The 144179-nt window shown below is 45.3% G+C and overlaps 2 protein-coding genes and 1 long non-coding RNA gene across 6 annotated transcripts; 2 read left to right on the top strand and 1 right to left on the bottom strand.

Moving 5' to 3' along the window:
• The first annotated feature begins 46423 nt into the window (after window positions 1–46423).
• Window positions 46424–51603, top strand: LOC140106374 (uncharacterized). The gene is made up of 3 exons (XR_011850774.1): window positions 46424–46612; window positions 47895–48255; window positions 51532–51603. It is a non-coding gene; the product is annotated as an uncharacterized lncRNA (long non-coding RNA).
• Window positions 51604–91551: 39948 nt separating this feature from the next.
• On the bottom strand, window positions 91552–110533 carry LOC140106064 (uncharacterized). 4 transcript variants are annotated; one of them, XM_072130260.1, is made up of 8 exons: window positions 110382–110533; window positions 105274–105342; window positions 105065–105179; window positions 104824–104985; window positions 101662–101773; window positions 99017–99111; window positions 97987–98092; window positions 91552–92857 (listed from the first exon to the last, which is right to left on the bottom strand). In XM_072130260.1, exons 3-8 carry the CDS (start codon window positions 105140–105142, stop codon window positions 91602–91604), a joined length of 1809 nt encoding a protein of 602 aa, XP_071986361.1. In that variant the 5' UTR covers window positions 105143–105179; window positions 105274–105342; window positions 110382–110533; the 3' UTR covers window positions 91552–91601. The 4 variants fall into 4 exon arrangements, with proteins under 4 accessions (XP_071986361.1, XP_071986360.1, XP_071986362.1 ...); XM_072130259.1 differs by lacking the exon at window positions 105274–105342; XM_072130261.1 differs by lacking the exon at window positions 105274–105342 and having other exon boundaries at window positions 105065–105143.
• Window positions 110522–142120, top strand: ZNF692 (zinc finger protein 692). Its single transcript, XM_072130225.1, has 12 exons — window positions 110522–110677; window positions 115204–115355; window positions 116141–116172; window positions 118007–118669; window positions 123624–123809; window positions 123879–123984; window positions 126482–126640; window positions 135908–135961; window positions 136118–136196; window positions 139182–139296; window positions 140615–140714; window positions 141586–142120. Exons 1-12 carry the CDS (start codon window positions 110672–110674, stop codon window positions 141980–141982), a joined length of 2049 nt encoding a protein of 682 aa, XP_071986326.1. The 5' UTR covers window positions 110522–110671; the 3' UTR covers window positions 141983–142120.
• The last annotated feature ends 2059 nt before the right edge of the window (window positions 142121–144179 follow it).

Below are 144179 nucleotides of genomic sequence, written 5' to 3'. Positions count from 1 at the left end.
ATGCAGCATAATATTTATATAATGGTGCTCATCCTCCATTGTTTAGTGTGGCAGGCCAGGTGGCTGGGGCCCCCTGACACTGCAGGCCCCTAAGCAGCCATAGAAGTTCTGAATGGGGCCCCCTTACCCCTTCAGAAAATATGCACATCCTCCATTTTTTAGTATGTCAGGTTGGATGCCGGGGCCGCTGTAGTTATGCCCTTGGGCATACTGTAGTTGAAATATTATGTATTGGTAGCAGTGCAAAAATGTATCCAGCAGTTAAACTCATAAAACTTGGTTGACTTTTATTTCATTATTTAAAAACTGAAGCACACAGAGATGTTGAGAAAACCAAAATGTTACGTAGTTTTGATTTTATGGCATAAAAAGCCAACATAGAAAGCAAACATCATACATATTGCAAAAATAATCTTCTGCTTCATGAACCACATTTTCAGTATCTTATGGTAAAACCTTTTTATATTTGTATGTTTCATATTTTACTAATCTCATGAACATATCTTGGAATAACAATATTACAATACTATTTATTGCTAGAAACTGTTTGTAGCGAGGACGAGGACTGCCCCGTGACACTTGTCTGCTGTAAAAGGAGCTGCGTAACATCATGTGGGAAGGGGAAGCCACCAAAGAAACATGAAAGGAACCAGTAAGCCAAATAATCTTATTATTAAAAATCTGTTTAATGTTAGTTTAAAGGGGTTGTCCACTTTCAGCAAATAATTTATATGGTTTGTGCAATGAAAAGTTGTACAATTTGCCTTTCTGTATCAATTACACACAGTTTTCAGCATCTCTGCTTGCTGTCCTTGTATATAAAGTTTTTATGCTTACAGTATTTTTCGGACTATAAGGCGCACCATCAATAAATGCCTGCTAAAACGTCTTGATTCATATATAAGGCACACCTGATTATAAGGATGAATGACCAGCAGGTGGCAGACCTGTGCACAGTACAAGGCAGCTGTTGTCTGTAAGTACGGTTCATATATAAGGTGCACTGGACTATAAGGCGCACCTTTTATTTCTGAGAGAATCAAAGGATTTTTAGTGCGCCTTATAGTCTGAAAAACACGGTACTTCCAGTGGATAAAGATCTGTCCATGGTCATGTGATGGACACGCAGGTGCACGAGCTGTTATTATCACTGAGAGTAATAGAAGTTGTATGATACTAACGGCTCGAGCGCCTGCACCTCCATCACATCACCATGGAGAGATTTCTATACACTGGGAGTAAACATAAAAGCTTTCTATAGAAGGACAGCAAGCAGAGATATTGAAAGTATATTGACAAATGATATAACTTTTCATCACGCAAACCATATAAAATATTTGCTGAAAGTGGTCAACCCCTTTAAGTTCACAGTAGATTAAAAGATATGTGTTTTTTTTTTCCGTAGCCGTAGAAAGGAAGATGATGATGATTCATCAGAATCAAGAGGGAGAAGAAATCTAATACAATAAAGAATAAATGAGTAAATCAAGCTAATAAAGTTGACAAAAAAAACCTGCATGTGTTCTGTAATAATTTCTTAGTTAATACACTATTACTAGCAGGGACTACCTTTCCTTTAAATGCCTTGGTAGTCGGCGGCTATTCCCTGGACCAGACCAAAGCTCATCCATCCAAGATAAGGGAAGATGGGGCTCATTTACTAAGGGTCCGAATTGCGCACTTTCGACGGGTTTCCCGGCGATTTCCGATCAGATTTTGGCGTATCGGCGCCGGCTTTCACTCGACGGAAATTGGGGGCGTGGCCATCGGACAACCCGACGGATTCAGAAAAAACACGGAATTTAAAAAAGAATTTGTGTCGCACGATCAGCACTCACATGCACCGGGACGAAGAAGGTGAACTCCGGCGGACCTCGACGCAGCAGCGACACCTGGTGGATATCGAGCGCACAGACCTTAGTGAATCCCGGCAGACCCGAATCCTCGTCGGAGAACGCGACGCGGGACCGCCACTGGACTGGGTATGTAAATGTGCCCCGATGTGTTTCAGGCTACCAAAACACAGTGGGGCACATTTACTAAGAACACTGCAGTCTGTACTGTCGTTGCAATGGCTAACACTATCTGTGGGTGTGAGACTGAACAGACAGACTGACAAACATAAAGAGAGAACGGAACCATTCCGCACCTTGGGAGATGGTGGGGGTAGGGACAGAGACACAGGTGACACGTGTTTCTTAGTGCTCCATCTCGTTCCTTGACCCCCCAGAGCATTTAAATAAACTTTATTATTTATAGTGAAATCCTGGGACTGCCCCTCACAATCTACATAGACATGTGACTGATGACATAAGAGAACACATGATGCCATTATATGTCCTTTACATAAATCTGATGATAAAGCTAGAATGTGCAACTAAATATAAAAATACCGTAGTCTTAGGTGAGGCGGAAAAGTCCTGCAGGGTCCAGCTACAGCTGTCATTCATAGAGTTGTACAATGTGTATTCTTGGCAGAGGTCAATGACCAAAGACAACCAGGACATGGCAAGAATTGTGTTCAAATAAACTCATTACATTTATTAATTTATTTGTGCAACATCCCCCACTGGGGCCTAGCCTTTTCTCGGGGCCTGGAGTCAGCCGGGGCCCGCAGTACCTGAGTGGCTGGCGGTTGCGGCCTAGGCACGCTAGTGTCACGGTGCTTGGTATGGGGAACCGGAGGGCTGTCCTACAGCCTGGCAGGTCTCCAGCAGGGTGGTGTTGGCAAGAAATGATGAGGGAGAGGCTGCTATAGCGGTTCTCCCTGGGGCAACCCTTTGGTGTCTAGAGTATGAGTCTCTGTGTAGTGGACAGGGTGCCTGTCATGATGGCAGCCGTAATAGCAGGGACCAGACGGAGGCAGAGGTTGAACAAAAACAACTTACAGTTCTTTATTGGAACCGACAGGAACCGCAGCAACGTGCCTTTAACAGAGTAGTGGATTGCTGAGATGTACTTGGGGGGAGCCACAGGATGTAGAGCGCCATCCTGGATGCAGAGGGCAGGCTGGGAGGTAGCTGTGTCCTGAAAGGATGCTTCAGCTTTATCCTGGATTGCTTCAGGTATCGCCCTTAATGGTAGGATGATACCCCTTTCCTCACTATACTAGCTATTAGTTCCACTCTTCAGGCAGGGGCTAGGCTCTTCCTGCTCTGGTCTGGTGTGCTAGCTGCACTGACTCCTCTGAGTCTCTAATCTGAGAGAGTGAACTCTCTCCGCACACTGCACTCTCTTCTGAGAGAGAACTGACTGCTTCTTCTGGAAGTTTCCTGACAGGGTCTTGTAACTCCCCTGGTCAGGTGGTGGCTACTCCTCCAATTACCTCTCAGCTCACATCTCAGCTCACAGAGACAAAGTATAACACATGTGATTGGCTGACACATATGACATCAGACAAAACAGTTAACTCCTGCCTTACCAGGCAGGATCTACCACTGCACTGTTCCCCTGTGTCCTATAAGGACTATGTAGTGTGATGTAGTGACATGCTGTGGGGCTGACTAGACCCTACACAGGCTGCAAGCTACATGGTGGGACGTATTCGCAACCACTCCTCCGCCTTGCATCGTCGAGGGTGTTGCATACCCCCGGGGCCATTGAAAGAGCCACCCTCGGCTCGACTACGGATGGTTTGGGGCGCAGAGGTAGATAAGGGCACTTCTGTGAAGTGCAGGCTACATGATATGTAGGGACAAACCGCCCATGGTCCTGGAGACAGGCACCTGGGTTGGTGTCGGACTAAGACAAGGACATGTAAATGCGAAGTATGACAGTTGGTCGCTAACGCCATTAAACCAAACTGTACAGTAGGAAAGGTGTGGTGTCATGTACTGTAATCCACTCCTTGCACCAGGGCCTGTATATTTGTTATATAAACACTTCTTCCCTAGCAACAACTATATAGTGTGTATATGCATTACATTGGCATATGTGACACAATAAGACATTATACAAATGTATAAGTACCTGCCGACTGACATTCTTACCCTTGTATGAGTGGCATCCAGGTGCTATCTCTGTAAAACCCCCGGTCCCCTAAGGACCCGCAGTTTACGGACTACCCCCACGTGCAAACCTCGGTTTGAGGCATAAGATAGCGGTCAGGGTTTACATATAAACGGTCCGACACAGCCACACTACAATCTGAAAAGCCTATAAAAGGTTAGTGCAAACTACAGACATAAATTGACAGTGTGCAAACATTTTGTAAACTCACATTGGGTACACATCTTATAACATTACAAACGTTACAGATAGTTAGGCTACTCAGGGTAGCAGCATAGAATGTCTCTTTACCTGAAAAGGAAAGGCATAAAAGTGCATGTAGAATGTCCGTACCTAAAAGGAAGGCATTAAGTGCAATATAAAAATAAATAAAGTAGCAACTTTTCCTTGAGGTTGGCAAAAGTCTCACAGAAGGTCTTTAATAGCAAAGTCCATCTTCTGGGTACAGCCCTTGAAGTGGGAAAAGTGCAATAAAGATGCAAAGGGTCTCCTCTATGTGTAGAGGGACAGAGTCCTTTGTAGGGGTGCTATCATAGCACATGACAGTGGGCAGTTCAAGGTATGTCTCTTGACTGAAATAAATAAATAGGGGTGAGAGTCCCAGGAAAGTCTCTGGCTCTTGTGGAATAGCGGGCGCTCAGCCCAAATGGGATAGCAGTAGAGATGAGCGAACATACTCGTCCGAGCTTGATGCTCGGTCGAGCATTAGCGTACTCGAAACTGCTCTTTGCTCGGACGAATACTTCGCCCGCTCGAGAAAATGGCAGCTCCCGCCGTTTTGCTTTTTGGCGGCCAGAAACAGAGCCAATCACAAGCCAGGAGACTCTGCACTCCACCCAGCATGACGTGGTACCCTTACACGTCGATAGCAGTGGTTGGCTGGCCAGATCAGGTGACCCTGGGATAGACTAGCCGCTGCCCGCGCTGCTCGGATCATTCTGTGTCTGGATGCCGCTAGGGAGAGAGCTGCTGCTGGTCAGGGAAAGCGTTAGGGTGTTCTATTAGCTTACTGTTAGGCAGGAGTGATTCTACAAGAACCCAACAGCCCTTCTTAGGGCTACAATAACGTTATACTTTTTTTTTTTTATTTGCAGCTAGTACCATATTGTGAGGAATTTGCAGGGGGACTTGCTACCGTTGTGTTTAGCTCTTAGTGACACACATATCCACCTCAAACACCAAAGTGGGAAAATTTATTAGGGGTTTGATTTCAATTAGGCACAGTCTGCCATTTACTTTTATTTTACGTTTATTTTTTTAATAACTCAGTGTCATCTCATCTTGCATAGTAGTGTGCTTTCATACTTGGCTAGAAAATAGCCATAGGAGAATCCAAACAGCTTACTTACGCCTACAGTAGCGTTATATATATTTGATTTCTGGTTGATCTGCTGGTGGCTGTACTTGCTGCAGTGCATCTACTAGCAAATTGTGAGCAATTTGTAGTGAGACTTGCGACCGCTGTGTTTAGCGCTTAGTGACGCACATATCCATTGCAAAGACCGAAGTGGGAAAATTGATTAGGGGTTGGATTTCAATTAGGCACAGTCTGCCATTTCCTTTTTTATTTTACGTTTATTTTTTTAATAACTCAGCGTCATCTCATCTGGCATAGCAGTGTGCTTTCATACTTGGCTAGAAAATAGCCATAGCAATAGGATAGCATCGTTTGGTTTTAAAAACTAAAAAACACAAAAAAAAACAAAAAACACAAAAAAAAGTTAAAAAAAAATTAAAGTTATAACTCTCATTTTCAAAATGTTTAACCCGAGGGCTAGGGGTAGAGGACGACGGCGGGGACGTGGGCGTCCAACTACTGCAGGGGTCAGAGGCCGTGGTCCTGGGCGGGGTGAGACACCACCTGCTTATGAGGGAGCAGGGGAACGCCGCAGAGCTACACTCCCTAGGTTCATGTCTGAAGTTACTGGGACTCGTGGTAGAGCACTGTTGAGGCCAGAACAGTGCGAACAGGTGATGTCGTGGATTGCCGACAATGCTTCGAGCAATTTGTCCGCCAGTCAGTCTTCCACGCAGTCCACCCATGTCACCGAAATCGCCACTCCTCCAGCTCCTGCACCTCAGCCTCCTCCCCCCCAGTCTGCCCCCTCCCAGGAAAATTTGGCATTTGAACCGGCATACTCTGAGGAACTGTTTTCTGGACCCTTCCCACACTCACAAACCACTTGTCCGGTTGCTGCTGAGCAATTTTCCGATGCCCAGGTTTTCCACCAGTCACAGTCTGTGGGTGATGATGACCTTCTTGACGTAGTGGAAGAAGTGTGTAAAGAGGTGTCCGACGATGAGGAGACACGGTTGTCAGACAGTGGGGAAGTTGTTGTCAGGGCAGGAAGTCCGAGGGGGGAGCAGACTGAGGGATCGGAGGATGATGAGGTGACAGACCCAAGCTGGGTTGATAGGCCGGGTGAACACAGTGCTTCTGAGACGGAGGAGAGTCCTCGACCAGAACAGGTTGGAAGAGGCAGTGGTGGGGCCAGATGGAGAGGCAGGGCCAGAGCTGGTGCATCAGCGCCAAATGTGTCAACTAGTGAAGCTCCCGTGGCGAGGGCTCCTGCGGCGAGGGCTAGATTTTCAGAAGTCTGGAGGTTCTTTAAGGAAACACCGGATGACCGACGGACTGTGGTGTGCAACATTTGCCAAACCAGGATAAGCAGGGGTTCCACCACTAATAGCTTAACTACCACCAGTATGCGCAGGCATATGAATGCTAAACACCCCACTCAGTGGCAACAAGCCCGTTCACCTCCGGCCGTGCACACCACTGCTCCTTCCCCTGTGTCAGCTGATAGTCAGCCCCCTGCCCAGGACCCTGCCACAAAAACCCCATCGTCGCCTCCACGATCCTCCACAGCATCCACCAGCGTTCAGCACTCCATACCCCAGACGCTGGAGCGGAAACGCAAATATAGTGCAACCCACCCGCACGCCCAAGCCCTTAATGTCCACATCTCCAGATTGCTTAGCCTGGAGATGCTGCCCTATAGGCTAGTAGAGACCGAGGCCTTTCACAACCTCATGGCGGCGGCCGCCCCTCGGTATTCGGTCCCCAGCCGCCACTACTTTTCCCGATGTGCCGTCCCAGCCCTGCACCAGCACGTGTCAGACAACATCATCCGTGCCCTGACCAACGCCGTTTCTGACAAGGTCCACCTGACCACGGACACGTGGACGAGTGCTGCCGGGCAGGGCCACTGTATATCGCTGACGGCACATTGGGTTAACTTGGTGGAGGCTGGGAGCGAGTCTGACCCTGCGGCTGGTCATATACTGCCGACGCCGAGGATTGCGGGGCCTACCTCGGTCCAGGTGTTTCAGGCCTACTATGCCTCCTCCTCCTCCCACCCCTCCTCCACCTCCTCCTCCGAACTACCATCCGTGGGCATGGCGCCATCAGTCGGTAGCTCTAGGCACAGCAGCAGTGCCGTCGCTAAGCGACAGCAGGCGGTGCTCAAACTGCTGAGCCTAGGCGATAAAAGGCACACCGCCCAAGAGCTATTACAGGGCATCACGACGCAGACTGATCTGTGGCTGGCACCGCTGAACCTGAAGCCAGGCATGGTTGTGTGTGACAACGGCCGTAACCTGGTGGCGGCTCTGCAACTCGGCAGACTGACACATGTGCCATGCCTGGCCCATGTGTTAAATCTGATAGTTCAGCGTTTCCTCAAGACATACCCCAATCTGTCTGATTTGCTCACGAAGTTGCGCCGCATCTGTGCGCATTTCAGGAAGTCCAGCCCAGATGCTGCCACTCTCAGGGCAGCGCAGCGCCCCCTCCAACTGCCCGCTCACCGACTGTTGTGCGACGTGCCCACGAGGTGGAATTCAACACTGACCATGTTATCCAGAGTTTACCAGCAGCGCCGAGCGATTGTAGACTGCCAGATGTCAACTTCCACCAGAACTGGTAGTCAGGTCAGTCAGCTTCCTCAAGTCTACAATGAGGAGTGGACGTGGATGTCTGATATCTGTCAGGTGCTGAGTAACTTTGAGGAGTCAACACAGATGGTCAGTGGCGATGCCGCCATCATCAGCCTCACCATCCCGCTGCTTGGCCTGTTGAAAAACTCTCTGATCAGCATGAAGTCGGAAGCTTTGCGCTCGTCACAAGAGACGGGGGAAGAAGATTCCCTTGTTGATAGCCAAAGCACCCTTAGGTCTGTTTCTCAGCGCATATCGGAGGAGGTGGAGGTGGAGGAGGATGAGGAGGAAGAGGAGGAGAATGTTGGCGAGACACAAGAGGGGACCATTGTTGAGTCCTTCACTGTTCAGCGTGTATGGGCAGAAGAAGAGGAGTTGGAGGAGTTGGAGGAGGAGGAAATGGACAGTCAGGCCAGTGAGGGGAGTGAATTCTTACGCGTTGGTACTCTGGCGCATATGGCAGATTTCATGCTAGGCTGCCTATCCCGTGACCCTCACGTTCAAAGAATTTATTCCAGCACCGATTACTGGGTGTTCACTCTCCTGGACCCACGGTACAAGCAAAATCTTTCCACTCTCATCCCTGGAGAGGAAAGGAGTGTGAGAATGCATGAATACCAGCAGGCCCTGGTGCACAAGCTGAAACAGTATTTCCCTTCTGACAGCGCTAGCGGCAGAGTGCGTAGTTCTGCGGGACAAGTAGCGAGGGAGAGTAGGCGAGCAGGCAACTTGTCCAGCACTGGCAAGGGTACGCTTTACAAGGCTTTTGCCAGCTTTATGTCACCCCAGCAAGACACTGTCACCTGTCCCCAGTCTCGGCAGAGTAGGGCTGATCTTTACAGAAAGATGGTGAGGGAGTACGTAGCTGACCATACCATCGTCCTAAATGATCACACAGTTCCCTACAACTACTGGGTTTCAAAGCTGGACATGTGGCACGAACTGCCGCTGTACGCCTTGGAGGTTCTTGCCTGCCCTGCCGCTAGCGTCTTGTCCGAGCAGGTTTTCAGTGCAGCTGGTGGCATCATCACCGATAAGCGTACACGCCTGTCGACTGACAGCGCTGACAGGCTGACGCTTATTAAGATGAATAAAGCCTGGATTTCTCATAATTTCCAATCTCCACCAGGTGAAGGAAGCTCAACCTGAATAATTTATCCACTCCTCCTCCTCCTCATTTTCCTCCTTCTCCTCCTCTTTGTACAGTAAAGCAGAGGAAACTGGCTATTTTTTGACAGGGCCCACTGGCTCTAGCATTAGTACTTTATGCATTTAATTTTTCTGGAGGGCCACCGACCCGGTCCTCTGTTTTAAACAATTTTTGGGAGGGCCACATACAGGCACTCAATCTATTCAATTTTTCTGGAGGGCCACCTACCTGCTCCTCTGGTTTGAAAACTTTTTTGGACTGCCACATACAGGCACTCAATCTATTCCATTTTTCTGGAGGGCCACCTACCTGCTCCTCTGGTTTGAAAAGTTTTTTGGACTGCCACATACAGGCACTCAATCTATTCCATTTTCTGGAGGGCCACCTACCTGCTCCTCTGGTTTGAAAACTTTTTTGGACTGCCACATACAGGCACTCAATCTATTCCATTTTTCTGGAGGGCCACCTACCTGCTCCTCTGGTTTGAAAACTTTTTTGGACTGCCACATACAGGCACTATCCAAATTAAATTGTCTCCATAGCAGCCTCCACACGTTGTCTCCATTGCTACCTCCAAAAGTCGTCCATATAGCTGCCTCCATACATCGTCCCTTTATCAAACGAGGTGTGTCAGGCAGAAATTTGGGTTGTTTTCATGGATTCCACATCAAAGTTGTTAACTTTGTCGCCACCCAGCTGTGTTATCCACAAAATATACTGGCAAACTTTTATCATTTACCAATATTATTTCAGCGCTTCTTGCGCTTCTGTTTACATTCCCCTCACCCGCCATATCCTAAACTTATAAGAACGCTACTACACTTGATCTTATACAAAAGGTTCTTAGAAGTGCTGTTTGGGGAGTAGCCTAGAGACACGGGCTTGGATTGGCGAAAGCTCGCCTGGCAGCGGAGCGCCAGCTCCATGCCAAGATCCAACTAACATAGTTTTAACTGCAGCACCTTTAATCTACTACTAGTTCACTGCCTCCATACATGGTCCCCTTATCAAACGAGCTGTGTCAGGCAGAATTTTGGGTTGTTTTCATGGCTTCCATGTTAACTTTGTCGCCACCCTGCTGTGTAATCCACAAAATATACTGGCAAACTTTTATCATGTAGCGATATTATTTGAGCGCTTCTTGCTCACCTCCTTTGGTTCCTCTCTGCCACCCATTGGTTTGAAGCCTGAGTCCATTTAGGGTATGTCGCCATGCCACTCTCTAGCCTGCTGCCGCTGCCTCTGCATGCCGTCCCCTATAGTGTCAGGGTCAATTATTGGATGTTTTAGATGCTATCTAGCTTATTTCTGTCACTCTGTCATGGCCATGCTGTTGCACATAATTTTGGCATAATGGTGCGATTAAGCAGCCTCAGAGGCATCCATGCATGCTGCCCCTGCTGTTTCCTGTCCATTTCCGTGGTGTTTCCATCCTTTTCTGAGGTTCCCAGGTGTTTGGCCAAGCTTCCCTGTGCAGAGCCTTGGTCCCCTTGAAAAATGCTCGAGTCTCCCATTGACTTCAATGGGGCTCGTTATTCGAGACGAGCACTCGAGCATCGGGAAAAGTTTGTCTCGAATAACGAGTACCCGAGCATTTTAGTGCTCGCTCATCTCTAGATAGCAGTAATAATATTTACAATATGTACAATAAGCAGAGTACCTGGTAAGGCTTTCAGCCCATCAGCGGTTACTCAGTATCTTCTTCGGTGGTAAGTACTTCGGTGTCAGAAAAGCGTACCTGCCTCCTCCTTCTGTGTGACACCAGTTGATACTCCTGCAGGTACGCAGGAGCTTTACCTTTTGTCTCCCTTTGAGACCTCCGAAGTTCCGGCCTGGAGAAGATAACAACCTCCTCATCGTCCTCCTCTGAGTCAGGCGATGGAGTCGGAGTCTCAGCTGCCTCTGATGCTTCAGGGGTTGCAGACACTGGAGCCGGATCATCCTAAACAGGCAGCAGTATTGGAGACTGCGGTGGGGATGATGGTCTCTCTGGGGTACCTCTTACTGGAGTGGAAACAAAACAGAGTTGAGGCACAGTCACAAGTTCTAAGAAACTGGGGGTAGGTGAACACAAGAAGGTCTGTAAGTTGGGGGTCGAGGTGAGAGGTGTGGACATAGGGGCAAAAGGACGAAGACATCTCTTCAGCCGGTTCCTATGTACCCGGAGTAGTGGACGGTCTCCTCTTGAAATCTCGTAGACTTCAGGGGAGAGACTGTCCCTAACTAGGTATGGCTCACGCTCCCAATGCCCATCTAGCTTACTGGTGGGATGGTTGTTGCGCAGCCACACTCGATCTCCTGGGGCAAGAGGCTCAGCACAGGCATTACAATCGAAGTCCCTTTTTTGTTTTTCTCGGGCCTCTTCCAACCGCAGATCCACAACTTCTCTGGCATCCGCCAGGCGCCTCTGGTGTTCGTGAACCCAGTCAGTCTGGGGGAGTAAAGACTGGGAATCAGGGGACTCCATGTCCCAGGTCATATCCGCAGGGAGATGGCCGTGTCTCCCGAACATCAGATAATACGGGGTGTATCCTGTGGAGCAATGAGTGGTATTGTTGTACAGGTACACCAATTCGGGCAACAGTTTTGGCCAGTCAGCCCTTTTTGCAGGGGTCAGAGTCCTCAGCATGTTTATTAGAGTCTGATTCATCTTCTCACAAAGCCCGTTGCCTTGGGGATGATAGGCTGTGGTCCTCAGCTTTTTGCAACCATATAGAGTGCACAGCTCCTGGAAGACTTGGGACTCAAATGCTGTTCCTTGGTCCGTAGGGATCTGGCCCGGACAGCCATAGGGGAGGATGAAGCTCTTCCACAGGGCCGCTGCGGTGGTCCTTGCAGATAGATCTCTGACAGGTACTGCAACCACAAATTTGGTATAGTGGTCGATGATTGTGAGAGCATAACTGTGACCGGATCTGCTGGGCTCCAACTTCACATGATCCAATGCCAGGATCTCTAAGGGCCGTTGGCTCACAATGGGATGTAGAGGGGCCCTTTGATTGTGTCGCTCTCCTCGAGCGATGGCGCAGGCTGGGCATTCCCGACACCAGGCTTCGATATCGGGCTTCATGTTGACCCAGTAAAAGCGCCTTCGGAGGGTGGCTTCAGTCTTCTGAGCGCCAAAGTGTCCAGACTGGTCATGGTACATATCCAGTGCTATCTTGGCGTCCCTCCTGGGAATCACAATCTGGTACAGCCGGTCATAAGTGATAGGGTCCAGAGTTCTTCTCTTTAACAGACCCTGATGCATGTTCAGAGTCTTTCTCTGGTGCCACAATTGAGACAGTTCTCCATCAGCTCTTCTGTGGCGCATTCTTTCAGGCACTCGCCCACTAGAGAGATAGTCCATTACTTCTCCTATGGCACGGCTATCAGCCTGAAGACTTATCCAGAGGTCCTTTTCCGCAGGGGGCTGTGACTCTTCTTGAGGAGTAGCTGGCGCTGCCTCCGACGGTAAGGAGTAAACTCTCTGGGCATCTTGACGCACAAACCGGGCATAGAACGCTGGCATCTCCACATCTTCCCACTGAGCATCCGTGGAGGGTCCCTCCCACTGGTCAGGGAGACGGGACAGAGCGTCGGCGTTGTCATTGGTCTAACCAGCCCGGTACTTGATGGTAAAGTTGAAATTGGCAAGTCTGGAGGCCCACCGTTGTTCCAGTGCTCCAAGACGAGCGGTGTTCAGATGCGCCAAGGGATTATTGTCTGTGAAGACAGTGAAGAAGGATGCAGCCAGGTAGTCCTTGAACTTTTCGGTCACAGCCCAGACTAACGCCAGAAACTCCAACTTGAAGGAACTGTAGTTCTGGTCGTTTTGCTCCGGTTCTCGGAGGGAACGGATGGCATAGGCTATGACCCTTTCAGTTCCGTTTTGGAGCTGGGATAGTACAGCCCCTAGGCCTTGCTTGCTGGCATCAGTGTATAGGGTGAAAGGCAGACTGTAGTCTGGATATCCCAACACCGGAGGCTCAGTCAACCGTTGCTTGAGCATCTGGAAGGCAGCTTCTCGTTCGGCTGTCCACTCAATGGATACTCGGGAACGTTGGCTCTCTTTTGGCAGGCCCCTTAGAAGTTCTTGCAGGGGAGCCGCCAGCTGGGCAAACTTCGGGATGAAATGCCTGTAATAACTGGCAAATCCCAGGAAGCTTTTGATGTCCCGTATGGTTGATGGGGTAGGCCAGTCGTGGACAACTGCAATCTTCTCTGGATCTGGCTCAATTCCATGAGCACTCACCACATGTCCCAGGTACTTGACGCTAGGTTGTTGCAGGTGGCACTTGGATGGCTTGACCTTCAACCCATGTTGGGTCAGGATTTGGAAGACTTCAGCCAGATGGTGGAGGTGGTCTTCATAAGTCTTGGAGTAGATGATGATGTCGTCCAAATATAGCAGGACGGTCTCGAAGATGACCCAAACATCTCTCCATCAGCCGTTGAAATGTGCCTGGGGTGTTGCATAGCCCGAACGGCATGTTGTTGAACTCGAACAGACCCATGGGGGTGGTGAAAGCCGTCTTCTCTCTGTCTTCTGGCGCCATGGCCACTTGCCAGTAGCCACTGGTCAGGTCCAGGGTAGAGAAGTAGGCAGCTGACCCTAGGGCTGCAAGGGATTCCTCGATTCGAGGCAGAGGATAGGCGTCCTTGTGGGTGATATTGTTGATCTTCCTATAGTCAACACAGAATCGAAGGGTTCCATCCTTCTTCTTCACAAGGACCAGCGGGGCATCCCGGATAATGTTGGCTGTCTTCATCTCTTGTACCAGCTTCTTCACCTCTTGGTAGTGGGCTGGAGGTATGGGCCGGTATCGTTCCTTGATAGGAGGATGAGAGCCAGTAGGGATGGTATGTTGAATCAGGGTAGTCTGCCCAAAATCCAGTGGGTGTTTGCTGAAGGCCTGGTGGTGCTTCATAACGACATCCAGGACACCTTGTACTTGGTCTGCAGGAATAAAATCGTCGTCTCCAATATTGAGCTCAAGCCACCAGGATTGCTCGGCAGGCTCACCTCTAGCACTTTGCTTCAGTTCCAACTGTTGGGAGGCAGACAGAGAGGTTTCCACCAAGTCTTCAGGATGGACGCTGAAGAGAGTGGCTACGGCCTGGTACTTTCTCAGATCCACTGGGGAGTCTCCCACATTTAGTAGTTGAATGGGTACTTGTCCTCGGGATACAGTGACTAGGCTCCTGGCGGCTAGAATGGGCAGGTCTTCATCAGCTGGTAGAAGTTCTACTATCGCCTGGTAGTCTTGACCTTGGACGCCCATGCAGGCTCGACACCATACTAACGTCTCAGTCCCAGGTTGAAGGCGGACAGGTTGGGGATCCTTGATTCGGGCTCTGCAGATTTCTCCATTAGGGCCAGCAAACTTCTGTTGCGCCGCTAGAACCTGCATAGTCTCCTAAATTACCTTCCGGGAACCGTTGGGCACTGTTGGCAGGGAGTCGTGGAGAGCCTTCAGCACTTCAGGGTAGCAGTTGCGGAGGACATTGGTACCCAGTACCAGAGAGAAGTTACCGTTTTCGGGGACTCGTGTCACCACTACGCCCTGTCTGGTTAACTCAGTGTCTCCAATGGTTAGCGTGGGCTCCCAGTAGCCGCGGATGGGTACGGGTTTTCCGTTCGTAGCAATAATGTTCAAGTAAGCCTTGGGAGGCTGGACTAAGGATGCTCCTCCTCGGCATTTCTCGAAGGCAGCACTCCGGAGGGTGGTCACTTGAGAGCCGGTATCAATTAAGGCCGGTAGGGTAACTCCGTTGATGGTTACATGAACCATGGGGCGAGTCCCCACGAACCTGGGCATCCAGTTGGCATCTCGGGGACTTACAGGTTCTTCCCTTGTAGGTCGTCCCTTAGCTCCAAGGGTTTGTCTGACGACATCCATCCTCTTCATGCCCATATTTACGGCAGTAGCTGCACCGCTGGTAGGGTTCCTTCTGACTCCAGGTGCTTAACGACTTCGCTTCTCTTGGGCGCTGTTTGGCCGGGGAGTCACGAGGGGTAGTTGACCGTACAGAGTTCTCTGAAGGTTTCTTCCTCATAGCAGAGACAGTCAATTCCAACTGGGTCAACCGATCGAGAATTTTATGCAGGGTGTCCGCCAGATTAGGGACCTGTCCTGCTAAGCCAGCAGCTTCCGTAGCCGCAGGAGTAGGTGATGTCGACTGCGTTGGATGGCAAGCTAGAGCAGATTCCTCCATTTCCACGGATTCAGGCTCTTTCTGCGGTCCAGTAGGCGGTCGATCCCCTAATATGTCAATGGCAATTTCCTTAAACTCAAGAAAGGAGGCCTGGGCATGCTGAGAAGAGATGATCTTTAGTTGACACCTTTGATTTCTATCAACAAGTCCATTAATGAATTGTTCCCTCAGGGTTTGGTCGTAGGTTGTAGCGTCTTTGGGATCAAGACGGGTTATGGCCTTCCATGTCTCCTGTAGGGAGAGGGCAAAGTCTCGGAGGGACTCTTGGGGCTTCTGTCTTTTCCCAAAGAATTGTTGCTTCAACTCTGAGGCAGTACACTTGTCAAAGGTGTTGCGCAGCCTATCAAGAATTTGGACCACATTCTGACACTGTTCTCGGGGCCAAGACTTGACTTCCCGGAGAGCGGGTCCTTTCAACTGCCCGGCTAGGATGCCCACTTTCTGTTCCTCTGTGAACGGGTCATGGGGCGAAGGTGGCTAACAACTTGTCTCTGAATTCAGGGAGACTGTGTGATTTTCCCTCGTAGTGGGGTAACCAGGGGGCCCCCGGATAGTAGAGCATAGTCAGAGGCATCATGGTGGGGGTCCCAAAGACCCTGGCTGTAGCAGGGGTGAAAGGACTCTCTGGAGGGCTTAACATGCTCCGCTACCCTGAGGAGGGACCAGGGGACGGGACCTGCTCCAGTCCCGTATCTTCATCCTGGGCGGACATGACTGGCCTAGCTGAGGGGAGTCTGTAGGGTTACACAATGTCCGTTGCTATGGGCGATGGCTAGAATGGGACGTGGGCACTTTAAGACACAGTCACTATTCCCTGGGAGGTGAGCCAATAACCTAGCGTCGGAAACAATCTCTACCCCCCTTTAACTTCCCCAGCGGTACTCACTCAGGATCACTCAGGACAGCTCCGGTGCATGAAGGACTCCGTTCCCGATGTCCGGCAGGCAGCAGGGGCTCGATGATGCTCAGCGGTGTTCTCCAGATGCAGGACACGTGCGCCGGAACTCCGGATGAGGCGCACGCTGCTGGCAGGCTTCAGGCGCGGCCTGCAACGAAATCCAAGATGGCCGATTAACCCTCTTCGTTGCCAGCCGCACGCGCTCCAGCTCCTCCTCCACGGTACTTCGCGCCACTTGCGCAGGAGGCGGAGCCTAGTGACGACTCTGGAGTTCCCGCTAGTGAGGATTTGGCGGGCTGGAAATACTTGCTGCGCCACACGCCTCTGAGGTAAATGCTTCAGGCGCAGCAGCGCCGGATGTAGCAGAGCTGACAAAGTTCTTTGCAGGGTTTAACCTCTTGAGTGCTGGAGCGGTGCTCGACAGCACGTGGCAGCAGTATAACACAGTTCAAAGTAGTAATGCACACAATCACTTGGGCCTATACCCGAATGGCAGCAGGGTTAGGCAGCACAGTCTTTGTAATAAAGTACAGTCTATAGTGCCAGAATAAGGCACAGAAGTATATATCCTGTGGTTCGTGACGCCACTTGCAACATCCCCCACCGGGGCCTAGCCTTTTCTCGGGGCCTGGAGTCAGCCGGGGCCCGCAGTACCGGAGTGGCTGGCGGTTGCGGCCTAGGCACGCTAGTGTCACGGTGCTTGGTATGGGGAACCGGAGGGCTGTCCTACAGCCTGGCAGGTCTCCAGCATGGTGGTGTTGGCAAGAAATGATGAGGGAGAGGTTGCTATAGCGGTTCTCCCTGGGGCAACCCTTTGGTGTCTAGAGTATGAGTCTCTGTGTAGTGGACAGGGTGCCTGTGATGATGGCAGCCGTAATAGCAGGGACCAGACGGAGGCATAGGTTGAACAAAAACAACTTACAGTTCTTTATTGGAACCGACAGGAACCGCAGCAACGTGCCTTTAACAGAGTAGTGGATTGCTGAGATGTACTTGGGGGGAGCCACAGGATGTAGAGCGCCAGCCTGGATGCAGAGGGCAGGCTGGGAGGTAGCTGTGTCCTGAAAGGATGCTTCAGCTTTATCCTCGATTGCTTCAGGTATCGCCCTTAATGGTAGGATGATACCCTTTCCTCACTATACTAGCTATTAGTTCCACTCTTCAGGCAGGGGCTAGGCTCTTCCTGCTCTGGTCTGGTGTGCTAGCTGCACTGACTCCTCTGAGTCTCTAATCTGAGAGAGTGAACTCTCTCCTCACACTGCACTCTCTTCTGAGAGAGAACTGACTGCTTCTTCTGGAAGTTTCCTGACAGGGTCTTGTAACTCCCCTGGTCAGGTGGTGGCTACTCCTCCAATTACCTCTCAGCTCACAGAGACAAAGTATAACACATGTGATTGGCTGACACATATGACATCAGACAAAACAGTTAACTCCTGCCTTACCAGGCAGGATCTACCACTGCACTGTTCCCCTGTGTCCTATAAGGACTATGTAGGCTGCAAGCTACATGGTGGGATGTATTCGCAACCACTCCTCCGCCTTGCATCGGCGAGGGTGTTGCATTTGCATTCACATTTCCTCATTTTGAACACATTTATTTCCTCCTTATGTTGTTGCCCCCAAACAGCTCCTTCTGGCCGGATCTTCTGGTGTTATCTTCTTATGTGGCACCAAACTCCAGAAGTTCAAGGGTCACAAGGGTGACTTCAGAAAGCTTAAATCATCTCCCCTTGGACTCTGCTGAGCTTGGACCACACTGGATTTGTATTGTTCCAGCATCTTCAGCTGTTGCTTTAAGTTACCTTACCCAAAAGCAAAACACAAGCTTAAAAAACAGCAAAACCAGCAAAAATACATATCCCTACTATCAAATAAATCTCCAAAGCCACCACTAGTTGAGTAAACTAACTATAGTATGGCAGTATATGCAGATTTTCCTCCTCATTCATTACAATGTGCAAATCGCACATTGTATTGAAAGGGTTAAATTCAGACAGCCTTGGGTATTCGTATCCATGATGGTGGCGCCCACATGCAGACAAGATTTAGAAGCCCCCGGCAGCTTTACAGGGTCAACACCCGCAATTGGTGTCTACACCGATCTTGTGTGTTACCAGTGGGTGTTTGGTGCAATATGCAGCAAACTCCCACCTTGTATGGAGAGGGCTCAGCCAGTGAGCCCTCTCCATACACCGGCAGCTGGCATGTGACGGTAAGGGATTAAGAAGTGTTTGTGCTACTGTGTCATCCATGGACTGTCCACCACGGCACATTTATTAACGCAACAGAATTGTTTAGCGCACTCTATGTTAAAGGTGCACACTTCCCAAGCAGGGCAGGGTGCGCCATATTAATGGAGACTGTGCACAGTTTGCACTTGTTTTGATGAATGTGGGGCTGTGTTCCTTATTGTAGACTATGCTCTGATGAACTTATCTTCAACTTACTGTGATCCATTTGCTGAACTCTGGTTTGTATTTTGGATTCTGTCTGCCTGCTGCCTCCCCTAAACTCTGTCTTGGAGTAATGTATGCCGGCCCCCTTGTGCTTAGCATCTGCTTCCTCTGACCCATCTGGGATAATTGTCATTTTTATAGCATTACTCCAAAAGGTATTGACATAGTGGGACACATTTACTTACCCGGTCCTGTCGCGATCACCGATCCGGACTGTCTGACGAGGATGAAGTCCGGTGCGATTCTCCAAGATTGTGTGCCTGATATCCTGCATGTGTCGCTTCCCCACTCATGTTCACCTTCATCTTCCCGGTGTATGTGACTTCATTGTCTTACGACACACTTTGACATGTTAAATCCCGCGCGTTGTCTGAATCCGTCTTCCGACAGCCCGCCCCCCGATTTGTGTCGTGTGAAAGCCGGCGCCGATGCACCAAAATCCGATCTTGTGCGACATAAAGCCTTTCTAAAAGCGGCACACATCGGAAATCGATGGATATTCTGACCATATTGCGGTCCGCGATCCCTTAGTAAATGAGCCCCAGTGTCCTTGTTGCACCGATGTCCGATGCCAAATCAGCACAATGGACCTACAACTTGTAAGAAGCAGTTTTAGTTGTCATTCCCACTATTAAGTGCTTCATACAACTTTCTAAGTGAATACCGTAAAATAGCATTTTGGCGTCACTAAAGGTTAAAAAAAGAATTCTTCCCAAAGCTTTCAATAGGTTAATAATACAAACGCTTACAACACTTTAGTGATCTTTTCATCTCCCTAATTGACAGATATCTTTACCACTAAGTACTGACATTTACAAAATGCATTTTGTTCGGTCATGATAACAATAATCCTTTAATTGTAGATATGGGGTAGGTGGTTACTTACCTCTGAGATCTGCAGAATAGAAACTGCATAAATAGTCCAAGTCATTGGGGTGAGATTGATCATCGGCTGCAATAATCTGAACCGGCCATGTTACGCTGGGTTACTTTATGTGTTCTTCTGGCTATAACCTGGACTAAACAAGCTATGAAAAATGGATTTGATTCCGTATTACTAATGGTAATTGTTACAAACTGATTCAAAAACTCCTAAGCACAATGAGAAAAGGTGAATGACGGATAAATGTAGTTGAGTCCTGTTATTTAAAGCGTCATTTAAAATAATTTTTTAATATGGTGTTGGTGGTGGGGGGGGTATATTTTTTTAAGATACCTCCTTAACAAATTCTGGTTAGTTTGTAAAAATAATGGGAGTCATTTACTAAGGGCCCGATTAGCGTTTTCCCGACGTATTGCGGCGATTTCCCCTGAATTGCCCCTGGATTTTGGCGCACGCGATCGGATTGTGGCGCATCGTCGCTGGCATGCACGCGACGGAAATCGGGGGGCGTGGCCGAACGAAAACCCGACAGATTCGGAAAAACTGCCGCATTTAAAACAAAAAATCTGTTGCGGAGCTTGCACTTACCTTCACTCAGCCCGAGCAGGTGAACTCCAGCGCGTTCCGATGCTTTTCAGCGCAGCAGAGGCGGAGGAACTACCTTTATAAATCCCGGCCGGACCCGAATCCAGCGCAGAGAACGCGCCGCTGGATCGCAAATGGAGCGGGTAAGTAAATCTGCCCCAATGTGTATTCCAACCTGTACAGTGTGTGCCTATGGAGGCTGCAGGAGCTCACATCTAATCTCCTTGTGTTTGGTTAAACAGCTTGGAGATAAGAGTATTAACCCCTTCACTTTCAGCTTGATCTTTGAAAATAATTTGCAGCCTGTATTGTCCAAATTAAGCAGAATTCCCTAATGAAGTACAGACGTCCCCTACTTAAGGACACCCGACTTACCGACAACCCATAGTTACAGACAGACCCCTCTGACCTCTGGTGAAGCTTTCTGAATGCTTTACTATAGTCCCAGATTGCAATAATCATCTGTAAGGTGTCTGTAATGAAGCTTTATTGATAAGCTTTACAGCAGAAAATGCTTAAACTCCAATTGTCACTTTGGCCAAAAAATTTTTTTTGTCTGGATCTACAATGATTAAATATATAGTTTCGACTTACATACAAATTCAACTTAAGAACAGACCTCTTGTACGTAACCCGGGGACTGCCTGTGAATTAGAAAAAAAATATTTAAAAACAATCTCCCCGCACAATATCAAAGATCAACTGAAATGAAGGTTTATTATTATGGACTTTTGGTTTATGAAAAAACAGACAAAATGATTAAATCTTGGATTTGGAAATTTTTAATTTTAGGCATAATATACTATTTTCAAAACATTTGTTTGGATGTCTTAAGATTTATTAAATACAGTATTAACTCTTTTAGCATAGATTGGTTTATAGGCATATATAGATGAGGCATTCTATTCATTTGGGTAATTTCCAAGAATATGTATATATATATATGTATGTGTGTATATTAGAGATGAGCGAGCACTAAAATGCTCGGGTGCTCGTTACTCGAGCCGAACATTTCCAGATGCTCGAGTGCTCGTTTCGAGTAACGAGCCCCATTGAAGTCAATGGGAGACCCGAGCATTTTTCAAAGGGACCATGGTTCAGGAATAAAATGTGTTATTTAATTGAAAAATAATGTCTTCTGATAATTTGCAAACATCTGCGATCTATTCTTCACTGTTCCGCGCGTATATTATCTCCCGACAAGTTAGCAGATGTAAAGAACAGTGAAGAATAGAATAAAAACAGTGAACACAGTGAACACAGTGAACACAGGATCATTTAAGATAAAAACACATTACAGAACATTACAGATGTTCGGCACATCTGCTTACTTGTCGGGAGATACGCGCGGAACGGCGCGAACAAAATAGCATGTGAAGAACAATATATATGTGTGTGAAGAACACATTGCAGATGTTTAAATACATCTGCAATGTGTTCTACACACATATATATTGTTCTTCACATGCTATTTTGTTCGCACCGTTCCGCGCGTATCTTCCGACAAGTAAGCAGATGTGCCGAACATCTGTAATCTATTCTGCACTGTGTTCTGCACTGTGTTTTTATCTTAAATGATCCTGTGTTCACTGTTTTTATTCTATTCTTCATTGTTCTTCACTGTGTTTTTTTTAATTAAATGCTCGATCTCGAGCAGGGGAAATACTCGTCCGAGCAACGAGCCGTCTCGAGTACCCTAATGCTCGACCGAGCATCAAGCTCGGACGAGCATGTTCGCTCATCTCTAGTGTATATGTATGTGTATATATGAATGTGTATATATGTATGTGTATATATGAATGTGTATATATGTATGTGTATATATGTATGTGTATATATGTATGTGTATATATGTATGTGTATATATGAATGTGTATATATGTATGTGTATATATGTATGTGTATATATGTATGTGTATATATGAATGTGTATATATGTATGTGTATATATGAATGTGTATATATGTATGTGTATATGTGTATATATGAATGTGTATATATGTATGTGTATATATGAATGTGTATATATGAATGTGTATATATGAATGTGTATATATGAATGTGTATATATGTATGTGTATATATGTATGTGTATATATGTATGTGTATATATGAATGTGTATATATGTATGTGTATATATGTATGTGTATATGTGTATATATGAATGTGTATATATGAATGTGTATATATGAATGTGTATATATGTATGTGTATATATGTATGTGTATATATGTATGTGTATATATGAATGTGTATATATGAATGTGTATATATGAATGTGTATATATGTATGTGTATATATGAATGTGTATATATGTATGTGTATATATGTATATGTATATATGAATGTGTATATATGTATATGTATATATGAATGTGTATATATGAATGTGTATATATGAATGTGTATATATGTATGTGTATATATGTATATGTATATATGAATGTGTATATATGTATGTGTATATATGTATGTGTATATATGAATGTGTATATATGAATGTGTATACATGTGTGTGTGTGTATATATATGTATGTGTTTATATGTATGTGTATATGTGTATATATGTATGTGTTTATATGTATGTATGTGTATATGTGTATATATGTATGTGTTTATATGTATGTATGTGTATATATGTATGTGTATATATGTATGTGTATATATGAATGTGTATATATGAATGTGTATACATGTGTGTGTGTGTATATATATGTATGTGTTTATATGTATGTGTATATGTGTATATATGTATGTGTTTATATGTATGTATGTGTATATGTGTATATATGTATGTGTTTATATGTATGTATGTGTATATATGTATGTGTATATATGTATGTGTATATATGATTGTGTATATATGTATGTGTATATATGAATGTGTATATATGAATGTGTATATATGTATGTGTTTATATGTATGTATGTGTATATATGTATGTGTATATATGTATGTGTATATATGAATGTGTATATATGTATGTGTATATATGAATGTGTATATATGTATGTGTATATGTGTATATATGTATGTGTATATATGAATGTGTATATATGTATGTGTATATATGAATGTGTATATATGAATGTGTATATATGTATGTGTATATATGAATGTGTATATATGAATGTGTATATATGAATGTGTATATATGTATATGTATATATGAATGTGTATATATGAATGTGTATATATGTATGTGTATATATGTATATGTATATATGAATGTGTATATATGTATGTGTATATATGTATGTGTATATATGAATGTGTATATATGAATGTGTATACATGTGTGTGTGTATATATATGTATGTGTTTATATGTATGTGTATATGTGTATATATGTATGTGTTTATATGTATGTATGTGTATATGTGTTTATATGTATGTATGTGTATATATGTATGTGTATATATGTATGTGTATATATGAATGTGTATATATGAATGTGTATACATGTGTGTGTGTGTATATATATGTATGTGTTTATATGTATGTGTATATGTGTATATATGTATGTGTTTATATGTATGTATGTGTATATATGTATGTGTATATATGTATGTGTATATATGTATGTGTATATATGATTGTGTATATATGTATGTGTATATATGAATGTGTATATATGAATGTGTATATATGTATGTGTTTATATGTATGTATGTGTATATATGTATGTGTATATATGTATGTGTATATATGAATGTGTATATATGTATGTGTATATATGAATGTGTATATATGTATGTGTATACATGTGTGTGTGTGTATATATATGTATGTGTTTATATGTATGTGTATATGTGTATATATGTATGTGTTTATATGTATGTATGTGTATATATGTATGTGTATATATGTATGTGTATATATGTATGTGTATATATGATTGTGTATATATGTATGTGTATATATGAATGTGTATATATGAATGTGTATATATGTATGTGTTTATATGTATGTATGTGTATATATGTATGTGTATATATGTATGTGTATATATGAATGTGTATATATGTATGTGTATATATGAATGTGTATATATGTATGTGTATATGTGTATATATGTATGTGTATATATGAATGTGTATATATGTATGTGTATATATGAATGTGTATATATGAATGTGTATATATGAATGTGTATACATGTGTGTGTGTGTATATATATGTATGTGTTTATATGTATGTGTATATGTGTATATATGTATGTGTTTATATGTATGTATGTGTATATATGTATGTGTATATATGTATGTGTATATATGTATGTGTATATATGTATGTGTATATATGAATGTGTATACATGTGTGTGTGTGTATATATATGTATGTGTTTATATGTATGTATGTGTATATGTGTATATATGTATGTGTTTATATGTATGTGTATATGTGTATATATGTATGTGTTTGTATGTATGTGTATATGTGTATATATGTATGTGTTTATATGTATGTATGTGTATATATGTATGTGTATATATGTATGTGTATATATGAATGTGTATATATGAATGTGTATATATGAATGTGTATATATGAATGTGTTTATATGTATGTATGTGTATATATGTGTATGTGTATATATGTATGTGTGTGTATATGTATGTGTGTGTATATATATATATATATATATATATATATATACACACAATATGCACAAGGTGGTGTTTTCCTCAAACAAGCCTCTATCCTAATTTTATTCTTATTTATTGTGATCCACAAAATCTTCCAGCAGCTTCTACCGAGAGTGGTGATAGAGAACAAGGTGAACTATATTCTCTCATTGATAAAATTGAAACTACTATAAACAATATCCTTCAGTCAGAAAAGTACAAGGAAATTCTGCAAGACCTCATCAAGAAGGTGAAGTCCAAGATATGTGACCTTGACTTTAATAACAATGGAATGAATTCGCTACTAAATGTGTCTAAAGGTTTCCTTAAAAAAATTCAAGAAGGCTCAGTGACTGAACACGCCATAAAAACTTTTTTGAATACTGATCCAATGAAACAAATGGTTCCATTTCTAGAAAGCATAAAGTCCAAACAGAATTCTGCGTACTATGTGACAGTACAATAAAGGTAAGAGATTATTTGTATGTCTACATCATTTCAGAAAATTATTTTTCCATTATGTTTAAAGTGGTATTCCGAGAATATGAAGATCTGATTAAAAAAAAAAAACATAATGCTATCATAAATGAATACAACAAAACACAATGGGGGTCATTTACTAAGGGCCCGATTCGCGTTTTCCCGAATATTTCCAATTTGCGCCAATTTTCCCTGTATTGCCCCGGGATTTAGGCGCACGCGATCGGATTTTGGCGCATCGGCGCTGGCATGCACGCGACGGAAATCGGGGGGCGTGGCTGAACGAAAACCCGACGGATTCGGAAAAACCGCCGCGGAGCTTTCACTTACCTTCATCCAGGATAGGCCGGTGTATTTGAGTGCGTTCCACCTGGTGGACGTCAGAGGAACTACCTTAATGAATCCCGGCCGGACCCGAATCCACCGCAGAGAACGCGCCGCTCGATCGCGAACGGACTGGGTAAGTAAATCTGCCCCAATGTCACCCACACCCAATCCCCCCCCCTCATTCTTCTTCACACCCCACTGGCGTGAAGGTGACGGAGAGGGCAAAATAATCGGAAGTGCTAGCAATAAGCTAACGTGGCGCAGAGGTCCTGATAAATATGCCCCAATGTCAATTTATAATTCACAACATTTTTAAACATACTAAAGTAGGTGGCTGCCAAGACGGCCACCACTGGAAACTACAAGTCCCATGACCCTTAGTTCTCAGTAACTCCTCCTTCCTCTTATGCTTTGCTCCCAGTGATGATGTAACAGACTGTCCTGCTCTGTTACCATAGTAATGATGTGTAACTGCCATCACTGCACACAACGTCTCACCACAGCACTGTTCATACTGGATGCACTGCAACCAACCAATTACAGACAAACTTACATACATACAGGCAGGTGCAGGACATGTGATGTGGACATGTGACCAGCAGCATCTTCTGTCCTGTGTCCTGTGACTGATTAAAGGGCCAGTAGCATATTAATTCTTCATTACATTGTATGTCCACAGCATTTTTCTGCTAAAGGGAACAACATTTTAAATAACAACTAATTACATATTAGCTTATATTTAATGACACACTTGTATTTGGGTTATGCTTATTCCTGGAATACCCCTTTAACCCCTTACCGACGCGCGCCGTAATAGTACGGCGCACGTCGGGTCCAGGTGCATGGAGAGGGCTCACGGGCTGAGCCCTTTCCATAGCCGGTAAGTCTTTGCTGCATATATGTAGCTCTTATGGTGGCGGGTGTTCCACAGTATGTGATTCCTAATCTCCACTACTCTTCACATTCTGCCACCACCCAGGATTGCCGGACTGCCATCTTGCCTCCAGTTGTATCCTCCTCTTCCGCCTCTTCATCCAGTCAGCACAGCACCTGCACCACCAGCTTTCGGAAAGCCATCGGACAATAGGCAGCAGGCAGTGCTAAAACTCATCTCACATCGCCCAGGAGCAGACAGATGAGTGGTTGTTGTGCTTAACCACAGGCCCGGCAAGAGGGCCCAATAAATTTTAGTTACATCCCTGTTAGTGGACCCTTGTAAATAAAAATACTACACAAGAGAACATATTTGTAATAATGATAATCCTTTCTTTTCAGTGCTGGGCATCCAAAGAAGCACAAATCCTTGATATATGTTTGTTCATTTCAAATAAAGTTTATTATTAAAATGTAATTTGTGTGATACTTGTATTTAATAAACATCATAATGATAATTAATTAATAAATCAGGGCTGGTCAAACTGATCAGTTGCGCAGCTTTATCGCAGAATCCTGGTCGAGTAGCAGAGCGCGGCCTATGGGGGTCAAGTGGTAAATCCTCTCTTATTTAAGGTGCATTGTTATGTCAGAAGCCAAAAGTGAATAAATAAAAGAATAGCCTATATGGATGAACCTATGTTCAATATATTCATTTACTTTAATATTATTATTTATTTATAGAGAACTATTAATTCCAGAGGTCACAGTGTATATGAAGGGTAGATGGAGACACAAGGGGAGGTCACAGTCTATATGAAGGGTAGATGGAGACACAAGGGGAGGTCACAGTCTATATGAAGGGTAGATGGAGACACAAGGGGAGGTCACAGTCTATATGGAGGGTAGATGGAGACACAAGGTGAGGACACAATCTATATGGGGAGTAGATGGAGACACGAGGTGAGGACACAATCTATATGGAGGGTAGATGGAGACACGAGGTGAGGACACAATCTATATGGAGGGTAGATGGAGACACAAGGTGAGGACACAATCTATATGGAGGGTAGATGGAGACACAAGGGGAGGTCACAGTCTATATGGAGGGTAGATGGAGACATGAGGTGAGGACACAATCTATATGGAGGGTAGATGGAGACACGAGGTGAGGACACAATCTATATGGAGGGTAGATGGAGACACAAGGTGAGGTCACAATCTATATGGAGGGTAGATGGAGAGATGAGGTGAGGTCACAGTCTATATGGAGGGTAGATGGAGACACAAGGTGAGGTCACAATCTATATGGGGGGTAGATGGAGACATGAGGTGAGGTCACAATCTATATGGAGGGTAGATGGAGACATTAGGTGAGGTCACAATCTATATGGAGGGTAGATGGAGACACGGGGTGAGGTCACAATCTATATGGAGGGTAGATGGAGACACGAGGTGAGGTCACAATCTATATGGAGGGTAGATGGAGACACGAGGTGAGGTCACAATCTATATGGAGGGTAGATGGAGAGATGAGGTGAGGACACAATCTATATGGAGGGTAGATGGAGACATGAGGTGAGGTCACAATCTATATGGAGGGTAGATGGAGACACAAGGTGAGGTCACAGTCTATATGGGGGGTAGAATCAGACAGTAGGTGTTCTCCTTAAGGAGACAATGCCAATTAAGGCCACCTAAAAGGCATGTGGAGACTTAAAGCCATAGATGCTCCACCAGGGAATTCTGGGAAAAATGCAAATAAGTTTTCCAAGGTGTTAAATGGAAAACAATACCTCCTGTTGCTACCTTGAAAGGCAGCCCCCTTAACATCAAGTATGACCTACAAGAAGTCTAAAAACATGATGTGGGATTAAGCCAAACCAGTATATCTATTCCATAAGGAACAGACTCCCAACTGTAGACAGCACTGTTTCGACCTGGTTGGGTCTCCTCAGTACAGTGTAGGGAACTGATTTGGCTATGTGAGAGGCTATTGACTAGGATCAGACAGTAGGTGTTCTCCTTAAGGAGACAATGCCAATTAAGGCCACCTAAAAGGCATGTGGAGACTTAAAGCCATAGATGCTCCACCAGGGAATTCTGGGAAAAATGCAAATAAGTTTTCCAAGGTGTTAAATGGAAAACAATACCTCCTGTTGCTACCTTGAAAGGCAGCCCCCTTAACATCAAGTATGACCTACAAGAAGTCTAAAAACATGATGTGGGATTAAGCCAAACCAGTATATCTATTCCATAAGGAACAGACTCCCAACTGTAGACAGCACTGTTTCGACCTGGTTGGGTCTCCTCAGTACAGTGTAGGGAACTGATTTGGCTATGTGAGAGGCTATTGACTAGGATCAGACAGTAGGTGTTCTCCTTAAGGAGACAATGCCAATTAAGGCCACCTAAAAGGCATGTGGAGACTTAAAGCCATAGATGCTCCACCAGGGAATTCTGGGAAAAATGCAAATAAGTTTTCCAAGGTGTTAAATGGAAAACAATACCTCCTGTTGCTACCTTGAAAGGCAGCCCCCTTAACATCAAGTATGACCTACAAGAAGTCTAAAAACATGATGTGGGATTAAGCCAAACCAGTATATCTATTCCATAAGGAACAGACTCCCAACTGTAGACAGCACTGTTTCGACCTGGTTGGGTCTCCTCAGTACAGTGTAGGGAACTGATTTGGCTATGTGAGAGGCTATTGACTAGGATCAGACAGTAGGTGTTCTCCTTAAGGAGACAATGCCAATTAAGGCCACCTAAAAGGCATGTGGAGACTTAAAGCCATAGATGCTCCACCAGGGAATTCTGGGAAAAATGCAAATAAGTTTTCCAAGGTGTTAAATGGAAAACAATACCTCCTGTTGCTACCTTGAAAGGCAGCCCCCTTAACATCAAGTATGACCTACAAGAAGTCTAAAAACATGATGTGGGATTAAGCCAAACCAGTATATCTATTCCATAAGGAACAGACTCCCAACTGTAGACAGCACTGTTTCGACCTGGTTGGGTCTCCTCAGTACAGTGTAGGGAACTGATTTGGCTATGTGAGAGGCTATTGACTAGGATCAGACAGTAGGTGTTCTCCTTAAGGAGACAATGCCAATTAAGGCCACCTAAAAGGCATGTGGAGACTTAAAGCCATAGATGCTCCACCAGGGGGGTAGATGGAGACACGAGGTGAGGACACAATCTATATGGAGGGTAGATGGAGACATGAGGTGAGGACACAATCTATATGGAGGGTAGATGGAGACACAAGGTGAGGACACAATCTATATGGAGGGTAGATGGAGACACAAGGGGAGGTCACAGTCTATATGGAGGGTAGATGGAGACATGAGGTGAGGACACAATCTATATGGAGGGTAGATGGAGACACGAGGTGAGGACACAATCTATATGGAGGGTAGATGGAGACACAAGGTGAGGTCACAATCTATATGGAGGGTAGATGGAGAGATGAGGTGAGGTCACAGTCTATATGGAGGGTAGATGGAGACACAAGGTGAGGTCACAATCTATATGGGGGGTAGATGGAGACATGAGGTGAGGTCACAATCTATATGGAGGGTAGATGGAGACATTAGGTGAGGTCACAATCTATATGGAGGGTAGATGGAGACACAAGGTGAGGACACAATCTATATGGAGGCTAGATGGAGACACGAGGTGAGGTCACAATCTATATGGAGGGTAGATGGAGACACGAGGTGAGGTCACAATCTATATGGAGGGTAGATGGAGACACGAGGTGAGGTCACAATCTATATGGAGGGTAGATGGAGAGATGAGGTGAGGACACAATCTATATGGAGGGTAGATGGAGACATGAGGTGAGGTCACAATCTATATGGAGGGTAGATGGAGACACAAGGTGAGGTCACAGTCTATATGGGGGGTAGATGGAGACACGAGGTGAGGACACAATCTATATGGAGGGTAGATGGAGACATGAGGTGAGGACACAATCTATATGGAGGGTAGATGGAGACACAAGGTGAGGTCACAGTCTATATGGAAGGTAGATGGAGACACGAGGTGCGGTCACTATCTATATGGAGGGTAGATGGAGACACGAGGTGAGGACACAATCTATATGGAGGGTAGATGGAGACACGAGGTGCGGTCACTATCTATATGGAGGGTAGATGGAGACATGAGGTGAGGTCACAATCTATATGGGGGGTAGATGGAGACACGAGGTGAGGACACAATCTATATGGAGGGTAGATGGAGACATGAGGTGAGGACACAATCTATATGGAGGGTAGATGGAGAGATGAGGTGAGGTCACAGTCTATATGGAGGTAGATGGAGACATGAGGTGAGGTCACAATCTATATGGAGGGTAGATGGAGACACGAGGTGAGGTCACAATCTATATGGAGGGTAGATGGAGACACGAGGTGAGGTCACAATCTATATGGAGGGTAGATGGAGACACGAGGTGAGGTCACAATCTATATGGAGGGTAGATGGAGAGATGAGGTGAGGACACAATCTATATGGAGGGTAGATGGAGACACGAGGTGAGGTCACAATCTATATGGGGGGTAGATGGAGACATGAGATGAGGTCACAATCTATATGGAGGGTAGATGGAGACACGAGGTGAGGTCACAATCTATATGGAGGGTAGATGGAGACACGAGGTGAGGTCACAATCTATATGGAGGGTAGATGGAGACACGAGGTGAGGTCACAATCTATATGGAGGGTAGATGGAGACATGAGGTGAGGTCACACTCTATATGGAGGGTAGATGGAGACACGAGGTGAGGTCACAGTCTATATGGGAGGGTAGACGGAGACACAAGATGAGGTCACAATGCATATGAGAGTGTAGACAGAGACACAAGGTCAGATCACCTGGCAGTAGGCCTGCACCTGGTGAGGGAGGGACCTCTGTATAGTGAGGGCTGGAGAGGCTTAGGCTTTATTTTGATTTGTTTATTTTGTATTACCCCCAAATAAAACTGGCTGAGGTCAGTATCAGCGGCGTAACTAGAAGCTGATGGGCCCCAGTGCAAAGTCTGTGCCAGGCCCCTGACTGTAATGTATGGCTTATAGCAATAGTCTTCTCATATTGGAAAGTGACACCATAAGGGCCCCCTAAACCTCTTGGGCCCGGGTGCGACTGCTCCCTCTGCACCCCCTCAAGTTACGCCCCTGGTCAGTATTACACAAATCATACAGTGTGGACTGTGAATTGCTGGTGAATTATCCTGTCTATCCCAAGAGACGATGATCCCGGGCCTCATCCCATATTGCATACACATACAGGGGCGTTGCTAGGGTGGTAAAAGATCAGGGGAATGGGCCCCAGTGCATATGTATTGCACTTTGAGTAATGTGGAGTTCCCCACACAGACATCTTATGTTCCTCATTGTCCCTACATCTTGGCTCACTGACAGTATTATCCTACTGCTACCACTAACACGCCCCCCCAAAAAATACTGTAAGGCCCCTTCCACACTTGCGTTTTTCACTTGCGTGTTCTGCGCATGCTTTTGATGTGCAAAACTTGCATTGCACTCTGACCCAATGTAATCAAAGGTTTTTTCAAACTTGCATTTTTTTTTTAACACACATTTAAATCTCGACATGCTCTTCTTTTGCAAGTCACACACGTGAAAAACGCACCATACAAGTCTATGGAGACGCATCAAAAACGCCTTGCACTGTGAGACACTTGCAAGTCCAATGCATTTTCACACAGTAATTGCCATAGAAAAGATAGAGCTCAGTCCTGAGTCCATTTCACGCTCGTTATCTGCGCATGAAAAACGCATTGAAATTGCATTGAAAACGCGCGTGAAAAACTGAGACACTGAACAAACTCCGTTTTTGTCCATTTTTAATTAAGATAATTGGGACAACCGGACAATAACGCATGCATTTTTAAAAAATGCATGCGTTTTTTACGCGAATGAAAACACACAACTAAAAACGGCATAAAAACGGGTTCAAAACGCCACATGTGCCACCACCCTAAGGCTGCATAAACACGTTTGTCGTGCATTTAGACACCAGGTGCTTTTTACTGACCGCATGCGTTTCACTGGAAACACATATCAAGATCAAACCGAGGTCCGTCCTAGTGCCACAGGTGAATGTGTCTCAAGAAAAGTCCCCACAGCCCAAGTGATCTCCTCATGCAGTAATCTCCTCCTCACTCAGTTATGTCCTCACACAGTCCCCCCCCCCCTTATGTAGTCCCTTAGCCCCCATCATGGGCTTCCCCTGCACGTCATGTAACCACATAACCACATTACATCATCATAAGTCCTGTAGCCTAGTAATATTCTCCTGGAGGCAACAGGACCTGCAAGGAAAAGCACTGTGCTAAGTACTGCACGGGCTCTCACTGATAGCGCTACACACCGTAGTAGTCTGGCGTGGAGACGATACCGGTTCAGTTTTGCATCGGAGTCGCGCAAATGTGGCATTTAAATGGCTGCAGAGAGAATCCCTGCTGGATCAGCATTTTCAGGGAGTGTAAAGCATTGCTATGGCAATCTTGGGGTCTGAGCTAAGGCCCCAGGGCTGTCTATAGTAAATGTGCTAATACCCTGTAATACATCAATATTGGAGGGTACTATAATGAACAAGCAATCCAACGATTGCTTGTTCACGTCCCATAGATCGACAAGTAAAAAAGTGGAAAAAAAGGTTTTAAATAAAAATAAAAAATTAATCAAAAATCCCCCAAAGCCCTGTTACACATTACATAGCAGAAAATTTGTCCATTAGGACATTTGTACCCATTGGTCAATAAAACTTAACTTTTAATTCTGTACTAAAAAGTGGACCAACCAAAAAAAGAAAAAAGTTTAAAATTTCTCAAACAGTTCTTACTAAAGGCAGTGTACTCGAGGGCATGTATAACAGTAGAAGTGCCCCACAGTATTGTGTAGCAATCGCGCTGCTCCGTTACGGCTCTCCAATGTACCCGCTAAGGTAGCCACGGAGCTGAGTTGGTGCTCTATAGGTGTATGGACCCTATCCCGCAAGGCCTCTTCCCCTTTAGAGATCGCACCATGCAGAGTCTAGTTGAGTGCATATAAACTCTAACATACGGACTAAGCGTGCTAAGGGGAGGAGGGGAGAGGGGAAGGGAGGATTCCTATATGCTTGCCCTATTATCTGAGCACTCACTACAAACACACATTCATACGAAAATTTTAAAGCTGCCTGGAGGAACTGATGATTCTAAAAACATTCACACAGTAGCCCCCCCGACATGTTTCGCCACAAAACGTGGCGTCCTCAGGGGTACCGGGGCTATAAAGCGGCACTTCGTGTAAGTCTACTCTTTACTCTAAGCTTTCAAAGTATACGTCATGGTTGAGGCTGTACCCGATGTCCAATCGGTGACAGGGAGGCTTGGTTCTGGTTACCAATCCCCTTAGGGCTGTGACGTGGTGTAATTTGCATAATTATTCACGCATGTCCGTGAACTTACGGCCAGAGGCGTCTATTCATAGGATATCCTACAGCGCATGTCTGGAGACTTAGTATAGATTCGGCCAGTCCGATGGATTCACTGCGCATGTCCAAGGACTTTGTGCATTCCGGGCAGAGTTGCGAGCGACTTTCTGCGCGTGCCCGGGGACTTAGAAGACGGGCCATGTACAGTCGCGATCAACAGGTAAGTTGAGTGCATATATCTTTGGACTTAGTCGATGTCTCACAAGGTACGTATTCACTGTGGGAATATATATTCTTTTAAGTCTCCGCTAATGGTATATAGCGGGGAGAGCCAGATCGTGGTGAGCTATCTGACTCGTTTATTTCGCTCCAGAAACTTGGGGCTCAGATCAAGATATGTGTGCTTTTGTCACAGGGGACGGATTATTATAGCTAGGTAGTCACTGACCCGTCTCAGACCTGGGGACAGAGCAGTGAATATAGTATGTTTATTGGCCTCCATACATGTATTGGCAAAAAGTATACAGGTGAAAGATATAGACGACTGATATAGAAAGGAGTGCCTGAATTTTGGTCAGGTCCTAGCAGTAATATTTTACCTTGGAGGAGGTGGTATTTAAACCCTCAGACAAGGGTGGAAACATAGTACTACTTGACAGGGTAGAATACGTTAATATGGTTAGGCGACTGTTAGATGATAGAAATACCTATAAAATATTGGAAAGGGACCCTACTGACAGATTTGTCCATGAACTCTCAAATATTTTGACAACTGCGCTTGAGGAAAACTTGATTTCCAAAGATGAATTTAGGTACCTCTTTACTAGCAAGCCAACTATACCAACATTCTACGCTTTGCCAAAGGTGCACAAGCGAATGACACCCATACCCGGTAGACCAATCGTCTCGGGTACAGGCTGCCTCACCCAAGGCATTAGTGAATATATTGACAAACTCTTACGTCCATTCGTCACCTCTTTACCCTCCTACCTACGTGAAACAAAAGATGTGATCACCAGATTACAGGAGATTACGGTACCAAAAAACACCTACCTGGCAAGCCTAGATGTGGAGGCTCTCTACAGTAATATACAACATCCGCTAGGATTGAAAGCAGTCAACTTTTTTCTTAGCACCAAAGCCATACAGTATAAAAAACACAACACTTTTCTGGTTTCACTACTGCAGTTTCTCCTAACACACAATTACTTCCTCTTTGGCGGTGCCTTTTACCATCAGGTGAAGGGCACCGCCATGGGGACCATATGCGCACCAACATATGCTAATATTTTTTTAGGGTGGTGGGAATCCGTCATAGTCTTTTCAGAAGACTTAACAGAATACACCAAACACATTATTTTTTGGGGAAGGTATATCGATGATATACTGATTCTATGGGAAGGTGATCAAGACACTTTTAAAAAATTTGTCTCTTGCCTCAACAACAACGAAATAGGCATGCACTTCACCTCAGAAATTCCCAATAAACACATTTGCTTTCTATATTTAAATATCACGATTGACGAAGAGGGACGGATACAAACGTCTATCCACAGAAAAGAAACCTCCACAAACAATCTGCTCAGCTGGCAAAGCTGGCACCCAATACCCCTTAAAAGGGGCATTCCAGTCGGGCAGTATCTCCGTGCCAGGAGGAACTGCTCGACTGAAGCAGACTTCCAAAAAGAATGCCAGGACCTTTACATTCGATTTGTGATGAGAGGATACCCTAAAAAGACCCTACATAGGGCCTACCATAGAGCAAAAGCATCGAATAGGGAGGACCTTCTTAAAACCCACGACAAATCAGATAGACAGGGACCAATAAGATGCATAGGAACCTTTGACGGGTATACCCCTCAAGTCCTTGAAGTACTTCAAAAATACTGGCCCCTACTGATGGCAGATGAGGATGTACGCACGGCCGTTACAGTACATCCGTCAATAACATACCGTAGGGGAAAAAATATCAAGGATCTACTTATACATAGCCACTATACCGAAAAAAGAACGATCCACCCTACATGGCTGCCATCCCGCACTCTAGGCTCGTACCCATGCGGGACATGTTCATTTTGTAAATATATGCCAAGAATGAGAGAATTCTCGGATTCTGACAACAATCGTTCGTATCAAATCAGACACTACATTAATTGTAGGACATCTGGTGTCATTTACATGGCACAATGCCCATGCCCAAAATTATACGTAGGCAAGACAGTACAGGAACTGAGGAAGAGGCTGTCCTCACATTTGAGTACAGTCAGAACCAATAAGGATACATCTTTGTCCAAACATATGAGATCTGTACATAAGGGAGACCTCGAAAAATTACGCTTCTGGGGCATCGATTGCCTACGGACTGGCATTAGACGTGGAGATCTGGATCGTAGACTCCTACAAACAGAAGCCAAATGGATCTACAAGCTGGGGACCCTGAGCCCTAAGGGACTAAATGAAGGTTTTTAACTATGCGGCTTTTCTGTAACTTTCTCCTTGCTGCCGTGCTGCCGTTAGTCACGCAATGCTTGACTTTTCCCGACTTACCATGACCTAACAATCAGAGGATTGAATCAGCACATTAATAATAAGTAAAATATTACTGCTAGGACCTGACCAAAATTCAGGCACTCCTTTCTATATCAGTCGTCTATATCTTTCACCTGTATACTTTTTGCCAAAACAAGTATGGAGGCCATTAAACATACTATATTCACTGCTCTGTCCCCAGGTCTGAGACGGGTCAGTGACTACCTAGCTATAATAATCCGTCCCCTGTGACAAAAGCACACATATCTTGATCTGAGCCCCAAGTTTCTGGTGCGAAATAAACGAGTCAGATAGCTCACCACGATCTGGCTCTCCCCCCTATATACCATTAGCGGAGACTTAAAAGAATATATAGTCCCACAGTGAATACGTACCTTGTGAGACATCGACTAAGTCCAAAGATATATGCACTCAACTTACCTGTTGATCGCGACTGTACATGGCCCGTCTTCTAAGTCCCCGGGCACGCGCAGAAAGTCGCTCGCAACTCTGCCCGGAATGCACAAAGTCCTTGGACATGCGCAGTGAATCCATCGGACTGGCCGAATCTATACTAAGTCTCCAGACATGCGCTGTAGGATATCCTATGAATAGACGCCTCTGGCCGTAAGTTCACGGACATGCGTGAATAATTATGCAAATTACACCACGTCACAGCCCTAAAGGGATTGGTAACCAGAACCAAGCCTCCCTGTCACCGATTGGACATCGGGTACAGCCTCAACCATGACGTATACTTTGAAAGCTTATAAAGAGTAGACTTACACGATTGCTACACAATACTGTGGGGCACTTCTACTGTTATACATGCCCTCGAGTACACTGCCTTTAGTAAGAACTGTTTGAGAAATTTTAAACTTTTTTCTTTTTTTAGTACAGAATTAAAAGTTAAGTTTTATTGACCAATGGGTACAAATGTCCTAATGGACAAATTTTCTGCTATGTGAATCGACTTTTTCAAGTACCCAGTCAACCACTGATCAGCGTACATAAACCCCATTTATTCTGTTACACATTACACTTACATATGCAATAAAAAAAGTGAGAATCACCATGCAAACCCCATATATGTGGTATTGTCACATTCATAATAAACTGCACAATAAAACAAACTCATTATTATACCTGCACAATGAACGCTGTCAACAAAAAATTTAAGAAAACACCAAAAGTTTGGATTTTGACCTATTTTGTCCCACATAAAATGCTATGAAAAGGGATCAAAAAACTGTATCAATACAAATATGGTAGTGTTGTAACGCACAACATGTCACGCAAAACACTAGCTCTCATCCAGCTATATAGACCAAAAATTCAAATAGATTTTTTTCCTCCACATAAGGTTTTATTGTACAAAATTAGTAAAACATAAGCAAAAATATAGAAATTTGGTATTGCGGTAACTGTACTGACCCGCTGAATAAATCTAACATATTACTATGGTGAACACCAAAGAAAAAGTCAATTACAGAATTGATGTTCTTTCTACAGCCCCACCACAAAAAAATTTAAAAATAGCCACCCCAAAATAGTACCCATGAAAAATGCATCTCATCCCGCAAATAATAAGCCCTCGCATAGCAACATTAACCGAAAAACAAATATTTTATAGCTCAAAAAAGTGCGCCATGAACCAAAACTGGCTTATGCATGGCCCTCTTTCCCTTCTGCGCCTCGCTGTTCGCCCCTACAAGTAACATGTTTACATGTGGGGTGTCACCATAGGTGGGAGAAATTGCATAGCTAATGTTAAGATGGGTTTGTGAACGTGTAAATTTTGGGCCAAATGAACGTATTACCAAAAAATAAGAGCATTCTAAATTTCACCTCCATTTTGATTTAATTACAATGATCTCAAGGGATTAACAATCTTCCGAAAAGCTCTTTCTGATTTGAGGGGTGCAGATTTGAAAATGGGCTGATAAAAAGGTTTTCTTTAATAATATACATTTCAAATTTGATTAAAAACAATATTGATCCCCAACTAGCAACATTGAGAGAACTCACAGTAATAAGTAATAAACCAGGGAAATATTTAGCTAGAGCTTTAACCCCTTAGCGATCCGCGCCGTAGCTCTACGGAGCTGGGTCCTGCAATTAGCGATCAGCGCCCTAGGGCTACGGCGCAGAGACGATGCCACTTCGGATCTGCACCGGAGCCCAGCCGGCATCGGGGGTCGTGGGATGTCAGCGGTAATCTACCGCTGACATCCCCGGGTAACACCCGCATTCAGAGTGGGTTCCAATCGCAGGTGTTTAACCCGTTAAATGCCGCGTCAGCGGTCATTGCCCATAAGGCAGAAGAAATAGCCAAAACCTTCTCCGACTATTACTCTACCCTCTATAACCTACCTGCCCTGTCCACAATATTCACAACCCCCTCAACATGAAAAAGCTATCACAATATATCCAAGAAACCTCTTGGCCCACAATAACTCAATTAGATCTACCATTTATACCAGATGAATTACAACAAGTTATAAACTACCTTCCGAATGGAAAGGACCCGGGACCCAACAGTTACACAGCCATATTTTATAAAACTTTAATAGACGTACTGACACCCCCCCCCCCCCCTTACAAACTTTCAGCGCAGTATCAGAATCAGTACAATTCCCATCATCCTTTTTATATGCCTATGTTACCGTTATACCCAAGGAAGGGAAAGACCCTCCATTATGTCAAACTACAGACCCATCTCATTAATAAATTCTGACACAAAAATATTTGCCAAGCTCATTGCCAGATGTCTCTTTTGCCTTCTGAGACCCCTAGTCCACCCGGATCTGGTGGGTTTTATACCAAACAGAGAGGCTAGATATAATGATCTTAAAACCTTGTCGCTCATCCACCATGCAAATAAGGCATCCACTCCATTTTTGGCATTATCGCTCGATGTAGAGAAAGCGTTTGACCGGGTGGACTGGGGATTCCTGGAGGAGACACTAAAACAAATAGGCAACGGACACAATATGATGACAAAGATACAAGCTCTATACAAATAGCCCAAAGCCCAAAGCCCACACCATTCACAATAAACAATGGTCCCAGACAGGGTTGCCCCCTCTCCCCATTACTATATGCACTGGTCATTGCGCACCTTCTAGTAGCCATAAGATCTCATCCCAAAATGTCAGAGAGAATTCCTATGTCGGTGTTTGCAGACGATGTTCTGATATATCTTACCAACCCAGATAAATTGCTCCCAAAGTTATGGAGACACTACAAACATTTGGATATTTTAGTAATCACAAAATTCATCTATCAAAATGTACTGCAATGGGCATTGGGCTGAGTGATCCAGTAGCCAAATCCTTAAAAAATAAATATCCCTTCACTTGGAAAAAAGACGGATTCACATCCCTGGGAGTCCAAATAATCTCAAACACGGAAACCATATTCTCACACAGCTACAAAAACTTCCTCCAATATCTTCAATCAGAACTCACAAAATGGGGACTTAAAAAAATCTCTTGGTTGGGAAAAATAAATTCCATAAAAATTACCAAATCTTACCAAAAGCACTATACTTGTTCCAAACTCTCTCTCTCACTACCCAAATTCTTATTTAATAAATTATCATCTTTAATAAGCTACTTCATATGGTCTCCCTCCACAACCAGAACATCCAAGAACACACTGATGCGCAGGAAAACACAAGGGGGCCTAGGTCTTTCAGACTTTAAAGGCTACTTTTATGCCACAAACCTTGGACTGGTTCCACCAAAGTACAAAGCCATGGGTAAAACGTGAAGTACAGCTCTCTCCATTACCTCCCATGGCTTAACATATCCACCACACCGACTGAACACCCTCCCATACATAACAGCTCAATCCCTGAAAACAATATACAATCCTCCCAAAACAACAAAACTTTTTGAGAACAATGGTCCACTCACACCAATTTCAGACATCCCAGATTTCCCCCCTGGAAATAACATTGATTTTCTTCAACCTTTTAGGGAACTCCACTGTGGTTCAAAACTTTTATAGATGCATCCTCATTAATGGCCTTAAATTCACCCCTTGCACCCCAAGAACTCAATGGGAATGTAGACAATTATCAAACTTTTACTTAAGACATAAAAACAAATTAAATCTTCATAGAAATTTAACCCCGTTTGACGAATTATGTCTTTCCCCAGCATCAATTGCTCATACTATCTCTACAATTTACAATCTCCTACTCGACAAATGGTCAGACCTACCCCTCCAATCCATAAAAGCGTGGGAAGAAGATCTAAACAAAAACATCACAAAAGAAGAATGGTGCAAAATATTCGAACAAACACAAAAAACATCTATTTCGGTAAAATCACAAGAAACAAATGATAAAATCTTGCTTGTCAAGGTGGTATTGGGTCCCCGCAAAACTCCATAGGATGTACCCCACGTGCCCAAAGGAGTGTTGGAGATGTAGAGGAGCATTGGGCACAATGAAACACATTTGGTTGGATTGTCCCATAATACAACCATTCTGGAAAAATGTCTGTAAAATAACCACACTACTAACAGGTTGGAATCTCGCTAACGATCCATCTATCCTACTACTATCTATCCCTACATTACAAACGGGCAACAATCAACTCACCCTATTAAAACTTCATGCTGACAGCGGCACGCACACTGATTCGCAGAATATGGAAAACGACCAGAGCTCCGTCCACTACCGACTGGTTCAAAGAAATCCTCCACCTACAAAAAATGGAAGCTTTGACAACAGAAAATAAAAAAACACGTGATAAATATCTTAAAACATGGATATCCTTTAAAGACTCTCCAACGTATTTTACCACGGCAGAGTAAAGCTTAAAGTATTTTCCTCTTTGTCTTAGTACAACAAGTTTATTAAACAGCTTAGACCATCCGCCCCTCCACCCCTATATCCCAACTTAACCACTTTCCCCACTCAACCCCTCTCTCCCCCCTATATTATTTCTTTCCAAAATTGAAATGTTCACTTAATTTAATAAAGTTATGACATCTACATGATGTAATGCCTTTATTGTCATTTCCAATGTGGAAAAACAAATCCGAAAATTTCAATCAATTGTAAATGGTTTAAACTTCTTAACAAAGCAAGAATGAGAAATAAAAACAATAATGATCCCCCAAAAAAGTGTATTCTGAAATCTCCTTGAAAATATGGCAAAATGATGTTCGATTTGTAAGCCGTGTGACATAAAAATAAAATATCCAGACATAGGAAGGGCTCCTTCCTCATCATTATCTATGACCTGAGGACACGGATAATGATGAGAGTGGGGAGTAATTCCCAGACATAGGGACAAATGTCCTACTCACCTGAGATCCAGGGCTCCGGCCAAAAGATGACCTAGTGACATGTAAGTGCTTGGTTTTGCGGCAAAATTTGAAAGTTAAATCCCGCACCAGTCGGATTGTCCGACGACATGCCCCCCCCCCCCCCAACTTCTGTTGCATGAAAGCAGAAACCACAATCCAATTACGTGCAACACATGTTAAATACCTGTCAAAGCTGCACAAATCCCAAAAAACGGTGCAATGTCCGACAATAGTGCAGCGTGCAACCCTTAGTAAATAAGCCCCAATGTGTATTATGGTGGATCTCCAATAGGGGCTTGGGGCTAAAACTTTGCTCCAAAAAAAACTCTGATTCAGGCTTCAGTTTGTGAAAAGATTTTTAAAGGCTTTTATTTAAAATACCGTACATGTAATTAAAAAATATAAAACATGAGACACGTTTCGAGTTAATACGTGTTTTCTTTACAATTTTTATCCAATGTTGCCATTTAATACCAGGACTAACACTGTTAGTCCAAATCTGCATGTAGGGGGGAAAGCAATTTTAGTGGAAACCTTTTAAATTAAAAATACTACACAAGAGAACACCTTGTAATAATAATTATCTTTTCTTTTCAGTGCTTGGCATCCTGGAAACCCACAAATCCTCAATATACCTATGTTCATAAATTATAATACAGGCAGGCCCCTACTTAAGAACACCTAGCTTACATACGACCCCTAGTTACAAACGGACCTCTGGATGTTGGTAATTTACTGTACTTTAGCCCTAGGCGACAATAATCAGCTGTAACAGTTATCACAGGCGTCTGTGATGAAGCTTTATTGTTCATCCTGGTTCTTATGACAACCCAACATTTTTTAAATTCCAGTTACAGAGCCAAAACATTTTTTTGGCTGGGGTTACAATTATAAAACATTGAATACCAATCAGAAAACCCTGTTCCTATATAGATCCTAACACCAGAGCAACAACAATAATACCAATAAAGGTATATAGGACAAAGGTCAACCCATAATACCAGACCAAAACTACTATTGGGAATAAAATATCAACAATCTTTATTACATACAAGTTACAGCAATCAAGACAAATATTGTTAAAAAATATGCATTAAAAATTCCACAAGACACAAAAAGGATGTGGTGGTGGTCCAAGGTAAGTCAATATATATATATATCACCACTGTAATGACCTAGTATGCAAAACCAAGTTTGCGCAAATTCATATTACCCACCCGGGCGTGACATAATGCAAAACTGCAGGAGAGAGACTTGACCACCACCACAGCACCCCGACGCACGTTTCGCCGTCGCTTCTTCCTGGGGGTAACGCGACGGCGAAACGTGCGCCGGGGTGCTGTGGTGGTGGTCAAGTCTCTTTAATGCATATTTTTTAACAATATTTGTCTTGATTGCTGTAAATTGTATGTAATAAAGATTGTTGATATTTTATTCCCAATAGTAGTTTTGGTCTGGTATTATGGGTTGACCTTTGTCCTATATACCTTTATTGGTATTATTACAATTATAAAACAGTTCTGAGTAACAGTTCCGACTTACATACAAATTCATCTTAAGAACAAATCTACAGAACCTATAATGTATGTATCGGGTTACATACATGATAGGTTCTGTAGATTTGTTCTTAAGTTGAATTTGTACTGTCATTAACCCCTTACTGACATGTGACATAAAACTATGTCACATGCCAGGTGTGGGTGCATGGAGAGGGATCACGGGCTGAGCCCTCTCCATAGCCGGTAAGTCTTTGCTGCATATTGTCGATCCCCGCCGGCAAAGCTGCTGGTGGCTTCAAAAAGATGGTTTGTCGCTCCCCGTGAAGTCATTGTGGAGCAGCGATCCGCCGCCATTACAGCCTTGGGTCTTCTGAAGACCCGAGGCTGCTTCGTGTTAACCCTTTCAGCTATCAGCACATTGTAATGAATGAGGAGGAAAATCTGCATATACTGCCATACTATAGAATGGCAGTATATGGTAGGATTGATCAGACAACCTTATAGTAAAATTTAAAAAAAAAAATTATAATAAAAAAACCTACAAATTCAAATCCCTAGAACTGATATAAATATAAATAAACAGTAAAAATCATAAACACATGAGGTATCAACGTGTCCAAAAATGCCCGATCTATCAAAATATAATAATGGTTTTTCCCAGTACACGGCATGGAATACAAAATACCCCCATTTTGAAGTGTAATTTGTTACACAAGCCATCACTCAGCTCTGTACATGGAAAAATTAAAAAGTTTTAGATTTTTGAAGGTGGGGAGTGGAAAATGAAAATGCAAAAATGAAAAAGAGCATCGGCGGGAAGGGGTTAATATAAAGCACTGATAATGTTATTGTACAAACACCATAATTACTGTTTTCTAAGAGTAGGACTGGACCAGCTGAGCCGTCACCCCGTCCATGGGGACATTTGGTCTCTCTCTTCTTTTTGGCTCTTCTTTCTTTAGTGGGAACAGTAACTCTGAGGCCTCCTATGGTTGGGGTGACCAGAACAATCATTACAGGGGAAAAAGAAGTGGCATTGGAGAGGGATGTTGGGATAGTAGGGGAGGCCCACAGAGTGACAAAGACCAGTGGTGTAACTAGAAGCTGATGGGCCCCAGTGCAAAGTCTGTGCCGGGCCCCCGACTATAATGTATGGTTTATAGTAATAGTCTTCTCATATGGGAAAGTTACACCATAAGGGCCCCTTAAACCTCTTGGGCCCGGGTGCGATCGCAACCTCTGCACCCCCTCAAGTTACGCCCCTGACAAAGACACAATTCTAGATATTGATCATTTATAAAGTTATACAGTTATACAGATGGAAAAGGAATACTGAGCTCCAACACTGAACCGCCAAGCTGTCCGTGACAATTTGATGGCTGCCTTAAATGACCGCGCACAAGCGTGCAACCATTTTTAATGTTAGGTAAGGTGATGGCAAAGTGGAAGGAGCGCAACTATGGGAGAGATTTATGGCAGAGAAGGCAGATAAATCTCAGTTTCTTGCTTTTCTGTCCGCACGCAACTGTCGTTGTATCATAGCAAGGAGCAGGACGGTTAGCAGGGGCAGAGTGACACACGAAACGCGCGTCGGGGAACTTCATCCATACACACTATATACCATGGGTAACTGAATTTTGAATAACAGATATAATGGGATCTTTTTGAAAAATTATTTTGTTATATTTTTTGTATTTTTAAACTATGGCTCTAACTATGCATTGGCACTTTAATGCAGGCTGATATATATTGGGAGTTAATCTCTGCACTTGCATTTGCACTTTTTTGAGAGATACAGCAATTTGCACATATTGGGGCTCATTTACTAAGGGTCTGAATCGCGCACTTCCGTCTGGTTTCCCGATGATTTGCACTGAATTGCCCCGGGTTTTTGCCGCACGCGCTCGTATTTTGGCGCATCGGCGCCGGATTTCACGCGACAGAAATCGAGGAGTGTGGCCGTCGGACAACCCGACGGATTCGGAAAAAACGCGGAATTTAAAAAATAATTTGTGTCGCAAGATCCGCACTTACATGCACCGGAAAGAAGCAGGTGAACTCCGGCGGACCTCGGTGCAGCAGCGACACCTGCTGGATATCGGGCGCACGACCTTAGTGAATCCTGGCAGAACCCGAACTCCTCGTCGGAGAACGCACCGCAGGATCGTGACTGGACCAGGTAAGTAAATGTGCCCCATTGATGCGCTTTATGCAATTACGACCTGTTTAGTTATGCTGATGAATCATATGGACCTTCAGGAATAATTTCATATTTTCTTGTAGCCATCTACAAATTTTGTATTAAGGTTTTTAGATTATTTTCAATAAAAAAAATTAGATTTTTAACCCTTTTCTTTTGTGATTTAATGTGTATGAACCAGTTCAAACTCTTATATCTTTGGATTGTGGTAAATAGTCTATGGAGTGGCTTCAAATAAGAAGAAATATTTTGGAATCATTGTTACCTTTTGGTTCTGTGTTGACAATTTGGTTTTGTGCAGTTTTAGTTCTCATTGCCACCATTTAGGTAATTACTATGAAATAGCACACCGGCGTCACTAAAGGTTTACACGTCACACAAATCCGTCTCAAAGCTTTCACGAGGTTAACGTTAACGACACTTTTATGACCTTTTAACCTTCATAATGAATAGATATATATTCACCACGAGGTCGTGACATTTAGAAAACTCATTTTGCACTTATAGCAATAATCCTTTAATTGTGGATATGGGGTAGGGGGGGTTACTTACCTTTGTGATCCGAGGAATAGAAACAGCATAAATAGTCAATGGTGTTAGATGATTGATAGGGATACCCTATAATTCTAGTTATAGTGAGATATTCTTAGTCAGCATTTAAGACACCTTGGGTAACAGACCTTCAAACTTACAAAGGAATCAAAGGTGTCTTTGCATAAAGTGTATTATGAAACAGCGCAAACACTAGGTTACAATCCTAACCATAAAAAGTGTCTAGCAACCTTACCTGTGTCACCATAAGGGGGGGGGGGGGGGGGGGTATTTAAGAATGACTAAATATTCCTGTAATAAGACACTGAAAAGTAAACTAAAGTCTTTCAGAGAGGATTAGTTCAGTACGTCCCATTGTTAAGACTACGTGTGGTATATGCCTATTCTTAGGTGTATAAAAGACAACTAACCGTTCAAATAAACTGTGCTCTTTGCCCAGACTAACTCTGAGTCTATGTACATCGCATATGAGCGCTGAGAAATATTCAATAATTCGGCTTCCGTCCAATATACTCACTGCACTGGTCGACTTGAGACCAGACCCCACATCATTGATCGGCTGTGATCACATCAATCAATCATGTTACGCTGTGTTACTTTACTTGTTCTTCTAGCTACAACATGGACTCAACAAGGTATGAAAAAATATTGTAAAATGTATGCGATTTATTATAACTCAGAACTGTCTGATCTATTATTATAATGCAAATTGATTAGAAAGTCCTATGGGCGGTAAGTGCTGGATAAATGTAGTTGAGATTTGTTAGTTGATGTTGGTCTACGGTGGCTGAGTGGGTAGCACTTCTGCCTTGCAGCGCTGGAGTCCTGGGTTTGTATGTTCTCTCCGTGTTTGTGTGGGTTTCCTCCGGGTACTCCGGTTTCCTCCCACACTCCAAAACATACTGGTAGGTTGATTACATTGTGAGCCACCAATTTGCCATGCTTTGTGCAGCGCTGCATAATCTGTGTGCGCTATATAAATAAAAATAGAAAAATGTCAAACTAAATTATAAAATCTTTACTTACAGCGGATTTGGAAATGTTGATATTTTGCTTTTTTTTTTAATTGTAGTCATAATTCGTTTTTTTTTCCAATAATTTGTGTGGATGCCTAAAGACTAAGGCTGCATTCACACGACCGGTGCCCGCCGTACCGTAGCACGGCGGGCACACGGCAGCGTGCGGGGAGAGGAGGAGGGGGAGAGCGCTGCTCACCCCCGCCCCTCTCCATAGGGATATATGGCGCACGGCACCGTATGCCCTGAAAAAATAGGACATGTCCTATTTTTTCACGGGGCACGGAGCAGTACGGTGCCGCACGTGTGCGGCACCATACCGCTCCCGTAGGGCGCCGCACGCCCATTGCCGTCTATGGGGGACGTATATCGGCCGTATATACGTCCCCCTTGCGGTCGTGTGAATGCAGCCTAAATCAAACTCTTTTAGTCATTTGGTCTATAGACTTGTATACAGGCGGTCCCCTACTTAAGAACCCCCGACATACATATGACCCCTAGTTACAAACTGACCTCGGGACATTGGTAATTTGTTGTACTTTATCCTTAGGCTACAATAATCAGCTGTAACAGTTATCACAGGTGTCTGTAATGAAGCTTTAGTGTTAATACTGATTCTTATGACAACCCAACATTTTTAAAATCCAATTGTCACAGAGACCGAAAAATTTTTGTCTGGGATTACAATGATAAAATATACAGTTTCGACTTACATACAAATTCAACTTAAGAACAAACCTACAGACCCTATCTTGTACGTAACCCGGGGACTGCCTGTATAGAGGAGTCATTCTATTCATTGGGGTATTTACAAGAATATGTACAAGGGAATGTTTTCCTAAAAAAAACAGCCTATATCTTAATATTTTTTTTTTTCATTGTGATCCACTATTTCTTTCAGCTGTTTCCACTAAGTGCGGCGACAAATGCACGTCCAAAGAACATGGGGAGCTATATTCTTTCCTGGATAACATAGGAACAACCATAAACAATATCCTTCAGTCAGAAAAGCACAAGACAATTGTGCAAGACCTCATCAAAAAAGTGAAGTCCAAGATCCAAGACCTTGAATTCAATGCAAATGAAATGTTTGATATAAGGAAGTTATGTGAATATTTTCTTACAAAACTTCAATATGCGTCATTAACTGAAAAAGACATCATTGGCTTTCTGAATACTGATCCAATGAAACGCTTGGATTCATTTATAAAGAGCCTGAAGTCAACACAGAAAAAGGAACACTAGGTGGCAGTATAGAGACGGTAAGAAATCACTTAACTGACACTGTAACTTGATGGGGCTGTTCAACAAAAGTTATGAGATGCTATGGGGCCCGCAGTGTCTGGGGGCCCTGGCATTCCACCTGACTCTCTCCATTATACAAATATTATCCGGCACATTGTAAAGCATAATGGGGGTCATTTACTAAGGGCCGGATTCGCTTTTTCCCGACGTGTTACCCGAATTTTTCCGTTTTGCGCCGATTTTCCCTGAATTGCCCCGGGGTTTTGGCGCACGCGATCGGATTGTGCCGCATCAGCGCCGGCGTGCACGCGCCGGAAATCGGTGGGCGTGGCCGTACGAAAACCCGACGGATTCGGAAAAACCGCCGCATTTTTTAAAGAAAAGTGTCGCTTGACACGCGCTTACCTGCACCCGGCCCGGCTTGGTGAACTTCAGTGCATTCCGACGAACTTCAGCGCAGTAGCGACACCTGGTGGACAACGGGGGAACTACCTTAGTGAATCGCCGGAAGACCCGAATCCTCCACACAGAACGCGCCGCTGGATCGCGATTGGACCGGGTAAGTAAATCTGCCCCATTGTAAATCTGCCCACATTGTCATAATGTGAAAAAGCTTTAGGCAGCAATGGAAAAAAAACTTAAATTAAACTTAAAAAATTGTTAAGTTTTTAGCAACTAACAAAAATCAAAGAAACGAAAAATTATTTTAGGATATGTGTGGTCTACCAAACAGCATTGATACTTGTAGGCGGTCCAAACATCTTGGCAAACTAATCTTGAATCTTCTGTAGATGTAGATTTGCTCGAATCCTCCATCTTGCCAAAGAATGATAAAAGTACCTAATGGTTTGATAAAGATTTCTTTGAGTTTGTGAATTGGACTTGTATTTTGGTAACATAATAAATGTAAGACATATTCTAAAGGAAATCTACCATCAAAATCAAGCATGATAAACCAGGGACACTTATGCCTCATGAAGATCTCTTTTTCCTCCCCCCTCCCCTCTCCATAGAAAGCTTGACAGCCGGCTTGGTCACGGTGTGGTGAGACACAGGGGCATAACTTGAGGGGCTGCAGAGGTTGCGATCGCAACCGGGCCCAGGAGGTTTAGGGGGCCCATAAGGTGTCACTTTCCCATATGAGAAGACTATTACTATAAACCATACATTATAGTCGGGGGCCTGGCACAGACTTTGCACTGGGGCCCATCAGCTTCTAGTTACACCACTGGTGAGACGCTCTGTTTTGACTGTACCATAACCAGGTACCATAGACCTTTATGGGGACTGTGATTGTGTGCATGAGGCCTTACTCAGGGGCGTAACTAGTAGAGACAGGGCCGCATAGTAGACTTCTGAATGGGGCCCCCCTACCTCTTCAGAAAACATACATATTTGTATACTCACACAGTTATTTGCACACATTTATGCATTGATATATACATTTATACACCTACACAGATCTGTCCTAGTCGCTGCTGACCACATGGAGGAAGCACATAGTAGGAATTAGAGATCCCTAGTCCCGTTCTTCTGCTGTTCCCTCCCTCTCCACCGACATTTCTTTTCTGAGCTGCCGATACATGCTGTGTACTGTGGAAGATGTGCACGGTTATACACATATTATGCTGAACAATGTGCCGAATAATATTTGTATAATGGTGCACATCCTCCATCCTTAGTGTGTCAGGTGGAATGCCAGGGCCCCCTGACTCTGGGGCCCCATAGCATCTGCTATGGCTGTTTTCGCTGTAGTTACACCCCTGACCTTAGTAATAGATCCAGGCACCATGACTGTGGTCATTTTCTTATATTTGTATATATGCAAAAGAGTGTGTTTAAAAATGGGCTATAAATACTTACAAACGAATATTACGAAATGTTATTAGCTACGCATTAAAAACCATGTATCTTCCACGTCATGCAGTAAATAATATTATGACTAGCTCCCTCTTATGCATTACAATAAAATGCTCAAATTCCAATAAGTCTTTATAATAAATCCAACTAAATACCTGCTCTGGTGTATCTGATAAATATGTGTCCCAATGCAAACAAGTCTGAATATATCCCTAAGTATCTCTATCTAAACTGCAACAAAAGTAGACTAATCTATACAAATATATGTGATGAAAGAGTACACTTATAAAGCTACAAATAATAACTGATGCACAGTTATTAGCATTCGTTATAACGGTATAAGAATACTATTTCTCATGCAATATTTATATAGATTGGTAGGGCTACATTCAGACTTGCATTGTATAAATCCTATTATATTTGTAATTAAAAAGATTGTCCAAAATATAAGCTAATAATGAAAAATATAAGCTAATATGTACAGTCATGGCGATGAGTTTTGAGAATGACACAAATCTTATATTGTCACATGATCTGTTCCCTCTGGTTTGTCAGATGTTTTTATCACATGCAGAAATACAAGTACAATCATATTATGGGGAACAGAAGCTTTTATTGTCAGGTAGGAGGAGTTACTGCAGCGAGTCAGTATCTGCAGGACCTCTCCTTCTTCTCCAGGACCTCTGCAATTCTCTCTGGCAGCTCTCACTCACCTCCTGGACCAAATCCTGACCGATAGCCGTCCATTCCTGCACAATCACTGCTGCATTCTGTCACAATATGTTGGTTTTTGTTTGTCAACCTCTCTCCTTGAATTCCTTGATGATGCGATAGATTGGTGGCTGAGGGGCAATCTTTCTAGCTGCGATACTCTTCCCTGTTAGGCTAGTTTTGTGCAGTGCAATGATGACTGCATGTGTTTCTTTAGAGATAACCATGGTTAACAGAAGAGAAACAATTATGCCAAGCACCAGCCTCCTTTTACAGTGTCCAGTGGTGTGATTCTTACTTAATCCTGACGGATTGATCTCCAGCCCTGTCCTCATCAGCCCCCGCACCTGTGTTACTGGAGACATCACTGACACCATGTTACCTGCTGCTTTTAAGGCAGGCCTGCAATGAAGTTAAAATGTGTTTTGGGGGAAAAAGTTCATTTTCTAGGCAAATATTGACTTTGCAATTAATTGCTGTTAAGCTGATCGCTCTTTATAGCATTCTGGAGAATATGCAAATTGCCATTATAAAACCTGATGTAGGAGACTGTAAAAATTAACATTTGTATCATTCTCAGAACTTATGGCCATGACTGTACATATCAGAAGATCCTTTTCTGAAAAACCTTGTTGAAAATGTATATAAACCCTTTACATTCTTGTAAGTTATACTGCTACAAAAGAGAAAAGATTTGTAATAACATTATCTTTTCTTTTCAGTGCTGGGCCTCCTGGAAGAGACAATTCCTTGGAATATGTTCCTACATTGACAATAAAGAGCATTGAAAGCTGTTATTTGTGTGATACATTTATTTTCCTGACTTTGTAATTACTGTGACACATTAGTGACATCCACTTCCATTTCTGTCTCCTTTCATGTCTCACCTCTTCTTTTCTTATAACAGTATTTCATTGTTGTAGAGAAGGGTCAGGCAAACCAAGCAGATGACCAGGGACGCTTTCTTCCATCATATTGTAATCTTCTTTTTCCAGAGGATACATGAGGGGTAAAGCAGCAGTTCCTGCTGATTCCGGATATATTGAACTTACACCAGCACATGTTCAATGACTGTTATATTAGTTGTAGAATAGTCTGCACCCTGTGACCCTACATGGAGGCCTGATGGGTGCACATGCCGGATTTAGGAGAAGACAGAGCGGCCATGCCATGTGTGGTCCTACAGACCTTGACAAACAGCATAGGAGGGGGGAGTAAGCATAGAGAGGGGCTATTGAGGGGCATGGAAGTCCCCAGGGTGAGAGATGCACAGATCTAGAAAGTGGTCCTTTAGAAACTGTAATAAAGTGATAAAATATCTCGGAGCTTGTGCCTCAGAATCCAAGCAACTCACACACCACATTGTACATTTTTCAATGCTCAAAGTCTCTAGTACACTGTAGTATACAATAAAGTGTCTCCCATGTCATTGGATATTCCCATTCAAAAATAATCGAAAATGGAGATGGTTCATTTACACTTTATTGGGCCATTGTCCTTTTAGAGTTTAACAAAACAACCATTTAAACTTAAACTAAGACAAAAATGAGGTCATTCTGCACAATCTGTTTTAGATTTTCTTGTTTATCCTGCTCATATGATCACTCGGCAGCACTACATGTCTTTCCCTACAAATACAGGGACTTCCATGTAATACTTTTCTATTTTGTATGCAATATATAAGAAGAAGAGTGAAGAAATCAGGCAATTCGTTTTTGAGTGTAGCCTCCAAAAGGTATCGCCTGATTTCTTCTCTCTTCTTCTGCTCTCCATGCCTAACACGGTGCAAATCTACACTACTTACAACATGTAAGGTCATTCTAAGATAGATGCAACACCCTCGCCACTGCAAGGCAGAGGAGTGGTTGCGAATACGTCCCACCATGTAGCTTGCAGCCTGTGTAGGGTCTGATTAGCCTCACAGCATGTCACTACATAACACAGATGAACTCTGCAGTGGTAGATCCTGCCTGGTAAGGCAGGAGTTAATTGCTTTATGTGATGTCATATGTGTCAGCCAATCACAGGTGTTATACTTTGTCTCTGTGAGCTGAGCTGTGAGCTGAGATGTAATTGGAGGAGTAGCCACCACCTGACCAGGGGAGTAACAAGATCCCTGGAAACTTCCAGAAGAAGTTAGTCCTCTCTCAGAAGAGAGTGCAGTGTGAGGAGAGAGTTCAATCTCTCAGATTAGAGACTCAGAGGAGTCTGTGCAGTCAGCACACCAGACCAAGAGCAGGTGAGCCTAGCCCCTGCCTGAAGAGTGGAGCTAATAGCTAGTGAGTGAGGAAAGGGGTATCATCCTACCTTTAAGGGTGATACCTGAAGCAATCCAGGATAAAGCTGAAGCATCCTACAAGGACACAGCTACCTCCCAGCCTGCCCACTGCATCCAGGCTGAGAATCCCTCCTGTGGCTCCCTCCAACTTGCATCTCAGTACTCCACCATTTTGTTAAAGGCACGTTGCTGCGGTTCCTGTCGGTTCCAATAAAGAACTGTAAGTTGTTTTTGTTCAACCTCTGCCTCCGTCTGGTCCCTGCTACTACAGCTGCCATCATCACGGGCACCCTGTCCACCACACAGAGACTCATACTCTAGACACCAAAGGGTTGCCCCAGGGAGATCCGCTATAGCCGTCTCTCCCTCATCATTTCTTGCCAACACCACCCTGCTGGAGACCTGCCAGGCTGTAGGACAGCCCTCCGGTTCCCCATACCAAGCACCGTGACACTAGCGTGCCTAGGCCGCAACCGCCAGCCACTCAGGTACTGCGGGCCCCGGCTGTCAACAGGCCACGAGAAAAGGCTAGGCACTGGTGGGGGATGTTGCAAGTGGCGTCACGATCACAGGATATATACTTCTGTGCCTTATCCTGGCACTAAAGACTGTACTTTATTAAGAAACTATTGTACTGCCTAACCCTGCTGCCATTCGGGTATAGGCCCAAGTGACTTTGTGTGTTTCACATTGAACTGTATTACTGCTGCCACGTGCTGTTGAGCTCCGCTCCAGCACTCAAGAGGTTAAACCCTGCAAAGAACTTTGTCAGCTCTGCTACATCCGGCGCTGCTGCGCCTGAAGCATTTTACCTCAGAGGCGTGTGGCGCAGCAAGTATTTCCATCCCACCAAATCCTCGCTGGCGGGAACTCCAGAGTCGTCACTAGGCTCCGCCCCCTGCGCGAGTGGCGCGAAGCACCGTGGAGGAGCTGGAGCGTGTGCGGCCGGCAACGAAGAGGGTTAATCGGCCATCTTGGATTTCGGCGCAGGCTGCGCCTGAAGCCGGCCAGCAGAGTGCGCCTCATCCGGAGTTCCGGCGCACGTGTCCTGCGACTGGAGGAGAACACCGCTGAGCATCACCGTGCCCCTGCTGCCTGCCGGACATCGGGAACGGAGACCTTCGTGCACCGCGGCTGATCCTGAGTGAGTACCGCTGGGAAGTTAAAGGGGGGTAGAGACTGTTTCCGATGCTAGGTTATTGGCTCACCTCCCAGGGAATAGTGACTGTGTCTTAAAGTGCCCACGTTCCATTCTAGCCATCGCCCATAGCAACGGACATTGTGTAACCCTACAGGCTTTCCCCAGCTAGGCCAGTCATGTCCGCCCAGGACGAAGATACGGGACTGGAGCAAGTCCCGTCCCCTGGTCCCTCCTCAGGGTACCGGAGCATGTTAAGTCCTCCAGAGAGTCCTTTCAGCCCTGCTACAGCCAGGGTCCCTGGGACCCCCACCATGATGCCTCTGACTATGCCCTACTATCCGGGGGCCCCCTGGTTACCCCACTACGAGGGAGAATCACACAGTCTCCCTGAATTCAGAGACAAGTTGTTAGCCACCTTTGCCCTGTACCCGTTCACAGAGGAACAGAAAGTGGGCATCCTAACCGGGCAGTTGAAAGGACCCGCTCTCCGGGAAGTCAAGTCTTGGCCCCGAGAACAGTGTCAGAATGTGGTCCAAATTCTTGATAGGCTGCGCAACACCTTTGACAAGTGTACTGCCTCAGAGTTGAAGCAGCAATTCTTCGGGAAAAGACAGAAGCCCCAAGAGTCCCTCCGAGACTTTGCCCTCTCCCTACAGGAGACATGGAAGGCCATAACCCGTCTTGATCCCAAAGACGCTGAAACCTCTGACCAAACCCTGAGGGAACAATTCATTAATGGACTTGTTGATAGAAATCAAAGGTGTCAACTAAAGATCATCTCTTCTCAACATGCCCAGGCCTCCTTTCTTGAGTTTAAGGAAATTGCCATTGACATATTAGGGGACCGACCGCCTACTGGACCGCAGAAAGAGCCTGAATCCGTGGAAATGGAGGAATCTGCTCTAGCTTGCCATCCAACGCAGTCGACATCACCTACTCCTGCGGCTACGGAAGTTGCTGACTTAGCAGGACAGGTCTCTAATCTGGCGGACACCCTGCATAAAATACTCGATCGGTTGACCCAGTTGGAGGTGACTGTCTCCGCTAGGAGGAAGAAACCTCCAGAGAACTCTGTACGGTCAGCTACCCCTCGTGACTCCTCGGCCAAACAGCGCCCAAGAGAAGCGAAGTCGTTAAGCACCTGGAGTCAGAAGGAACCCCGCCAGCGGTGCAGCTACTGCCGTAAATATGGGCATGAAGAGGATGGATGTCGTCAGTTAAACGACAAACCCTTGGAGCTAAGGGACGACCTCCAAGGGAAGAACATGTAAGTCCCCGAGATGCCAACTGGATGCCCAGGTTCGTGGGGACTCGCCCCATGGTTCATGTAACCATCAACGGAGTTACCCTACCGGCCTTAATTGATACCGGCTCTCAAGTGACCACCCTCCGGAGTGCTGCCTTCGAGAAATGCCGAGGAGGAGCATCCTAAGTCCAGCCTCCCAAGGCTTACTTGAACATTATTGCTACGAACGGAAAACCCGTTCCCATCCGCGGCTACTGGGAGCCCACGCTAACCATTGGAGACACTGAGTTAACCAGACAGGGCGTAGTGGTAACGAGAGTGCCCGAAAACGGTAACTTCTCCCTGGTACTGGGTACCAATGTCCTCCGCAACTGCTACCCTGAAGTGCTGAAGGCTCTCCACGACTCCCTGCCAACAGTACCCAACGGTTCCCGGAAGGTAATTCAGGAGACTATGCAGGTTCTAGCGGCGCAACAGAAGTTTTCTGGCCCTAATGGTGAAATCTGCAGAGCCCGGATCAAGGATCCCCAACCTGTTCGCCTTCAACCTGGGACTGAGACGTTAGTATGGTGTCGAGCCTGCATGGGCGTCCAAGGTCAAGACTACCAGGCGATAGTAGAACCTCTACCAGCTGATGAAGACCTGCCCATTCTAGCCGCCAGGAGCCTAGTCACGGTATCCCGAGGACAAGTACCCATTCGACTACTAAATGTGGGAGACTCCCCAGTGGATCTGAGAAAGTACCAAGCCGTAGCCACTCTCTTCACCGTCCATCCTGAAGACTTGGTGGAAACCTCTCTGTCTGCCTCCCAACAGTTGGAACTGAAGCAAAGTGCTGAAGGTGAGCCTGCCGAGCAATCCTGGTGGCTTGAGCTCAATATTGGAGACGACGATTTTACTCCTGCAGACCAAGTACAAGGTGTCCTGGATGTCGTTATGAAGCACCACCAGGCCTTCAGCAAACACCCACTGGATTTTGGGCAGACTACCCTGATCCAACATACCATCCCTACTGGCTCTCATCCCCCTATCAAGGAGTGATACCGGCCCATACCTCCAGCCCGCTACCAAGAGGTGAAGAAGCTGGTACAAGAGATGAAGACAGCCAATGTTATCCGGGAAAGTCACAGCCCATGGGCTGCCCCGCTGGTCCTTGTGAAAAAGAAGGATGGAACCCTTCGATTCTGTGTTGACTATAGGAAGATCAACAATATCACCCACAAGGATGCCTATCCTCTGCCTCGAATCGAGGAATCCCTCGCAGCCCTAGGGTCAGCTGCCTACTTCTCTACCCTGGACCTGACCAGTGGCTACTGGCAAGTGGCCATGGCGCCGGAAGACAGAGAGAAGACGGCTTTCACCACCCCAATGGGCCTGTTCGAGTTCAACAACATGTCGTTCGGGCTATGCAACGCCCCAGGCACATTTCAACGGCTGATGGAGAGATGTTTGGGTCATCGCAACTTCGAGACCGTCCTGCTATATTTGGACGACATTATCATCTACTCCAAGACTTATGAAGACCACCTCCACCATCTGGCTGAAGTCTTCCAAATCCTGACCCAACATGGGTTGAAGGTCAAGCCATCCAAGTGCCACCTGCAACAACCTAGCGTCAAGTACCTGGGACATGTGGTGAGCGCTCATGGAATTGAGCCAGATCCAGAGAAGATTGCAGCTGTCCACGACTGGCCTACCCCATCAACCGTACGGGACATCAAAAGCTTCCTGGGATTTGCCAGTTATTACAGGCGTTTCATCCCGAAGTTTGCCCAGCTGGCGGCTCCCCTGCAAGAGCTTCTAAGGGGCCTGCCAAAAGAGAGCCAACGTTCCCGAGTATCCATTGAGTGGACGGCCGAACGAGAAGCTGCCTTCCAGATGCTCAAGCAACGGTTGACTGAGCCTCCGGTGTTGGGATATCCAGACTACAGTCTGCCTTTCACCCTATACACTGATGCCAGCAAGCAAGGCCTAGGGGCTGTACTATCCCAGCTCCAAAACGGAACTGAAAGGGTCATAGCCTACGCCAGCCGTTCCCTCCGAGAACCAGAGCAAAACGACCAGAACTACAGTTCCTTCAAGTTGGAGTTTCTGGCTTTAGTCTGGGCTGTGACCGAAAAGTTCAAGGACTACCTGGCTGCATCATTCTTCACTGTCTTCACAGACAATAATCCCTTGGCGCATCTGAACACCGCTCGTCTTGGAGCACTGGAACAACGGTGGGCCTCCAGACTTGCCAACTTCAACTTTACCATCAAGTACCGGGCTGGTAAGACCAATGACAACGCCGACGCTCTGTCACGTCTCCCTGACCAGTGGGAGGGACCCTCCACGGATGCTCAGTGGGAAGATGTGGAGATGCCAGCGTTCTATGCCCGGTTTGTGCGTCAAGATGCCCAGAGAGTTTACTCCTTACCGTCAGAGGCAGCGCCAGCTACTCCTCAAGAAGAGTCAGAGCCCCCTGCGGAAAAGGACCTCTGGATAAGTCTTCAGGCTGATAGCCGCGCCATAGGAGAAGTAATGGACTATCTCTCTAGTGGGCGAGTGCCTGAAAGAATCCGCCGCAGAAGAGCTGATGGAGAACTGTCTCAATTGTGGCGCCAGAGAAAGACTCTGAACATGCATCAGGGTCTGCTAAAGAGAAGAACTCTGGACCCTATCACTTGTGACCGGCTGTACCAGATTGTGATTCCCAGGAGGGACGCCAAGATAGTACTGGAAATGTACCATGACCAGTCCGGACACTTTGGCGCTCAGAAGACTGAAGCCACCCTCCGAAGACGGTTCTACTGGGTCAACATGAAGCCCGACATCGAAGCCTGGTGTCGGGAATGCCCAGCCTGCGCCATCGCTCGAGGAGAGCGACACAATCAAAGGGCCCCTCTACATCCCATTGTGAGCCAACGGCCCTTAGAGATCCTGGCATTGGATCATGTGAAGTTGGAGCCCAGCAGATCCGGTCACAGTTATGCTCTCACGATCATCGACCACTATACCAAATTTGTGGTTGCAGTACCTGTCAGAGATCTATCTGCAAGGACCACCGCAGCGGCCCTGTGGAAGAGCTTCATCCTCCCCTATGGCTGTCCGGACCAGATCCTTACAGACCAAGGAACAGCATTTGAGTCCCAAGTCTTCCAGGAGCTGTGCACTCTATATGGCTGCAAAAAGCTGAGGACCACAGCCTATCATCCCCAAGGCAACGGGCTTTGCGAAAAGATGAATCAGACTCTAATCAACATGCTGAGGACTCTGACCCCTGCAAAAAGGGCTGACTGGCCAAAACTGTTGCCCGAATTAGTGTACCTGTACAACAAAACCACTCATTGCTCCACAGGATACACCCCGTATTATCTGATGTTCGGGAGACACGGCCATCTCCCTGCTGATATGACCTGGGACATGGAGTCCCCTGATTCCCAGTCTTTACTCCCCCAGACTGACTGAGTTCACGAACACCAGAGGCGCCTGGCAGATGCCAGAGAAGTTGTGGATCTGCGGTTGGAAGAGGCCCGAGAGAAACAAAAAAGGGACTTCGATCGTAATGCCTGTGCTGAGCCTCTTGCCCCAGGAGATCGAGTGTGGCTGCGCAACAACCATCCCACCAGTAAGCTAGATGGGCGTTGGGAGCGTGAGCCATACCTAGTGAGGGACAGTCTCTCCCCTGAAGTCTACGAGATTTCAAGAGGAGACCGTCCACTACTCCGGGTACATAGGAACCGGCTGAAGAGATGTCTTCGTCCTTTTGCCCCTATGTCCACACCTCTCACCTCGACCCCCAACTTACAGACCTCCTTGTGTTCACCTACCCCCAGTTTCTTAGAACTTGTGACTGTGCCTCAACTCTGTTGTGTTTCCACTCCAGTAAGAGGTACCCCAGAGAGACCATCATCCCCACCGCAGTCTCCAATACTGCTGCCTGTGGAGGATGATCTGGCTCCAGTGTCTGCAACCCCTGAAGCATCAGAGGCAGCTGAGACTCCGACTCCAGCGCCTGACTCAGAGGAGGACGATGAGGAGGTTGTTATCTTCTCCAGGCCGGAACTTCGGAGGTCTCAAAGGGAGACAAAAGGTAAAGCTCCTGCGTACCTGCAGGAGTATCAACTGGTGTCACACAGAAGGAGGAGGCAGGTACGCTTTTCTGACACCGAAGTACTTACCACCGAAGAAGATACTGAGTAACCCCTGATGGGCTGTAGCCCACTTCAGGTACTGTGAATACTGTGTACATATGTAAATATTATTTCCGCTAACCCTATAGAGCCAGAGACTTTCCTGAGACTCTCACCCTTATTTATCTCAGTCAAGAGACTCTCCTTGAACTGCCTACTGTCATGTGCTATGATAGCACCCCTTCCTCTGCCACAGCAGAGATTCCTACCAAAGGACTCTGTCCCTCTACACATAGAGGAGACCCTTTGCATCTTTATTGCACTTTTCCCCACATCAAGGGCTGTACCCAGAAGATGGACTTTGCTATTAAAGACCTTCTGTGAGACTTTTGCCAACTCCAAGGAAAAGTTGCTACTTTATTGACTTATTTGTATATTGCACTTAATGCCTTCCTTTTAGGTACGGACATTCTGCATGCACTTTTATGCCTTTTCCTTTTCAGGTAAAGAGACATTTTATCTCGCTACCCTGAGTAGCCTACCTCCTGTAACGTTTGTAACGTTCAAGATGTGTACCCATTGAGCTCCTAAGCCAATGTGAATTTACCTACTGTTTGCACACTGTCAGAATATATGCCAGTAGTCTGCATTAACCCTTTCATAGGCTTTACAGGATGTAGTGTGGCTGTGTCGGACCGTCTCTATGTAGTATAATGTTTAATTGTGTCACATATGCCAATGTAATGCATATACACACTATATATTTGTCGCCAGGGAAGAAGTGTTTATATAACAAATATACAGGCCCTGGTGCAAGGAGTGGATTACAGGACATGACACCACACCTTTCCTACTGTACAGTTCGGTTTAATGGCGTTAGCGACCAACTGTCATACTTCACATTTACATGTCGTTGTTTTAGTCCGACACCAACCCAGGTGCCTGTCTCCAGGGCCATGGGCGGTTTGTCCCTACATATCCGATAGCCTGCACTTCCCAGAAGTGCCCTTATCTACCTCTGCGCCCCAATCCGTAGTCGAGCCGAGGGCGGCTCTTTCAATTGCACCGGGGGTATGCAACACCCTCGCCACTGCAAGGCAGAGGAGTGGTTGCGAATACGTCCCACCATGTAGCTTGCAGCCTGTGTAGGGTCTGATTAGCCTCACAGCATGTCACTACATAACACAGATGAACTCTGCAGTGGTAGATCCTGCCTGGTAAGGCAGGAGTTAATTGCTTTATGTGATGTCATATGTGTCAGCCAATCACAGGTGTTATACTTTGTCTCTGTGAGCTGAGCTGTGAGCTGAGATGTAATTGGAGGAGTAGCCACCACCTGACCAGGGGAGTAACAAGATCCCTGGAAACTTCCAGAAGAAGTTAGTCCTCTCTCAGAAGAGAGTGCAGTGTGAGGAGAGAGTTCAATCTCTCAGATTAGAGACTCAGAGGAGTCTGTGCAGTCAGCACACCAGACCAAGAGCAGGTGAGCCTAGCCCCTGCCTGAAGAGTGAAGCTAATAGCTAGTGAGTGAGGAAAGGGGTATCATCCTACCTTTAAGGGTGATACCTGAAGCAATCCAGGATAAAGCTGAAGCATCCTACAAGGACACAGCTACCTCCCAGCCTGCCCTCTGCATCCAGGCTGAGAATCCCTCCTGTGGCTCCCTCCAACTTGCATCTCAGTACTCCACCATTTTGTTAAAGGCACGTTGCTGCGGTTCCTGTCGGTTCCAATAAAGAACTGTAAGTTGTTTTTGTTCAACCTCTGCCTCCGTCTGGTCCCTGCTACTACAGCTGCCATCATCACGGGCACCCTGTCCACCACACAGAGACTCATACTCTAGACACCAAAGGGTTGCCCCAGGGAGATCCGCTATAGCAGTCTCTCCCTCATCATTTCTTGCCAACACCACCCTGCTGGAGACCTGCCAGGCTGTAGGACAGCCCTCCGGTTCCCCATACCAAGCACCGTGACACTAGCGTGCCTAGGCCGCAACCGCCAGCCACTCAGGTACTGCGGGCCCCGGCTGTCTCCAGGCCCCGAGAAAAGGCTAAGCCCCGGTGGGGGATGTTGCATAGACATAGAGGCAGCTTAGATACAACTAACTGATCTGGCCAATAAATGAGGTCTATAAGAGCAGGTACTTATGTATTGCCAGGCAGAGAAGTGCATGCCTTCATCTACTGTTCCTATGATCTCTGTGGGACCTATAGCTTCACCAGTAGTGGCTGACCGCGCAGATATCTTCTCAGCTCCAGCAGAAGCGTCTGGGTCTTCCCTACCAGCTATACCAGAGCCCATTGTTGATCCTGATGTCCTTACAGTTCCTGATGGTCTTGCTACAGCAGATGACCCCCAGACTGAAGAAGACTTTTCTACAGAACGACCTGACCATGAGAATTGCAGTGGAGATTACGCCGACATGCAAGTTACAATCACATATAAATACACTCATGTGCATATACACATACATACAGTGCCATATGCAACATACTCACATACAGTGTATACAGACACCATATACACATCACAGTATATTTTATATACATACTATGCTGGACATGTGCAGTACAATATAGATATAATGGTGCACATCCTCCATTCTTTACTGTGTCAGGTCAGATGACGGGGCCCCCTGACACTGTGGGCCCCATAGCGGCTGCTATGGCTGCTACCGCTGTAGTTACGCCCCTGCCTCTTTGCTGATTGCAGGGTGCCCTTGCCATAAACATTGCATACGTATTCAGAGATACTTGTACATATAAGGTAGAGCTCAAACTCAAGCAAATGCTATATGTTCATTATTATTTACAGATATCTAGGTGACAAGCCTTGATGCTCTGGGGTGACCACCACCCAGAGTCAAGCCACCTCGCCCTTGGTTGAATTAGTTAAGAGTGTATTATCATCATCAATTGTGCCACAATTTTATTTGTACTATTCCTGGATCACTTTAGCCAAGGAAAGGGTGCCCTGTTTTCCCACCTAGGGTTATCTAATGCCCTGGAATTGGGCCATTACTAAATTAACTTGGCATTCATTCAAGTGGTTCCAGAAGTTCTCTTTTATTGGCAAATACTCAAAAGGTACTAGTTATAGATGCATTGACATTGCTGTGCCCCATTTGTGATACAACACTACCACCAAGAGGCAGAAGCCAATACGGTTCTCTACAAATATATATGTATTCCCCTATACTTTGCAAGGGTTAAAATGTTTACTAATGGTCCGAATGCCGCATTTTTGGCCGGTTTTGCGGGTTTTTTTTCCTGTTTTGCGCTGAATTGCCCCGGGTTTTTGGCGCGCGCGATCGGATTGTGTCACATCGGCGCCGGCTTGAATGTGACACAAATCGGGGGGCGTGAACGTTGGACAACCCGACTGATTCGGACAAACCATGGAATTTAAAAAGCAAACTGTCGCAAGATCAGCACTCACATGCACCGGGAAGAAGAAGGTGAACTCCGGCGGACCTCAGGGGGGGAGTGTCATATGCAGGAAATTGAACGCACGATCTAAGTGAATCGCAGCAGCTCCGAATCCTCGTCAGACAACGCACGGCGGGGATCGCGACGGGACGGTTAAGTAAATGTGCCCCATAATGTTTGCAGAATGTCTGTAAAAGATGTAACATTTGCAAAAGACATGATTGTCATTAGCTGTTTACCCAAAACGTCTCCACAAACAGATATACAAGTTAGGCCATATCTGCAATACTGAATTAGTGTGTCTTTCCACTCACCACCTGTCAAGAGACAGTTTGACAAGTTATATCACCTATAAATCACAGACCTTACATCAGGTATATAATCAAGAATGCTAAAGAATCCATATAAGACGCAAGAATGTCAAAATATCAATATTTTATTATTTAGAGACACCAAATGACATAAGAGATACCCCAATTAAAAACAACACATACAAACCTGCACAGTGTGACATACAATCAGCAAAAAAATCCATATATGGGCTACTATATATTCTAATCAATGAATGCCATGCCCAAAACTACAATAACCTAGCAGTGGGAGGAAAATGACAAATAGGATGTGTATTTTTGTAAAAATCTCACAAGCGCAGAACTGATTCTGATAAATGTACTGGCGGAATATTATGAGTATCTTCAGGTGGCTCCTGCCAAATTAGGAGCAAATCATCTATAAATCAGCCGTACCAGACAATGATCTACATTTACTATGTGCAGTTTGCCTCACTAATATGCAGAGTGCAGCGGATAAATTAAGACTGGCTCGCGGTCTTCATTAATCTGGCGCACCCTGTTGCACTCAGTTTTACGGGCGCACTGACTTGTCGCCAGAAACGTGGCGGCCGGTGTGAATGTGCACCCTTTAGGTGCACCGTGGTCACACCGGTGCACGGCTCGTTATATCACACAGCTCTGATTACTCTCTATGATATAACGAGCCGCGCACCTGTGTGACCATAGTCAGATTTCTATCCACTGGAAGTAAGCATAGAAGCTTCCTATAGAAGGACAGCAAGCAGAGATCTAGAAAACCGTGAGGAATTGATACAGAAAGTATATTGGAGAGTTGTGTAACCTTTTATAATACAAACGATAACATTAATTTGCTGAAATGGGAATACCCCTTTAAATACACGTGCAAGCACTTTGCACATGAAAGAATGTGCAAAGTCTGAAAACCAGCACATGGTTCTAAGTAAATGTGCATCAACAGATTTCTGGTGATATGGATTGGCTCATAACTATATGTAACTCTGACCTGTTATCGTGTATCAGAGAATACATCGGGGCAGATTTACTTACCCGGTCCATTCGCGATCCAGCGGTGCGTTCTCTGTGGAGAATTCGGGTCTTCCGGCGATTCACTAAGGTAGTCCACCTTAGGTCCTTCAGGTTTTCTTATGGCCACGCCCCCCCCCCCCCCGATTTCCATCGCGTGCGCCAGAATTCGGCCGCGTGCGCCAAAATCGAGGGGCAATTCAGGGAAAATCGGCACAAATCGCAAATATTCGGATAACCCGTCGGAAAAACGCAGTTTGGGCCCTTAGTAAATGACCTCCATAGTTTTAGGACATCTGGGCTTGTGGAGAAGAGTCTGCATGCAGCTTTCCTCCAGATTCTGACAGGTCTCTTATTATACTTACAGTAAATAAGAATAGACTCGCAAATCATTCCCTATAGGGAAAACTTCACTGATTCCTCCCCTTTTCTCTGATCAATGTATGGAACAGGTTAATAGACCAGTAGAGTCTAGAAGTAGCTTCTAGGAGGTAAGAGTAGGGAGCCTCTATTGACATGATAGATCCTCAATGTTTAGGAATGTGATGCAGTCCTGTACCCCATGTCAGTCTGCCTCCAACATCTGTCCCCTCCTCACAGACAGCCTCCCAATGTCAACTCTACCCCTAACAATCAGCCCCCCATGTCTACCTCCTCCTCACAATCAGCCTCTGGATGTCTGCACCTTTCCCACAGCCATCCTCTGGATGTCTTCCCCCCAGTCAGCCTCTCCATGCCTGCTCCTCCTCATAATCAGCCTCCCCTTGTCTGCCTCCTCCTAACAAACAGCCTCCACATGTTTGTCCCCACCTCACAACCAGCCTCCTCATGTCTGCTGCTTTCTCACAGTCAGCCTCCCATGTCTGTTCCCTCCTCACAGTCAGCCTCCTCATGTTTCCCCCACCCTCAATATCAGCCTCCCTTGCCTGTCCCATTCTCACAGTCAGTTTTCCCATTTCATTCCCCTCCTGAGAGCAGGCCTCCCCAAGTCTACCCCCACTCATAGTCAGCCTTCTCATGTTTTCCTCCTCCCCATGTATGACCCTTCCTCACAGTCAGCCTCCTCATAAGTACCCCCTTCCCCCCCATAATGCAGATACATTTACTATAGCCTCTGTGCTGCAGGGCAAATTGCAGCAAAAACACAATTAAACCGGACCAGGGTGCAGAGAGCCCACAAGGAAAATTCTTAGTGGGTATCATTGCCAGTCTGCCACTATTCTAATCCTTAGTTAAAGCCCTTTGGTTGAGACTACTAAATTTTCTAAATACAAACCTCGGGCCCTTCAGCAAGGATGATTAGTGTAATGGTCTTTTCCACGTGTCATGTTACCATATCTCAAGCTACTGTAGGATTTACTGCACTGATTGTCCTTCTTTGTGTTCCCTACAAAGGTGCACTTTCTGTGTCTGGACCACATTGATAATCTTGGCTCTGGTCTGTGCTTTTCCTTGAATTCTGTCTCCTGCTGCCCACTAACTACCCACCTGAGTACCTGTAACCTTTACAATTATCGTTTCTAGAAGTAGTGACCTTGTATCTCTGTTGCAGCAAAGTCCAGAAAATGCCCTTGGGATTAGCTCAAAGCCAAACCAGAAAAGTGGAAGCATGTATGTGTTTATACAACTTTCTTTGTGGTTCCTGTAAAATAGCGATTGGCAGACCCTAAAGGTTAACCTGTCACATGGATCCTGCTTAAAACTCTCAAGAGATGAAGAGGACAAAAGTTATCAACACTTTTATGAACTTTTAATATTCATAATTGGTAGATTTATGCAACACTAAGTGGTGACATTTAGAAAATTAATGTTGTCCTTTCATTGTGTATATGGGGGGAGGGGGTTAACATCTCTATGACCTGCACAATATAAAAGATATGAAGATATATAATAGAACATAATTCAAGTCATTGGTGTGAGATCAGTCATCGCTTGTGATCCCAATAACCGGCCATGTTACACTTTGTTACTTTACTTGTTCTTCTGGTTATAACATGGAATCCACAAGGTAGGAAACCATAGCATAAGATGTGTTTGATTCAGTATTACTAATAATTACAATTAGACCGATTATTATAGTTACACATTGACTAAAAGGTCCTCTAGACAGTGAGAACGGGTGAGTGACAGATAAATGTAGTTGAATACACACAAGCAAAATTCTGTATTTCACCGGCTGATGTTTCCCTAAAATAAGCCTTAACCTTAAAGGGAACCTGTCACCAGGAGACCCATTTTTAGCACTCCCCCAGTCCCCACAGAGCATAGTACATACACTGCCAAAGTGTTTTTGTATAAAAAATTGGTTTTAGAGAAAAAAATATATGTTATATTGTACCTTTCTTTAGCATGTGCTGTGTAACTAGGCAGTTGCCCAATGTGAGGGGCTGGAAAGGAGCAGTTCCCCCCCACCCTTGGGAAACATGTGACCTTTTCAAATATATGAATAACTCCCCTCACTCAGGATTGGCTATAGAGGAGCAGGGGGCGTCGTAAGCCAAGTGATGGGTGTTTTTAAATATTTGCAAAGGTCACATGGAGGAGCTGTTCCCCAAGGGTGGGGGGGAAACTGCTCCTTTCCAGCCCCTCCCATTTGGCAACTACCTAGTCACACAGCAGATGCTAATGAAAGGTACAATATAACATATCTTTTTTTCTGTAAAACCAATTTTTTATACAAAAACACTTTGGCAGTGTATGTACTATGCTCTGTGGGGACTGGGGGAGTGCTGAAAATGGGTCTCCTGGTGACAGGTTCCCTTTAACTTTATTCATTGTGATCCACTATTTCTTCCAGTTGCTTCCAGTAAGTGCGGTGACAAATGCACATCCAAATCTATATTCTCTCGAAAAATCCACTAATAATAAATATGCGGTTCACGTTCTGAAATTTGAGTAAATTTTCTGCCTAACTAGAACGTTTAAAAAACAAAACTTTATTATATAACAAAAATTATTAAAACCTGGGCTAACTAAATAGCCGTAACAAATCAAACTGGACTTAGGCTTACCAGTGTGATACCCCTTAGCCCTCTATAAGTAATGAGGTGCTCAATAGCCACCAGGGTTAGGGGAGTTCACACTGGACTAAAATACGCCGCCTCAGCTCTAAATATAGCTGATTAGCGTCCAGGAGTCCTAAACCAGGACGCTAATCAGCTATATTTAGAGCTGAGGCGGCGTATTTTAGTCCAGTGTGAACTCCCCTAACCCTGGTGGCTATTGAGCACCTCATTACTTATAGAGGGCTAAGGGGTATCACACTGGTAAGCCTAAGTCCAGTTTGATTTGTTACGGCTATTTAGTTAGCCCAGGTTTTAATAATTTTTGTTATATAATAAAGTTTTGTTTTTTAAACGTTCTAGTTAGGCAGAAAATTTAAATCTATATTCTGTCCTGGATAAAACTGAAACTGCCATCCTCAATATCCTCCGCTCAGAAGACCATAAGAGAGTTGTTAAAGACCTCACCATAAAAATTAAGCACAAGATATGTGACCTGGACCTTAATGCTAATGAAATGTCTGAGATAAGAAAGTTGTCTGAAGGTTTCCTTAGACAAATTCAAGAGGGGAAAATTACTGAAAACATCATTGTTGGCTTTTTGAATAATGATCCAATGAAACACATAGATTCGTATATACAAACCGTGAGGTCAAAACTGGAACACTAGATGACAGTATGGAGAAGGTAAGAAATCACTTACGTATCATCTCAGGAGAATATCACAAATGAGTTAAGTCAATTTCCATTGTATGTTGATTGGGCGGTTACATAAAAGTTATTGCTTATCATCATATCATCAGAATGAGACAGAAGAGAAAGAAACTGCTGCACAGAATGCACAGAAGTGTTCATTGTTTATTTAGATCAATTAGTAAAATGTGAATTAACCCCTTAGCGCTCCGCGCCGTAGCTGTACTGCACAGCTTCCCACTATTGGCGCTCAGCGCAGTACAGCTACTGCGCGAGCGCATACTATTTTAGAATTGTCACCACGTCGCGAGACGTGGTGACATCGGGATGAGATTTGGGTGACAGAGGCAGGAGGAGTTCCTGTCTCCGTCACCCGACCAATCAAATCGGTCCCGCCCGCCGATCGCCGTCATTGGCCAGTCAAACCTGACTGGCCAATTACAGCGATTTTAGGCCTTTCCTCTTCCTCCAGCGGCACCATTTTGGTTTGGTATCGCTGGAGAGAGGAGAGAGCGTTACTGTGTGCACCAAAATACACTTTTACACTATAAATAGTGTTCTGATCCTTATCTGATCCCTATTGTTCCCTACAAATTCCCATCCCTATCTGTTTTTTCCTGTGTCCTGTGTGTTCCCTGTGTGATCGCCTTGTGTGATCCCACGTGTCTTCCGTTTTTCCCTGTCTGTCCCTTCTGAACCCAAACGCACTTTTCAGTGCGCTGTGTTAGCGTTGTTCTGCACTGGACGCACTTTTCAGTGCGCCGTGTGAATAGCGCTGCACAGAATCTTTAGCAGTCTTAGCGGTAGTTAGTTTGTCTTAGGGCAAGCTAGGTGCATTTGTAGCGCCTTTTTGCGCGGTGCACATAGGTTTTTTTTCGGTGCCTGGTAATATTTTTTTCCAGAGCGCCGTAGGTGTACCCGTACTTAGCTATTTTTTGTGTGTGCCATCTGTGCGGCTGGTCCGTGTGGTTTGGTGTGCATTATCTTTTTTTTTTGTGTGCCATCTGTGCGGCTGGTCCGTGTAGTTTAGTGCGCATTATTTTTTGTGTGTGCTATCTGTGCGGCTTGTCCGTGTAGTTTAGTGCGCATTATTTTTTTTTTGTGTGCTATCTGTGCGGCTGGTCCGTGTGGTTTGGTGTGCATTATCTTTTTTTTTGTGTGCTATCTGTGCGGCTTGTCCGTGTAGTTTAGTGCGCATTATTTTTTTTGTGTGCTATCTGTGCGGCTTGTCCGTGTAGTTTAGTGCGCATTATTTTTTGTGTGTGCCATCTGTGCAGCTTGTCCGTGTAGTTTGGTGTGCATTATATATTTTTTTTTTGTGTGCCTGCTAGACGGTTTATCCGTGTAGTTTGGTGCACATTATCTAAATTTTCTAGTTCTCTATTTTTTTTGTGTGCAATGTCTCAGAAGACGTACACCGTGTTGGAGGCACATAACATGCTTGCCTCTGACACCGAGTCAGCTAGTGGGGATGATGGTCCCTTTTACTTATCATTATCCTCCTGCTCATCTTCCAGTGACCTGGAAGGACCCCCAAGAAGGCGCCGTAGGGTTCCAGGGACTTCTGCGATTGAAGTGCCTGGGACTTCTGCAGGAGAAGTGCCTGGGACTTCTGCAGGAGAAGTGCCTGGGACTTCTGCAGGAGAAGTGCCTGGGACTTCTGCAGGAGAAGTGCCTGGGACTTCTGCAGGAGAAGTGCCTGGGACTTCTGCAGGAGAAGTGCCTGGGACTTCTGCAGGAGAAGTGCCTGGGACTTCTGCAGGAGAAGTGCCTGGGACTTCTGCAGGAGAAGTGCCTGGGACTTCTGCAGGAGAAGTGCCTGGGACTTCTGCAGGAGAAGTGCCTGGGACTTCTGCAGGAGAAGTGCCTGGGACTTCTGCAGGAGAAGTGCCTGGGACTTCTGCAGGAGAAGTGCCTGGGACTTCTGCAGGAGAAGTGCCTGGGACTTCTGCAGGAGAAGTGCCTGGGACTTCTGCAGGAGAAGTGCCTGGGACTTCTGCAGGAGAAGTGCCTGGGACTTCTGCAGGAGAAGTGCCTGGGACTTCTGCAGGAGAAGTGCCTGGGACTTCTGCAGGAGAAGTGCCTGGGACTTCTGCAGGAGAAGTGCCTGGGACTTCTGCAGGAGAAGTGCCTGGGACTTCTGCAGGAGAAGTGCCTGGGACTTCTGCAGGAGAAGTGCCTGGGACTTCTGCAGGAGAAGTGCCTGGGACTTCTGCAGGAGAAGTGCCTGGGACTTCTGCAGGAGAAGTGCCTGGGACTTCTGCAGGAGAAGTGCCTGGGACTTCTGCAGGAGAAGTGCCTGGGACTTCTGCAGGAGAAGTGCCTGGGACTTCTGCAGGAGAAGTGCCTGGGACTTCTGCAGGAGAAGTGCCTGGGACTTCTGCAGGAGAAGTGCCTGGGACTTCTGCAGGAGAAGTGCCTGGGACTTCTGCAGGAGAAGTGCCTGGGACTTCTGCAGGAGAAGTGCCTGGGACTTCTGCAGGAGAAGTGCCTGGGACTTCTGCAGGAGAAGTGCCTGGGACTTCTGCAGGAGAAGTGCCTGGGACTTCTGCAGGAGAAGTGCCTGGGACTTCTGCAGGAGAAGTGCCTGGGACTTCTGCAGGAGAAGTGCCTGGGACTTCTGCAGGAGAAGTGCCTGGGACTTCTGCAGGAGAAGTGCCTGGGACTTCTGCAGGAGAAGTGCCTGGGACTTCTGCAGGAGAAGTTTCTGGGACTTCTGCAGGAGAAGCGTCTGGGGCTTCCACTGACCCCACATGGGTAGCCCCAGATAATTATACCCCTCAGGTCCCTGACTTTTTGGGCCATCCTGGCATTAACTTTGACACGACAAGGTTCAGAGCTGTGGACTTTTTAAAGTTTTTTTTTGATGAGGAGCTGCTGAATATTATTATATTTCAGACAAATCTCTATGCTGCACAACATATTGCCCAAAACCCCAAAACGTCCTTTTATGCACAACCCTACAGGTGGACCCCTGTCACTGCAGCAGAGATGGAGAAGTATTGGGGCATAATACTCCTCATGGGGATAGTAAAGAAGCCTTCAATCAGGGACTACTGGAGCACAGACATACTGTACCACACCCCCATGTTCCGCATGGCAATGAGCAGGATGCGCTTTGAAGCCATCCATAAGTTTTTGCACTACACTGACAACACACAGTGCCCACCCAGAGGTGACCCCAGTTATGATCGGTTATTTAAGGTCAAGCCCATATTAGATCATTTTAGTGCCAGCGACTCTGTATTGTGTGTTAAGTACAAGGACAAGAGAGAGGTCCTTGTATTAACCACAATACATGAGCACACCACCACCCCTGTCCCAGTACGAGGTGCCAGTACAGAAGCCCCCAAGCCGGACTGTATTTTAGATTATAACAAATACATGGGAGGGGTGGACTTGTCTGACCAGGTGCTTCAGCCGTACAATGCCATGCAGAAGTCCAGGGTGTGGTACAAGAAGCTGCCGTGCACATCATGCAGATGGCATTGTATAATGCTTATGTGCTGCATCGATATGCCGGCCAGAGGGGAACTTTCCTGGAATTTCAAGAGGTGGTTATAAAGTACTTTCTTTTTGGAGACCAGGAAGGGGGGAGTGCTAGCACATCTGGAAGTGAGGCCACATCACGTATTGTACCAGGGCAGCACTTTCCAGGAGTAGTTCCCCAAACAGCCAGCAAGGGAAGGACACAGAAGAGGTGCAGGGTGTGCTCCAAAAATGGCATTGGGAAGGACACCATTCATCACTGTGAGACATGCCCAGAAAAACCAGGGTTATGTATGAAAGATTGCTTCCGAATTTATCACACACCCCTGGATTTTTAGAGTACCCTGTTGTTACCCTGACGCACAGCTTATACATAATGCCGCATGCCGCACCTTCCCTTCTAAGCCCTGCCATGTGCCCAGCCTGTAGATTACTGTCCCGTATGCTTTACCCGGGAAAACATGCATCATGATTTTTAGGGTGTTTGTCTCCCATGGCAGCAGCTGGGCACAAAATGACATAATGGATATTTTTTACTATGCACTATCCATTATGCACTTTTTCAGGGGTCCACCTGTGGGGTTAAAAGGCTAACTATACCCCTAGATTAATTCATGGAGGGGTGTAGTTTCCAAAATTGGGTCAGTTCTTAGGGGTTTCTACTGTACTGGCCCCTATTGGCATCTACAAATCTTTCATGATGCCAAAAAGAAAAAAAAAATGTACAATGTCTGTGATCCAACAAGTTATTCCCTTTTGAGCCCTGCCGTGTCTCCATCCTACAGATTATTGCCTCCTATGGGGTATTGCCCTAACCGGGGTAACCCGCAGAATGATTTTTGATGTGTTTTTTCCCCAGTGGCATGAGTTGGGCAAAATACTTTTGTCACTTCAATGGCATATTTGATAAATTGCAATACAATTGTTTCTCTGCACTACTCACTTTGTATTACATTTGAGCCAGCACCTTAGGGGTTAAAATGCTCATACAAGCCTACATACATTCTTTGAGGGGTGCCCTTTCCAAAATGGGTTCACTACTTGGGGGTTTCTATTGTACTGGTACCTCGGGGGTACCCCCCATTACCAATCTAGTGAAAACGAAGCTTGAAAACCTAAATTGTGCTTCTTTCTTCCTGACCCCTGCCGTGTGCCCAGCCTGTAAATTATTGGCACATGTGTGGTATTGCTGTACTCGGGACAACCCGCAGAATGATTTTTGGGGTGTTTGTCTAAAGTGGCATGGGTTGGGCACAGTATATGAGGCACTAAAATGACATTTTTGAGATAAAAACGCAATTTTTTCTCTGCACCATTTACTTTGCATTCAATTTTGACCAGCGTGTTGGGGGTTAAAATGCTCACCACAACCACTGATAAATTCTTTGAGGGGTCTAGTTTCCGTAATGGTATCATTTATTGGGGGTTTCTATTGCACTGGCACCTCACGGGCCCTGTTAACATGACATGGCACTCCAAATCCAAACGTGTGAAAACGGAGCTGGAAAATCAAAATTTCACTCCTTCCGTTCTCATCCCTTCTGTGTGCCCAGTCTGTAAATTATTGGCACATGTGTGGTATTGCTGTACTCAGGACAACCCGCAGAATGATTTTTGGGGTGTTTGTCTAAAGTGGCATGGGTTGGGCACAGTATATGAGGCACTAAAATGACTTTTTTGAGATAAAAACGCAATTTTTACTCTGCACCATTTACTTTGCATTCAATTTTGACCAGCGTGTTGGGGGTTAAAATGCTCACCACAACCACCGATAAATTCTTTGAGGGGTCTAGTTTCCGAAATGGTGACATTTTGGGGGGTTTCTATTGTACTTTTACTTCAGGGGCTCTTCAATTACACTGTGGCACCACAAAATATTTGCAGCCAAATTGGCCTTCCAAATTCCCAGTATCGCTAACTCTGTTCTGGACATCGCTGTGCGGGGAACCAGCAGCTGACATCCACATGTCTGGTATTGCCGTACTCGGAAGAAGCAGGGCAAGAAATTAGGAATATTTATTTACCTCAAATTCCTTCTGAATGTATCAGTTTTAGGGCTAAATTGGAAAGATTGAAATCAAAAATTGAAATTTCAAAATTTCCACTCCATTTTCATATGCTTCCGGAAAAATAATTAAAGGGTTAACAAACTTCTTAAATGCTGATTTGAATAGGTTGAGATGTTAGGTTCATAAAATGGTGTTACTTGTGGGGGTATATAGTACATAAGCCTTTATAGGGCTCTTCCAAACTGAATTGATCACCAAAAAGTTCGCATTTTTAAAATTTCAAGAAAATCTGAGAAGTTGCTACTAAAACTTCAAACCTTCTCACATCCATAAAAATAATGGAAACGTAAAACAAATAATGGATATAAAAAGAAGACCAATGGCAAAAGGTTTCTATCAAAAAAAATATGGGGTATCACTTTTTGTCTAAAAAGTATAACATTTGAAACTTTGAAAATAGTCATTTTTTTCAAATTTTTCCTAAATTTTTGAATTTTTACCCCCCAAAAAAGGAACGGATCACCGAAATGACACTACTAACATAAACTACAATGTCTCACGAGAAAACAATCTCAAAATCACAGAGATATCTTAAAGCGTTGAAAAGTTATTACCACAGGAAGAGACACTGGTCAAATTTAAAAAAAAAGTAGCGAGCCTTAACCTGCAAACAGGCTGCGTCCTTAAGGGGTTAAATGAACCAAAGAGAAACCTAAATTAAATTAGTATTTGTGTGACTTTCTGTGGCTTTTTAACCCCTGACCGACATGTGACGTAGTATTACGTCACATGTCGGGTCCCGGTGCATGGAGAGCGCTCGCGGGCCGAGCCCTCTCCATAGCCGGTAAGTCTTTGCTGCATATTGCAACCGCGATGGGTGCCGGCGGCTTCAAAAAGATGGCGGCGCATAGGCGCCACCATCTATCCGAGGATCGTCGCTCCCCATGACGTCATCAGGGAGCGGCGATCCATCGCCATGGTAGCCTCGGGTCTCTCGAAGACGCGGGGATACTTCGGATTAACCCATGCATTACAATGTGCTATCAGCACATTGTAATGTATGAGGAGTTAAATCCCCATATACTGCCATACTGTAGTATGGCAGTATATGATAGGATCTTACAGACAACCTAGGGTTAATGTACCCTAGGGACTGTGTAATATAGTAAAAATTAAAATAAAAAAAAGTTAAAAAAAAAACTATAATAAAAAAACCTAAAAACCTCAAATCACCCCCCCCTTTCCCTAGAACTGATATAAGTATAAATAAACAGTAAAAATCATAAACACATTAGGTATCGCTGCGTCCGAAAATGCCAAACAAAATATGATAATGGTTTTTCACTGCATTTAACCCTGTAACGCAAAATCTTACCCAAAGTCGACAATGGCACTTTTTTGCCATTTAAAAAAAAATTTAAAATTCTATAAAAAGTGATCAAAAGGTCGCACAGTCCTAAAAATGATAACATGGTAAACGTCATCAAAATCCGCAAAAAATGGCACCACCCACAGCTCTGTACACCAAAGTATAAAAAAGTTATTAGCGCCACAAGATGGCAAAATCCCCCAAAAAATTTTTGTACAGGAGGCTTTAATTTTTTTAAATGTATGAAAACATTATAAAACCTATACAAATTTGTTATTCCTGTAATCGTACCAACCCAAAGAATAAAGTAGACCTGTCATTTGGGGCATACAGTGAAATCCGTAAAAAATCCAAGCCCACAAGACTACGGCACAAATGCGTTTTTTTACCAATTTCACTGCATTTGGAATTTTTTTCCCGCTTCCCAGTGCACGGCATGGAATATAAAATACCAACATTTGGAAGTGTAATTTGTTACGCAGAAAATAGGCGTCACACAGCTCTGAAAAATAAAAAAGTTACAGATTTTTGAAGGTGGGGAGTGAAAAATTAAAACGCATAAATGAAAAAGGGCTGCGACGTTAAGGGGTTAAACAGTATTGATACTTGGCGGGGAGGTTGTTCCAGACATCATGGCAAACTAACCACCGGTCTTCTGTGGATTTAGGCTGGCTTAAATATTTCTTTTATTGCCATCCCAGGCAGATTTGACGATGATGAGATCCCAGCTCTTGAGAGCACAACTCAGAAATCACTAGCTCATGTGACATAGGACAATTTAGCCTATACTTTCATCACCCATGTCCCAAAGTTTCTTTTCTTTCCTCCTCAGTTTATCCTTTCCCTGCAGTAGCTGTCTCCCCTGGATGCTTACCTCTATGAAACCACAGGAGATCCTACAGACTCTGGAGGGGCTGCTTCTCCCTGCTCACTCTGGAGGAAGGGGGGGGGGGGTCGTATGATAATTTCTGGGCGTAGCTAGAAGGAGAGCTTTGTAATTGCAGCTTTATAATAAGCTCTATGGATGTACCCTCCCAGCCTTATCATCACAGTCTATGATTATTTTTCAGAGATTTCTGTGTCTCTCTTTGTAGTTCAAACTGTATCATAGACTTATCTGCAGCAACCTTTTCCCTAGCCTCTGCTCTCTGGATACGTACACAGCACAGACTATAGACTTCATGAAACTGTTTCAGTGCTTGCAAAAAGGAGAAACACCTTCGGCACTCGTAATATAATCCACCGGGTCTTCAAACTTGAAAGCTTTATTAGATTAAAAGCATGTGAAGATACAAGAGACAACTAGAATCAACGCGTTTCGATGCTTCGCGTCTTAGTGCTGGATTCTACTACTCATTCCATGTTTCAGTCTAGTCTCTTTGAACTTATGTATCTCACTGGATTTGCTGATAAGTTACTTCATAAATAACACAAGGTGTTATGGGTAGAAATATAATTGACTTAGATTTTGGACAAAGACTGGAAGAAGTTACTTTTTGCCAACTGCATTGCATCTGAGGTAGATTTCTGACAAGTAGCTTCAGAACATAAAATTCTCTGGAAAGAAAAATGTGGACATTCTTCTGGTTATTTTGAAAGAGGAAATCACATATGACAATTTGGTAAAAATCATCAGGAATTACACTTAGAGGTACACTTTGAGAATTTTTCTTTAGTACATTTGAAGGGTATAACAGAAACAAATTATTCTAAATAGATATAGGAAAAAATATCTCAATTTGCAAGGTAAAAATGGTGTCATATTCCCAGTCTGTATTCCCAATCTATATTGCCACCAATTACCAACTAATTAAATACTTTAAGTTTTAATGCCACAAAAGAGAACAGATTTATAATTACATTATGTTTTTTTCAGTGCTGGGCATCCTGGAAAACACAATTCCTTGGAATATGTTTCTACATTGACAATAAAGAGAATTAAAAATGTTATTTGTGAGATACCTCTATTTTTCCCTCAATATTGTAATTACTGTTTTTTGTGACATATTAGACATCCACTTAACCCCCCCCCCCCCCCCCCTCCGGTTTATGTCGTGTGCAAGCCGACACCGATTTGCCAAAAGCCGATCGAGTGCCCAAAATCCCCGGCTCGATGCGGCACAAAACATAAATCATCGGGAAACCTGCCGAAAATGCGCTCCACGGACCCTTAGCAAATGAGCCCCACTATTCCATGTGTGGTCTGACCAGGGATTTGTATAAGGGCAAAACTATGTCTTTATCATGAGAATCTATTCCTCTCTTGAAACAGACCATTATTTTATTTGGTAAGCAGCAGCTGCCTGGCACTGGTCACTAAAATTAAGTTTTTTCAGCATTTTCACTTCATTTGGATTTTTTTTTCTGCTTCCCAGTACATGGCATGGAATATTGAATGCTATGAATGCTATGAAGTGTAAGAAATCAACCCCCAATACCACCAAGTCTTTTTCAGTTGTACCAAATATTTAACTGTTTTTGAACATAAGTATACTTTTGTTTCCATGGCCAAAGTGCACAACTTTACATTTATCTACATTAAAGGAAACCTACCACTTGAAGTGGCAGGTTTCAGAAGAAAACATCGAGCACCAACTCAGGCTGAGCTGGTGCCGGTGCTTATTTTTGTTAGTGTTTTAAACCGCGGTATCGCGGTTTAAAACACTTTTTAAACTGTATAGCCGGCGCAGGGAGGTACGCGCTCGGCGCTTACCATGCGCGCGACCGTGTGCGCGGCTACATAGGAAGTGAAGGAGAGCCGCGCGCATGGTAAGCGCCGCGCGCATGGTAAGCGCCGAGCGCGTACCTCCCTGCGCCGGATATACAGTTTAAAAAGTGTTTTAAACCGCGATACCGCGGTTTAAAACACTAACAAAAATAAGCTCCGGCACCAGCTCAGCCTGAGCTGGTGCTCGGTGTTTTCTTCTGAAACCTGCCACTTCAAGTGGTAGGTTTCCTTTAAACCTCATCAGACATTTCTCGGCCCATTCTCCAGCTTCCACGCGTAATGCTAAACTATCTGCCTGAGTATTAATTCCTTTACACAACTTGGTATCATCTGCAAATATTGAACCTTGACTGTGTAAACCCTCTACAAGGTCATTAATAAAAATATGAAAAGAAAGGGACACCATTGTGACCCCTGTGGCACTCCATTGGTAATGTCTTCCGAATCTGAGAATGTGTCATTAAACCCTTCCCACGAGGCCCTTTTTCGTTTATGCATTTGCATTTTATACTCCCCACCTTCAAAAATCTACTTTTTTATTTTTCCATGTTAAGAGCTGTATGAGGGCGTATTTTTTGTGTAGCAAATTGCACTTCATAACGATGGCATTTAATATTACATGCCATGTACTGGGAAGCAGAAAAAAAATCTAAACGCAGTGAAAATGGTGAAAAAACATATTTGTGCAGTATTCTTGTGGGCTTGGATTTTACGGCTTTCACTGTGCGCCCCAAATGACAGGTCTCTTCCCTAGGGTCAATGTGATCATGGAGATACAAAATTTGTTTAGGCAAGGTAGTAATAACTTCTCCATACTTCAGTGTACGGAGCTGTGGGTGGTGTCACTTATTGTGAATTTTGATGATGTTTTCTATGCTACCATTTTTAGCACTTTGCGCCCTTTTGATTACTTTTTATTGATTTTTTTTTAATTTTTCACAATGGCAAAAAAAATAGTATTTTTAACTATTGGCGCTTTTTTCCGTTAAGTGGTTAAACACTGTGAATAAATGTTATAAAATTTTGATAGATTGGACATTGATGATACCTAACATGTTTAGGATTTATACTGTTTATTTATATCTATAGGGGAGTCATTTGAATTTTTAGGTTTTTCAATATATATATTTTTTTTTAACTATATTTTTACTATTTGTCAGTCCCCCTAGCTTAATTTAACCCTCGGTTGTCTGATCCTACAGTATGGCAGTATATGGGGATTTTTCTTTATCATTCATTAAAATGTGCAAATCGCACAAATGCAATGAATGGGTTAAAACCAGACAGACCGAAGATGGCGGCCAGGATTTAAAGGGAACCTACCACCCCGATTCTACCTATAAAGGTAGAAGGGGTGGTAGGTGGATGGATGGGACGTGAGGATAGCCCTTTTTTGGGCTAACCCTCACGTCCCGGGTGTCTTTTACAAAACTTTATTACATCTATATGCAAATTTTTTTATGCGGCTACTGGGGTGTGGAGTAGCCGGACATGAGGCTACTAGTTGCGGCTACTCCACGCCCCAGTAGCCGCGTTACTCCGCCTACCAGGAAATCTTCGGCGCGCAGCTCCTGGTAGCTGAGCGCCCTCGTCCGAGTCCCCCGGTTACTGCGCATGCGCAGTAGTTTCGGCCCCGGAGCCGCGCAGCCGAAGGCCTGCGTTCTGCGCATGCGCAGAACGCAGGGGACCCAGACGAGGGCGCGCAGCTACCAGGAGCTGCGCACCGAAGATTATCTGGTAGGCGGAGTAACGCGGCTACTGGGGCGTGGAGTAGCCGCGACTAGTAGCCTCATGTCCGACTACTCCACGCCCCAGTAGCCGCATAAAAAAATTTGCATATACAGGCAGTCCCCGGGTTACATACAAGATAGGGTCTGGAGGTTTGTTCTTAAGTTGAATTTGTATGTAAGTCGAAACTGTATATTTTATAATTGTAGATCCAGACAAAAAATTTTTTGGCCCCAGTGACATTTGGAGTTTAAACATTTTTTTCTGTAATGGGACCAAGGATTATCAATAAAGCTTCATTACAGACACCTTGCAGCTGATTATTGCAGTCTGCGACTATAGTAAAGCATTCAGAGAGCTTCATCAGAGGTCAGAGGGGTCTGTCTGTAACTATGGGTTGTCTGTAAGTCGGGTGTCCTTAAGTAGGGGACCGCCTGTAGATGTAATAAAGTTTTGTAAAAGACGCCCGGGACGTGAGGATTAGCCCAAAAAAGGGCTATCCTCACGTCCCATCCATCCACCTACCACCCCTTCTACCTTTATAGGTAGAATCGGGGTGGTAGGTGCCCTTTAAATGCCTCTGGCAGCTTTTACCGGTGTTACTGGTGGGTGTTTGCTGCAATATGCTGCAAACGCCCAACTTGTATGGAGAGGGCTCAGCCTGTGAGCCATCTCCATGCACCCACAGCCGGCATGTTACGTATTAGTACATCACGTGTCTGTAAGGGGTTAAAGGAAACCTACCATTTGATTTCATGCATTATGAAGCAAACATACCTTGAGACTGCTGTAGCTACACTGATGCAGGATCTTGGGAAAGCTGGGTCAGACTGACTGGGACAGACATGGGAGCTTGGAATTAAAATGGCTGCTAAATAAAGCATGACTAGTCAAGCACTAATCAACCTGAGCTGAATGACTCATACACAGCAGCTGGGGGATGGTGCAGCAATTGATTATTCTGTCTGTCAGGAAGGGATCTGCAGGAGATGATGATGCAAACAGAGAGAAACTCTCCTGCTATGAGAAGTGATAGAAGGGACAGAGCTTCCTTATCATAATGTTATATCTGTTTTATCAGCAACACCACTCAGCACAGGGATTAACCAAGATATGATTCAGCATCAGCGTAGCTACAGCATTCTCAAGGTATGTTTGCGTCATACTGCATCACATCACATGGTAGGTTTCCTTTTCCTTTCATGATGACCCTCAGTTATTTCTCAATTTTTCTCAATTGCTTACCCAAATACACAGATTTCCCCCTTGTCCCAGTGGTCTCATTTTATGTTCCAACATTTTATCCGGCACTGTATCAAATGCCTCAGATCAAGTGCAGATATACAAAACCCACAGCCTCCGCCAGGTCCAGTCTGGTACTTACCTCCTCATACAAGCCAATCAGATTAATCTGACAGGACCAATCCCTGTGCAGTGAGATACTTCAGGATAGCGTCTCTAACAAACCCCTCAAATAAAGTTACAGGGAAAAGTTTTCATACAAGAAGTAGTTAGGGCTTTAAAAAAATATATTAAAAGAATAAAAAGTTACAAAATGGAGTGACACACAACAAAGCAAAACAGTTACTTACAAAATAAAGTAATTCCTCATTCCCCTGGAAGTGAGAGAAATATGGACACGTTCAGACTCAGGAAGCCTCCACCATGTGACCATTTTTACCTGAATATCACAATGGGGCCGATTTACTTACCCGGTCCATTCGCGATCCAGCGGCGCGTTCTCTGCGGTGGATTCGGGTCTTCCGGCGATTCACTAAGGCAGTTCCTCCAACGTCCACCAGGTGTTGCTACTGCGCTGAAGAGCATTGGAACGCACTGGAGTACACCGAGCCATCTAGGATGAAGAAAAAAGACACTTTTTTTTTCTAAATGCAGCGGGTTTTCCAAATCCGTCAGGTTATCGTTCGGCCATGCCCCCCGATTTCCGTCGTGTGCATGCCGTCGCCGATGCGCCACAATCCGATCGCGTGCGCCAAAAACAAGGGGCAATACAGGGAATATCGGCGCAAATCGGAAATATTCGGGAAACCGCGAATCGGGCCCTTAGTAAATGACCCCCAATGTGTTATACATTTTCTATTTGGTTCTCCTATTGATTAATTAGGCAAAATTGTTCCTCCTGATTGGACAAAGTGTTAATGAGGGGAAGAGTCCAGGAATATTTAAAAAACTTTCTTTGTCTCCAAATCCTGATGGAGGAAGGGGAGTGTGGTGGGTGTAGATCTCCTCGTGGTCCTTTTGAGGTCTGCAGACCATTCTTCAGGTCACAGGTTATCAAGTTGTATTCCACCATCCAGTCATAAACTGTGCTAGCAGCTTTACAGAGGTTAATTACATCATAGCTGACCAATTGGGCGGCACGGTGGCTGAGTGAGTAGCACTACTGCCTTGCAGCGCTGGGGTCCTGGGTTTGAATCCTACCCAGGTCAACATCTGCAGAGAGTTTGTATGTTCTCTCCGTGTTTGTGTGGGTTTCCTCCGGTTTCCTCCCACACTCCAAAACATACTGGTAGGTTGTTTAGATTGTGAGCCCCATGGGGACAGGGAATGATTTGTCATGCTTTGTGCAGCGATGTGTAATCTGTGTGCGCTATATAAATAAAGAATTATTATTATTAATTTGTATTTAGTTTTAATGGGGATGGTCCATACCAACAACTCCTGGGTGTTAAAGGGGTTATCCGGGTTTAAAAAATTTTTTATGGCCGGGCTGGGGAGGGCTATTTAAACATAATAAACATGTACTTACCTCCTCCGGTGCTGCCGGTGTCCCACGACGCGGCCCGTCTTCTCCATGCGCCGGTTTCAGTACAAGGGCGCACAGGGAGCTTCCGGCCAGGCGGATGCTCCCATGCGCACCATCTCCCAGCGCTTACAACGCTGAGAGATAGGGACGGATGGGAGGAGCCGTCCACATCGCGGACCGGAAGTTCCCTGTGCACGGCTTCTGTGCCCCTGTTTGTTTACAGGGGCACGGATCGAAGTGACCGCGGCGCGGGACATCAGCGGCGCCGGAGGAGGTAAGTACATGTTTATTATGTTTAACTAGCCCTCCCCAGCCCGGCCATAAAAAAAATTTTAAACCCGGATAACCCCTTTAATACATGTGGGCGTTTCTAGTCCAAGGATTTAAAGGGCCAGAGAACACAGTCCAAATGTGTCCCAAGAAAGTCATTGCACAGCCCTTGCTATGAAAGCCACCTTCCTCCTAAAGGCACTGAGTATTGTGCTTTCTTGAACGCCCTGCAAAGGTGTGCTTTCCCTGAAATTTCTATGTTATTCTGGACCACGTTGACAACCTTGGCCTCACCGGACTCTGGTCTGCACGTTACCGTCTTTCAGCCGGCATTATGTATTTTTCCTGTCTACTGCCTGACCTAAACTTTGTCTCTGACTATGAACTGCCTGATCCATGGTGTATAAAACCTGTGTACTGTGACCCTCCTGGGTCCCTGTTACCTATGCCATTATTACTCCAAGAAGTACCGGCCTTGTGTCTTTGTCGCGGCAAAGTCCAGAAAATGCTCTTGGGATTAGTTCAAAGCCAAACTAGCACAATGGGGCACATTTACTTACCCGTTCCTGTGGCGATCCCCGATCCAGACGGTTCGACAAACATGAAGTCTGGCGCGATTCACCGACATTGTGCACCCGAGATCCTGCATATGTCGCTTCCCCTGCTGAGGTCCGCCTTAGCTCACCTTCTTCTTCCCTGTGCTTGTAAGTGCGTGTCATGCGTCACAATTTACGATGTTAATTCACGCGCGTAGTCCGAATCCGTCGGATTGTCCGATGGCCCCCCCCCGATTTGTGTTGCGTGAAAGCCGGTTCCGATGCGCCAGAATCCGATGCACCTATGATCGCCCCGCCGCTGCAAATTCGCAACCCGATACATCAAGAGGCAGGGCCTGGCGTAGAAAAAAGCGCAGCCGGCGACTTTTCACGTATGAAAAGTCGCCGGCAGCAGCGAGTGCGCAGGCGTGGGGACAGTAACGCCCCGTGCCGGCCCACTCCCGTCCGGCCGCGCCCCCCCGGCGTGAAGGTGGCGGATTGGGGAAAATAATCGCAAAAGCTAGCAATAAGCCAGCATTTCCGATTATTTCAGGGCCTCTGCGCCACTGGCGGTGCGCAGAGGTCCTGATAAATATGCCCCAATGAGTTTAAGTTTTCATTGGAACCATTTAAGTTTTTATACAACTTTCTTTGTGGTTCCCGTGAAATAGCGATTGGCAGACCCTAAAGGTTAACCTGTCACATGGATCCTGCTTAAAACTCTCTGGAAGAGAAGAGGACAAAAGTTATCAACACTTTCATGACCTTTTCATAATCATAATTGGTAGATTTAGTCAACACTAAGTGGTGACATTTAGAAAATAATTGTTGTTCAGTTATAATAACAATATTCCTTTCATTGTGTATATGGGGGGAGGTGGTTAACATCTCTATGACCTGCAGAATATAAAAAGATATATCATAGAACAAAATTCAAGTCATTGGTGTGAGATCAGTCATCGCTTGTGATCCCAATAACCGGCCATGTTCCGCTTTGTTACTTTACTTGTTCTTCTGGTTACAACATGGAATCCACAAGGTAGGAAACCATAGCATAAGATGTGTTTGATTCAGTATTACTAATAATTACAATTAGACCGATTATTATAGTTATGCATTGATGTAGTCTAATATACACCCAAAAAAATTAGTATTTCACCGGCTGATGTTTCCCTAAAATAAACCTTAACCTTAATTTTATTCATTGTGATCCACTATTTCTTCCAGTTGCTTCCAGTAAGTGCGGTGACAAATGCACATCCAAAGAATATGGGGAACTATATTCTGTCCTGGATAAAACTGAAACTGCCATCCTCAATATCCTCCGCTCAGAAGACGAAAGGAAAATGCTCCAAGACCTCAAGATAAAAATGAAGTCCAAGCTTTGTGACCTGGACCTTAGTGCTGACGAAATATCTGAGATCAGAAATATGTGTGAAGGTGTAGTTAAACAAATTCAAGAGGGGAAAATTATTGAACACCTCATTGTTCGTTTTTTGTATGGTCATCCAATGAAAACCATAGAAGAATATGTAGAAATTGTGAGGATAAGAAATAGAAAGGAACACTAGGTGGCAGAAGGTAAGAAAGCACTTTGTACAATCTCTAGAGAATATCACAAAATAAATCACAGAAGTGTTAATTGTGTATTTTGATCAATTAGTAAGAAGGAAAATGTAACGAACTGAAGAGAAACCTTGATTAAATCCGGGATTATGTGACTTTCTGTGGCTTTTTAAACAGTATTGATCCTTCTAGATATAATTGTAGAAACGTTGAAAAGGAACTTGGCGGGAAGGTTGTTCCAAACATCATGGCAAACTAACCACCGATCCTCTGTGGATTTAGGCTGGCTGAAATATTTCTTTTAGGCAGATTTGAAGATGGTGAGATCCCAGCTGTTGACAGCACAACTCTGATAATTAATAAGAGATCACTAGCTCATGTGATATAGGACTATAGCCTATACTTTCTTTACACATATCCAACAGGTTCTTTGCTTTCCTCCTTAGTTTATCCTTTTCCTGCAGTAGTGGTCTCCCCTGGCTGCTTACCTCTGTGTAATCACAAGAAATCCTTCAGACTCTGAAGGGGGGGCTTCTCCCTGCTCACTCTGGAGGGAGAGGGGGTCATATGATAATCTTTGTGGCTAGATGGAGAGCCTTGTATTTGCAGTTCTGTGGATGTAGACATCTCCTGCAAAGAATATTAAGATAGCAGAGCTCCCCTGTTGTCCTACCCTCCCAGCCCCTTCACCCCAGTCTATGATTTTTCAGAACTTTCTCTGTCTCTCTTTGCCCCTCAAACTGTATCATAGGTACAACTACAGCAACATTTCCCCAAGCCTCTGCTCTCCGGACACTGGGGGTCATTTACTAAGGACCCGATTCACGTTTTCCCGACGTGTTATCCGATTTCCGGCGATTTTCCCTGTATTGCCCCGGGATTTTGGCACACGTGATCGGATTGTGGCGCATCGGCGCCGGCATGCACGCAACGGAAATCGGCGGGCGTGGCCGAACGAAAACCGGACGGATTCGGAGAAACCGCCGCATTTAAAAAGAAAAAAGTGTCGCGGGACACGCACTTACCTTCACCAAGTATAGGATCGTGCACTTCGGCGGGCCTCGGCGGACTTCAGCAGCAGCGACACCTGGTGGATGTCGGAGGAACTGCCTTAGTGAATAGCCGGAATACCCGAATCCTCCGCAGAGAACGCGCCGCTGGATCGTGAATGGGCCGGGTAAGTAAATCTGCCCCAGTATCTTCATATAGAACAGAATATACACTTCGTGCAGCTGCTTTAGTGCTGGTTTCTACTACTCATTCTCCATGACAGCTGCCGGTCTAGTCCCTACGATTTTAAGTATCTCACTGGATTTGCTGAAGAAGTTACTTCATAAAATAACTCAAGGCGTTATTGGTAGAATTGACTTAGATTTAGAACACAGACTGGAAGATACTTTTTGCCAAGTCCATTGCATCTGAGGGAGATTTCTGACAAGTAGCTTCAGAACAGAAAAAAATGCCATAAAATTCCCTGGAAAGAAAAATGTGGACATCGTTCTGGTTGTTTTAAAAGAGGAAATCACATATGACAATTTGGTAACAATCATGAAATCAGAGTTACACTTTCTATTTACATTTGAATCATAGTTTGCTAATATAACAGTTCTATTAACTACAACTAAGACTTCTATTTTTAAAAATATCCAAACACAAACACATTTTTCAAAATAGATATAGGAAAAATATTACAACTGCAAGAACAAAGGAAAAGGCCAAGTATTCCCAGTGTGTATTGCCACCAATAGTGTCAGTCTCAGGGGAATTTCCAGTCATTTCCTGCAATACCTTATGTTACCTGTGGTGGCGCTGCAGGTGAACTGAATACTTGGTGCAACTTGCTCATCACTAGGGACATAACACTGGATGTACCTGGTCTCTGCACATCATCAGGGGATCTGTTTTAGGAAGCCTTTTCTTGTTAGTTATACAGCAACAAAAGAGAAGAGAATTATAATTACATTATGTTTCCATTTCAGTGCTGGGCATCCTAGGAAACACAATTCCTTGGAATATGTTCAGACATTGATAATAAAGAGCCTTAAGTGCCCCCCATATACTTAAATGGCCTCGCAGCGCCATACGGGAACGGTACGGTGCAGCAGATGGGTCAATATTTTGAGATTTGCCCTGTTTTTTATTCCTGGTTGGGCCAAAGCCCTATTCAAGCTAAAAAGCCATACATTTACTTACCCGGTCCCTCAGAGTTCCCGGTGCATGTAAGTGCGTGTCTTGCGACACAATTTAAAAGTTAAATGCCGCGCTTAGACCGAATCAGTCAGATCATCCAACGGCCCGCCCCCGATTTGTGTGGCATGAAAGCCGGCACGATTGCGCCTAAATCCGATTGTGTGCGCCAAAATCCCCTTCTACATACCTGTCCCAGCGGTGCGATTCCCAAAAACGTCGGAAAACCCGGCGGAAATGCGAACCGCGGACCCTTAGTAAATAAGCCCCATTGTCTTTGATTTCTCCCCAGTTGTGCCTGTTGCACCCCACTTTGCTGAATGCAGGGTGCCATTGCCAAAACTTAGCCCCTCATTGCAGATGATTGTAACATCATCCCCGTCCCTTTTTGTATCCTTACTGAGACCTCACCCCATTTTCCCTTAAAGAACTTTACTAGAATATGGACTCTAACACTTACCTTTTATTTTATTTTTTAAAATATATTATTTATATATTATTTTTGTAGGGTCTTGCATTACAAGTTTTCTTGTCTCTTACTCTGTTGAGATACTTGTACACAAAAGGTAGAGCATTACCTCAAGCAGATGCTATAGGTCATTATGTGTATTATTATAGGGCGGCACGGTGGCTTATGGGTAGCACTTCTGCCTTGCAGCGCTGAGTTTGTATGTTCTCTCCGTGTTTGCGACACGGACCTCCAGGTCCTCCCACACTCCAAAACATACTGTTAGGTTGTTAAGATTGTGACCCCCATGGGGACAGGGACCAATTTGTTGTGCTTTGTGCAGCGCTGTGTAATCTGTGTGCGCTATATACATAAAGAATTATTATTTCATATTATTTATTTTCATCGGGCGACATGCCTAACAGCAAATATACAAGTCTTGGTACTCTGGGTTGTAATGCCATGAACCTGGACCGTGGGATTTGTATGTAGCTGGACTTGGGCATTACATGTAAACAGTCTCACATGTGTGAATATACACTCACTGGCCATTTTATTAGGTACACCTGTCCAACTGCTCGTTAACACTTAATTTCTAATCAGCCAATCACATGGCAGCAACTCAGTGCATTTAGGCATGTAGACATGGTCAAGACAATCTCCTGCAGTTCAAACCGAGCATCAGTATGGGGAAGAAAGGTGATTTGAGGCCTTTGAACGTGACATGGTTGTTGGTGCCAGAAGGGCTGGTCTGAGTATTTCAGAAACTGCTGATCTACTGGGATTTTCACGCACAACCATCTCTAGGGTTTACAGAGAATGGTCCGAAAAAGAAAAAACATCCAGTGAGCGGCAGTTCTGTGGGCGGAAATGCCTTGTTGATGCCAGAGGTCAGAGGAGAATGGGCAGACTGGTTCGAGCTGATAGAAAGGCAACAGTGACTCAAATCGCCACCCGTTACAACCAAGGTAGTCACCAGATCTCAATCCAATAGAGCATCTTTGGGATGTGGTGGAACGGGAGATTCGCATCATGGATGTGCAGCCGACAAATCTGCGGCAACTGTGTGATGCCATCATGTCAATATGGACCAAAATCTCTGAGGAGCTTCCAGCACCTTGTTGTATCTATGCCACGAAGAATTGAGGCAGTTCTGAAGGCAAAAGGGGGTCCAACCCGTTACTAGCATGGTGTACCTAATAAAGTGGCCGGTGAGTGTACAGCACTGCAGAGAACGGACTTAGTGCCCCAATTCTCATCCGGTGCTCCGCATCACTCTGGTCACATGTCCACATCGCATGTCCTGCAGCTGCCTGGGCAGGTCATGTAAGTTTGGCTGTAGCCGGTTGGTTGCAGTGCATCCACTATGGCCAGTGTTGTGGTGAGGCATCGGGGCTTATTTACTAAGGGTCCGCGGATCGCACTTTTGTCGGATTTTCGAAATTTTCGGGATTTGTGCCACTGTGACAGGGATTTAACTGGCGACTGTGTCGTATGCAAACGGATTGTGGCGCAATTGATTGTGACGATCCGACTGATTCGGACTGAGCGCAGAATTTAATATTTAAATTGTGTCGCATCCAATGCACTTACATACATCAGGAAGAAGATGGTAAACTCCGGCGGACCTGCACAGGGAAGCGACAGATGCAGGAAATCGGGTGCATGATCTTTGTGAATCGTTGCACAGTGCATTGATGTCGGACAATGCACTTCAGGTGAACTCCATCGGCCGGGTAATAGCCTAGCTTGGTGAACTCCAGTGAACTCCGATGGACTTCAGCGCAGCAGCGACACCTAGTGGACATCGGGCGCACTACCTTAGTGCATCGCCGGAAGACCCGAATCAACGTCGGAGAACTCGCCGCTGGATCGCGAATGGACCGGGTAAGTAAATCTGCCCCATTGTGTTCTGCCCGTTCTTATATATTCCTGGAACATTATGGATTCCCAGCAGATTGTGTCTTCCATAAAGCTTCTTTATACCCAGCCAGTAGCTTACCTCAAACTCCCTACTATGAAGCCCCTAGCCGCAGTGATACGGGCCAACCTTGATATTCAGAGCTATTCCAGTGACACTGCAATCCAAATCAGCCTTTACACATAGGACCTGCTCCTGTCAATCACCAGGTCCCACCAATCCCTACAAAACCTATTGCGTCTCCTAAACAGCTTTACTGTATTTTTCGGGCAATAAGGCGCACCGGATTATAAGGCGCACCTGATTATAAGGATGAATGGCCAGCAGGTGGCAGACCTATGCACAGCTCAAGACAGCAGTAGTCTGTAAGTACGGTTCATATATAAGGCGCACCGGATTATAAGGTGCACCTGATTATAAGGATGAAAGACCAGCAGGTGGCAGACCTGTGCACAGTGCAAGGCAGCAGTTGTCTGTAAGTACGGTTCATATATAAGGCGCACTGGACTATAAGGCACATCTTTGATTTCTAAGAAAATCAAAGGATTTTTGTGCGCTTTATAGTCCGAAAAATATGGTAATTCCGTTTCTGTGCTAAGAGTAAACATGAACAAGTCAGAGGCCCTCTGTCTACATACCCTGCCTAGGACACAGGAGGCCCTGGCGAATTCCTTTAATTTCAAAATACAACCACACTATATCACATACTCGGGGGTACGGCTCACGGCTCATAGATTGACGATGTTCCAATGGAACTACTCAATGCCAAACCATGATAAATAACTGGTCTAAGCCTTCCATCTCCTGTCTGAGTCGTATCCACACAATTAAAATAGTGACAATACCAAGTCTTTTTTATATCTCTCTCGATCCCTGTCCATTCCAGTCCCCGAAAGAACATTCAAACTTATACATTCTCTACATTTGTCTGGAGTAATAAACGCCCACATATTGCACACTCCACTATGTTTAAACATAAGGCAGGGGAGGCTTGTCACTGTCCAACCTAGCCCTCTATTACAATAACCCCATTTGCCCCTATAGCCACCCTTTAAAAACACACCTAGATGGATCGCATGGGAATCCCAATTACTCCAGCCTGTATCTTCACCAAGCCTGTTTTGGATGACAGGCACATTGCTACCCTATGTACCAACATCATCACCCATCTCATTTTATTTCTTAAAACTGTGGCGCTCGGTTAGGTTCCAACATAAACTCCAATCCAAACCATCCTTATTGCTACCTTATTCCACAAATCTGCCCTTCCTAAGGGACCAATGGATCTTCAGATGGTGGGCAACGTAGGGCACTTTTCCTGTGCGACACTTGATATCTGGGTGCAAATTTTTATCTAGTTTTGAAATCAAAGCAAAATATGAGGTTCCTCCCTCCGAAGTCAACTGTTACATTTTGTACATTCTATACGTCAAGGTACTTCCTCGGATTCCCGTACAGATTGTGAAAATATTTGTGTAAATGTTCATTTTGGTAGAGGGACAAACTCCCTCTAATATTCTATTTCCAATGCTCCCCCACCAGGACGTCAAGTCACGCTTCATGGAGAGCTTTTGTCTGTAAGTACGGTTCATATATAAGGCGCACCGGATTATAAAGCGCTCCGGATTATAAGGTGTACCTGATTATAAGGATGAGTGACCGGCAGGTGGCAGACCTGTGCACAGTTCAAGGCAGCTGTTGTCTGTAAGTATGGTTCATATATAAGGCTCACTGGATTATAAGGCGCACTGGACTATAAGGCGCATCGGATTATAAGGATGAATGACCAGCAGGTGGCAGACCTGTGCACAGTACAAGGCAGCTGTTGTCTGTAAGTACGGTTCATATATAAGGCGCACTGGACTATAAGGTGCAGCTGATTATAAGGATGAATGACAAGCAGGTGGCAGAGCTGTGCACAGTACAAGGCAGCTATTGTCTGTAAGTACGGTTCATATATAAGGCGCACCGGATTATAAGGCGCACCTGATTATAAGGATGAATGACCAGCAGGTGGCAGACCTGTGCACAGTTCCAGGCAGCTATTGTCTGTAAGTACGGTTCATATATAAGGCGCACCGGATTATAAGGCGCACCTGATTATAAGGATGAATGACCAGCAGGTGGCAGACCTGTGCACAGTTCAAGGCAGCTGGTGTCTGTAAGTACGGTTCATATACAAGACGCACTGGACTATAAGGCGCACCTTTGATTTCTGAGAAAATCAAAGCATTTTTTGTGCGCCTTATAGTCCGAAAGATACAGTACATCAATCTTCAGCCAGTGCGCTCCTTCCCCGCCCCTTCCCCCTATTATAATGCTCAATTGATACAGTTAGCTGGCTATGTATCCAATTAAAACCGTGTTATACGTGAGGGGCATATGTTTCGCCGGTTCTAATGTTAGGCGTCTTTATGCTTTTTAATCAATAAAATTTTGTTGAAACAAAAAAAAAAAAAAACAAACACACACACACACAAAAGCATCAAAAAGCCAAATAAAATAATTCATTTTTGTTTTTTTTCGGGACGCTACGTTTAAAATAAAACCCGTTTCACAGACTGACCATTAACGTGGCATCGCTTTTTATGCTTGGCCAGAGCTGCTCTATATTTAAAGCAATTCCCACATTGGGGACACGGATGTGGTCTGACTCCTGTGTGCAGTAACTGGTGATGGACAGCATCCGACTTCTGACGGAAACATTTCCCACATTCCGTGCATGAGAATGGCTTCTCCCCCGTGTGAGTTCTTAGGTGGTCTACAAGATTTGCTTTGCGGGTGAAGCACTTCCTACATTGTGAACATGAATACGGCTTCTCCTTTGTGTGACTTTTCCGATGTTTGACCAGGTTGGATTTTTGGCTAAAACACATCTCACATTCTGGACACACAAATGGCTTTTCCCCCGTGTGACGTTTTTGATGTTTCACAAGGTTGGATTTATGGCTAAAACTTTTGTCACATTCAGAACACACAAACGGTTTCTCTCCGGTGTGGATTTTCTGATGTTCCAGAAGCGTTGATCTCCGGGTAAAAGATTTCCCACATTCCAAACATGAGAAGTGCTTCTCCCCCGTGTGAGTTCTCAGGTGCATAAGAAATTGGGATTTATGGTAGAAACTGCTCTCACATTCCGGACATGAGAAGGGATTCGCCCCGGCATGAGTCTTCTGATGTCTAATAACCTCCCATCTATGGATAAAACACATCGCACATTCAGTACATGAATATGGCTTCTCCCCCGTGTGGCTTCTCCGATGTTCATTGAGATTTGACCTCCTGGTAAAACATTTCTCACATTCTGAACATGAATATGGCTTCTCCGCTGTGTGAGTTCTCTGATGTTTAATAAGATTTGACTTGTGATTGAAGCGTTTCCCACATTCTGGGCACGGAAATGGCTTCTCCGCTGGGTGACATTGCTGATGTGTAACAGCCTCGGACTTAGGAATAAAACTTTGATTCCATTCAGAACATGAATGAGGTTTTTCCTTGGTGTGACTTTTCTTATGTTCTTGATGAGTTATTTGGTGCGCAGACACATTGGATTCTGTTTTAAAGGGTTTCCCACGTTCCAGATATGGTAATAGATCGCTCTGTGTGTGGTCTGGACTTTGTTGGCCGATTACTGGTTGGTCAGATGAAGATTTTATACAATTAGTAAAAAGATCCATGTTATGAGGGAGAAACTGTGTAGTCCGAAATTCAGTGCAATGTTCTTCTGTGGTACTGGTAGAAGTGACTTCATCAACAGGGTATAAAGGCACGTCTCCCACAAAGCAGTTATTTGCTGAAAATAGAAGCGGATATTCATAGTTTATACGGTTGAAAAAAGACACTTGTCCATCAAGTTCAACCAAGGAAGGGAAGGGATTGGATGAGGAAGGGATTTAGGGGAAACAATTCTATATAACATAACCATCAATGTTACCTAGGTGTAAAAAGGCATCTAGACCCTTCTTGAAGCTCTCTGCTGTCCCTGCTGTGACCAGCGCCTGAGCTCAGCTATTCCACAGATTGACAGTTCTCATAGTAAAAAAGCCCTGTCGCCTCCGGTGATTAAACCTTGTTTTCTCCAGACGGAGACAGTGCCCCCTCGTCTTTTGATTTGATTTAATCTGAAACAATTTACCACCATATTTTTTGTATGGACCATTCATATATTTATATAAATTAATCATGTCCCTCGTAGTCGTCTCTTTTCCAGACTTAATAAATCTAGTTGTTTTAACCGGTTCGCGACCGCCCGCCGTGTATTCACGGCGGCGGTCGCGTCGCGCTGCATGGAGAGGGCTCACGGGCTGAGCCCTCTCCATAGCCGGTAAGTCTTTGCTGCATATTGCAGCAAAGGCTTACCGGTAACATCCGCGATCGGTGCTAGCACCGATCGCGGGTGTTTTTTACAGCGTGGGCTGCCGGCAAAGCTGCCGGCAGCCTCAAACAGATAGCGGCGCATGGGCGCCGCCATCTTACCTGGGATCGCCGCTCCCCGTGACGTCATCGGGGGGCGGCGATCCGTCTCCATGGTAGCCTCGGGTCTTCGGAAGACCCGAGGCTATTTCATTTTAACCCCTTCATTACAATGTGCTGATAGCACATTGTAATGAATGAGGAAGAAAATCCCCATATACTGCCATACTGTAGTATGGCAGTATATGATAGGATCGATCAGACAACCTAGGGTTAAAGTACCCTAGGGAGTCTGAAAGATAGTATAAATAAAAATAAAAAAAAGTTTAAAAAAAAAAATTATAATAAAAAAACCTAAAATTTCAAATCACCCCCCTTTCCCTAGAACTGACATAAATATAAATAAACAGTAAAAATCATAAACACATCAGGTATCGACGCGTCCGAAAATGCCCGATCTATCAAAATATGATAACAGTTTTTCAATGCGTTTAACCCCGTAACGGAAAATAGCGCCCAAAGTCGAAAATGGCACTTTTTTGCCATTTTGAAAAATCTAAAAAAATCTATAAAAAGGTCTTACAGTCCTAAAAATGATATCATTGAAAATATTATCAAATTTCGCAAAAAATGACACCACACATAGCTCCGTACACCAAAGTATAAAAAAGTTATTAGCGCCAGAAGTTGGCAAAATCAAAAAAAAAATTTTTGTACAGGAGGTTTTAATTTTTGTAAATGTATGAAAACATTATAAAACCTATACAAATTTGGTATCCCCTTAATCGTACCGACCCAAAGAATAAAATAGACATGTCATTTGGGGCGCTCAGTGAAAGACGTAATATCCAAGCCCACAAGAAAATGGCGCAAATGTGTTTTTTCACCATTTTCATTGCATTTGGAATTTTTTTCCCGCTTCCGAGTACATGGCATGGAATATTTAATACCATCATTATGAAGTGCAATTTGTTACGCAGAAAACAAGCCGTCACACAGCTCTTTATGTGTAAAAATAAAAAAGTTATAGATTTTTGAAGGTGGGGAGTGAAAAATGGACATGAAAAAACAGGAAAGGGCCCGGTCCTTAACCGGTTAATCTTTCCTCATAACTGAGACCCTCCATAACCCTTATCATTTTTGTGGCTCTACGTTGATCCCTCTCCAGCTCCAGGGCCTCCTTTTTATGGACCAGAACTGGACATATTAACCCCTTAAGGACGGAGGGTTTTTCGGCTCATTTCTCGCTCTCCAACTTCAAAAATCCATAACTTTTTCATTTTTACGTGTACAGACCTGTGTGAGGGCTTATTTTGTGCGTAACAAATTTTACTTTCCCGTAATGTTATTTATTTTAACATGCCGTGTACTGCGAAGCTGAAAAAAAATTCCAAATGTGGAAAAATTGAAGTTCTTGTGGGCTCAGTTTTTACGACTTTCACTCTTCGCTCCAAATAACACGCCTACTTTATTCTTTGGTTCGGTGCGATCGCGGTGATACCAAATTTATACAGGTTTTATTGTGTTTTAATACAATTTCAAAAATTAAACAAATGTGTACAAAAAAGAAAAAAAAAATTTTGCCATCTTCTGACGCTAATAACTTTTTCATACTTTGGCGCACGGAGATGTGTGAGGGGTCATTTTTTGCGAAATGAGGCGACGTTTTCATTGCTACCATTTTGAGGTCTGTGCGAAATTTTGATCATTTTTTATTTAATTTTTTATGTAAAAAAGGTGTAAAAGTCGCATTTCGGACATTTGGGCGCCATTTCTCGCCTCGGAGGTCACCACCGGCCGTAACCGTTTTTATATTTTGATAGATCGGGCATTTTGGGACGCGGCGATACCTAATATGTTTGTGATTTTTACTGTTTATTATGTTTTATATCCGTTCTAGGGAAAGGGGGGTGATTTGAATTTTTAATATTTTATTAATTTTTTTTTTCTTTTTTTTTTCACTATTTTTTAGACCATCTAGGGTACATTAACCCTAGATGGTCAGATCGCTGCTACCATATACTGCAATACTTATGTATTGCAATATATGGCATTTTTGCAGCACATTCGTTACAATGAGCCACTGGCTCATTGTAACGAATCTGCATAAGCCAGATAGTCTCGGATAGTCAAACGGATAGTCTCGGATAGTCAAACGAAGACCCGCGGCGATCGCAAAAAAGATGGCGGCGCCCGCGCGCCGCCTTCTTTTAAACGCCGCCGGTGACTTTGCCGGCGGCGTTGAAAGGGTTAATTGCTTGCACCGACCGCGGTTATTAGCAGTGGGGGTTTTATGCAATATGCAAAAACCCCCACCTTTGTATGAAGAGGACTCAGCCTGTGAGCCCTCTTCATATATCCCTTATACCTCTGCGCCGTAGAGCTACGGCGCAGAGCGTTAAGGGGTTAAGTAGATTCTTACGAAAACAAAAAACAAGTAGATACTTTTGGAAACATTTAAATCTTCCTATATCCTATCCAAATCCAAGAAAGCCACGTTACACTGTATTGTATTACGGATTGTAAAATGGCGCTACCCTTAGTAAATGTCATCTAATTGCTTCAGGTTTTGTTATAAAACATTAAAACAAAAAAAAATCTGCCACCAAAATCCATCCTGTAAACCAGGACCGTGAACGTGGTATCTTCTTATATCTGTTATGCATGGCCTCCTTCCTTCTACAATCAACTTTTATAATTATGCTAATGAGTAAGAAGGGCTCTGAGGGTGTTACCAGAGCCCCTCCTTGGTGCAGCTTACACTGTGCAAGCAGCACTTCCCACTGTGTAATATTACATCAGGCAGAGGGAGTGCTGAGGGAGAAGGGAAACTGTGTAACAGCCTATGAATCGGCAGCATAGAGCCCTTCAGGCTCATTCATTTTGCAAGGTTTAGTACATTTTAGGAGGAAGGAGGACATGGATAACAAATATAAGAAGATTACAGTCACAGAGCCCGGATCTATGAATAAGTGTCAGTGCTGTGGAGTCGATAACAATTAAAATACTGGAGATCCCCCCTACTTATACTGGAGACCACCAGAGCAGACAAATATTGATACGGAAGACCCCTATAGTAGACAATAATATTGGAGACCCCCACGGTATAGAACTAATAATCATGGAGACCCCAGATCAGATAAAGAAAGGACAGTAGTGAATCCGGTCCTTCCCTGGCTCCTTTTCTCCTCCATGTGGGGCTCTGCTCTGTGTCCTGCAGCAGCATCAGGACCTGGAGCAGGACACGGGAGCAGTACAGTACATACCACTGACAAGTACTTACCACTCCTGGGTCCTCCCTTGCGGGTGCTCTGCTCTGGATTCTGACCTTGATGCATACAACCAGTGCCAGGAGTCAGGACAGAGAGCAGAGCAGCAGGAGAAGACCCGGGAGCTGCACTCACTGCTACATGTCCGCCCACACAAATTAAAGCTTTCATCAGTTATGTTACATCAGTTATGTAAGTGCCAATTGGACTCTGACTATCAGCAGGGTGCGGGCCACAGCTCATAACTTGCCAGGCCGCATGTGGCCTGTTGGCATGGCTTGCGTACCCCTGATCCCCTGTTTAGTTGAAATGAACGTGGCTGCACTTTATGTACATGCTCAGTAGTGAAGCTCCTCTGCTATAGATTATAGGAGGGCGGGATTGGGAAGGAATGCCAGCCCTGGTAAGTGTCCCTGGGTTATCATCCTAGATTTTGATGGTAGATTTCCTTTAACTAGACGCCGACCACCCACTGACTTTAGACTTCAGCTGGTGTGGGGCTCGAGTCTCCTGGACTCCAGAACTGGGCGAGGCACTAGGGAGGAGGAGTTTATTACTTCTCTATAAACCTGACAGTCCCATGATCGCAGGTTTGAATAAGTTAATCTGAGCAAATGGGTCTGATGAGACCCAGTACAGCTCTGATCCAACATCTGCCCACATAGGGGCTTATTACCTCCTTTGACTGAGCCTCTTATAGATGCTCCAGCTACGGGGGTAGACTTGAAAAAAAAAAAAAAAGTGAATTAAAAAAAAATAAATTAAAACCCACTTATTACCACCGCTGTGGCATTAAGCAAGCAATCAAAGCTCAGCTTCTAGCAAGCAATCAAAGCTCAGCTTCTAGCAACCAATCAAAGCTCAGCTTCTAGCAACCAATCACAGCTCAGCTTCTAGCAAGCAATCAAAGCTCAGCTTCTAGCAACCAATCACAGCTCAGCTTCTAGCAACCAATCAAAGCTCAGCTTCTAGCAAGCAACCAAAGCTCAGCTTCTAGCAAGCAACCAAAGCTCAGCTTCTAGCAAGCAACCAAAGCTCAGCTTCTAGCAACCAATCAAAGCTCAGCTTCTAGCAACCAATCAAAGCTCAGCTTCTAGCAACCAATCAAAGCTCAGCTTCTAGCAACCAATCAAAGCTCAGCTTCTAGCAACCAATCACAGCTCATTTTGTAAGATTACTGTAAAGTCTGGCCAAGGAGAATCGGTGATCTTTTTTAACACATACGCGGATTATCCCTCACCTGTCTGGATGTCTTCAGGAATTCCCATTTCTATAGACTTGGTTACGGCCACATATGTCTCCTCTTCTTTTATGACTTCTTGTTTTATATCGGACACTTCTACAACCTAAAATCACCAGACATAGAACAAATACTGTTTATACAGTTTATGAAGTTAAAAAAAAAAAAATCCATTTAAAGGGGTTTTCCCATGAAAACAAGTTACGCCCTATCCACAGGATTGGGCCTAACTTGCTGATCAGTGGGGGTCACAGTGATGAGACCACCACAGATCACGGGAGCGAGCGATTTCCGTCGGACTCCTTGTTGCTCTGTCGGAGTAATGGAGCAGACGGCCGTACATGACCGTTCTGCTCCATTAATCTCTATGGAGCTGACGGAAATTGCTGAGCGCAGCGCTCACTGATCTCCACCAGCTCCATAGAGATTAATGGAGCAGAACGGTCATGCGTAGCCAACTGCTCCATTACTCCATTACAGAGCGACGAGGAGTCCGACGGAGGTATGTGGGACCCCATCGGACCCCTTGTTTTCGTGATCTGTGGGGGTCTCATCACTGAGACCCCCACTGATCCTGTGGAAAGGGCCTAACTTAGGTTCCCTTTAAAGGGGGTTGCCCACGAACATGTCACTACATTTTCATAAATACAGCTAGTGACAGGTTCTCATAAAGTCCTATTAACTATATGTCGCTCTTCTTTTACTTAAACATTGTTTCCCCTCACATCACATGCAGTGCTGTATGGTGAGAAGGAAGCAGGAGGAGGAGCCCAGCAGGACACGCCCCCTCCAATTCACACTAGATCTGGCTGCATGCTAGGTAAGCTGATAAAGTTAATTTTATGGGGATGTGAGGGGAACTATTTTTAGCTAGTTTACAGGGCCCTATGGGAACCTGCGGCAGGATCCCTTTAAAACTAAAAAATATCACATGGCCCCATCAGTTTAAATTTATACAAATTAGACAATATACATATATAATCATAAAGTTGTCATATGTAGCATGTAATGAGGCTGCAGTTCTCTCCACCTGATAATCATGTTGCTTCTGATTTTCTGCTGGATGATCCTGGGAACACGAAGGTCTGGGCCATCTCCCTGGTGGATTTATCCTATTGAATCCATCTATAAAAGACACAAACAGACTGAATCTGTTGCTTATATGTGATGGTCGGGAGTTGTATATGTCTTATATTATGTGTACTATGGACCTCTACAGGGTGCGAGATGCCAGATGCAGTCCCACCAACTTTGGACTTTGTATATAAGATGCAGCTCGTGTACCCCCCCCCCCCCTCACCCTAAAAACTGTAAGCTCTTGTGTCATCCCCTCATCCTCATAGACTGTAAGCTCTTGTGTCACCCCCTCATTCTCATAGACTGTAAGCTCTTGTGTCACCCCCTCATCCTCATAGACTGTAAGCTCTTGTGTCACCCCCTCATCCTCATAGACTGTAAGCTCTTGTGTCACCCCCTCATCCACATAGAGTGTAACCTCTTGTGTCTCCCCTCATCCTCATAGACTGCAAGCTCTTGTGCCCCCCCTCATCCTCATAGACTGTAAGCTATTGTGTCACCCCCTCATCCTCATAGACTGTAAGCTCTTGTGTCACCCCCTCATCCTCATAGACTGTAAGCTCTTGTGTCACCCCCTCATCCTCATAGACTGTAAGCTCTTGTGTCACCCCCTCATCCTCACAGACTGTAAGCTCTTGTGTCCCCCCTCATCCTCACAGACTGTAAGCTCTTGTGTCCCCCCTCATCCTCATAGACTGTAAGCTCTTGTGTCACCCACTCATCCTCATAGACTGTAAGCTCTTGTGTCACCCCCTCATCCTCATAGACTGTAAGCTCTTGTGTCACCCCCTCATCCTCATAGACTGTAAGCTCTTGTGTCACCCCCTCATCCTCATAGAGTGTAAGCTCTTGTGCCCCCCCCTCATCCTCATAGACTGTAAGCTCTTGTGTCACCCCCTCATCCTCATAGACTGTAAGCTCTTGTGTCACCCCCTCATCCTCATAGAGTGTAAGCTCTTGTGTCACCCCCTCATCCTCATAGAGTGTAAGCTCTTGTGCCCCCCCTCATCCTCATAGACTATAAGCTCTTGTGTCACCCCCTCATCCTCATAGACTGTAAGCTCTTGTGTCACCCCCTCATCCTCATAGACTGTAAGCTCTTGTGTCACCCCCTCATCCTCATAGACTGTAAGCTCTTGTGTCAGCCCCTCATCCTCATAGACTGTAAGCTCTTGTGTTACCCCCTCATCCTCATAGACTGTAAGCTCTTGTGTTACCCCCTCATCCTCATAGACTGTAAGCTCTTGTGTCAGCCCCTCATCCTCATAGACTGTAAGCTCTTGTGTCTCCCCCTCATCCTCATAGACTGTAAGCTCTTGTGTCACCCCCTCATCCTCATAGACTGTAAGCTCTTGTGTCAGCCCCTCATCCTCATAGACTGTAAGCTCTTGTGTCAGCCCCTCATCCTCATAGACTGTAAGCTCTTGTGTCAGCCCCTCATCCTCATAGACTGTAAGCTCTTGTGTCACCCCCTCATCCTCATAGACTGTAAGCTCTTGTGTCACCCCCTCATCCTCATAGACTGTAAGCTCTTGTGTCACCCCCTCATCCTCATAGACTGTAAGCTCTTGTGTCACCCCCTCATCCTCATAGACTGTAAGCTCTTGTGTCAGCCCCTCATCCTCTTAGACTGTAAGCTCTTGTGTTACCCCCTCATCCTCATAGACTGTAAGCTCTTGTGTCACCCCCTCATCCTCATAGACTGTAAGCTCTTGTGTCACCCCCTCATCCTCATAGACTGTAAGCTCTTGTGTCACCCCCTCATCCTCATAGACTGTAAGCTCCTGTGAGCTCCTGTACAAATTGCACATGGTAATAGATGAGGAATAATGAGACAGCTTCGGGTCTTTGTGTGACCCAAGGCGGTCATAGTAACAGATCGCCTCTCCCTGATGACGTGACAGGGAGCAACGCTCTAAGCCAACATGGTGGCGCCCAGGGGTTACCGGTGGGTGTTTGCTGCAACATGCAGCAAATGCTCACCAGCTATGAAGAGCCCTCTCCAATCACCCACAGCCAACGTGGGACATAGTAATAAGAAGGCTGAAAATGTAGAACCTTCATCAAGACTTTGGGGGCTTAATTTTCCACAGGTCTAAAGGTACTGCATCATGTGGTTTAATTGTCCTTTAAAAAATTGGCCGATACCAAAAACGGGGGGGGGGGGCTTTGGGGATCGGCTTTCTATAGGTCATCAGCAGCGCATCCCTTTTTGCACATGGTACAAGCTGCAGATAAAGATCTAGCTCCTGCCTGTATGTCCAGTTCTGTAGCTCACAAATCCCACCTCTCACCCTCTACTACCGCCTGTGGTGTGGATCTCCAATGCGTAATGTGCACGCGGCCTTAGACGTCTAACATTGTACCACTGGCACCATTGTAACTAGAAGCTGATGGGCCCCAGTGCAAAGTCTGTGCCGGGCCCCCGACTATAATGTATGGTTTATAGTAATAGTCTTCTCATATGGGAAAGTGACACCATAAGGGCCCCCTAAACCTCTTGGGCCCAGGTGCCACCGCAACCTCTGCACCCCCTCAAGTTACGCCCCTGACTGGTACTATTCTAGATAATAGGACTTATGTTAAAAATGCAAATACCTTGTGATGTGGGAGTCTCCTTAATGTCTTCACACCGATCCTTGCATCCTTCAAAATATTCGCACTCTTGCATGGAGATGGGCACAGCAACATCATGGCTCTTTTGAGGAACCTAACAACACATGCACCAAAAAAAACACTGCCGGTATAAATCACAAACAGACCCTAAAATATTGTTTTCATAAGTAGTACAATAATATATGAATATCAGAACTATTAATCTCTTAGAGGAAACTTACCATGACGGATCTACCTGATAAGGTGCAGGTTCCTTTAGTGTATATTACCCTTTTTCCGGACTATAAGGCGCACAAAAAATCCTTAGATTTTCTCAGAAATCAAAGGTGCGCCTTATAGTCCAGTGCGCTTATATATGAACCGTACTTACAGACAACAGCTGCCTTGAACTGTGCACAGGTCTGCCACCTGCTGGTCATTCATCCTTATAATCCGGTGCGCCTTATAATCCGAAAAAAAACTTAGTTCTATGCCTTTATTAATTAAACAATTAGTGGCCCAGAACTTTATAAAACTACAAACAAATCTAAATGTGAATTTTGTTTAGAGGCTACTCTTTCCTAATACCAATAATGCCAAGACGTCTTCAAGACACAGCTCGGCGTAGCTCCACGCACTTGACTTCGAAGTTGGGGCTCTGCGCATGCACAGTAGCACCTGCATCGGAGGACCAGTATATTCATGAAGAGGGGCGGGATTAGGGGCGGTGACTGCCGCATGAAGCTCAGCAGTCACCACTGGCCTATGAAGTGGGCGGGGCAGTCCGGGGAAGAGGCAGCGGCTCGGACCGCCCTTTCATGAATACACCAGACCGCTTTGAGAGTGGTCCGGTTTTTCCAGTGTACAGCGCTGCAGTGTTTGTTAGCGTTATCCGAGGTTTCCTATGACGCCAACAGTGTAACACTGCTGCGTCTGTTGTAGCTCTGGGATCTGCTTACTTTAGTAACATCTCCTAGTGCCTTTCATATGGGTGACACGTCCTCTTTCAGAAACAAACTGAATTTAGTAGGAGAAATAACATAACCCCAGGGGATTCGCATCGGACCAGTGAACACAATTTTTTGAGCCCCATACCACATACAAACAGCAGACAATTCTTGAGATAAAAACGGTTATTCCGGGCAGTAAACCCTGTAATGGAAAATATTGGTAGCAATGAAAACATCAGCTCGACCCGCAAAAAACAACATCTTACACCGCTCAATCCGCCAAAGCATAAAAAAGTTATTGGCGTCAGAATAGGGTGAAATTAATTTTTTTTTGACAAAAAGATGAAATTTTTTTTAAACATAATAAAACCTATATAAATGCGGAACCCCAGTGAGCATCGCATCCTAAACATTAAAGTACAGGTATCGTTTGGAGCTTACAGAGAAACTAGGGAATACAACTGGTCCCCATGCAGCTCTGTACATGGAAAAACAAATTAAATTGAGGATTTTTGAAGTTGGGGAGTGAAAAATGGAAACACAAATCGAAAAAACATTCCAGGATGTTAGGGGTTAGCCTACGCTACGCAAAATGCCTTTGTCAGCAGTCATTTCAGTACTTTATACAAGTTTATTTCATGTTACCTGGCTCCCTGCCAGCAGCATATAGGAATTTCTTTTTGGGAGGGGGGACAGGAGCAGCCTGCTCCCCCTCCTCTGTCTGCTTAACCCCTTAACTATATGTCACACATTGGCTGCGGGTATTTGGAGGGGGTTCACAGGCTGAGCCCTCTCCTTAACCTGTAAGTGTTTGCTGCATATTGCAGGTAACACCCACGATCAATGCCCATTTTTTACATTATGCCAGTTTCATGTTAAAATCAATCAGACAACCAGGGGTATCTGAAAAATAGTAAAAAAAAATTTCTAATTATTCCACTTTCCCTGGAACTGATATAAATGTTAACCGTAAAAATCATAAACTTGTTAGGTATCACTGCGTCCAATAATAATATAATAACGGTTATTCCTGGCATTCAATTCCTTAAGGGAAAATAGCGCCCCAAATCTAAAATTCCACTTTTTCGCCTTTTTGCAACATATAACAATTTTTAAAAGATGGAGTGATAAAAAGTCGATGCAGTCCTCAAAACCGTAGCATTGAAAACGTTATCTCAAGTCGCTAAAAAAAAGACACCACCCACAGCCCTGTACAGTTATTGGCGCCAGGACATGGCAAAATGAAGATTTTTTTTTTTTTTTTTACAGGAAATTTAAATTTTGACAAATGTATGGAAACATTTTAAAACATACATACATTTGGTATCCCATTGATCGGACTGACCCAAAGAATGAAGTAAACATGTCATTTGGGGAGCATTTCACTTAATTTAAATACATTTGGAATTTTTTCCTGCTTCCCAGTGCATGGCATGGAATATAGCATGCAGTCCCTTTGAAGTGCAATTTGTAATGCAAAAAACAAGTCATCACACAGCTCCTTGCATGGAAAAATTTAAAAAAAATGTATAGATTTTTGATAATTGGGGGATGAAAAATGAAAAAGGACCTGGCCGTTACCATAACAAGAAGTGGGGGGTGGAGGTAGCATGAATGTGGAGGAGAGGAGACTGAGAGAAAGGCTGCAGCTGCCCCCTCCCACTTACCACAGGTAATGTGAAATAAACTTGTATAAAGTACTGAAATAATTCAAAATGCTGACAAAGACATTTTTAAAATCAGCATAGCACCGGCTATTGGGACCTTGCACCAGCTAAAAATATCAGAAAAAAAATAAAAAATATAGATGCTATAGCTCACCCACTCTGCCACATGTAGTGTGTACAGCCATGCAGGACTGATAGAAAAACGCTCGGTCTGATATATATATATATATATAGTTTTAAAAAATAAACAAAAATTTTAATTGAATAGATCCAAAAACATGATAAAAGCAAGTGATATCACTTAGACAAAAAGAGGCAACGTGTATCAGACATTGCTGTATTGCTGGTTCTCTTTAAGAATAATCAGATTTTTTCCCCTGTATCTCCCCCCGCCCCCGCCATGCATTGTAATAGACATATGAATTACCATTGTCATCAATCTGTAAAAGATCTAGATGTGGTCCAGGGAAGTCTGTATTATGTACATTATATATTGTGGTGTGTGGAGGTCGACGGCTTATGGAATACTCTCCCCCGGCATCCCTCACCTCTCCCGTCAGCAGCTCCGTGATCTTGTTGGTGACCTCCAGGATCTCCTGATGGCGGTTCCTCTCATGTATCAGGGAGTGCGGAGGAGACGTCCTAATATGATCCCGGATCCTGCTCCATCCCGCCCCGTCCTCAGGGATCTTCTTTACTACTATGTAGTCCTGTGCATGGAGAGAGACATTGATGTCATGTTATACATTCTCCTCATCTGTACATGACATGAGGTTCAGAAGTTCTCACCTCTCCAGTTATCAGGTAGATGATCTCTAGGGTGAGGTCTAATATCCTCTCCGCCAAATGTTCTCTCTCCTTGTCCATCCTTAATATGCCAGTCAAGAAAAGACCTGGATTACTTCTTGAGTAGGAAAAATATTTGGAATAGAATTATGTACATACGGTAGGAATACATGGTAACTTGTACAATCAGTTCATCGTGTCGGGTTTCCTACTTGCAGTCAAAACGTCCGCCCAATGATCTATGTAGAGGGAGTCTCTTTAGGAAAAGGACAACTTTTAGTCTGAAAGGAAACCCAAGATGGAGAGAAAAAAAAACAGATGGGGAGATCGTCCTGACAAGTTGACAGATGCCATAAATTGAAGCAGGGAAGAGGAAACATTGGGAATGGAGCAGGAATCCATGAAATCAGGAAGCTGGGTCATACACACTTACACCCAGAGTTATCTGGGTCTAGCCTGCAACAACGGGAACACAGTGGGCACTGCCCTCCACTGAGACGGGAACACAGTGGGCACCGCCAAAAATGGAGATGAGAACATAGTGGGCACCGCCCTACTCGGAGACTGGAACACATTGGGCACGGCCCTAAACGGAGACAGGAACACAGTGGGCACCTCCGTACACTGAGACGGGAACACAGTGGGCACAGCCATACACGGAGACATAAACACAGTGGGCACTGCCGTACACAGAGACGGGAACACAATGGATACTGCTGTACAAGGAGACAGGAACACAGTGGGCACCGCCATATACGGAGAAGGAAACACAGTGGGCGTTTTGGATCCAGCAACTTGACACATTGGGGCTCATTTATGAAGGGTCTGCAGACCACACTATCGTCGGAATATCCTACGATCCTACCAATTAACAGAAATTGGGGGGCGGCCCGTCAGATGATCCGACGGATTTGGACTAAGCACAGGATTTAAAGGGGTTTTCCCATTACAGCAAATTAATGTCATTCTTTTTATGATAAAAAGTTATACAATTTTCCAATATACTTTCTGTATCAATTCCTTACGGTTTTATTAGATCTCTGCTTGCTGTCATTCTATAGAAAGCTTTTATGTTTACTTCCAGAGGACAGAAATCTGACCATGGTCACACAGGTGCACAGCTCGTTAGTATCAGAGAGTAATCAGAGCCGTGTGATATACCGGGCCGTGCACCTGTGTGATATACCGAGCCGTGCACCTGAGGAATTGATACAGAAAGTATATTAGAAAATTGTATAACTTTTTATCATAAAAACAATAACAATAATTTGCGGAAAGCCAAGCACTTACATGCACCGGGAAGAAGAAAGTGAACACCGACGGACCTGATCGGGGAGCGACACATGCAGGATATCAGGTGCACAAACTAAGTGGATCATGGCACAGTGCAGGATCGTCACTGAACGCACCTCAGGGATCGCGACTCGGACAAGTAAGTAAATCTGCCCCATTGTCCCCAACAGGGATCACAACAGGGAATACAAGACATCGGGGCTAATTTACTAAGGTTTGCGCTGTGCACGTTCGTTGAACTGTTCGCCTTTATCAGGGATTGCACGGCCTGGACAGGTATTTAACAGGTACCTGCGCTGGGGTTGTGTCGCAGGCGATCCTTTTGGGGTGCTTCCATGCAACAAAAATTAGGGGGTGTGCCATTGGGCAATCTGATTGATTCGGACTGAGCGCGGGATTTCAAATTGCGTCGTAAGCCCAAGCCCAAACATGCAAAACTAAAAAAGATGGTGAACTCTGTCGGACCTGAGCGGGGAAGCGACACATGCAGGATATCGGGTGCACGATCTTAGTGAATCGCGGCAGATGTGCATTATACACGGACAATGCACTTTCGGTGAATTCCTTCGGGAATGTAAGTAAATGTGCCCCATTGAGTTTCCGGTGTTAAAGGGCTATTCTCGCCTGGGCACTCACATTCAGTTTGATAAATCAGCCATATATAAACATTTCTTCAATTAGATGTTATTAAAAAAAATGTTCCTGTGTGAAGATAATTTCTCATAAATGTAGTCATGTTGTCCCTTAGAAACAAGATGGCTTCCTCGGATACGACCACCTCTGCTGGAGGGATTGCACAAAGAAACAAAAGTTTTTTTCTATATGAAATGTCCAGGAGTTACTGCAGGTCCCACAGCCGTCCTGTGGTAATAATTGCTGAAGCCAGGAGGTCAGACAGGACTCAATACCGCATGTCTGGCCACTGCTGTCAGAGTGGGAGGTGGTCGTAACCGAGGAAGCTGATCTCGTTTCTAAGGGACAACATGGCTACATTTATGAGAAATTATCTTCACACAGGAACATTTTTTTTAATAACATCCAATTAAAGAAATGTTTATATATGGCAGATTAGTGAAACTGAATGTGAGTGCCCAGACGAGAATACCCCTTTAAATACTTTATATCTGGGTTCTTTGTATCTTTATATATTGGACACTGGCTGGGTAAACCTTTGACCAACTGACTCCTTCCCCCTTCTTTTTACTCCAGCTCTTCCATATGGTCCCTGCATTATCTCCCTGCCTCCTAGCTTCAGCCGGGACGCGTTTCCCTGGTGACTCACCAGACCGGAAGTACGTAACGGTTGCCATCACTTACGGCCAGTGGTTGGATCAAACACGTATGCCGGGCTGAGCCGCCGATCTCTGACATGCCTACACCATTGTGCAACATCACCGCCTCTCCTTCCCAGGACGCTCGTACACATTGTGGCCAGGGGCTGGCTGCTCTTTTCTCATCTCTGATACCCTTCAGCAATCCAGTAGGTGCACGTCTAATACTTTGTTACCTAGAGTATGTTTCCAGAGTCATGAATTGTTACATTCTGGTACTCCAGTTGCATACCGTATTTTTCGGACTATAAGGCACACCGGATTATAAGGCGCACCATCAACAGATGCCTGCTTAAACGTCTAGGTTCATATATGAGGCGCATCGGATTATAAGGCGCACCTGATTATAAGGATGAATGACCAGCAGGTGGCAGACCTGTGCACAGTACAAGGCAGCTGTTGTGTGTAAGTACGGTTCATACATAAGGTGCACTGGACTGTAAGGCGCACCTTTGATTTCTGAGAAAATCAAAGGATTTTTTGTGCGCCTTATAGTCCGAAAAATACGGTATACTTCTTGTGGCCATAGAAGTATACTAATTAATACTGTTATAAGGCCAAAAAGTCCAACAATAGTGAAACATTGCAGTAAATAACTAGTTTAATTTTTGATACAGGTGTAGGTGAAAAACTAGCAGGAATGATATTATTATCTTTTATGTATAACATATGAGAATTCTGCAAGGTACTAGAGTAAATATAGTGAGGAAATGTATGTTCCTACTGCTATTTCTGGTGAATCTCAGACCGAAATGTCAAAATATTTTTAAATATTATTTTTCAACACATTTGGGAGTGCCGGGTTATTGTAATTTTTTAAAACATTTCATCATCTCCTTCCACAGAGTAGAAGATAAGTATCAGTATAAGGATCACTAGTGGTCTGACACCTGATGGGCTTCCCTATGGTCATTAAAGGGAACCTACCACCACGAATCTACCTATAAAGGTAGATCGGGTGGTAGGTGGATGTATGGGACGTGAGGATAGCCCTTTTTAGAGCTAAGCCTCACGTCCCCGCTAGCATACCATAAACTTTATTGCCCTAATATGTTAATTTAATTAAGCGGCTACCGGGGCGTGGAGTAGCCGGACACGAGGCTACACGGCGCGGCTACTCCACGCCCCAGTAGCTGCTTTCCCCCGCCTACCCTGTGATCTTCGGCGCGCAGCTCCTGGCAGCTCCTGGCAGCTGCGCGCCCTCGTCCGAGAAGCCGGAGTTCTGCGCATGCGCAGTAACTCCGGCCAAGATGCGCGATCTCGGGAACGAGGCCGGAGTTACTGCGCATGCGCAGAACTCCGGCTTCTCGGACGAGGGCGCGCAGCTGCCAGGAGCTGCGCGCCGAAGATCACAGGGTAGGCGGGGGAAAGCAGCTACTGGGGCGTGGAGTAGCCGCGCCGTGTAGCCTCGTGTCCGGCTACTCCACGCCCCGGTAGCCGCTTAATTAAATTAACATATTAGGGCAATAAAGTTTATGGTATGCTAGCGGGGACGTGAGGATTAGCTCTAAAAAGGGCTATCCTCACGTCCCATACATCCACCTACCACCCGATCTACCTTTATAGGTAGATTCGTGGTGGTAGGTGCCCTTTAAAGAGAACCTGTCATCAAGAAGGTCATTTTTACATGATGAGAGGTTCTGACAACAGCCTTTGACATGTTGGCTCTGTTGTGCATCAATAATTCCACTGATTTTTAACCGTTTGATGTGGTGGTGGTGGGGCAGCTCATATGGCACAAGTTGTCAATCCTTCCTCCTCACTCTTTGCCCTCTCCAGCCTCTCCTCTGCTTCCTGAATGTGCCAGACGCATGCAGCAGTAAGTAGCATGGACATCCTGTATATCAACATGGATTATGAGACATTGGGGCTCATTTACTAAGGGTCGCGCTGCGCACTTTCGTTGGACTGTTCGCCTTTATCGGGGATTGCACGGCTTGGACAGATATTTAACAGGTATCTGCGCTGGGGTTGTGTCGCACGCGATCCTTTTGTGGTACTTCCCAATTAGGGGGTGAGCCATAGGGCGATCCGACTAATTCGGACTGAGCGTGGGAATTAACTTTCAAATTGTGTCGCAAGCCCAAGCCCAAACATGCACAACTAAACAAAAATGGTGAACTCTGTGGGACCTGACCAGGGAAGGGACACATTCAGGATATCGGGCGCACAATCTTAGTGAATCGCGCCAGAGTTCTTTATACACAGACAATACATGTGATCAGATACATTATCATCTCCTGAGCCCTATACAGGCAGTCCTCAGGTTACGTACAAGGTTCTGTAGATTTGTTCTTCAGTTGAGTTTGTATGTAAGTTGGAACTGTATATTTTATCATTGTAATCCCAGACAATTTTTTTTGGTCTCTATGACAATTGGATTTTAAAAATGTTGAGTTGTCATAAGAACCAGGATTAGCAATAAAGCTTCATTACAGACGCCTGTGATAACTGTTACAGCTGATTATTGTAGCCTAAGGCTAAACTACAGCAAATTACTAACATCCAGAGGTGCGTATGTAACTAGGGGTCGTCTGTAAGTCGGGTGTTCTTAAGTAGGGGACTGCCTGTATACACACACGGTGCATATAGCGATATATATATACTATTAAATGTATTTCTAACAGTATGACCCCTATAGTAAATACACAATCTCTACACTGGGTTTACTATATAGATACAGTCACTGCACTTACCCTGACGCTAGATGCTAGAATGTAGTTATCATTGGCGGGTGTGATTTCTCTGGTCACGTGACGCTTCAGAGGTCATGTGACCGAGGTGTGCACTTCCCATTGATGATGTCACGGTCATGTGCTCTCTATAGGAGTTGTCAGGCACGAAATATTACTGACGTTACTGAAATAAAGGACCTGTGGTGATGTCATGATCATGTGATCAGCCTACTGTGGGGGAGGAGTCGAACTCCGCTCCATTAGAGCAGCGCCGGGCCGCGGAGTGGTGGACCCCCCCTCTTAAAAGGGCGATGCAGGTGAGGGCTGTGAGGGGTTTCAACGCGCAGCTACTTTAAGGTGGCGGTCAGGGGCCGGGTGTGTGACGTCACCTGTCTGGAGGACTAGTAGTCCCAGCATTCTCACCTTGGTAATTGTGAACAGATCTCTATGTAGCTGCAGAGAGTAACTCGTAGTGTGCAAAGCAACTACAAGCCGTGTACAGCGCCTCACAGAGAGCAGGTCATGCCAGGGATTGCACCAGGAGCGCTGGAACAACCATGACAACACATCCGTCAACTTGCAGGAAGTTGCAGACATTCATTTAAAGGGGTTGTCCACTTTCAGCAGATAATTTTCCAATATACTCTTTGTATTCATTTCTCACGGTTTTCTAGATCTCTGCTTGCTGTCTTGCTATAGAAATCTGTGTTGCTTATTTCAGTCCATGGTCATGTGATGTCACACAGGTGCACAGATCCTTCTATCCCTGGTCATGTGATGTCACACAGGAGCACGGCTATTTTTAGGATTGTATGACCTTTTGATCACTTTTTATTGAATTTTTTTAGATTTTTCAAAATGGTATTTTCGGCTTTAGTCGCTATTTTCCGTTACAGGGTTAAACGCCATTAATATATTTTGATAGATTGGACATTTTGGGACGCAGTGTAACTAGGCAGAGCGGAGGCAGTACTAAGCCACCACTGCACCAAAACAATGGTAATTCTCTATAAAATAAAAATTAGATAATTTACAATGCCTGACATCTCCCCCAGCACTCCGGCTTCTTCTTTAATGTGCTGCCTGGATCTGGCTTCTTCCCACCTGATGATGAGAGATGCAGCTTTCAGGCATGCGCAGAAGAAGGAAGAGGCCAGAGTGCTGGGCGAGACGTCCCACATGGCAAGCGCTGGGCGAGACGTCCCGCATGGCAAGCGCTGGGCGAGACGTCCCGCATGGCAAGCGCTGGGCGAGACGTCCCGCATGGCAAGCGCTGGGCGAGACGTCCCGCATGGCAAGCGCTGGGCGAGACGTCCCGCATGGCAAGCGCTGGGCGAGACGTCCCGCATGGCAAGCGCTGGGCGAGACGTCCCGCATGGCAAGCGCTGGGCGAGACGTCCCGCATCAGTAGCTCCAGTGTAAATTATCTAATTTTTATTTTACAGGGAATTACCATTGTTTTGGTCCAGTGGAGGCCCAGTACAGGGGGAGGAACACTCCTTGCTGTACTAATGACTGCTGGAGCCATTGTTCTGTCAGTGGCCCTTTTAAAGTGTTGGTCTTAAATAAAGTAAACAAAAAAGAGGGTGCGCAGTCCCATAGAGAACTTGTAGGTTCAATTTACTAAAGTCAATGATAAGCAAAAACAGAACCTGCAGAATACACGCGCCAACCGTCGCAGAACCCCCCCCCCCATACACACACCATCCGCCGCAGAACCTCCCAATACACACGCCAGCTGCTGAAGAACATCCCAATACAAGTGCCAGCCGCTGCAGAACCTCCCAATACACACACCATCCGCCGTAGAACCTCCCAATACACACGCCAGCCGCTGCAGAACCCCCCAATACAGGCATCAGCTGCAGCAAAACCTCCCAATACAAGTTCCAGCCACCGCAGAACCCCCCAATACACGCGCCACCTACTACAGAACTTCCCGATACATGCGCCATCCACTGCAGGACCTTCCGATACACGCGCCACCTACTACAGGACCTCCCGATACACGCGCCACCTACTACAGGACCTCCCGATACACGCGCCACCTACTACAGGACCTCCCGATACACGCGCCACCTACTACAGGACCTCCCGATACACGCGCCACCTACTACAGGACCTCCCGATACACGCGCCACCTACTACAGGACCTCCCGATACACGCGCCACCTACTACAGGACCTCCCGATACACGCGCCACCTACTACAGGACCTCCCGATACACGCGCCACCTACTACAGGACCTCCCGATACACGCGCCACCTACTACAGGACCTCCCGATACACGCGCCACCTACTACAGAACCTCCCGATACACGCGCCACCTACTACAGAACCTCCCGATACACGCGCCACCTACTACAGAACCTCCCGATACACGCGCCACCTACTACAGGACCTCCCTATACACGCGCCACCTACTACAGGACCTCCCGATACACGCGCCACCTACTACAGGACCTCCCGATACACGCGCCACCTACTACAGGACCTCCCGATACACGCGCCACCTACTACAGGACCTCCCGATACACGCGCCACCTACTACAGGACCTCCCGATACACGCGCCACCTACTACAGGGCCTCCCGATACACGCGCCACCTACTACAGAACCTCCCGATACACGCGCCACCTACTACAGAACCTCCCGATACACGCGCCAACCGCTGTAGAACATTATAATACACATATATTAAAGTGTATGCGCCAGTTTTCTGGTGACTTTGCACTGCATAGAACATCTTTGGAGCTTGTACATGTATTTATAAAGTGTCTGTGCCAGTTTTGTGTCGCAGCTGCTCTGTGTCCGACAAGACAGAAAAATCTGCACCTAAAGGGGCTGTTACTGCTTAGTCGTACCGTGCGCCACATTTATTACTGACGTGCACCACAATTTTGTCTAGCTATTACATATCTCAGCTGCTGCAGAACCTCACATTAAAGGGGTATTCCAGGAATCAGCATAATTCATATACAAGTGGGCACTCAAAATATAAGCTAATGTGTAATTAGTTGTTATTTAAAATTTTGCTCCCCTTAGCAGAAAATGCTGGTGACATAGACTGTAATGAAGAATTAAAATGCTACTGGCCCTTTAATCAGTCCGTTTATTTCCTCCGCGCGGAGAAGACACAGGACAGAAGATGGCTGCTGGTCACATGTCCACATCACATGTCCTGTACCTGCCTGGGCAGGTCATGTGATCACCACTACGTTTGGTTGTAGTCGGTTGGTTGCAGTGCATCCAGTATGGTCAGTGTTGTGGTGATGGCAGTTACACATCATTACTATGGTAACAGAGCAAGAAAACCTGTTACATCATCACTGGGAGCAGAGCATAAGTGGTAGGAGGAGTTACTGAGAACTAAAGGATCATGGAACTTGTAGTTTCCAGCGGCGGCCATCTTAGTGATAACTCCACCTACTTTAGAGAGGCCATAAATTTTGTAAATCATAAAATCATATTATTTTAGCTCCGTTTTGTGACTAATGACATTGAGTATTGTTGTATTCATTTATTTATATCATCATGGGTTTTTGTGTCAGACGTTCATATTCCCGGAATACCCCTTTAATGTAGAGATGCAGTGGTGGGGGAAGATATGTGGGAATGATGCAGAGGGGGTCTGTATGTGTTTTAGGGACACTGAGGAGGACTTCATAGCTGCACACAGGACACTAAGTGGTTAAGGCAGAGTGAGAGGAGACACTGGGGGGAGGGAGCACTTATCTCTGGCTGATCCCGGCTGCTGACACCTTCTCCTCAGGTGCTGGACCTTCTCCCGAGTATGAAGCTCTCTCCTCTGTATGAATCTCCCGCTGCCGATTACATCCAGGGGCATGACTACAGCCGGGGGCACACCTGGGGCCCCAGACATACGGGCCCCTGGATAGGAGCTACAGCTACGGCTGTAGTTACGCCCCTGGATAGGAGCCCTGGCTACGAGCCAGATGCGGCCATCAAAAGAGCCATATCTGGCTCACGAGCCATACGTTCCCGACCCCTGTTGTGGTCTAAGTAAATTTTACTTCCTTTGACTTACCATATTTTTCGTACTATAAGGCGCACAAAAAATCCTTTGAGTTTCTCAGAAATCAAAGGTGCGCCTTATAGTCCAGTGCGCCTTATATATGAACCGTACTTACAGACAACAGCTGCCTTGTACTGTGCACAGGTCTGCCACCTGCTGGTCATTCATCCTTATAATCAGGTGCGCTTTATAGTCCAGTGCGCCTTATATATGAACCTAGACGTTTTAGCAGGCATTTATTGATGGTGCGCCTTATAGTCCGAAAAATACGGTATAGCGTTTTATATCGCTTTTATGTGTGAATATTCCATACGTGCAAGTTTATGGTGGAAATGTTGTGGACACTGAAGTCGCAAACACGTCCCAGTCTTTTACTTTAGCGGTAAATGTTACACTCTAAATTGACTGCCGATCCGGGTTAGGTCAAAACCCAGCAAATATCCTCAGATCTAATATCACAATATCCAATCACCCTACAGATAGCCCATTAATATTTATGGCCAGGGGCGCCATCGTGTGATTGGTGGAGGTTAGCGCCAGTGATTTATAGGAGCTAACAAATAACTTGCGGAGGCCGATTATTGCCGATTCTAATGATGCGGATTGTCCTGCAGAAAATCCACATGTGAATCGGCACCGAAATGTATTTTATGTGGAGTTATTGGGTGTTTTTAACACAGATTTATATGCTTTTATTTCGCCCTGATCCGTTTTTCTGCCACCATTACATTACAATCTGAGGATATGATGCAGATTTCATGTAGGCTAAAAACGCTTAAGAAAAGTGACTTGTCTCTCTTCTCCCAGGAGGCAGCTCGACGCGAGAAGCGGCGTCTTCTAGATGCTCAGCGAGGAAAGTCCAGAATCCGTCTTGGCAATCACCTTGATGAATGGTGCGCCCTTAAGGATCACTTGGGCTTTTCCCTGCACTCTCAGCTTGCCAAATTCTTGCTGGACAGGTCAGTGTAGATGTTTGCCCATTTATTGTTTTCTGATGTCAGTCCTGGTTAAAGGGAACCTACCACCACGAATCTACCTATAAAGGTAGATCGGGTGGTAGGTGGATGTAAGGGACGTGAGGAGAGCTCTTTTTAGAGCTAATCCTCACGTCCCCACTAACTTTTGGGAAACTTTATTAACCTAATATGTAAATTTAGTTATGCGGCTACTGGGGCGTGGAGTAGCCGGCACGAGGCTACACGGTGCGGCTACTCCACGCCCCAGTAGCTACGTTACTCCTCCTACCCTGTGTGTGCGGCGCGCAGCTCCTCGTAGCTGCGTGCCCTCGTCTGACAAGCCGGCTACTGCGCATGCGCAGTAGCTCCGGCCTCGGAGCTGGGACTGCTCAGCCGGCGTTCTGCGCATGCGCAGAACGCCATCATATCGGACGAGGGCACGCAGCTACGAGGAGCTGCGCGCCGCACACAACAGGGTAGAAGGAGTAATGTGGCTACTGGGGCGTGGAGTAGCCGCGCCGTGTAGCCTCGTGCCGGCTACTCCACGCCCCAGTAGCCGCATAACTAAATTTACATATTAGGTTAATAAAGTTTCCCAAAAGTTAGTGGGGACGTGAGGATTAGCTCTAAAAAGAGCTCTCCTCACGTCCCTTACATCCACCTACCACCCGATCTACCTTTATAGGTAGATTCGTGGTGGTAGGTTCTCTTTAAGTCCATAGTGGGTCATCTGCACACCAGTGCGTGACCTCTATCTGGTCTAATAGCTCATCCTTCTTTCTTCACAGTTACAGGACAAGTGCCGGCCCTAAACCGCCAGGTATGTACTTTCCGATTACTACCTATTACACCCTGCCCTCCCTCAGCGGGAAATGGGGATGTCTAAGTGACATTGGAGCCTTTGATAGTTCAACTACAGCACTGAGGTTAAAGGGGTTTTCCCACGAACAAAAGTTAGGCCCAATTCTGAGGATAGGGCCTAACTTGCTGATTAGTGGGGGTCTCCGTAATGAGACCCCCACAGATAACGAAAAAGAGGGGTCCATTCGGGGTCCCAGGTACCTCCGTCAGACCCCTCGTCGCTCTGTCAGAGTAATGGAGCAGTTGGCCACGCATGACCGTTCTGCTCCATTAATCTCTATGGAGCTGACGGAGATCGGTGAGCGCAGTGCCCGGCAATTTCCGGCAGCAGCATAGAGATTAATGGAGCAGAACGGTCATGCGCGGCCGTCTACTCCATTACTCTGATGGAGCAATGAGGAGTCCAGCAGAGGTACGTCGGACCCCATTGGAGCCCTCTTTTTTTTTTTGTGATCTGTGGTGGTCTCATCACTGAGTCCCCCACTGATCAGCAAGTTAGGCTCAATCCCGTGGATAGGGCCTAACTTTTGTTCATGGGAAAACCCCTTTACTGGTGGGTTTCTTCTATATAACAGGCCTGGAACAGCATCACAAGTCTCAGTGGCAGCATCAGAATGTAGATTATAGACTTGTCCTATGGAACAAGCTAAGAGGGGAAAGACTAATGATTCTTCTCCAACCCCTTCATTTCTTAAAGGGGTTGGCCACTTTTCAATAAATGTCTTCCATTAGACATGTATCTGCATGTATATGTAGCTGTGTCTTTCCCTGTCCTTTCCATGTTGCTCTCTGTATATATACACAACTTCATGTTTCTCACTGCTTCCGTCTGTGTTAATAGCGTCTCCAACTGTGCCTCTTTCTCACACTGTCCGTCTCACTGATGGACACAGGAAGAGGGGAAGGAGCAGGATGAGTCATAACTCTACTGCTGCATCTCCTCCTATGCATCAGTGCAAATATGTGTAGACAAAGATCCACAGAGAGTTTACAGAGAGCACCTAAGTAAGTAGCAGGACTGCTTAATCACTTGATGAAAATTCAGATATTATTATTAAGGCAGTAAAGACACTTGTGTAAAAGAGTGGCCAACCCCTTTAAAGGTTATTTGTCTAAGATTATTACTTCTATCCACACAACAGGTTGGCGATGACTTGTGGCTATCAATCTTCATGACTGGTTTCCTAAAAATGTAGGACACATAGGGGGTCATTTACTAAGGGCCCGATTCGCGTTTTCCCGGCGTGTTACCCGAATATTTCCGATTTGCGTCGCTTTTCCCGGAATTTCCCCAGGTTTTTGGCTCACGCGATCGGATTGTGGCGCTTTGGCGCCGGCATGCACGCGACGGAAATTGGGGGGCGTGGTCGAACGAAAACCCAGACGGATTCGGAGAAACCGCCGCATTTAAAAAAAAATTAAAAATGTCGCTGGACACGCACTTACCTGCTTCAGGAATAGGATCGTGAACTACGGCGGACCTCGGGGAACTTCAGCGCAGCAGCGGCACCTGGTGGACGTCGGAGGAACTGCCTTAGTGAATCGCCGGAAGACCCGAATCCACTGCAGAGAACGCACCGCTGGATCGCGAATGGGCCGGGTAAGTAAATCTGCCCCATTGTCCACATGACATCTGAGATGATTGGCTTAGACATTACATGCACAATGGGCATTATGTCATCACTTTCGATGTAACTAGCCTAGAGACCCCCCACAATATATCAGTATCCTAAATAAAATAACCTTCTTATTTGCCATTTTTATCTTTTCTTTTATGGTTTGTTGTGGAATAGTTCTAAAAGCAATCACCCAGCTTTCCGTGTCCGTCCCGTCTCTTCATCAATTGGCTTTTTTGTGTCACCAACATGGCACAAGCTGTAATTCTCCTCCAACCATCTTGGCACAGCCAGATCCCGCAGAAGGGTCTGAAACATCAACTTTGTTATGGGGTTGCAAAGATGAACATCAGTTTTCTTGGGATCCACATGATGACAATGAAGGACTTGATGGGAAGAACATAAAGGGAGACGCTTCAGTCCAGTCACCCGAGCCAGAAAACGGGGCAATGGGGCAGGAGAATGTCCCCAAGATAACCACAGAGGAAGGACCAGAGAGTAATATGGAGAACACAGAGATAGACCCACATAGCACTTCTATACAAGAAAGTCATAAGTTATGTCCACATGAATGTAATGAAGCCGGGAGATCACCGGAAGAGAGTCCCGAGCCTGGGGGTAGATGGCTCCTGACAACTGAAATCTCGGAAAAACACCAGGAACAGGTCACGGCAACGGATGCAGGACTGAGCATAGCACAGGAAATACTAGTTCCCGCAGCAGAGGTCGCAGACACAGAAGACGAGGATGAAGGACCAGAGAGCGAGGAGATATCGGAAGATACACAACAGAGCGTCTCCAATACCTCATCCATGAAAAAGCTGGAAACAGCCAGGCTTGGTAAGCACTAATACTCGGATATATACTGAATTTAATTTTTAATTATCAGTGTTTAAAGAGGCCCTTTCACCACCTCACACATGTGGTGTTTTATCTATGTATAATATAGGGGCTGCTACACATATTCAGGGACACTTAGAATTTTTTTTCTAGCCCCCATGGTTGCTGAGATATTGGTCCCAGTTTCTGACCATTATAATCCTATGTACTGTCAGAGAGGAGGTGCTGGGAGGAGGTGTGTAAGATTAGCATAATACACGCCTCCTCCTCTGCTGCAGCACCTCCTCTCTGACAGTATATAGGATTATAATGGTCACAAACTGGGACCAATATCTCGGCAACCATGGGGGCTAGAAAAACAAAGTGCCCCTGGATAGCTGTGTAGTAGCCCCCTACATCATGGTATGTTAATCTGATGTTAGGTCCTCTTTAAGAGGTTGTGATGTGTCTTTTAACCTCATAAGTTGCATTTACCCAAAACCCTCTGAATCATAAAAGTGTAAATTCTTAAAATGCCCACTTCTCTTGTGCCTTATGTTATTGTCGACATGCTATTGAGGACAATTGAAAGGTGGAGAGAATCGGCATCATCCCATCTATGTGCAACGGGGGGGGGGGGGGGGAGTAGGGCCAATTGAAGAGGAAAGAGAAAGAAAGAGAAGAGTCACAGCGCATCATGTGCAGACTCCTTAGTTAAGATAAGGGCATAAGAATTTTTCTATGCTCTCACCTTCTTGAGTTGGGAAGTTCCAGCACAACTCGTATTATTACAGTGGGTGCAGAAAGTATTCCGACCCCTTTATATTTTCACTTTGTTTCATTGCAGCCAATTGATAAGATCAAAAAACATACTTTTTGTGCTCACTAATGTACACTCTGCTCCCATCTTGACAGAAATAAAAACCTGAAATATAGGTATTTTTGCTAATTTATGAAACAAGAAAAACTTAAATATTCCATGGTGATAAGTATTCAGCCCCTTTGCTGTGACACTCATGTTAAACTTGCATGCTGTCCATTTCCTTCTGATCCTCCTTGAGATGGTTCTACTCCTTCATTAGAGTCCAGCTGTGTTTAATCAAACTGACGGGACTTGATTAGAAAAGGCGCACACCTGTCTATACAAGACCTCACAGTGCGTGTCACAGCACATGAGAATAATGAGGTCTAAGGAACTGCCCAAGGAGCTTAGAGACAGAATTGTGGCAAGGCACAGATCTGGACAAGGTTATAAAATAATTTCTGCAGCAACTCAAGGTTCCTAAGAGCACAGTGGTCTCCATAATCCTTAAAGGAAAGAATTTTGGAATGACCACAACTCTTTCTCGACATAGTTGTCCGGCCAGACTAAGCAAGTGTGAGAGAAGACCCTTGGTAAGAGAGGTAAAGAAGAACCCCAAGATCACTGTGACTGTGCTCCAGAGATGCAGTAGGGTGATGGGAGAAAGTTCTGACGGAAGCCTCTCCTCAGCTTCCGAAAAGACAATGGGCCACATTTACTTACCCGGCCCGTTGACGCCGCCGATCCGGAATGTCCGACGAGGATTCGGAGCTGCCGCGATTCACTAAGATTGTGCGTCCAATTTCCTGCATGGGTCGCTTCCCCCGCTGAGGTCCGCCGGAGTTCAGCTTCTTCTTCCCGGTGCATGTGAGTGCTGATCTTGCGACACAATTTGCTTTTTAAATTCCGCGGTTTGTACAAATTAGTCGGGTTGTCCGACATCCACGCCCCCGATTTGTGTTGCATGCAAGCCGACGCCGATGCGCCACAATCCGATCACGTGCGCCAAAAACCCGGGGCAAATCTGAAAAAAATTGCGAAACCTGTCAGAAATGCATCCGGCGGACCCTTAGTAAATGTGCCCCAATGACCCTAAGCACACCGCTAAAATATCACTGCAGAGGCTTCAGAACATCTGTGACCATTCCTGACTGGCCCAGCCAGAGCCCGGACCTAAACCCGGAACCAATTCTGGATAGACTAATGGCCTCCACCAACGTTCACCATCCAACCTGAGGAACTGGAGAGGATCGGCAAGGAAGAGGCAGAAGATCCCCAAATCCAGGGGTGAGAAACCTGTAGCATCTTCCCAAGAAGATTCCTGGCTGCACCAGCACCAAAGCTTCAACTCAACACTTATCACCAGGGGCTGAACACGCTGTTTAATAAATTTAGCAGAAATATCTGCATTCCTGATTTTTCTTCTGTCAAGAAGAACTTTTTTGGCTTCACCAATTGGCTGCAATAAAACAAAGAGTGAAAAATTTAAAGGGTTTGAATATTTTCTGTACCCGCCATATACATTTTTAGTTTCGCAGTTAGCTCGGGGATCTTAAAGGCGTTGATTATCTGATGGAGGGACTAATAATCTCAATAAAAATGCAAAACGTGCTTCAAGTCCAGATCGGTCTGTTCCTCAGCTGTAATCTAAAGTGATAATCCTTTGTCTATCACTTATTGTTTCCCGTATTAAATTAATACCAATGATTGAATAAATTATTAGCAAGATTTACAGGAAGTCCCCAGGTTAGAGCAAATATGTCCCCAGGAATGTCATTTCTAGCTGATGGGTCCAAGAGCCTATGATATGCTGATTTTAAACTTTGTCGTCATTCTGAATCATTTCAGTACTTTATGTAAGTTTAATTCACATTACCTGGCTCCCTGCCAGCAGCATGTAGTGAGTCGTGGGAGAAGGGGCATTTTTACTCTCCTCCCCACCATCCCCCACCCATGCCTGCTCAGTGCACATGACAGGGTTCGGAGATGAGTAGGACACTGCTGGCAGGGAGCCAGCTAATGTGAATTAAACTTGTATCAAGTACTGAAATGGTTCAGAATGCTGACAAAGGCTTTTTTTTTTTTTTTTTTACAATTTTTAAAAAACTGTCACCGGCTAAGAATGACATTTCGGGTGATGGGTTTCCATTTAAGAAAAGTACTGTACTTGCAGTCCCATCTCACAATTCACAGCTGTATTTGTTGCTGCCCATCATAGAGCTTTCCTAGAGACAAAATTTAGGATGACAGCACTTCCCAGAGAATTCTTGTTTATTCGGCAGAGCAGACTCCTGTACTAGCCAGGGTCCATTTTGCCTAATGGTACCTCCTATAGTTCCCAAATTTCGAGCAATAGTCCCTCATTGTGCGACTGTCTAGTCCAGACTAGAGGCAGAAATGTTGGGTGAAATCGCCCATCGCTTGTTCACAACCGCTGCCTGTGCAGTCTGCCCTAGTAACTAGTAAAAAATATCGTAGCAATTCTTCAATATGCCGCTGCCATAATTTATCTTTTCAATGCTGGACGCTTGTGTGGTTCCAGGGGCGTAACTACAGTGGTAGCAGCCATAGCAGCTGCTATGGGGCCCACAGCGTCAGGGGGCCCCATCATCTAACCTGCCAAACTAAAGAATGGAGGATGTACCCGATTTTATGTATATATATTCTGCTGCACATTGTACAACATAATGTGTATGACATATGTGATGTATATATACTGTATCTGTGATGTATATACTGCATTATGCTCTATATGTATACTGTGTAACTGTAACACACATTTGTGAGTATGTAAATATGTATATTTTTTAAGGGAGGAGGGCCCCATTCAGTTACGCCACTGTGTGGTTCCACTATAATGTTACTCTGGAGGTGGTGTATTATAAGAAGCAGTAGGTAGTGCCCACTTATAGGGATTATGGGGCGATAGAGGAAGTTGTAAGATTAAATCCCATGGTACCAAGGGAGAAATTTACAAAGATAATGGGGGCTTGGGCTTCTTGCTGTATCCGTCGGGTGGTGTGGCTGCCGTGCAAAACTACACTAGTTCCGACCTGACTTAGTTTTGCATAAAGATTTTGCATCTAAGAGCCGGCTCTTTTTTGTGAACGATGTGTTGGCTCACTCAACCCTGCCCCTAACCAGCTCCCCACGATCCCTTCAACCCGATACAATCCGGTTAAAAGTGGAGTTGTGTTGGGTGATCACTGGCCTGCGGCTCCCTATTATACATGTAATAGGGAGCCCTTCAGGAGCCGGCTCTTCTTAGTGAGCGAGGCCTAATGAGCCAGATCACTAAGAAGAGCTGTAATACCCATCACTACCAGCCGCGCTGCTCTGTGCAATTACAAAAGCGCTATCTGGGCGTGGAGGTGGTAAAGTCGCTATTGTCATCCCAGAAGAATTTGCCTTTATTTAACTGCTTCTACGCCAGAATACTATAGGGCAGGGGCAGGGCCTATTCCTTCTTGCATTTTCCATAGACATCTTTGGGGTGAGAGTGATGCACACGGCCCATTGTTTGCGGCCCACGTGCAGACACTGGGGGTCATTTATCCGGGCTTCTATGCCAGAAAAGGGTGTAAAAGCCCTGAAATAAGCAATAAACTTTTATGCCGTTCCAGGCCAAGTGGGCGTGAAGGGGCTTAATGGGAGTGGCCAGAAGGCCGGCGGTCTAGTGGGCGGCACAGGTCGTTCCTGCCCCGCACCTGCGCACAAGCTGCAGTGTGCCGCTTTATTAGTTCCACTCTTAATTATATGTAATGTTCAATGGGGAGATTTATAAGAGGTGTCTAAGGTAAAACTGTTATAGTTGCAAATGGTAACCAATCAAAGCTCAGCTATAATTTTAGAATTAACTGTTGGAACAGCTGAACTCTGATTGGTTGCCATGAGCATCTAGAACAGTTCTGCTCTCAGACACTTCTGATATATCTCCCCCATGTTCTCTTGCCCAGCAGCCTCCCCTCACCAATAAAAATGCACAGCAGCCTCCCCTCACTAATGTAATACCCAGCAACCCCCTAATGAAATGCACAGCAGCCTCCCCTCACTAATGTAATACCCAGCACCCCCCCTAATGAAATGCCCAGCAGCCTCCCCTCACTAATGTAATACCCAGCACCCTCCCCTCACTAATGAAATTACTTCCTATTCCATTCATTGTTCCTCTAGGTCGGGCCTGCAGAAATCGGCGAACTCTGCTCTCGGAGTCCTGCCAACAAGCCTTAATGACTGAACCAAAGGCGGCATTGTCCGTTCCTTGTAGAAGGTCTCCTCGGAGTAGCAAGGGTTTGCGCATGAAAGCAGATGCAAAAGTGCAGCTACCCAGGACCCCCAGAGTTACCAGTCATCTGAAAGGTACAGAGCAGTCACCAGCAGCAAACGTCTGAATGGAAAACATCTCTAAAGAAAATTTTCTTCCTGCAGGCCAAGATGTTGATTTACTACTTGGATCGGCTCTGAGTACAGACATGCAAGAGTCATTAACAGAAGATCCTACCAGTCAAGAAACCACATCACAAAACTTCGATGGGTAACCAACAACTACACGAGTATAAGCTGCAGACCCTAATTTTACCACAAAAAAACAGGGACTCTGGGTATAAACCTAGGGTGTGAAATGGGCAAAGCCTCCTAACTAATGAAATGCCCAGCAGCCTCCCCCTCACTAATGTAATGCCCAGCAGCCTCCCCCTCACTAATGTAATGCCCAGCAGCCTCCCCCTCACTAATGTAATGCCCAGCAGCCTCCCCCTCACTAATGTAATGCCCAGCAGCCTCCCCCTCACTAATGTAATGCCCAGCAGCCTCCCCCTCACTAATGTAATGCCCAGCAGCCTCCCCCTCACTAATGTAATGCCCAGCAGCCTCCCCCTCACTAATGTAATGCCCAGCAGCCTCCCCCTCACTAATGTAATGCCCAGCAGCCTCCCCCTCACTAATGTAATGCCCAGCAGCCTCCCCCTCACTAATGTAATGCCCAGCAGCCTCCCCTCTGTAATGAAATGCTCAGCAGCCCAGAATGCCATATAAACGCCTTTTTCAAATTAAAAAAAAAAACAGTTTTGATAATCTTTCTGTGTATTCTGAGCCACCCGTTTCCCTTATTACCTCGACCACTCTCCTTTACACCCCCTCTAGCTCAGCTATGTACTGGTGCCCAAGAGTTTAGTACTCCATGTCTAAGCAATCATGGAAGCACCTATGCAGCTGCAGGGGATGAGCTCTTTCATATTGGTGCATGGGGGCATTAATCGCTTTCCATGACTTATCAGAGGCTCCCTGTCCTTCAGCAATATATGCAAGAGCAGTATGTTCACAGTATATAAGCAATCAGACCCCCTATGGTGCACATGTAAATAAAATACATGAAAAGGGTGCATCTACAGACTTTTTTGTCAGTTGTGCCTCATTGGGAATTTTTCTCAAACTTTCCAGTTCCCCTGCACAGAATATTAAATGTTGCCACTAGGAAGTACAATTTGTCCCACAGATAACAAGCTGTATACAGATCTATATACAGAAAAGATACAGAAAGGTGCCTGGACCTTAATGGGTTAAGCTCCATTAGCCATTTCTCCACCCAAGCCTTCATTTTCCAAAATCCCTCTGTAATATTATATTATCGCCTCTGTAATATTATACTATCCGCCTCTGTAATATTATACTATGCGCCTCTGTAATATTATACTATCCGCCTCTGTAATATTATATTATCCGCCTCTGTAATATTATACTATCCGCCTCTGTAATATTATACTATCCGCCTCTGTAATATTATACTATCCGCCTCTGTAATATTATATTATCCGCCTCTGTAATATTATACTATGCGCCTCTGTAATATTATACTATGCGCCTCTGTAATATTATACTATGCGCCTCTGTAATATTATACTATCCGCCTCTGTAATATTATACTATCCGCCTCTGTAATACTATACTATCCGCCTCTGTAATATTATACTATCCGCCTCTGTAATATTATACTATCCGCCTCTGTAATATTATACTATCCCCTCTGTAATATTATACTATCCGCCTCTGTAATATTATACTATGCGCCTCTGTAATTTTATACTATCCGCCTCTGTAATTTTATACTATCCGCCTCTGTAATTTTATACTATTAATTACTTGACAGAGCTCAGTTTAATCTGAAAATATTGAGAAACTGTACCGTGTAAACCTTTGATATTGAAAAAAATGGGGTCCAATACTGACCCCTGTGGCTCTCCTCTGGTGTATTCAACCCAATCTGAGGATAAGCCATTAATGACGTGCCTTTGTTTCCTATGTATAAGCCAACTGTTAACCAAGTTACAGGGAGTTAAAAAGATGGGAATTTAATTTTTATCTGCAGATCACATCTCCAACAATGTCATTAACTGCATGCAGATCACAGAACCGCGAGCCCGGTGTCATCTTAAAAGGGGAAATTCTTATCTTTAATATGAAAACAAAAGCTTTTAGGTGCTACAGAACTTATAATAGGGGCATCTGAAGTAACACTGTCCCTGCGGTCTCTAAACTTGATTCATCTCTGGCAAAATATGACTCTTCTCTGCTCATTTTCACAAGGCTTTGAAGATTTGTTGTAGGTAAACGGGTGAGATTTGACATAAGAGGGGGCTAGTAGTTTAGTGGGGTAAAAAAGCTATAGGCGCGACACTGGCTGCCGAGCGGGTAGTATTCTTCGCCCCCGAAGCGATCTGAGGCTACTCCACGCCCCCAGTAGTCTCTACAATTAATTTGCATAAAGAAATAGAAAAGGCTGCACCACAGTAAGCGGATGCTGCAGGGAGGGGGATCTACACGGGGAGCGACTTCTAAAAGTCTACCAATGGGAATGTACTTTCTGGTCTGAAGAAAATATGATCGAGGATCAGTATCTAAACACAAACCAGCAGGTATGTTTGGCTTAGATACTACATTACAAAGTGGTAGATTTCCTTGGATATGACCGATATCCCCATCGGAGAGCGATCATTGATCGTGCTGTGTAATCTTTGTCCTCTCTTCTCCTTTAGCCCAGATACTGCTGAAAAACAAAAAGATCCACTTCCAGGGGAACCGAGTGACATGGGAGAGGTACCCAGAGGGATCGAGGAAGAGGAGCAGAGCACTGCCATAGAGTCACGTGAAAACGGGGGACAGAGAAGTCCCTGCAAAGACCAGAAGACAAACCGGTAGGTGAAAATTCCCAATCCTCCATGTCCCGTCAGTCATGATTCAACTTAACCCCCAAACACCGCAGCCCTTTATTTTTATTGATGAGTTTCCTTCATTCATTCCTTTTACGAATGCAGTAAAATTGACCCCAAAAAAAAAACGCATTTGCAACGTTTTCTTATGAGCTACGTTTTACAGCTTTTTATGGAAAGCTCCAAATGACACCTCTTTGTTCTTTGGGTCAATAAGCATTGGGGGGGGGAGGGGGGAATACGGCGAAACGCAATTTCTGCCACTGTCTTTTACCTAACCAGCCAATGCTCTGTGTCAGCCAGAGTCGAGTAAGTTAACCCTACGCAATCCAAATCAAACAAACAGCCAATCCATTTCTTGCAAATCACGATTGTTTAGACTTTGGGGCACATTTACTTACCCGGTCCGGAGGAGATCCCGAAAGTGCATGCACTGTGTCGCAATTCACTTACATCGTGCGCCCGACTTGCTGAATGTGACGCATGAAAGCCGGCGCGATTGCATCAAAATTAGAGATGAGCGAACACTAAAATGCTCGGGTACTCGTTATTCGAGACGAACTTTTCCCGATGCTCGAGTGCTCGTCTCGAATAACGAACCCCATTGAAGTCAATGGGAGACTCGAGCATTTTTCAAGGGGACCAAGGGTCTGCACAGCGAAGCTTGGCCAAACACCTGGAAACCTCAGAAAAGGATGGAAACACCACGGAAATGGACAGGAAACAGCAGGGGCAGCATGCATGGATGCCTCTGAGGCTGCTTAATCGCACCATTATGCCAAAACTATGGGCAACAGCATGGCCATGACAGAGTGACAGAATGAAGCTAGATAGCATCTAAAACATGCAATAATTGACCCTGACACTATAGGGGACGGCATGCAGAGGCAGCGGCAGCAGGCTAGAGAGTGGCATGGCGACATACCCTAAATGGACTCAGGCTTCAAACCAATGGGTGGCAGAGAGGAACCAAAGGAGGTGAGCAAGAAGCGCTCAAATAATATCGGTACATGATAAAAGTTTGCCAGTATATTTTGTGGATAACACAGCAGGGTGGCGACAAAGTTAACAACTTTGATGTGGAATCCATGAAAACAACCCAAATTTCTGCCTGACACACCTCGTTTGATAAAGGGACGATGTATGGAGGCAGCTATATGGACGACTTTTGGAGGTAGCAATGGAGACAACGTGTGGAGGCTGCTATGGAGACAATTTAATTTGGATAGTGCCTGTATGTGGCAGTCCCAAAAATTTTTCAAACCAGAGGAGCAGGTAGGTGGCCCTCCAGAAAAATGGAATAGATTGAGTGCCTGTATGTGGCCGTCCCAAAAAGTTTTCAAACCAGAGGAGCAGGTAGGTGGCCCTCCAGAAAAATGGAATAGATTGAGTGCCTGTATGTGGCAGTCCCAAAAAATTTTCAAACCAGAGGAGCAGGTAGGTGGCCCTCCAGTAAAATGGAATAGATTGAGTGCCTGTATGTGGCACTCCCAAAAATTGTTTAAAACAGAGGACCGGGTAGGTGGCCCTCCAGAAAAATGGAATACATTGAGTGCCTGTATGTGGCACTCCCAAAAATTGTTTAAAACAGAGGACAGGGTAGGTGGCCCTCCAGAAAAATTAAATGCATAAAGTACTATAGCAAGAGCCAGTGGGCCCTGTCAAAAAATAGCCAGTTTCCTCTGCTTTACTGTACAAAGAGGAGGAGAAGGAGGAAAATGAGGAGGAGGAGGAGTGGATCAATTATTCAGGTTGAGCTTCCTTCACCTGGTGGAGATTGGAAATTATGAGAAATCCAGCCTTTATTCATTTTAATAAGCGTCAGCCTGTCAGCGCTGTCAGTCGACAGGCGTGTACGCTTATCGGTGATGATGCCACCAGCTGCACTGAAAACCCGCTCGGACAAGACGCTAGCGGCAGGGCAGGCAAGAACCTCCAAGGCGTACAGCGCCAGTTCGTGCCACATGTCCAGCTTTGAAACCCAGTAGTTGTAGGGAGCTGTGTGATCATTTAGGACGATGGTATGGTCAGCTACGTACTCCCTCACCATCTTTCTGTAAAGATCAGCCCTACTCTGCCGAGACTGGGGACAGGTGACAGTGTCTTGCTGGGGTGACATAAAGCTGGCAAAAGCCTTGTAAAGCGTACCCTTGCCAGTGCTGGACAAGCTGCCTGCTCGCCTACTCTCCCTCGCTACTTGTCCCGCAGAACTACGCACTCTGCCGCTAGCGCTGTCAGAAGGGAAATACTGTTTCAGCTTGTGCACCAGGGCCTGCTGGTATTCATGCATTCTCACACTCCTTTCCTCTGCAGGGATGAGAGTGGAAAGATTTTGCTTGTACCGTGGGTCCAGGAGAGTGAACACCCAGTAATCGGTGCTGGAATAAATTCTTTGAACGCGAGGGTCACGGGATAGGCAGCCTAGCATGAAATCTGCCATATGCGCCAGAGTCCCAACGCGCAAGAATTCACTCCCCTCACTGGCCTGACTGTCCATTTCCTCCTCCTCCAACTCCTCCAACTCCTCTTCTTCTGCCCATACACGCTGAACAGTGAAGGACTCAACAATGGTCCCCTCTTGTGTCTCGCCAACATTCTCCTCCTCCTCATCCTCCTCCACCTCCACCTCCTCCGATATGCGCTGAGAAACAGACCTGAGGGTGCTTTGGCTATCAACAAGGGAATCTTCTTCCCCCGTCTCTTGTGACGAGCGCAAAGCTTCCGACTTCATGCTGACCAGAGAGTTTTTCAACAGGCCAAGCAGCGGGATGGTGAGGCTGATGATGGCGGCATCGCCACTGACCATCTGTGTTGACTCCTCAAAGTTACTCAGCACCTGACAGATATCAGACATCCACGTCCACTCCTCATTGTAGACTTGAGGAAGCTGACTGACCTGACTACCACTTCTGGTGGAAGTTGACATCTGGCAGTCTACAATCGCTCTGCGCTGCTGGTAAACTCTGGATAACATGGTCAGTGTTGAATTCCACCTCGTGGGCACGTCGCACAACAGTCGGTGAGCGGGCAGTTGGAGGCGGCGCTGCGCTGCCCTGAGAGTGGCAGCATCTGGGCTGGACTTCCTGAAATGCGCACAGATGCGGCGCACCTTCGTGAGCAAATCAGACAGATTGGGGTATGTCTTGAGGAAACGCTGAACTATCAGATTTAACACATGGGCCAGGCATGGCACATGTGTCAGTCTGCCGAGTTGCAGAGCCGCCACCAGGTTACGGCCGTTGTCACACACAACCATGCCTGGCTTCAGGTTCAGCGGTGCCAGCCACAGATCAGTCTGCGCCGTGATGCCCTGTAATAGCTCTTGGGCGGTGTGCCTTTTGTCGCCTAGGCTCAGCAGTTTGAGCACCGCCTGCTGTCGCTTAGCGACGGCACTGCTGCTGTGCCTAGAGCTACCGACTGATGGCGCCGTGCCCACGGATGGTAGTTCGGAGGAGGAGGTGGAGGAGGGGTGGGAGGAGGAGGAGGCATAGTAGGCCTGAAACACCTGGACCGAGGTAGGCCCCGCAATCCTCGGCGTCGGCAGTATATGACCAGCCCCAGGGTCAGACTCGGTCCCAGCCTCCACCAAGTTAACCCAATGTTCCGTCAGCGATATATAGTGGCCCTGCCCGGCAGCACTCGTCCACGTGTCCGTGGTCAGGTGGACCTTGTCAGAAACGGCGTTGGTCAGGGCACGGGTGATGTTGTCTGACACATGCTGGTGCAGGGCTGGGACGGCACATCGGGAAAAGTAGTGGCGGCTGGGGACCGAATACCGAGGGGCGGCCGCCGCCATGAGGTTGCGAAAGGCCTCGGTCTCTACTAGCCTATAGGGCAGCATCTCCAGGCTAAGCAATCTGGAGATGTGCACATTAAGGGCTTGGGCGTGCGGGTGGGTTGCACTATATTTGCGTTTCCGCTCCAGCGTCTGGGGTATGGAGAGCTGAACGCTGGTGGATGCTGTGGAGGATCGTGGAGGCGACGATGGGGTTTTTGTGGCAGGGTCCTGGGCAGGGGGCTGACTATCAGCTGACACAGGGGAAGGAGCAGTGGTGTGCACGGCCGGAGGTGAACGGGCTTGTTGCCACTGAGTGGGGTGTTTAGCATTCATATGCCTGTGCATACTGGTGGTAGTTAAGCTAGTAGTGGTGGAACCCCTGCTGAGCCTGGTTTGGCAAATGTTGCACACCACAGTCCGTCGGTCATCCGGTGTTTCCTTAAAGAACCTCCAGACTTCTGAAAATCTAGCCCTCGCCGCAAGAGCCCTCACCACGGGAGCTTCACTAGTTGACACATTTGGCGCTGATGCACCAGCTCTGGCCCTGCCTCTCCGTCTGGCCCCACCACTGCCTCTTCCAACCTGTTCTGGTCGAGGACTCTCCTCCGTCTCAGAAGCACTGTGTTCACCCGGCCTCTCAACCCAGCTTGGGTCTGTCACCTCATCATCCTCCGATCCCTCAGTCTGCTCCCCCCTCGGACTTCCTGCCCTGACAACAACTTCCCCACTGTCTGACAACCGTGTCTCCTCATCGTCGGACACCTCTTTACACACTTCCACTACGTCAAGAAGGTCATCATCACCCACAGACTGTGACTGGTGGAAAACCTGGGCATCGGAAAATTGCTCAGCAGCAACCGGACAAGTGGTTTGTGACTGTGGGAAGGGTCCAGAAAACAGTTCCTCAGAGTATGCCGGTTCAAATGCCAAATTTTCCTGGGAGGGGGCAGACTGGGGGGGAGGAGGCTGAGGTGCAGGAGCTGGAGGAGTGGCGATTTCGGTGACATGGGTGGACTGCGTGGAAGACTGACTGGTGGACAAATTGCTCGAAGCATTGTCAGCAATCCACGACATCACCTGTTCGCACTGTTCTGGCCTCAACAGTGCTCTACCACGAGTCCCAGTAACTTCAGACATGAACCTAGGGAGTGTAGCTCTGCGGCGTTCCCCTGCTCCCTCATAAGCAGGTGGTGTCTCACCCCGGCCAGGACCACGGCCTCTGACCCCTGCAGTAGTTGGACGCCCACGTCCCCGCCCTCGTCCTCTACCCCTAGCCCTCGGGTTAAACATTTTTAAAATGAGAGTTATAACTTTAATTTTTTTTTAACTTTTTTTTTGTGTTTTTTGTTTTTTTTTTTTGTGTTTTTTGTTTTTTTTTTGTTTTTTTTGTTTTTTTTGAGTTTTTAAAACCAAACGATGCTATCCTATTGCTATGGCTATTTTCTAGCCAAGTATCAAAGGAAGCACACTACTATGCCAGATGAGATGACACTGAGTTATTAAACAAAATAAGCGTAAAATAAAAAAGGACAAATGGCAGACTGTGCCTAATTGAAATCCAACCCCTACTAAATTTTCCCACTTCGGTCTTTGCTATGGATATGTGCGTCACTAAGCGCAAAACACAGCGGTCGCAAGTCTCACTACAAATTGCTCAGAATTGGCTAGTACATGCACTGCAGCAAGTACAGCCACCAGCAGATCAACCAGAAATCAAATATATAGAACGCTACTGTAGGCGTAAGTAAGCCGTTTGGATTCTCCTATGGCTATTTTCTAGCCAAGTATCAAAGCACACTACTATGCCAGATGAGATGACACTGAGTTAGTGCCTAATTGAAATCCAACCCCTACTAAATTTTCCCACTTCGGTCTTTGCTATGGATATGTGCGTCACTAAGCGCAAAACACAGCGGTCGCAAGTCTCACTACAAATTGCTCAGAATTGGCTAGTACATGCACTGCAGCAAGTACAGCCACCAGCAGATCAACCAGAAATCAAATATATAGAACGCTACTGTAGGCGTAAGTAAGCTGTTTGTATTCTCCTATGGCTATTTTCTAGCCAAGTATCAAAGGAAGCACACTACTATGCCAGATGAGATGACACTGAGTTAGTGCCTAATTGAAATCCAACCCCTACTGAATTTTCCCACTTCGGCCTTTGCTATGGATATGTGTGCCACTAAGAGCTAAACACAACGGTAGCAAGTCCCCCTGCTAATTCCTCACAAAATGGTACTAGATGCAAATTAAAATAAAAAAAGTAGAACGTTATTGTAGCCCTAAGAAGGGCTGTTGGGTTCTTTGAGAATCACTCCTGCCTAACAGTAAGCTAATAGAACACCCTAACGCTTTCCCTGACCAGCAGCAGCTCTCTCCCTAGCGGCATCCAGACACAGAATGATCCGAGCAGCGCGGGCAGCGGCTAGTCTATTCCAGGGTCACCTGATCTGGCCAGCCAACCACTGCTATCGACGTGTAAGGGTACCACGTCATGCTGGGTGGAGTGCAGAGTCTCCTGGCTTGTGATTGGCTCTGTTTCTGGCCGCCAAAAAGCAAAACGGCGGGAGCTGCCATTTTCTCGAGCGGGCGAAGTATTCGTCCGAGCAACGAGCAGTTTCGAGTACGCTAATGCTCGACCGAGCATCAAGCTCGGACGAGCATGTTCGCTCATCTCTAATCAAAATCTAATCGCGTGCGACACAATAAGCTTTTAAATGCGGCCCAAATCCGAAATCGTCTGCGGTCCCCGGACCCTTACTAAATGAGCCCCATTATTCCTCATACATCGGATCCTATCCCGTTTGCCACAACTGATCGTGAACGTACATACATTTGTCAGTACACCTGGATACAGTAATATATGCAGTTACATTTTTTTTTTTTCCTTCCAAAATTTGCATACAAAATTCCTTTGTCCTTACAGTTTTTCTTCAATTCAGGAAAATAAAAAGGCCAAAATAGACATTTTACACAACACATTCTACTAATCCCCCTATATTCTTCCCCCACCCCCTCCCTATTTAAACCAACAGAAGTCCGCCCAACATAACGAAATCTCTGCATGCATAGTATATTTACATAAATAGATTCCTTACATGCGCATCAAGTTTTTCAAGTTTTTGTTCTTGTTTCAAGATTTTTATAGTGTACTTTTCCCATAAGATTAAATTAGGGATCTTATCCGACATCCACATGGATGCGATTATCTTTCTATGCTGTTACATTTACATACTATATACTTACCCTATTCCAGTGTAACTGACAGCGGTCCTTGTGCGTCCTCACTCAGTCGCGAGCCCAGCGCAACTATACACGCACCGCGGTGTCTGTTCCGACATGTAATCGTCTTCCACATACAAGCCTGGACTACACTGCCCTCCTGTGGCCGATATAAATAATACAAGAAGATGATAGTGATGCAGAAAACTTACAGTTGTATCACACTACCCATCAATCTCCGCTTCATTGGTCATAGAGAAAGGGGAATCCATACAATACAGAGGACGCTCTGTTTCCTCTTCTCTATGAACTGAACCAATCTATAATATTAGATATTAGGGAGTGCATTTGAGGAGTTTATAATATAAAGGGTGACCCTCCCTTTACAAGCCTATACACCCTGTCTACCAGCACATAATAATAACAATCATTTTAACAAGTGACAATAAAGTAAAAAAAAAATTAACACCCGACACTTCTCCCTCCTTTCCATATATAACCTTAATCAAAATACGGTGGTGCACACTGGGGGTGTTGCTTTACTAAACGGGCGACATTACAGTATTTATTCAGTTTCATTCCGAATGCAGTAAAATTGACCAAAAAAAACGCATCTGCGACATTTTCTTATGGGCTCCATTTTTACAGCTTTTATGGAAACCTCCAAATGACACCTCTTTGTTCTTTGGGTCGGTAAGCATTGATGGGGGGGGGGGATTACGAATATTTGTCTATCTTACCTTTACTATGAATTTGCCAGCGTTGTCCCGTTCTTGATTGGCGATCCGTCAGTCTCTTCTCCATCTTGTTCCTGACCGTCCTAGACCACGAAGAGGAAAGGGAATAGGACCTGCTCTATTATTTGCAGCAAGGACAGTCGGCTCCTCCGCAGTGCATGAGCCAATAGAAAGTAATAGGACCCTAAGAAACGGCCCTAATCAGCATTTTTTTCCCCTAATTTTCAAGTTTATTGGTTCCCAGAGACTAATAATAATGATATTTATATAGTCTATGAGGATGAGGGGAGGGCACATGAGCTTACAGTCTATGAGGATGAGGGGAGACACAAGAGCTTACAGTCTATGAGGATGAGGGGGTGACACAAGAGCTTACAGTCTATGAGGATGAGGGGGTGACACAAGAGCTTACAGTCTATGAGGATGAGGGGGTGACACAAGAGCTTACAGTCTATGAGGATGAGGGGGGGACACAAGAGCTTACAGTCTATGAGGATGAGGGGATGACACAAGAGCTTACAGTCTATGAGGATGAGGAGGTGACACAAGAGCTTACAGTCTATGAGGATGAGGGGGCACAGGAGCTTACAGTCTATGAGGATGAGGGGGTGACACAAGAGCTTACAGTCTATGAGGATGAGGGGATGACACAAGAGCTTACAGTGTATGAGGATGAGGGGGTGACACAAGAGCTTACAGTCTATGAGGATGAGGGGGTGACACAAGAGCTTACAGTCTATGAGGATGAGGGGGTGACACAAGAGCTTACAGTCTATGAGGATGAGGGGGTGACACAAGAGCTTACAGTCTATGAGGATGAGGGGGGTGACACGAGGTATAAGAGCTTGTATAATGGTCCAGCCATTCTTTATAAAGAAACCTTATTAAATAAGTTTATTAAAATATCTGCTGCTTGAACCAGTCATCAGTCACATATTATATACATAGTCCCAGGTGATTGTGAAGCCTGGAGCTTGGTTTGGTTTGGGAGGGAACATAGGATGGGTTAGTAAAGAGAGAGATGAAGATTCATGCAGTTAGCTAGTGTAATAGGCTTGCCGAAATAAATGAGTTTTAAGAGCTCTTTTGACGCTTTGGGGGGTTGGTTTTTAGTGTGATAGTCCGTGGAAGGTCATTCCAGAGAATTGGTGCAGTTCGGGAGAAGCCCTGGAGTCGTCCGTGAGAAGTCTGAATTAAGGAAGAAAATAATCTTCGATCACTGGCAGATTAAAGAGCACAGGGTGGGCGATAGACTGAGATAGGAGAGGTAGGGAGGTGCAGCATCATGCTGAGCTTTGTGGATGAGGGTGATTATTTTAAACTGAATTCGGAAGGAGATGGGCAACCAGTGAAGTGACGGGTACAGACTGGAGGCATCCACACCATCACATTGTGAGAAAAGAATATTCTTTTATACAAGATTGTAAAAAAAACAAAAACTTTTGCCACTGAACATATTCAACATTTTATAAAATGTATTTTATTTGTTTTGTTTTTTTTTTTCAATTTAAGGCGCCAATTCCTTGTAGATGAAGAACTGGCACAAATATCTAAGAAGAGAATCAGGTACGTTATATACAACATCATCAAATCTACCAAGGCCTGAGGGGGATTGCAGTGGGGGGGGACAAGCAAGATAAACTGGGAAAGAAGTGTGATAAATTTTGGTAATTGTATTGTTAATTAATTGTGTTTTGTAATGGAAAACTGTATTTTCTGCAGGAAAGCCACACAACAGGAGCTGTTAATGTGTGAATATGATGACTGTGGGAAGATCTTTTCAAAGAGACAGTATCTGAATGTGAGTATAGTAGTAATTGGCTCAGGTGCTCATTCCTTCCACACCAGGTGATGTGTAACAGCTAGGACTGTGTGGCCTATCCAGTTCTCCAATCCAGACCTTGTTCTGTAGCTAAAGAATTAAGATTAAAGGTGACCTTTCACCGCCTCCACCAGCAGAGAGTATGATAGATGAGCACAGCCAGATCACACTGTGCACAGCAACTTCTTTGACACTGTCTGTTGCTGATTGAACAGTGTCAGAGAAGATTATCATATCACACACACCCTCCTCCAGCACCTCCTTTCTGACAGTGGAGAGGAGTATAATGGTCAGATACGAGGACTGGTAATTCGGTAATCGTGGAAAGAAAATTGGAAGTGCCCTTCCAGTTTATTATATCATATTACAGTATTTTTGTCAGCACATATGTGAGATGGTGAAAGGTCCTCTTTAACCTCTTGGGTACTGCCCATCTCCTTAAAGGGCAGGTATCTGCTGTATAATCTGCCATGATTGGGGGTGCGAGGGGGGGCGGGCGATAGTCTTGGTAGTTAGCTTGTTGCAGCTGTCAAAGCCGATCATTTCACATAAACAGCAGCTTCACATGGATATAGCCTTATTGCTGTCAATCAACACCCCCCAAAACATCATGAGAGCAGGGCGGGGCAGGGGACAACATTAAAATCTGTCGATTCCGAGATGCTTTCAGGCGACGTCGCTAATTGTTGATGCAAATAACAGTCCGTATAATAACAATCATCACCCGTTAGCGTATAAATCGAATGTTATTGAACAAACCTCCCAATAATAACAGGATAGGCTTCAAAACTAAAAAAAAAAAATCAAAATGCACCAAATTATTCTACACTGCAGAGTTTCCAAACATTTTATAGGCTGTAAAGAACTTAAAATGGTCATTTGTTGAATTTGCTGCTTTACTGTAAGAGCAGCTGCTAAATGCCATTGCAAACCAGCAAACAGATATGTGAAGCTGCTGGTAGCTCTGGTGTCGTGTGGACCTCAAGGTGTAGGACCCTTCAAAGACTGCATGGTGCAAAAACCTACTAATACGGCCGCCCCTAACCAGCGCTCACAAGCAGAAACGGCCACAGTGGATGCAACCCTGGATGGTCTGAGTAGTGGATGGTCGGTGGATGACCATCATGACCCAACAAGGGTGCGGCCTCCGCAAGGAGCTGGTGGAGTCATGGTTTGGTTTGGTATAATGGAGGAAAGCTGGTAGGGCACTTTCGGGTTCCTAATGGTGTGAAAATAACCTCGGCGAAGTATATAGAGTTACTGACTGACCACTTTATTCCATGGTACCAAAAGAAGAATCTGGAGCAAAATCATCTTCAAGCAGGACAGTGCGCCGCCTCATGCCCGGAGTGAGTGCGCCGCCTCATGCCCGGAGTGAGTGCGCCGCCTCATGCCCGGAGTGAGTGCGCCGCCTCATGCCCGGAGTGAGTGCGCCGCCTCATGCCCGGAGTGAGTGCGCCGCCTCATGCCCGGAGTGAGTGCGCCGCCTCATGCCCGGAGTGAGTGCGCCGCCTCATGCCCGGAGTGAGTGCGCCGCCTCATGCCCGGAGTGAGTGCGCCGCCTCATCAGGTCCTATGCACATAAAAGGAGAGAATCTCATGGTGTGGCCGTCATCTTCCCAAGACCTCAACCCTATAGAGAACCTTTGGAGTAGCATCAAGCAGAAGATCTATGAGGGGGGAGACCGTTCACATCAAAACAGCAGCTCCAGGAGGTGATTCTGACATCATGCAAAGAAATTCAAGCAGAAACTCTCCAAAAACTCACAAGTTCAATGGATGCAAGAATTGTGCAGGTGATATCAGAGAAGGTCCTGTGTTACATGTAACTTGTTCTGTTTGGGTGCTTTGGAGTGAAATGGCTTGTGATTTCAATGAATGGGACCTCCTCATGCTGAAAATTCAGCAAATGGCCATTTCAGTTCTTTACAACCTATAAAATGTTGGTGCATTATGAGGGTTTTTTTTTTTTTTTGAAGATTTGAAGAACATCCTGTTATCATTTGGAGGTTTGTTCTGACTGTTGCCTTGTCCATTATCTGACCACAACTCGCTAAGGCTGCATTCACACATAATACTTCAGTTGTGTTTTGGAACACAATTGAAATGCATGAATTAAAGGGAACCTACCACTACATATCTATTTATAAAGGTAGATCGGGTGGTAGGTGCATCTATAGGACGTGAGGATAGCCCTTTTAAAGGCTACGCCTCACATCCCCACAATCTTTTGATAACTTTTAATTTGCTAATATGTAAATTTTCTAAAGAGGCTACTGGGGCGTGGAGTAGCCGGAGCATAGGCTACACGGTGCCGCCACTCCACGCCCCAGCAGCCTCTTTTATCCTCCCACCAGATAACTTTGAGGCGCAGCTCCTCATAGCTGTGCACCTTCGTCCGCAAAGCCTGCCGTCTGCGCATGCCCCGTGGCTCCGGCTTCGGAGCAGTGACCGCGTAGCCGCAGGCCTGCTGTTCTGCTCATGCTCCTTATAGCTGCGCGCCAAAGTTATCTGATGGGAGGATAAAAGAGGCTACTGGGGCGTGGAGTGGCGGCACCGTGTAGCCTCAGCTCCGGATCCTCCACGCCCCACTAGCCTCTTTTGATAACTAATATGTACATTTTCTAAAGATTGTGAGGATTAAAAGGGCTAATCCTCGCGTCCTATAGATGTACCTACCATTCGATCTACCTTTTATATGTAGATATGTGGTGGTAGGTTCCCTATAAGAAACAAGCACCATGTGTTTTGCACGTGAAGACAATCAAAATGCAGATTTTACCGTAAAAAAACAATAGAACTTCAATGTTTTAATCTACAAATTTCCATTTGGGATTATCCGATGCAATTGCTGCTTTGTCCATAGATGGCGCTGTAGAGGCAGGATGTATGGGTGCTGGATCACCTTGTCATAAGTTATACGTGAGCTCGAGATGTTTGTCTCATTTCCAATTGACTTTTCAGTTTCATCAGAAATACCAGCACATGAACCAGCGCACCTTCCGCTGCTCCGTGACGGAGTGCGGGAAGACCTTCAACTTCAAGAAACACCTTAAGGAACATGAGAAAAGACATAGTGGTAAGGCACAGGGGAATGGAGCCTATGGAATGTGCATGTTTTATCACCTCATATATAAGGAGTTAATTTCTTTTTAAATTGGGAAATTTTGTCTTCAGCTGTCTGAGTTTTAGTGATTCTTAAAGGGGTTGTCCACTTGCATCAAATAATCGTTTGTTTAATGAAAAGTTATACAGTTTACCAATATACTTTGTGTTCAATTTTTCACTATTTTCTATATCTCTGCTTGCTGTCATTCATGTTGATAAAAACAGTTCCATAGTCATGTGATATCGTTATATCCCTGGTCATGTGGTACCACACAGGTGCACGGCTCCTTATATCCCTGGTCATGTGACGTCACACAGGTGCACAGCTCGTTATATCCCTGGTCATGTGATGTCACACAGGTGCACGGCTCCTTATATCCCTGGTCATGTGGTGTCACGCAGGTGCGCGGCTCGTTATATCCCTGGTCATGTGGTGTCACACAGGTGCACGGCTCGTTATATCCCTGGTCAAGTGATGTCACATAGGTGCACGGCTCGTTATATCCCTGGTCAAGTGATGTCACATAGGTGCACGGCTTGTTATATATCCCTGGTCATGTGATGTCACACAGGTGCACGGCTCCTTATATCCCTGGTCATGTGATGTCGCACAGCTGCACGGCTCGTTATATCCCAGGTCATGTGATGTCACACAGGTGCACGGCTCATATTATCCCTTGTCGTTTGATGTCACACAGGTGCAATTTAAAAATTGTATAACATTTCATTATGCAAACAACATCAATTATTTGCTAAAAAAATTGACAACCCCCTACAACGCTGAATGGAAGGTCCACACGGGACTGTATGGTCATATATCTGTGTCTGGTGACGGTGTTAGGGCAGTCACAATCTCGCTGCAAGGATCCGAGGAGTCCTGTCCCTGGTAGTATCGTCAGTCCGTGAAACAGGACACTGCATGGTCTGCGAGTCACTGATGGCGGCCAATTTAATGTTCACCCAGGTCTTTACAGATACCGGGCGAGATTTATGAATGTGGGGGTCATTCAGATCTCTGCGGCTCCAGACTAATCCCTGTGTCTGGTGTAGGATAAGACGGGGGGCCTTGTACTTTGCACCTCCTTTTAGTTGGTTTAGTCCGGCTAATTCCTGCAAGCCACGCCCCCTTTTTAGCGAGGACACACCCATTTAAAATGGTCTAAAATTGTGGTCTAATGTGGCGCAGGGTATTGCAGGAACAAGTTTCTCCATTATTGATGCATCTCCCCATTGTATCCTCCAGAATTTTTATTGATATGTTTTCTAATAGAGTTTTTTATTTCTATCAGACCGAAGAGACTTTATCTGTGAATTCTGTGCACGTGCGTTCCGGAGTAGCAGTAACCTCATCATACACCGGCGGATTCATACAGGGGAAAAGCCTCTCCAGTAAGTTATACCTAAAGATTGTCCTAATAACTAAGTCTCCTATATGTATCCCCCCTGTAAACCGCAGCAATCTGTGATTTTCAATATTCACTCAGCCGAACCTCCCCCAGCAATCCAGCGCTAAGGCCCAGTTCACATCTCCATTGGGTCTTCAGTAATTGTGGGCCAAATCCAGGAGTCGTAGAACACTTTCAGCGACTACACAAAGGTAACGGAAGTGTGAACTGGGCCTAACAGCTATCGGAGGTGTACAGGTCGTTTAAAGAGGATCTGTCACCCTACTAAAGTAAGCTGCTCCTGGCGCTACCTCGTTTTTAGCAGTGATGATCTGCTAGCTTTATCAGAACCCTCTGTACAATAGGAACGTCTGACCATGCTCAAAGCGGTTGGCGTAATAATGAGGTGGCGGTCCGAGGAGCTGCTTCTTCCACGGACCGCCCCTCCCCCGCCATAGGCCGGCAGTGACTGTCAGGCTTCATCACCGCCCCTAGTCCCTCCCCTGTTCCTTTTGTACTGCGCTGCAGTGTCTGCTAGCGTTGTCAGAGGGTTCCGATAAAGCTAGGGGGGTGAGGGGGGGGGCATGGCGTGTGTGAGATATCTAAGATGTATCAATCAGGAGGTAGGACCAGCGGAGGTCGGCCAGGCAGCCATGCCGGGAGAGGAGCGGAGTCTTGTTGACATGCTGCAAGGCTTATAATTAGCAGCACGGAGTTCGGGGACAAGATGTCCGGTGCTCCGGGGTGCTAATTATGTACAACCCCGCACCTCCCACCCAGGAACATGGACAGATGAGCATAAATTGTGATGTAGGGTAAAGATATCTTGCCAGCGGTGGAGAGCGGACAATGATATTCTCACACTCTTTTTCTAGGTGCGAGTTCTGCGGCTTCACCTGCAGGCAGAAGGCCTCCCTGAACTGGCACATGAAGAAACACGACGCTGACTCTTTCTATAAGTTCCCCTGCGATATTTGTGGTCAGAGGTTTGAGAAGAGAGATAATCTCGCTGCTCACAAGAGTCGTAAGCACCCGACCCCCCGAGACACGATACCCCAAGAGACCTCCACCATGGACAACGCGTGCCGAGCTGAAGCCGGCCACACGGAAACACTGGCCCCGGAGCAGAAGCTGCCACCCACGGCTCCACAGGAGGGGAAAGAGACCCTCTTCCCTGAATACCTGGACTTAAGTGAGAGTGTGCCGGAAGTATCCCAGCAGCCGGTGCAGGCTCCGGGGGGCACCGGGATATCACTGGTGATAGTCCTGTAGTATCTGCCCGCAGGGCGCCAGTCATTACACCCGCTAGTGGGGCGCAGACTGATTGTAAATCTTTTTACACTTTCACCATTGGGTGTACATATTACAATAAGGTATGTATCTCTATAACAATACTGGAATTCCTTAAAGGAAACCTACCACTTGAAGTGGCAGGTTTCAGAAGAAAACACCGAGCACCAGCTCAGGGTGAGCTGGTGCCGGAGCTTATTTTTGTTAGTGTTTTAAACCGCGGTGTCACGGTTTAAAACACTTTTTAAACTGTATAGCCGGCGCAGGGAGGTACGCGCTCGGTGCTTACCATGCGCGCAGCTACATAGGAAGTGAAGGAGAGCCGCGCGCACGGTAAGCGATGAGCGCGTACCTCCCTGCGCCGGCTATACAGTTTAAAAAGTGTTTTAAACCGCGACACCGCGGTTTAAAACACTAACAAAAATAAGCTCCGGCACCAGCTCAGCCTGAGCTGGTGCTCGGTGTTTTCTTCTGAAACCTGCCACTTCAAGTGGTAGGTTTCCTTTAAGGAAATCCCAAGTGTCTAGATATTGCTCCGGGGTCCAACTTCCTCTAGAAAACTCTGATTCTAGGAGTCAATCTGTAATATAACCAGAAAGTAGACGGCCCCATCGCCCTATTCTTCAGGGTGAGGCCTCCGGCTGGAGTATGGACGCAGCGGTGTCTCTGGTTTGGCTCATATCCTTAGGGTTCTTTAATGGGTCGGACATTGACACTCACAATGACCTGCTACATAATAGTCACCCGTGGGCTGTGGGTGGTGTGAGCATCATATGGACATTAGGAACGGAAAGAACAGCAATATCTAGACATCATTAAATCATTCCAATTGTGAATTTAATGTGTAACCTTAGGCCAACCCTGTAATAACCAGAGGCTCCTCCTGTAATTCTCTTCTCTTTCAAGGAAATCATTAATAAGTTCATGACAATAATATATTTTTTTAAGTCGATGCATTAGTTGTGCAGTGGTCTGATGTATTGTTTACAGTATTTTTCAGACTATAAGGCGCACCATCAATAAATGCCTGCTAAAACGTCTATGTTCCTTTATAAGACGCACCTGATTATAAGGATGAATGACCAGCAGGTGGCAGACCTGTGCACAGTACAAGGCAGCTGTTGTCTCTAAGTAGGGTTCATATATAAGGCGCACTGGACTATAAGGCGCACCTTTGATTTCTGAGAATATCAAAGGATTTTTTGTGCGCCTTATAGTCCGAAAAATACGGTATATACACTGTATATAGGGTTAAAGGGCTATTCTCGCCTGGGCACTCACATTCAGTTTGATAAATCTGCCATACATAAACATTTCTTCAATTAGATGTTATTAAAAAAAATGTTACTGAGTGAAGATAATTTCTCATAAATGTAGTCATTTTGTCCCTTAGAAACGAGATGGCTTCCTCGGATACGGCCACGTCTGCTGGAGGGATTGCACAAAGAAACAAATTGTTTTTGTATATGAAATGTCCGGGAGTTACTACATGACCCACAGCCGTCCTGTGGTAATGATCGCTGAAGCCATGAGGTCAGACAAGACTCAATAGCTCATGTCTGGCCACCGCTGCCAGAGTGTGACGTGGTCGTAACCGAGGAAGCCATCTCGTTTCTAAGGGACAGAATGACTACATTTATGAGAAATTATCTTCACACGGGAACATTTTTTTTAATAACATCCAATTGAAGAAATGTTTATAAATGGAAGATTAGTGAAACTGAATGTGAGTGCCCAGGCGAGAATACCCCTTTAACTACTCTTGTGTCCATCTACAAGATGCTCTCTGTGAACTACAGTAAATATGATCCCTGCCATCTTCTCTTTAATCTTCTACTAAGTTACAATATTGGGGCATCATATATCGGTACCATAGAGAATTACTATGTGTGAGGCCGAGGCTTTTCAATGGACAACCAGACTTTGCTCTATGAAAATAATCCAAAGGAGTTTGGTCCATATACAGGCGGTCCCCTACTTAAGAACACTCGACTTACATACAACCCCTAGTTACAAACGGACCTCTGGTAATTGGTAATTTATTGTACCTTAGTCCTAGGCTACAATGATCAGCTGTAACAGTTATCACAGGAGTATGTAATGAAGTTTTAGTGTTAATGTTGATTCTTATGACAACCCAACATTTTTAAAATCCAATTGTCACAGAGACCAAAAAAGT

This window comes from Engystomops pustulosus, chromosome 11, assembly GCF_040894005.1.
Source record: "Engystomops pustulosus chromosome 11, aEngPut4.maternal, whole genome shotgun sequence".
Lineage (NCBI taxonomy): Eukaryota > Metazoa > Chordata > Amphibia > Anura > Leptodactylidae > Engystomops > Engystomops pustulosus.
Note: the sequence above shows the minus strand (reverse complement) of the source record. Positions and strands in the feature narration are given on the sequence as shown.

Bases quoted from the DNA above. Each gene is read 5' to 3' on its own strand.
- LOC140106064 (XM_072130260.1), bottom strand. From the start codon at position 105,142: ATGGACAAGGAGAGAGAACATTTGGCGGAGAGGATATTAGACCTCACC. The intron at 101,774-104,823 runs GTGAGGGATGCC...ATGTGTTGTTAG, and splicing joins CGGAGCTGCTGACGGGAGAG to GTTCCTCAAAAGAGCCATGA. The intron at 92,858-97,986 runs GTGAGGGATAAT...TTCTATTTTCAG, and splicing joins TCCTGAAGACATCCAGACAG to CAAATAACTGCTTTGTGGGA.
- ZNF692 (XM_072130225.1), top strand. The intron at 116,173-118,006 runs GTATGTACTTTC...GTTGTGGAATAG, and splicing joins TGCCGGCCCTAAACCGCCAG to TTCTAAAAGCAATCACCCAG. The intron at 140,715-141,585 runs GTAAGTTATACC...CTCTTTTTCTAG, and splicing joins ACAGGGGAAAAGCCTCTCCA to GTGCGAGTTCTGCGGCTTCA.